The sequence below is a fragment of the Vigna umbellata genome, chromosome 11 (genome assembly GCF_029865625.1).
Source record: "Vigna umbellata cultivar VRB3 chromosome 11, Vumbellata_1.0, whole genome shotgun sequence".
Classification (NCBI taxonomy): Eukaryota; Viridiplantae; Streptophyta; class Magnoliopsida; order Fabales; family Fabaceae; genus Vigna; species Vigna umbellata.
In genome coordinates this window covers 1,690,441-1,834,619 of record NC_142175.1, presented here as the reverse complement: position 1 = coordinate 1,834,619, position 144,179 = coordinate 1,690,441, and the positions used below count along the sequence as shown (strand labels likewise).

The window sequence follows — 144,179 nt, the reverse complement described above, 5'->3', positions numbered from 1 at the left end:
GTTGTTGGTGGAGGTACAAGGGTTTCGTTGTTCGTGGAAGATTCATGGTTGATAGATGTTGGCGTGACGAGGCCACTGTCATGACGTGAGGCTCCCTTGATTTGTTACATTCTTGATTTGTAATGTTCTTGATTTGTTACATTCTTGATTTCTTAGATTCATGATTGTTTACATTTGTATGTTTGTTTGATGTACATTATATGTTCTTGATTATCTTGATTGGTTATCCTTGTTTTAATGCATGTGTACGTGATTACGAATTATGATTATTTGTTACTATTGTTGGGTATGCGTAAATATATGTATGATGGGTGTTTCTGCATGCAATTAATGGTTATGTTTAGGGTTAGGTTTGACTTGGGATGGAAGTTGGAGCATGAGTGAGTGTTGGGTTGTACCATAATGTGTGGTTGATGAGCATAAGAGTGGGGGATAGGTTTACTTGTTGTACCTAGTAAATCCTATTTTTTATCTACAGATAGGTGTTGGTTGTTCGGGTATTAAACCTTCATTGTGTGGGGGTGAAGATGGTTTCCTTGTCCTTGTGTGGGTGAAAGGCATGTTCCTTAGGTGGATTGCGGGACTACTCGAACCTATCTGTAAGGGAGGCTACAGATTGAGCTGTAGGAGCGACTATAGTCGGTGAGGTAGGGTACATAAGTATGACTGATTCTTTTCACTATGGTGTTGTGGTTTTGAAGGAAGCTCATGGTGGAATCAGGATGAGGTTAATTATGATGGAGATACATCGTTGATGAGTATTAGGATGATGGAGCATCAGGGGAATACTATGTTAGTAGTAATGGTATCAGGTGGACTAGTTGGCATAGGTTCTACTCTAAGGATAGACTATTAGGCTAGGTGTGTGATGTTAGTAATAATCGAGGATAGAGCATTGAGGTTCAGGAACTGAGTATTTAGATATGTTTGATTTGTTGCATTTAGAGGATTGGGAATCTTGTTGTAATTAATTATGTGTATGGTGTGTTTGATTATGGTTGTTATGATCTGAAGGTTTGTATCTTGTGTGATTTATTGTGGTTGATATAATTAATATGTATGTTTATATGACTTGTTTCTATTAGCTTAACCTTGCATGTTGTGGTTGTGGTTTCCACCTATGATGGTCGTTTTTATACGGGAGTAGATGATCACACTAGTAAATAAACAACTTTTTAACTCGCACATTACGCTTCGGTTTTAAAAAAATCGAACTGGATAAAAAAGTGGTGGAAATTTCGCAATTTTAGCGACACTATATGCCTCGATTCAATTTGAACCGATGCCTAAGAGGATATACTACCTCGGTTCTCTAACCAACCGAGGCAAAAAATCCTGTTGAGTCAGACTTTTAACATGACAACTTTTTTGAAATAGGTCTACTACCTCGGTTCTCTAACCAACCGAGGCAAAAAAACTCTAACAGGTTTTTCAAAATAGGTTTATTTCCTCAATTCTCTGATTAACCAAGGCAAAAAACCCTGACAGCTTTTTTGAAATAGGCCTACTACCTCGGTTCTCTAACCAACTGAGGCAGTATGTCCTGCCAGAAACTGATTCTTAACGTTTCAAATCCATTTTGTCAACCTCTACTGCCTCGGTTCCATTTTAATCGATGTCATAGGCCCTGTATGCCTCAGTTTAAGCGTGCACCGATGCCTATAGTTAGTAGATATTTTCAAATTTTTTATTTTTGATTTTTTTCTGGAAGGTTTATGCATCGGTTGTTTTTATAACCGAGGTAATAGCCTCTTCGATAGTTAAATTCCAGAAGCGTAAACACAGTAAACACATTTTCAGTCTTTCTTCTTCTTCTTTCGCTAGAGAATGCAAACTACTGCTTCCAATCTCGCCCGAACAGTTTGTCACTCCGTCGCCGCTGCCTCTACCATTGGTCGTCGCTGCTGCCTCCACTATTGGTGGTCGCCACTACCTGCACCACTAGCCGTCATCTCCTCCGCTTCATCCTTGTCGGCGTCGTTGCCTTCATCCTCCTAGTCCTCTTCCTTGTCTTCCTCATATGGGTCATCCTCCGCCCAACCAAGCCTTGCTTCACCCTTCAAGACGCCACCCTCTTCACCTTTAACCTTTCTTCCCCCATCCCCAACACTCTCACTTTCACCATGCAGGTCACCCTATCTGCCCAGAACCCCAACTCTCGCATCGGTGTCTACTAATACGCACTCCACCTCCACGCCTCTTACCGTAGCCAACAGATCTTCCTCCCTACCACCGTCCCTGACACCTACCAGGACCACCACAACTTCACCATCAGTCTCCCTTTTTTCTGAATAGGCAAAAGTCCCCATTTTTTTTAAAAAAAAAGACATTTATCGCCTCGGTTCAAATCCAACCGAGGTAAGAGACCCCCACATACTGCCTCGATTCAGAACCGAGACAAAAAGGCTATCCCTTTTTGTCTCGATTGTATATACCTCGATTCATGAATCGCTGCATATAGACGAAAATAACCGGTGTTGTTTTCCTTTATTGCACTAGCGTCATGTAGTTAGTTCGGATGTTATAGAGCGGTGCGAGTGGATTGAGAGAGTTAGGAAATTTATGATTGTTTGAATAAACTACTTTATATGAAGTTTTATTTTATAATTAAATTGGATTTTTGGTTTATTTCTCTTGAATTGTAAGGACATATTGAATTTGGTTTCCACAATAGTATTTTGATTTTGAAAATTTAGTTTTTAGTATTTTCTTTAAACTAAAGTAAATGCCTCAAATAGTTTTAAAACTAATATTTCTATATTAAATTAATTATAAAATTATGTTTAAGAAAAAAAAAGTCTAAAAAAATATTTTTAGTTTTGTATACCCCTATTAAATTAGTTATAAATTTATGTTTAAGAAAAAAAAAGGCAAAAATAAATGTTTTTAGTACTAATACCTCCATTAAGTTAATTATTAGTTTTTGTTTGAGATATTTAATGTGTTAAAACTTTTTTTAATAAATTATAATTTTTGTTTAGAAAATAAAGAATGATTAGTTACTTTTACTCATATAATGAATTTTGATTTTTATTTCCTTCTTTTATCTCTATGTGACTTTTCATCTACTCATTACATTCATTGTCTCTCCTTTCTTTCTTGTAGTCTAGAGTTCTTTTTAGGGTTTTGAAAAATTTCATTCCTTTTGTTATTTTTATGTATCAATCCTTTTATCTTCAATTTCTTTTAGTATGTTGTTTTTTCTATTTGTGTTGTTTTTATTCTAGTAGTTGGATTTGTATTAAGATTACACTACAAGAAATATGACTATTACATACGGATCATTATATATGGATTATGGATTTGAAAGAATATATATATTTATTTATTTATTTTATGTGCATTAATTATTTATAAAATGTATTAAAACATTCATTTAGTATTTATTACATATTTTATCTATATGTTTATTCTTGTGTACAAATTTGTTTTCATCCTAAATATAACATTAGGGCTGTTTATGCCATTGTCAACCACGGTACATATATGTCTTCTTCAGTGTGTGCTAGCGAATTTGTGCTTAAGAATTACATTACAGCTAATTATATCAGTAATCAAAATATAGAATAGAAAAAAAAATATAAAAACTACCTACCATCAAATTCTATAATAACTAAATTATTAATTACTTAGAAATACCACCAGTTGTATTTGCTTGCTAGTTGTTATTTAAAATGAATTCATCAATTTTTTTTCTCATTCTATTAGCCATAATAGAAAAGACATGTACCTGCTTCATACAATATAATTATCCTTCATAATCAACCAGCTCCATCCGTATTTTATTAAAACAATGGTTCTTCATTGTCTTGTCTTGGCAAGAAATGATGCTTAAACTGTCTTATTGTTCTTTACCAATCTAGTCCTTTCTATAATTTCAAGACCCTTATTTCTATTTTGGTAGAACAGTTGTGTCCTCTGTAATCAATTTCAAGGCTATTGAACATTTAAAAGTCAATTGAAGTCAACACAAATATATATATATATACTTAATTAAATTTTAAATCTTTCATAGATTTAATATATTTATTTGAGTTTTCATTACATTTCTTGTTTATTGGGCAATCAATTTGTATAATTATTTAATTAAATTACTATGATTTAATTTTTTTTGTTAGTTAGGTAATGTTAATGTTTTCCGATATATTGATTCATTATTTTCACTTGTTAAGACATTTAAAATTTTCTAGTTAGTATAAAATCATATTGTGGTTATGTTAAAATGATAAGCGGCATTTATTGATCATTGATTAATATTATTTTAGGTTTAATAGCCAATTTAGTCCTCACTTTAGTTGAAAAATCTCAATTTAGTCCCTCGTTATAAAAGTGTTTTGAATTAGTCCTAACTTTTAAAATAGTGGGTCAGATTGGTCCTTTCTGTTAAATATAAGTTAACAAAATTAATGGATGATGATGTGACACAACTTAAAACTAACGAGGGACCAATCTAACACATCAGCTTTAAGCTGTGTCACATCATCATCCATTAATTTCGTTAACTTATATTTAACGAAAGGGACCAATCTGACCCACTATTTTAAAAGTTAGGACTAATGTAAAACACTTTTATAACGAGGGACTAAATTGAGATTTTTCAACCAAAGTGGGGACTAAATTGGCTATTAAACCATTATTTTATAATAAGTACAAAATCTCACATTTATTAACATTTTCAATTAGTTATTTAGGTATACCAAATGAGTTATTTTGGAAATTGAAATTCCAATTTTCTGCATTAGAATTTTTAATATTTTAATTATGTGATTTAAATCATATAATTTTTTATATTTGGAAAACTTAATTCATACACTTAAAAGTTGAAGGATTAAAATCACACGAGCAAACAAAAATTAAACTAGTAAAAAAAAAAGAAAACAGAAATATTGAGACATAATGTACGCGACACTAGATTAAATGAACTAGGCTGAAATCTCTCTTCTAAATGTATTCATTATTACTGATTATAATATTTTTTTTTCGTTCTGAGTGTCTTGGAAACAAGAATCTTTTTAATTATTTGTAGAGACAGATATACACAAATATAGTTTTATGTTCTCTTGAAGGAATATCCTTTGCTTAATCAATTTTGGCCTTAAAATAGTGACTACTGTCCATATGGTTTAAAAGCCTAAAATATGAAGAAATAATATGGGTAGGGTCTTAATCTTAATTAATTAAATATAACTTATCATTGATTTAATAAAACAATACAGAGACAGATTTAGGTGCAACTAGAACATTTTTTAAGAGAAACTGGAATTTTATTATAACGCAACTTTGCCTTTGATGGGGTTACTTTTAGTAAACGTTACCAGCATTTAGCATGCCATGCAAAAAGACAAGTTTTTAACACAAGTATTCCACGAACCAAAATTGACCAACTTCTTAATTAATATTCTTAACCTTCTTAATTAATATTATTAACATGTCATGGTGATAATTACTGATTCACTCAATAAAATATGTGGAGGATAGTTTTTTTATTTAAAAGAATAATATCTATTTATATAACTTGTGGGGGTGTAGGTATCATATCATACCATCTCCGACGTAATATCATCTATATCCGAAATATTCATTACTTAGAAAAAACTAAAATTCAAATTTAATTTATATTTTATAAAGTTAAATTTAATTAAATTTGTATTTATATTTATATTATATTTTATATTTTTTTAATTTTATTTAGATTTTATTTTAAAAGAATTTTAAATATCTACATGTATGCACTGATATCCATAGATTCTAAAATATTTGCGATTATTCTTTAAACATGTGATTAGAAAATAATTTGAAAAAATATTAATGTATTTATGATTATTGTATGTATATAAAAAAATTATGATAATATATTTTAAATATTTAAGATCTTTTTAGAATAATATTATTAATAGTTGAAATTTGTCAAAAAATACATGTGGTGGTTGGTGATATTTTAAAAAGTAGTTAAGAGAGAACAAGAGAGAAAATCTTAGTGTTTTTAGAGATAAAGTGAGAGATTTTATTTTTAATAAAAAAGATAGAGATGAAATAGAAGCTAAAAAGGAGAAGAGTAAAAAAGGGTATGCATATTGCTACCCTAAATTAAAAAATGAAATTTAGAAAAATAATGGAGAGAAGAGACGCTTTCTAGGAGAAAAGAGGAAGAGTTACAGAAAATCTTAGTGTAAGAATTTGTGATGTTTTTGTAGATAAAGCTCAAGTATTGGTCAAGGTTTGGGGAAGCTTACCATGGTTTTTTGTATGCTATACATTCTTGATTTACTTGCATGAAAATACTTGGATGATATATGTTTATATGATTATGATTATGATTATGATTATTTGTTTCTATTGTTGGGCAAGGGTTTATGTATGCATGGGAATAGGTTTTTGGTAATATTTGTGATGGGTTTTCCCTATGAATGTATTATGCATGTATTTTTGGGTTATCCCAACAGACGGTTTGATGCTAAAGGAGAACAAAGTTATGATGCTTAGGGGTTTCCATGCAAATATATGTTGTAAGGCGTGGTAATAATCATATGTAGTATAATTGGGTTTATTGGGGTATAACATGTTAATAATTGGATTTGGATTATTCAAGTGATGTATTATATGTGTTTGAGTATGTTTACATGTGTATGTGATGCTGGAATGCATGTAAGATGTCTTAAGTATGTTTTCATGTGATTTAGGATTGATGTATGTATGTTTGAATGCTTGAATCATGTCCAAGGTGTGTTTTGATTCGGCAATAATTGATTATCATTACTTATAATCAATTATCTGAACGTCGATCTTGAGTATGGTTGTGAGGGTAATCGATTATTTGGGATAATAATCGATTATCCCTTCCTACATGATGTTTCTTGGTAAATTTCATTGAGATAATCGGTTATCTTAAGTGATAATCAATTATCACAGTGTATTTTTGTAAGAAATGGCAAATTTAATGAAGAATGGACGTAGACCAAGCTTGAGGAGCTGTGAAACGTGATGATAATCAAAGATTGAGGTTAGTGGTTATGTATAGGGTCAGGTTTGACTTGTGGTTTAGAATGGATCATGAGTGAGTGTTGGGATGTACCTAAGTATGTGATTGATGAGCATGACAGTGAAGGATAAGTCTACTTGTTGTACCTCATAAATCCTAGTTCTATCTGCGGATAAGTACTTTCTTTTGCCTTGTGTGCATTGGAAGGGTTGTTCGGGTATTGAGCCTTCCTTGTGTGGGGGTGAAGGTGTGTTCCTTGTCCTTGTGTGACAGGACTACATGTTCCTTAGTTGGATTGTGGGACTATCTGAGAAGATCTGTAGGGGAGGCTACAAATGTCCTGTAGGGGAGGATACATGTGGGTTGTAGGAGCGGCTACAATTAGTGAGGTAAGGTATAGGAGGGAGATGAACTCTTTCCAGTATGGTGTTATGGTACGGTGATGCTCATGGTGTTGTTGATGATTGGGATAATCATGACGATCGTGTATGTATGATGATGGTCATGGTACTTGAGATGCTCTAAGTGTTGCTATGTTGATAGCAGTGTTACTATAATGGTTATAGTAGGTAGTTAGCATAGGTGCTAATGGGTAGATAGACCAAAGATCTAAGTTTGAGATGTTAGAGATGACATCAGTGGTTAAAGATCGAGGATCGAGGATTGAGTAATTCATTATGTTTGAATTTTTGATGTTAGAAGATTAGGAATCCTATTGTTATTACTACCACTAGTAAATAAACAGTTTTTTGACTCGCACATTACGCTTTGATTTCAAAAACATGGAAGCGTATAAAAATGTCGTGGCAATTTTGTAATTATGGGGACACTATATGCCTCGGTTCAGTTCGAACCGATGTCTAAGGGGGTATAGTGACTTGGTTCTCTGACCAACTGATAACTCTCCAATTTTGCATCTTTTTCTGAGGCTTGAAATCCTTGTTAGTGTATTTTTTTTTTCTAATTGTCCAGAATTAGGATAGTTTTAGGTTTTTCTATTAAATCTTAGGTTTTGTGAAATTTTAGTTAAAAATAGGTTTTTAAGTGTATTTTGTAGAATTTTTAAATAATTAGAAAATTTATAATTTTTTTAGAAAATATTTGATAAAAATCTTTCTTTTTCATTGTTAGATTTCCTTTCTTTTCTTTAATTTGATGATTGATATTTTCCTTGAATTGCAGATTGGGCCGCTGCTGGCTGGTGTTGATGCCACTAATTGGGTCACTGAAATCGCATTTGGATTGTTGAGGCACAAGCATTTGGCTGTTGGCTGAAATTGAGTGTGGTGAATGGGCTGAAACCTTAAGAAAATGCACAAAAGCCCAAGTTAAAACGCATAGATCCAACTTAAGGTGAGCAACACTGCTGGTCTGATGCAAAAGACTGGATAGTGGGCCGCTGGTTTAGGAAGATTGGCGCTAGATTAGGTTCCAACTTTAGTGATACGCACCGTTTCATGGAGCAAAAGTTGTCTTAGGGGTTCCTGGTTCGCATATTTCATTGGAAGCAACCCACGAGCTAGGGCTTGGGAAGAGCTGAAGAGAGGAGCGCATCCTGCCCGAAGAAGATGACCCTGGACCGAGAATAAAGCACGCGACCCTGCCAGGAGCTCACCGGTGGAGATGGAAGATGACTGGAGCTGCCACATGGAGGGCGAAGATCAAAAGCGTGTAAAGCAAGTCTCTTTTCCCTCTTTCATTTTCTCTTTTCTTTTCTTCTTCAATCCTATAAAAAAAAGGGTTTTTTGCCATGTAAATATACACACACAGAGACTCTTTTACAGTTATGCATAGAGACAGAGTAGAATAGAGAGTAGCCTAGGATTATCGCTTTCTTAGTTTAGAATTCTCTGATTCTAGATTTTGTTAAAGAGGATCAAGGATCAGTGACAATCCGCGGTTCTCTTTTGGCAATTTCTTGTACACATTTTTTGTATCTTTCATTTTACTTTCAATAAAATTTCAATTTCAATGCTTTTATTCTGGTTCTGGTGTATGATTTCAGTTCTATTTTGAATTCAATTATGTTCCTTGCATTTGGTTGTCAATTTTAGATTGATGAATAGACAAATGAACATTGGTTGGATAACTGAGTGGAAAGAGTCAAATTAGGTTATGAAATATGACCTAGAATACCCCGTGGTGGGATTCACATTAACAGGATGTCTTCTTGAGAACTCTAAGCATTCTTTATTCACTCCAATGTGCATTCACCTATGAAATCAATTCTTTTGTTGATTTGGACTCTGTAACTCCACATAGTTGAAATTCCTTAGGGAATTACATGACTCCACAATGAGCATGACTTATCGAGATGTCTTCTCGAGTTTGGAGATGAGTCCAATGAAAGAAAAATATTGTAATTCATATTTTTGCTTTTGTCAGTTCATTTCAATTAGGATTTTATATGTTTTAGAGTAGACTGTAGGTTTTATTTGCATTTAGAATATATTCCATATCTGATATTGATTAGGAGCATGAATTGGATTTAGATTCATTGTGATTTTGATGAACTCAGTGATGATCATTGACTTTTAAGTTATGGAAATGAACTTAAAGACCCTGTGATGGGCTTATTTTAACAAGATGTCTTCCTGATATATGATTAACCACTCTGTGCATTGATTTTATATGAATTTGATTCCAGCTCTTGATTCTAATGAATTCTCTGTGTTGATTCTTTGATTTTTCACATTTCTTTTGATTTTAATGTTTCTAGTAGTTGATTTGCATATATGATAGTTTGATTTAGTATTGTTTTACATCTGCATAATTCATTTAGTTGAGTTTTCAGTTTTAGTTGATAGTAATAACATGATTGTTTTGATCAACTCTGTTTAGAGTATAGGATTTGATGTTTACTTTACATTTTAGGTCTTACCTTTTGATTCATATTTGATGCTTAGTTTAGGTGTATCTCTTGATTGTTAATGTGTTCTTTCCGCCTTAGGTTTTGCTTCTGTTTTATATTTTTTTTAAGATTTATTTTGTTTAATTTGTTTAGTACTTGAGTATTGTTTAGATTGTTTCATGTATGTTTCTATTTCTGTTTTAAGTAGTTTAGAATTTTATTTTCTTCTCTTTTATTTCTTTCTTTCCTTAAACAGAGTCTAGATTATACCTTTTCACTTTCATTTTTAATTTCCCCACCTTGCATTAGTAGTTAATAGTAGTAAATAAATACAAGATTTAATTCTACACTTTAAGCTTAATTCTAGTCGAGTCTTTGGATTGATACCTAGGTTGTCCCTTTACTACATTAGTGGGGAAGCTTAGTTTGTTCTGGTTTTAGGCGACAAAAATCAGTTTAACACCAACCGAGGCAAAAAAACCCTGCTGCATCAAACTTTTCACCTGACAGCTTTTTCGAAAGAGGTCTACTGCCTCAGATCTATGACCAACCGAGGCAAAAAAAACCCTGACAGCTTTTTCAAAATAGGCCTATTACCTCGGTTCTCTCACCAACCGAGGCAGTATGTCCTGCCAAAAACTGATTTTGAACGTTTCAAATCCATTTTGTCAACCTCTACTACCTTGGTTCCATTTTAACCGATGTCATAGACCCTTTATGCCTTGGTTTAAGAGCGAACTAAGGCCTATAGTTAGTAGATATTTTCAAATTTTTCATTTACAATTTTATTTTGAATTTGTTTTGGAAGGTTTACGCATCGGTTGTTTTTATAACCGATGTAATAGCCTCTTCGATACTTAAATTCCAAAAGCGTAAAACAATAAGCACATTTTCACTTTTTCTTCTTCTTCTTCTGCTAGAGAGTCGTTTCTCATGTCGTGCGAACAACTTCTTCATGTTGCTCTGCTGTTGCTGCCTCCATCACTAGTCATCACGCTACCTCCACCACTGGTCATTACTGTTGCCTTCACCATTGGTCATCGTTGTTGCCTCCACCACTGCTCGTCGCTGCATCTGTCGCACGAACATTGCTACCTCCATTTTTCTCGTGTGAAGTATGTTTTTCGTTATTTCCATCGTCGTTCATCGTTCGTCGTTGCTACTGTCGTTCGTCGTTCGTCGTTCGTCGTCGCCACTAGTCGTTCATTGCCGTCAATGGCCGTTCGTTGCCACCTTTGACCCTTCGTCTTCGCCTTTGGCCCTTCGGCGCCGCCTTCGACCGTTTCGTCGCCGCCTTTGGCCGTTTTGTTCGCTACCTCCGTTGTCTCATTACAAATACAAAAAGAAAAAAAATATATTTTGAATAAACAAAAGACCCAATTTCTGAAAAGAAAAAAAGGCATCTACCGCCTCGGTTCAAAACCAACCGAGGCAAAAGACCTCACATACTGACTCAGTTCATAACCGAGGCAAAAAGACTACCCCTTTTTTCTTCGCTTGTATATGCCTCGGCTCATGAACCGCTGCGTATATACGAAAATAACTGGTGTCGTTTTCCTTTACTGCAGTACTTTACTATGTATAGGGTGGTTGTTTATGGTTGATATAATCAATATGTTTATATCTTGTTATTATGATTGCTTTATCAATAGCTTAGCCCATACGTGTTTGTATTTGTATATTTGTGAATGATATTATCGGCGATGATCGTCTAATGTGTTATACGTAAGCAGATGATATTATAGAGGTTTCAGAGGCATTCTAGATTTATAAGATGACGGGGAAAAGATTTGGGTTTCTTTAAAAAGTTCTTTTGATATAGACTTTTGAAACAATATAATTGTAGTCTTCTTATTTCCATAGTCATTTTAATTACTTTTAGAATAATGTAATTGGACAAAACTTTTGGACCTATTATGTTTTAAATAAGTTATTCGTGTTTGAAGGATAAGGTTTTTGAAAAATATGTTTTCGCGCTATAAGAAAGTTTGAAATTTACTGGCTTTTGTAAGCCTGTGGCATCCCAGAAATCGGGGTGTTACACTGACCAAGGTCAGCCCAATTATCCAAGTACCTACATGCAATTAGAGAGAAATTGAAGAATGGTTAAATATCAAAAAGAGAAAATTAAAAGCCTATAAACATTTTTTATTTTAGAATTTTCAGAAAAGACTAAAGAATTATTTATTTAAAAATACTTTTTATCATCTATAAACACCAAATTAACATTATTTTTACGAAACTCTAAAATTAAAGCAAAAGCTCTAAACTATCCCAGTTCTAGAAATTTAGAAACTAAAAATAACTTCTACACACAGAAAAATAAGGAAAATTGGGAGTTATCAATCCCTAACGTGAGCTTCAATACATCAGAATCCCATGGAACCCGCATGTCAATGGGATGCCATCAGAATCTTATTAGATTCTCACAAGAATAAAGGTATAATGGGATGTCAATGTCTCTAAAAAATACATCATAATCCCATGGAACCGACATCGACTCATCGCTTATGATGTCAACAACCTAGTGTAATACAACAAGAGGATTGTCCATAAATAGAGGAATCTTCTTAAGTTTAAGACTTTCCTCTCGATGCGACTACTATTATATAAAAAAAATTAAGTCTGAACATTAAAACATGTAAACTTAAAAATAGAGTAATTTATGGTGATTTTAAGAGTCCATTTGAGAGGGTTGGAAATAGAACCAACAAAAACTCTAGGCCAAACGAGGAAAGATTGAAATGCTTGTGTCACAATATATACCTCATCTTTTAGCACAAGAACTAAAACATCTGCTACGAGGACTTCCTTTACTGTAACATTTACCTTATTGTTTGATAGCTCTATACCATGAAGAACTCTAGTTGCCTCAGATACTATGGACGAGTGTTGTGCATGTCAACCCCTAGTGGGGCTGGAGCTTAACAACTCCCCTTTTTGTTTTATATGTCAAAGCCAATATTAATGTTATTTTATTAAAGAACAATTGTTCAATTCATAATTTAGCATAAAATGATTGTTAATTTTACTTGTGAGAGGCATAAATTGTTCTGGTGGAAGAGATACTTGCGAATGGATGACATAATATCGAACTATTGATGGAACTTACATGTAATCTTTTTAAGTCACTTACTTAATGATTTCATTATAGAATTGTACTCTGACCTTCTAAGTGATTTGTTTTGTTAGTTTTTCTTGGTACTAGAAAACTGACTAAGGAAATCTCAAAATATTAGAAATGTTTATATATGTATATAATACATGTTATAAATCAACACTTATAATATTGTGCTATGGTATAAAATTGTTATTTTTTATAAATATATATAAAAAATACTTAATTATAGTTATAAAAAGCCTACCTTCACAAATATTTCAAAATAAATTTGGAAAATAGTTCAAAAAAGCATAACGAATAAGAGTTAAATCTAAAACCCTTTTTATATTATTTAAGTACTTTAATAAAATGACTTATTTAATTATTTTACTCTTTCCAAAAATTATAACTTAAAGTTAACTCATTATTTTTATTATTTTATTTAATTAAAATTTATAGAATATAATTTATTTTTTAAAAGAAGAGAGAGTAATTTTTTTTAATAATATGGTATTTATTTGGAGTCACAAAGTATTGTGTATCAAGTTGTTTTTTATTCATTTATTTAGATTATATTTTCAATTCCTATTTATTCCTAGTTAATCGACTTGAGATAAGATAGTCATTTATTTTAAATTAAAACTAAAGTAAATGATTATTTCAAAACTAATATTTTTATATTGTGTTATTTGAATATACAATATAGTTTCAAATTAAATTTTAATTATTAATTACCTTAACAAAACTTAAAAACATAAAATAACATTTTTTTTATTTCTTTATCTAATTAAACATATAATTTACTAACTAAAAACTTTAAAATATTTATATAATTAAGCTTATCTTAAAAATTATATATATTAAAGAAAACAAAATTATATAAAAAAAAAATTGAGTAACCAACTTCCAATTCACCTCTAACCGATTGAATCAGAATGTTCAATCTGCCAAACCATAACATATATTTAGTCTCACCCTATCTTTTTTGTTTTCTCTAACCCAACACTAAATCGGCTCATTCTGCTATATAATATAACCCTAATATTAATAAACTATTAAGTGCAGAAAACATTTTATTACTCAGAAAGTGCCAGTAGCAGTTACCAGAGGACAACGCATATATTATTATTATATCATCCACTAATTTCGTTGTTTCTTGATTGAATTTATTTTATACATTTTCAAATTATTTGACCATCGATCCACGAGGGAGAATTTGTTTAGGTAGGACTATCAATTATTTTGAGGTGAAATCTAATTAAAAATATGATAATGTATGGGATTATTTGAAATAGATTTAAAATATTTAAAATATTATTTAAGTTTGAAAACAACATGCTATCTTAGTCTGATTTAGACTGATGAATAATTCAGAGAAAGTGGTCCACTCTACAAGTGACCTATTTCTAAACAAACACGCCATTTGCAAGAAAAATGAAACATTTTCAACTGTTCATACTGTCTAATATGCTATTGGAAAATCTTTGTGGGATAGATTTTGAAAACAACTTCTTGGATACAATTTTTCTTGGAAGGATTTGGATTGGATATTTGAGTGTCGAACAAAATGAAGACTGGCATTACGAACATGTCTAGCCCATTTTTGTCCGAGAAAAATGGTGAGGTGGGTTCGTAATAAAATAGATTGAAAATCTTAGTAAAACAGATTAAGAATTATATGTCATACCAAAACAGTCTAAAAATATTAGCTTGCTCCTCCCAGCATCTCCGATCCTTTTTCTTATATTTCCTACTTTACAGTTTTGTCTTTTAATAAAAATATATATAAAAATTATTTAGATAAGTAATAATTGTTTACTAAATCATATTTACTCTCAGCTCTATATTTACTCTCATACCTCAAGTCTTCACTCTTCACGCTTCATTCTTCTTCTCTTGTCTTTATACTTGTATGCTGATGCTTGTTGCGTGCTATGTTGTTCAGTTTTCATAAGAAAAACAAAATCTGTCAGTTCATTTTCATCCTCTTTATTTCATCTCATCTTTCAAGTGTATGTATTTTTATTCATTAAGGTTTGATATATTTATTTTTATTATGTTTTAGTTGTATTAATTTCGGTTAAAGAAGTCGACGGTTTTCAAAGTTCGTTCAAAAAGTCATCATATTTCAAAATTTGGTTAAAGAAGTAACCGAATTTTAAAACAAATTTCAAAATTCAGTTGGCATTATTTTGAAATATGATATTCATATAATATGTTTTTTCTAACTTTTTTATATTATTTTTTTCTTTTTTTAACTTTTTGATTCTTTTCTTAATTTGTTTTACTTGATTTTTTAATAGTTTATTGAGGTATTATTATTATGGTTATCGAAGAAGTGAGATATTTAATGGTGGTGATATTATGTAATAGGTGGTTATATTGTAAGATGGAAGATTATCCTTTCAATTTGATGGATTCACAAGTAAATTTGGAATTTGTCAAATTCTCTTCTTTTATCAATGAAATGTGCAAGGGAGATTATTCAAATAATTTTGCAATTGATCAGATTTTTTTTATATGTGATGACTTAATTGAGTGGGTCTAACGAATTGCTTTTGATCTTGGCTTTGTTGTCATAATTATGAGATCTAATAAAGCTACTAGTCAGCCTTGAAAAAACACGTTTGTGTTGTTAAGATGTAAAAGGGGGAGAAAATATAGCAAATACAAATTTGATGTTCAATTGAGTATATATGGAACAAGAAAATGCGAGTTTCCTTTTAAATTGAGGGTCAAGTCACTTTCTAATGCAGAGGGGTGAGCATTGAAGTTAAGATGCAGATATTATAGCCATGATTTGTCATAGAGTTTAGTTGGTCACCATTTTGTTGGGAGGTTAAATTCCATCGAACATTCATTATTGCTTTATATATTATTTTTATCTTTTATTTTTAGTTAATTTGTTATTATTTCTTATTTGTATTTTGGTCTTAGTCCATATTTCTTCTATTATAAACAGAGGACCTTCTATGTATATTCAACACAAGGGAGCTTAATCCTATACATAGTTTTTCATTATGTTCAACATGGTATCAAGAGCCTAAGGTTTTTTTGAGGAAATTTTTTTTGTGGCCTTTGCCACTACACTCGTCGCTAACAGCGGCAGTGCCATCTACCGCTATCGGCGTCACTGTCGTCATATATTGCTACCACTACCAAAGTTCCAGTTTTGATCGACGATTACACGATTTTGATCGACGATTACACGATTTTGATCGTCTCAACGTCCTTTCAAGTTGTTGATTCGCTCCCTTTTCCATTGTGCATGTGGCATGTCTCGTCTTCTCTAAGGCAGTGATTTAGAGCGTCGAGGTCACTTTTTTTCCACTTTCAGGTTCGTCATGCATAGTTGCACATCCCCGTCTCCTCTCAAACAGTTGTTTGAAGCATCGAGGTTGCTCTTTTTACTTTTTTAGGTGTCTTGATTGAAGAATATTGGATTCTTAAGGTTTCTCTCTCTTATTCATCAATGACTTCTTCTGCTATTGTCTCTCCTAACCTTCTTTTTGTCACCATTGTGTTTGAGCCGTCTATATATGTTTTTTTTCTCATGAAAAAGATGACATTTGTTAGCTTATTTATAGTTGATAACGTTGTCGTTGTTGTTGGCAAAGGTGACTTCCATGTAGACTTTGTTGCCTTTTTTAAGGGAGGTAGTTAGACTCATGTCTACATTGCATATATATTGTGCTTTATTAGAACTTTGACAGAAGTAGCTTCTACGAATCTACAAAGGTTAAGACTTTAAGGAAACATTCCTGGAACGTCTTCCTATCTCTTAACGTTTTTATCAATCATGTGTAGGAATTTGAGTAAACTCTTGTACTTTCATTCTCTGCACTGATAAAGAGAACAAAGCATATAAGCACAGAGGTACTTTTTGTACATAGAATAAATCTTTTAAATGTTGGTAATTATTTAGGCATATTTGATAACAGTTGAAAATATTGTTATCTGTGATGTAATTTTAATACCAAATACACCCTTTTCTACTTAGAAACTTGCTTGAAATCATGTTTTTCTGTTAAGTTGTGTGAATAAGAGAGTCGAGGTTGAATTTGATGATTTTATGACTAATTCCCTTTGTTTTGATAGAAAATGAGTTAATCTGAAAGCAGGGCTAAAGTGCCAAGGAGATAGAACTCAGAAAGGTCTAGAAAAACCACCAGAAGGAAAGAAGCTCGAGGCTTGGGCGCCTTTTTTGAGGCTTAAGCGCAGGAAGTGTCACTCATCGCCCGGGCACCCATTTTTGGGGCACTTAAGCGCCGGATGAAGAAGGCTTGGGCGTACTTTGGAAGGCTTAAGCGCAGGAAGTGTCGCTCACTGCCCGGGCACCCCATTTTGGGGTGCTTGAGCACCAGATGTAGAAGGCTTGGGCGTACTCTGGAAGGCTTAAGCGCAGGAAGTGTCGCTCACCGCCCAGGCGCCTCTTTTGGGGGCGCTTGAGCATTGGATGTAGAAAGCTTGGGCGACCTCTGCGAGGTTTGAGCGTGGAAGACCACCGCTCGCCGCCCGGAGGCCCTAAGTGGGGCGTTTGAGCGCCAGCGACTCAGGCTTGGGCTTTGTTTCTGTTCTGCTTCTGTTCCATTTAAAGGACCCAAGCGTCCTAGGTTTGGTATCTCTGGCTGGAGCAGCACAACAACACATTCTTCCACTCTCTGAAGGCGGATTTGGATGCGAAAGCGTCCTTCCTCTACTTTTAGGGTTTTACTATCTCATGCTTTTCCATTATTCATCTAGTTTCTCCATTTGTATGGGGAACTAAACTCTATTTGTTGTTGGGGGATGATGTAACCTTGTGAACTCTCATGTATTTGAATTGATTCTTAATTTATATCCTTTTTCATTAATTGTTAGGGAATTCATCTGTTTCAATGCTTGCTCTATTTAACTCATTTAGTAGCATGATTTATGAATTGCATGAGTGTCAGGAGGTTCCTTACAATTCAGGTTCTTGTTGAATTCTCCCAAGGGTAATATTTCTCAGGGATGAGGGTATGAGTACTTGGTCGTCTTAAGATCTTGATCTTCAGACTTAATTTTCTAGGAACGCTAGGAATTCCACGAACTAGGAATTAAAGCAGGCTTATTGCGCCAAGGGATCGGGTTCTAAGTAATTTAGTGAGTGACGTTAACATTAATGTAAAAAGAAGAATTCTTATGTACATGAGAGTAAACTTGGTGAAATCAAACCCTAACAACATATTCATTTCATATTAAACAACACTCGTTCATCTTTGTGTTACTCTACTATTGATCAATTTGCATTCATATTTAATTTTCTGTCTTTGCATCTTAAACCAATGATCTCGCTTTATTTAAGTCTTAATTAATCGAGTCATCACACAACTGTTTAGTGCCGAGAGTCTTCTGGGATACGATACTTAGTCTTACCATTTTATATTACTTATGCGATTCGGTACACTTGCCGATACATCAACAATATTGCATGTTTAAAACATTTTGGCACACATCAACTCATTGATAGACACATTGTTTATGAAGTAAAACAATTGATATATGATCTTTAGAAGATATAAAACGTTAAACACCTAATTTACAAAATTATTTGTAAGTTTTATTACATCATTTAGCAAGGTTTTCCTAGACGATTCTTTTCTTTAAACGTTGTTAAGAAAAGATCGTCTAGAAAATACGTCGTCTAAGCAATTCAGGTTTTGAAGTTTAACAAAACCACTAATCAAAATATCGTTGTGTATGAAAAGTTTTTTTAAAGAAATAGCATTTAAGAGCCTTTAACTTCTTTTTCTTAAAATCCATTACAAAACCTTGAATAGAAAAATACCATATTATCCCTCATCTTAGGATGAAAGAAGGAGCTAATGGGTTCTGTTAGGAATATGTGATGAATAAAGTGTGCCACGAAATAATAAAAATGACAAAAAAGGAAAAGCGTTTCATAGAAAAAAGAGGGTGAAAGAAAAAAAAAGATAAGAAAAAGTGAAAGTGGAAAAAAATGTAGAAAAGAAGGAGAATTGTTTTCTCCTTAATTCTTTCTTTCCAAATTTTTGTTAAACCTCTATATCCTAAATTTTTTCTACCTTTTGTCTTAGCCACATTACAACCTCTAAAAAGTCCTCAGGATCTTTGAATGCATGCTTTCCAAAAGTATGTGAATATTAGAATTTTTCTATGTTTTGGTAGTGTTTACATACATGAGTATTTTGAGTGCAAAGACAAGCTTAAACACTTAAGAGAGCATTGGTGAGAGAATATACAATTTAACTTGAGTGATATCTTTTGTACATGATTTCCTAGTAAATTCAAAAGAATAACTCATGTGTTTAAAACAGAGTTTTCCCATTCACATGATTCATGTCAATTTGATTTAGAAATTTGATTAGTTTTCATTGAAGTTCTTTTCCTTTGGTTTAATGTTGATATGAATATTGATCTAGAATAAAGTTTTGAAATTACTAAATTTTGCTCAGGAGTGCAAAAGGATAAGTGTGAGGGTGTGATGAGTACATATTTATGCCCTCATTTAGCCTTTAATAATTAGTTCTTAATTGGATTTTGTACTTTAATAGAATATTTTAATTAGGATTTGCTATAATTGGGTTTATTTACCATGGTATACAAAAACATGTTAAATATAGTTTTTTAGTTGCATAAATGTTCTTTAGATATTTTGAGGTGTGTTAGTGCAGTTGCAGATAAGTTGAGCTCATTGAGGTGTGGAAATAAATTGGTTAAAGTTTCATAACACCTTAAAGATAAATCCAAGAATATAAAATAATCAATACCACAAGGAGTCAATCCAAGCATAGCATGAAAAAGTGAAAAAATTTGGCTAAGCCAAAAAGAGGAAAGATGCAACAAAAATTGGATCTTGCGGTTTTCTCTATTTTTTTCCTACTAAAAGGGCTTTGAGAATTGATAAATGTTTATGCATAAAATAATTTGGGAAAAATATCAAAAACCTTATTTAACTATATTAGTAAATATTAAAAGATAATATTTACCAAATCTTTTTTAATCTAGCATATATCTTCTCAAATATTTTTATATGTCCACAACAATCAAATATATTTTGAAGATATTAGATTATTTTGAAGATAATTGGAGGATATTACATTATCATAAAGAAGATTACAATAACAGAAAAACCTGAAACAAAGCCCAATCCAATTTCTATATAAAGAGACTTAGGGAAACACATTAGGGGAGCTTAGGAACCCTTTGGGGGTTCAAATTGTCTACCCTCTCTTCTCTCATGTTCTCCACCATCTCTTCTTATATTTTCATGTTATTTGAACATTTCATGGAGTAAAATATAAGCCTTTGGGGTTGATTTTTTACTGTAATTTCTTAATTGGATTCTGAGGTTAGATAAATAAATTTGTTTGTTCTTTTGATTCTTGCTGTGATTTGTTTTTATCCATGTCTTTTGCTTCTTAATCAATTAAAATTAATGATTTTTACACTATAGCAATTAAGCATGGTGTTAAATCTACATAACATATCAATCATGTGAGTCCAAAGGTTTTTAATTTTAATTGAGAATTTACTTTGATTAAAGTTAGAAACTTTCATGTGATTGAATCTATTTTCTCCAATAATTGAGAATGTACTTGGATTAGTGGTAAAAACTTTAACAAGAATTAATTAACAATACTTTGGTTAATTAGTTTTTTACTTGATATAAGCGGTAAAAGAATAGACATGATTAGATATAGTAATATTTAATTGAGAATGTACTTTGGTTAAAAGTGAGACGCCAACAGATTAATTAAGAATTTATATGAATTTACATGGATGAATTTGAAAATCTAAGATAATAATTAATTGAACAATAATCTTTAGATAATCAATGATGAATCTTATTTCAAAAATGTAGTGAAATTAACCTATTTTTTTTTATCATTGTTTTTATCTTTTTAAATCTTTTTATAAATTTATTTATTTCTATCTTTTGTTATTTTGTTCTTTAATCTTTTATTACTTGTATTATTTTATTTGACTAACCTCTTTTATATAGTTTTTATAAGAACTAATTTGTTACAAATCAATTTTGTATTAGTTGGGAGAGGACTTAGGGTAGAATTTATCTTTTCTAATTTGTCGGTTACTATCTTAGCAATACTGAAGTTGTTATAGTTTAGTAGTATTAATTTGATCACGTGAACAATAGCTTTGTCAAATTTGACAGCGTTGTTGACAAATATAGTTAGAATTTTTATTATTTTGGTTCTTATTTTATTTTGTTTATCACTAACATTTTTTTTCTCTATTTTTTTCTATAATCTATAATTTAAATGAAAATAGTAGACAATGAACAATATAAATTTCAAATTTATATAAAATATTGTAGACCTTATTTTAAGTAAATAGGTAGTTATATCAACTATTATAAAACTAGTCCCCTAATATAAGATTTTACATTAGGAAAATTTCCATATTGTATTTGTGTTTGGTCATAACTTTTCAAAAAAAAAAATTTAACGGAAATTAATTTTCAAAAAGACTACTTTTAATAAAACAAAGAATTTTGAGGGAGGTATAAGAGCGGTGTGAATATGGACTCCTAAAAGATATCTATGTAAAAATGAATGCTCCATCGGATTTTATTAGTATAAAGTTATTCTACATCCCCTTTTTGAAAAAGGGCTTTTACTCCTTATACTCCTATAATTTATTTATTTGCACATCCAATGAAATTTTTAAAATGACCATTTTGTATTGAAAAGGAACTTCCGGTTATATATTTAGAAAACATTTCGATACAAACTTTCTAGAATTTCCGTAACAATATTTTCAAAACAAAATTTATGGAGAAAATTTCTTTTAGAATAAATTATTCGAAATGTGCTTTTTGAAACAAAATTTCCAAAATATTATGAAATGTATTTTTGAATAAATTTTTCAAAATGGGATTTCTGAACAAAGCTTTTCAAAAGTCGTATTATGGAATGAGTTTTTCTATACACCCGTTCATAAAATGTATTCCCAAAAGAGCTTTCTAAAACATATGAAATACATCTTAGAAAAAACTTTCTAGAATGACGTTTTCCACATTTTTTCTTTTTTTTTTTCTTGCAGCGTTCTCTCACTCTTCTTCCTCCTCTACAGTAGTCTACAGCAATGGTGATGATGAGGACAGTGGCAATAATGTCATTGGTACTATGGTGTAGTAAGAGAGGGTGTTTGAGTCTTTCCCTCTTATTATATGGTGAAGTTAGTAAATGTGAGGTGTAAGAAGCAATAGTTGAAGGAAATCTTTAACAAATTTGAGTTATTAGCTCATTTTCCTTTTGGGCCTTTCCAGCCATTATGTAGTATTTGCCTTCTGCACCCTTATACCTTTTTGTTCCTTGTTAAATTTTTCAAATTTTTACTCCAACCTTTATTATTTAAATGTTTTTCCATGTCTCTACTTTTATTGTTTGTTCTTTACAGGAGTTGGGAATTGCTACAAGTTTAAGATCAAGATTTTGGCACACCATCAACTAAAAATCAAATATATTGACATTCATGTTTTAGTTTTCAAACATAAATGGGTATCTAATTTTGAGTCCTTTTTCAGATTGTGTGATCTGGAAGCTTTTTAGATTGTAAAAAATGTGAAAATTATTTATTGTGCAATTGTAAGAAAGAAAAAAAAGGTAAAATAAGTGTTTTATTTTGGATAGCATATTCTAAAACTTGAAAATAGAATTTCAGATTACAAAACGTAAAATACTAATTTGACATTTTAATTTGTTCTCGAGATCGTGTAACTCAAAATTACAAAATATAATTTTGAAGTTTCAAATTTTGTAATCTATAAGTCAAAACTGTATTCTAAATTATACAATCCTTTCGGAATTCAAAATTATGTTTTGAATTAGGTAATCTATAATTAACTGTGTTAATTTGACCAATAATTCAAGAATTATCCTTATCTGACTCTTAAATAAATTTTCTTTTATTGGGTCACCAAATAAAAAAAGTCTAAACTTTTAATACCCCACCCCCTTCCCTTAAAATGAGTTAGGATCTGGGCCAAAAATGAGTTTGACACCACTACAATGATGATACAACAATAACAACAACTAAAAATTAAAGTATGTAGCGAAAATAATTCCGTGAAAATTAAAAGAATCTATGAGGAGAAACAAAAAAAAATGGAAACATTACTCCTAAAAGAGAACACTAATATTTTTAAAGTGAAAAAAAAAATTTAATGTAAGAAGTAAAAACTCAAACACAAGCCAATAAATCAGGCTTCACTAATATCAAATATAGTACAAGAGAGTTAATTTTGATGTGATTCTATAGTTGGTTGTTGATTTGATCTTTGAATCTTGATGTTGTTCACATCAACTATCCGATTATGCAACCTCTGATCCATGTCCTCTCTCATTTTCTTGGATTCAATGTTCTGCTCAACCATTATCTTCAAAAAAAAAATTCTAACTCGACCTTCCCAGCTTTGTCATTCATTAGTTGACTTAAATCATCAAACATTTGTATTGCTCTAATAGTCGACTTTAGATGTACATCTTTTATGTCATGATGAAGTGCTCTAAACTCTATAGTATTAGAAAATCTCGGATATGAGTATATGGTGGAATTTGCACTTATAAGTAATTATAAAAAGTTGTTGTTACTTGCATCCTCGATCATGTTGCATGACATTTTGTCATTTTCATACCACTCATACACAATATTTTTTCATCGTTGATCAGCTCGCAACCTTTCATCTATAACTTCTAGTTTCTCTTTCACTCCATCCATTAATAACCCAACATCCCTATAAGATGGTTCATATGGTTGTTGCTCATATTTCAAAAAAGATAATGTACGATATAGATCATTTATTTGACGCATAGTCAACTTACTTATATCAGGTGCAGTAGTATATGTGACAACTTGAGGATAGTAATCATAATTCATTTGAAAAATCACATTGTTGATTATTTTTATATGAAATATATTTTTCATTTTTGAAAGAGGTTTTCTGAAAAGAAATAAGTTGAAAGCTTGTTAGTAGACTTCTAGGAAGAGAGGTACGTCTCAATGGACAACTTAAGTACCTTATCTTTCCTTAGCCGAAGCGTTCCCCAACTAGTTTCACAAATTTTCCAACAAATTTCCTAAAGCAAAAATTATGATAAAAAAACCAAAAAAACAAATTTACTAAACTAAAATAACTAAAGAAAATAAATGATAGACGTTGAACGCGTGACATTATACATTGTTTTTGTACTAGTGAAACCGCAATATCCAACTTTCTTGTGTGTTCTCTCTTTTTGTTTTAGCCAAATTTCTTCACTTTTTCATGTTATGCTTGAATTGACTTCTTGTGGTCTTGATTATTTTCTATTCTTGGATTTATCTTTAAGGTACCATGACACTTTACCCAATTTTATTTCCACACCTCAATGAGCTCAACTTAGTTGCAACTACACTAACACACCTCAAAATATCCAAAGAACATTTATGCAACTAAAAAACTATTTTTAACATGTTTTTGTATCTCATTCTAAATAAACCCAATTATAGAAAATCTTAATTAAAATATTCTATTAAAGTACAAAAACCAATTAAAAATTCAATATTAAAAGTCAAATAAGGGCATAAATATGCACTCATCATACAATGTTCAGAGATAGAGTGTTTTTCAAGCATTTAGCAAAACTACTACAACTTTTAAGAAAGACAAAGAAAATATTATCTGATGACAAGAGCGTTTATCGATAACTTTGCAAGCAACTGTAGTGTTTATAAATAAGATTTCTTGTAACGTTAAAGCAATAAACACACAAATATTTTTATATTGGTTTACTCAATTGAACTATGTCCAGTTCTCCTCTAAGACCTCTTAGATGGTTCAACTATAATCTCAACAAGATTACAATTGAGTATTACCACCATTCCTGGTTACGCTAGTCAATTTTTGTAACACATTTTACGTTGACTAGAATTGAGTATTGACACCGCTCTTGGTTACACTAGTCAATCCTGGTAACACCTGTTACACTGACTAGAACTGAGTATTAGCACCACTCCTGGTTATCCTAGGCAATCTTAGTAACACTTGTTACTCTGTCTAGTCTAAGTTTATCCACTCCTAGTTTTCGTTAGACAACGTTTAGTAGGCGTTTAACTCAACTAAGTTAACCACCAAGTATTTGAATTCTCTTTAGAATGTGCAATCAATCAAATTGTTTACAAGTCTCAAATGATAATTCTCACAAAGAGAATGTGTTTACAATACAACTCAATCTAATATACCTTGAAGGATTTTCTCTCTTGTTACAAATGTAGCTTATGACTCTATAAAGCTTGGGAGTGTATTCTTAGAGCTTTTGTTCTTGCACAAGTGTGAGTTTTTCTTTGATCTTTCATTATTCGTGTGTTTATCCTTGTTTTTCTTCTTTCCAAGGGATCTTTTATTTATAGGATTCGTGGGAAAAGATCTATTAGACAATGTTTGTCTTCAATAGTTGGGATGGATGACATTTTCACCACAAGATAATGATGCCCTAGTGTTGCAAGACAAGGTCACCTCAAATATAAGCCATACCCAAAACACACCACATCCAAGTGTCATTCTCCTATACCCTATCATACAAAACTTGTTTACCAAAATAGAATGGTTCGACCTGCCATCATAGTAAAGACCTCTCCCTTGTTCCTTAAGGACTTTCGAGTAAAAACTTCAATGCATCACACATTGATCATTATACTCAACAACGAATTGGAAACATACGGGTGAAACATCCTTTCCTTTCCACCACCTTGTAAGATGAAAAGTATAACACTCAAACCTCTTCTCTTCCGCCGCCTCTCATAAACGAAGAGAATCACCTTTTCACCACCTCTCATAGGCGAAAGGTACAACCCTAAATGTACAAGGTACAACAAAAAGACATATCATCCACACAACATAACAATCATCACAACAACTCGACACTCATACCATAAACCAATTGTCAAAATTTCAACACCATCCAACAATGAATGAAACAACAATCATAACTTTATTGAGATAGTTTTGGTGAATATATGAACAAATTTTCTCTTTCTTTTCTCTCTTCCAAAGGCTACAACTTACACACTCTCTTAACCTAATAAATCCCTTTTCACTTAGATTAACTAGTGAGACAGGATGAGTTTGATTAAGACACCCATAAAATATGAAATCCCACAAAAATCCAAACCTATACCCCTTAGCATAAAATGCAAATAGAAAACAAAATCAAATAGAAATATAGAGATAACCAAACACTCCAAGAATATAAAAGAACTTCTCATATTCGAAAAGAACAAAAAATTAGAACCGACCAAACGAAACAAAAAAATTAGCTTAGCATAGATTCAAAAATAGTATAGTAAAACACATGTAGAAAAGTGAAAATCACCGCAAACCCTAAAAGAAAATAGAAAAACCTGAATTGACACTACCAATGAACCAACTAAAAAAAGGAAAATTTAATTCAACAATAAGTGAAAGAAAAACCTAAATTGACCATCGAAACCCAACTCCTAGATCTTTAAGTTTAAGTTTAATTTCAATACTCGTCGAAATTAGTCATTCATAATCATGAGATGAATAATGTCAATGTACAAAGAAGAAGAATGAAGATATATGACAAAGAAATAGAACTCTTCTTGAAACGAATAATGAACCTGGTTGCATGGACAGACAACATGCTTGGCATGAAAAGTTTGCTTGATGAAAATATATGAACTCTTAATTACAAGACAAGGAATCTAGCCGAGACATTAATTATTGCATTCCCAAATCTTTTACTTTTCTTCATTATTTCTTAGCTTGAAAATCTATCTTAATTAAACTCAAAATTTATGCCTTTTCACCATAGGGCTAGTTCACTTATTATAGCATTTTGGTGAAGAAAAAATTCATTCTAATTTCAACCCCTCTTTCTAAAAGAAACTGGACAAACAAAATTCAATCTGGGAAACTAATCTAAACTAAACTTCTATTTACAGCTAAAATAAAACCAGCCCTAAACTAAACTAAAGTAAAACGTGAATCTAAAGTGAAAGAAGTTTGATAAATACGAACTACGTGAAATTTAAGTATTTTCGTATAACAATAAAATTTACCCATTTTAAAATTTGAAAGACTAAAGCAGAATATTCGAAACATAAAATAACAAGAAAAAATACTAAAAGCATAAGAGATGAAAAGATATTTTAGTTAAACTGAAGAATAGACAACCACCAGTTAAACCAAATGATGAAATGTAGATGAAGTATATATGGTGGATATAATCAACATCCTATTCTTTGTTGGTGAGAAAACTGATTGAAAGTGAAAAAAGTTGTGAGGTGCATGAACAATAATGGATAGATGAATAGTGCAAAAGTTGATGTGGCCTTCACGTTGTTGTTTAATTTGTTGTTTTCCAAAGCAAGTTCAATAGCGAAATTTACACCACCTTAGACTACTCTTTCACACCACGATTTCTTCAACCTTCAACATATTCTTCTTTTCCATCTTTACCTAACTCATTCCACACAAAAAACTCATAACACAACTTTTCTACAACTATATCATGTTAACGCAAAGCATTTATAATATTAAGTTGATATATTTAATAGATATTTATAAATAATAAGTATGAATATTTAATTATCTGTTCATTGATGAAACAGATACGATATGGTAGGTTAATAATTACTAATAAATTTTATTTGGATATTATTTTAAGAAAATTAAATAATTAAAATATTAGTAAAATGGTTCTTTATTTTAATTTTTCTTAAGAGAATTGAGATGATTATAAAGCTAAATTCTTATTGTAGGAGGAAAGTTATAGTGTGATTGTCTCATTAATTTAAATGGAAGATTCTTCTCATGATTTTGATTTTGATTTATCTTAAGGGAATTGATATGATGTTTGAAGCAAAACTCTTATTGGAGGAGGAAAATGACATTAATTGTCTTATATTAATCCCATTCTTTAAGTCCAAGATTCTTCTCATGACGATGAAACCCATTTTAATTCAAATGATATATAAAAACTGATAGAGATGATATAATTATATAATTTAAATAAAAAATGCTATTTAAATGTATTTGTTTAATTATATTTTCATCTTCGTCTACCAAAGATTATTTGTTTATATAAACTAGTTATTGTAGGACATAGGGATGATATAATTTATACTAAGTAGGTTAAATTTGTCAGTATATAAATACTACCGCAAGTTATTATTGGTTTTAGATTATTATATTTGCGTATATTAACTTTTACACCTAAAGTAAAACTTTAAAGATAGATAAATCATAGAAAAGATATGAAGAAATTTTAGAATCTTGACCTTTTCTACGTTTCCAACAAATTAATTAATAATTATTATTATCATTATCATCATTATTGGTATTTGTTAGATTGAATGAAAGCATTAAAACCTTTTGATTTTGAGGTTAGTTGCTGAGAAGAACATCATTAAAATAATTAATTTGGGTGGGCAATGTGAGAAACATGATTCGTAAAATCTTATACTCCAAATCCTACACACATACAAGTGGCCCTATAGAATCAACAAATCCTTTTATCACCCACCATACTTTAAAACAACATCTGAACCAACAATAGTGACTAAGATAACATTGAAATAACATTAAAATGAGAGGGGAAAATCATTTTAATTATTTGCTTCTCAATAAAAGTGAATTGCATACAATGTAAGGGCTTCATATGCAAATAATTATTTAGTTTATGCTACCTTTAGTCTCTTTTACATTCTTTGTTTGGCCTCCTTTTACTTTTATTTTGTCATTTAAATATAAAGACAATATATCTTAACAAAAATAAAGATAAAACTAAAAGATGCACAAGGGTTAAGTTATAAATTTTCTACATATGCAAAACACCATCTCTATCATTGGTATCTTTCAATACTCTTCAGTTAAAAAAACAATATTTTTAAAATTTTAATGGGTCGTAACATGCCATGTGGCGGTTATGGTTTATTTGAAACAAAATTAAGTATAAATCAATAAATATGAAGTTATTATTGAATCAAATTTATATATGATTTATTTAAATATGATTAGAGAATATAGAAGTTCTTAAATTGCTTTAGGTAAGTATAAGATAGTCAAAACAAGTATCATAAACTGATGACGGTGAAGATGTTTAAAGGAATAAACTAAGAATATAACAAGAAATTGATGATAATATATATATATATATATATATATATATATATATATATATATATATATATATATATATGTATGATTTCCATTAAGTTAAAAGAATATTGGAGAGTAAAACAATAATAATTAAATTAGAAATACATTCCCTAATTTGAGATATAATCCAAGGAAAATGGTGGTCAAATTAAAAAAGAAACAAAAACATATTAAACCAACCAATGTTACTCTAAAAGCTTAAACTCCATCAAACCAAACCACCCAAACAATAATAAAAAAGAGTGGGATGAACACAAAATGATTCCATTGAGATTTTTTGTTTTTGGCACAGAGCTTTCAAAATACCCTTGAAATATTGCTGGCTTAGCGTGAAGAGATGGAATCCAATTCCTGCTCTTACTCCACGTCATCAAATACACACACACCATCCCACACTTTTAAACCCAAGAACCTCTCTGTTCTCCTCTCACCCTCAATCCAATTCACAGACCAACTCCACAAAAAATCTTTCACTTTCTCTGTTTTTCCCCTGTTTTCCCCTGTTTTCCCCTGTTTCTTCTCCGTTTTCCAGACATAAAAATGGAGGGTCTCATACCGTTCGTGTACAAAGCTATAATGCAATACAAGAATGGAAGGCAAGGGCCTATAGTTTCATGGCTTTGTGACTCACCTTCTTACTCATACATGAAACTTCCAGGTGATTCAGGCAGATTTCAAACCTCTGCTTCCTCTCTGTTTGGATCAGAATATCTACTTTCTTCTACTTCTTCGTCTTCTTCTTCTAAGCCTGGTTCTTCTACAACCCAAATCACGTTTTCTTCTTCTGTTCAATCCCCTTCATGTCACTTGAATTCCCCAAGAGTTCCAACATGAACATCATCAACATGTGTCAGTACATGAATGTGGTTACTGCTTTATTGTTAAGTGTTCAAGTTTGTCTCTTCTAATGGATCAAGTTTGGTCCTAGTTTGAGCTTGCAAGCATGCGGATAACTCCAAAGGAGTCTCGTGCTTGTTTGCATGGTTGTATTGTGCAATTGTAAATACCTGTTATGATGTTTATGAAGATGTATTTGTTTCATGGCCAAAGGGTCATTTGTTCTATATGTGTTGTTAGGATGGTGAAATTTATGGAATGATTAGGTTTTTAATTTTATAGGGTGGATCTTTCTTAGATTTGGTTGGCATTTGAAGTATGATTTTGTAACATTTTGTTTATAAAAATATGGAGATTAAACTATATTTGAAATTTAGATTATTTCAACATTTTGTAATCTAAATAATCTTGGTTTTGCTAAAACCTTTTGGTCATGCTCATCTTGTAGAGTACATCCTTACTTTCGTTGATGTTTCATAATATTTAGATCCACACCTTCCATTAATAAGACTGGTTTAGTCCTTGAAGAAAGTGATACGCTATTTTGCTATCACGGAGCAGTGTAATGAGGAATGATTTTAAAGCACACAAGTGGAATCACACACTGGTCAATCAGAACAAAATGTGGTTAAATTCGCAAGGCTAATGGATAACGGGGCCAACAAAAAGGGAGGGAATTTGGAAGAAAGCATGATATGGAACCATGATATGATGGTTTTTAAATTATAGGCAAATTGTAGACATGATGGTTTTTAAATTATAGTACTATGGAATGTGGCTAGAGGTGGTAAATGAACAAGATTATATACAAAACGCATGCACCCAGCACAAGGAGAATATCTTGGTTACAATAAGGAAGTAAGTTTACAGAATCATGTCCAAGCTTTTACATTAAACCAGCAACTATATCTAGGACTGAGGTTGGCGTGGCGAGGTTGAAAAATGAAAAATCAATCATAGTTTTGAGAAGGGAAAACATGGAAAAATTTGCCTACATGTCGTGGCAAGTATTGATACAACAAAATTTACAACAAGATACCTTGATATCTATGGTGGTCTTGGGATCTAGCAAAGGAAATACGTTAAGCTAGACTGAGGCCAAGATCCAGAACATCACATGCGATGACATTGCTGTAAGAACCCAGGTGACAAAAGCCATGGCTACAGAAATCTGATACTTGTTGCATGTGAGACGCTTAGTAGTCGCACACATATTAAGGTCTCTTGAGTATAATACTACAACTCCCGCTGACGAGCATGCAGCTGCCAGTGATAAAGTTGCTGTTACCTGCATTTCATAAATCACTATGATATGACCCACCAGCTTATCACATCAATTTTCAATCAGAATATTAAAACAAAGTGGCTATAGACAAGGGAAATATTGATTCCAATCTCATTATTATTACAAAAAAAAAAACAGAAATCGAAGGCCAGACTTGTCTATAAGGTTTTAGTTTTTCACCTGCCCCATTAGATAAATCAAATAGAGAAACACTATTTTGTATTGCTACATGGTTGATAAATGAGCAAATGATGTTCAATTGAAGTTTGGCCATTCTTTAACAAGCATATTATGTTTACAAACCTGACCGAGACATGAAGCTGCAATTGACACGTACTGACTAGTTTATATGTTGCAACTTAAATAGGATCTCACAAAACTCGAAGTTACACTAACATTCACAATTCAAAAATAATTAACTCCATGTATTTCTAACTGTCCAAGTTTTTGGTAACACGAACCATAGAAGTTGAATTCATGTTCAATGTCTAGGCATGCTCGTGACTGAATTTATTTTTCTACACGAAAATAAAAAGATGAGGAGAGTGGTATTACCCAATCGCCTACAACAAACAGGCTGACAAGAATTGGATTTTGCACGTCTCTCTTTGTCCTCAAGGCATAAATATCAAGACATGCAAGTCCAAAGCTCCAAAGAAATTGAAGTCCCATTGATGCAATTAAATAACTGAAAGTGCAAGGAAGTGCCATTGAATTATGCTTAAAAGAAAATATGACAATCTATAGACAAAAACAAAAAGAAAGGTATCGCTTTCAATTTAATATACTTAATAGACAAATAAAAAGAAAATTACATTAAGTAGTATACTTTTAACCGGTAGATAATGTTATCTCAGAATCCAGTGCATTGGACTTAAACACTCAAGTTGCTCAATTTCAAAACAATCAACAAAGCATCACGATACTGACTATAAAAACCATCACGATATCAGTAGTATTTGGAACAAGACAAAAACAATACAGCTAATTTCTAGAGCAAATCAGAGTATGTTAAGGTTTATTGAGTATTTGGTCACTGTTAGTTTTGGTTTATATGTTATGATAGGTGAGCCTAGGTACAACAGAAGATGTGCCTTGGTGATTAATTGGTCATGGATTGGAATACGAAAAAACCATCACTTCACGGATGCAATGGTAAGGTCGGGTACAATGACTCATCCCCATACTTTTGCATAGCAAGGAGCCTTTAGAGGCTAGGGTACATTAGTTATATGTTATGTTATGCTTTAAATAAAATAAAAAAAAGAACTAGAAAAACTAAGGTGGACTCAAATTGGAGCCCAACAAACCTTAAAGGAAAAAACATAGAAATATTTTAGGCCATATGGCTCAGTTCACCTCAAACCCTAACTCCTTGAGCAACCAGCTAAGAATCTCTCCTACTAGATGTTGGAAGTCCTACATCGATTAAAGATAAGGTCAATTTATAATATATAAATCGGTGCAAACCTCACCTTACAAGCCGGTTTTGTGGGATTGAGTTAGGTTTTAAGTCCATTTCTTAACATGATATCAGAGTCAGGTTAGAGCTTATCCTAGTGATATTTGTTGTTTGTTGGGCATATTGTTTCACCCGCTATCATGTCGTTATCGAACCACCCATTAACGTCTAGTCTCACGCTCGAGATGTATATACCTCAGCGTGAGGGGGGGTGTTGAAAGTCCTACATCGACTATAAATAAGATCAATTTATAATATATAAGTGGGTGCAAACCTTACCTTACCCGGTTTTGTGGAGTTGAGTTAAACTTAAAGTCTAGTTCTTAACACTAGTAAATGAAAAGATGGTTTCAGTTTTGCCAGAGATCGCAAATGGAGGAATGGGTGGTTGGCGGAAGTAAAAGGGAGGTTGCAATGGTTGTCCGCTGATGGTGTGTGTAGTGGTGAAAAGTCATTTGCACCTTGACGCCAAAACCACACTACAACAACGTTGAGTTGTGTTTTATCTAAATTCACAAGCACAAACTGCAAATCACTGCTAAGGTGGCTTGATTAACTTGATAGTATTTTAGTGTATTTTGAAACATTAAAAATGGGAGTCATTTCTTGCATTTGGAATTTTAAAAAATATGAACTGACTTCATTAGTGAAATTCAATGAACTTTATTCATTCTAATGTATAAATCCTACCAAATAAGTAGGATTTGGCAGAATTTGATTTGATTAAATAAATAAACTACTTTAACCTTATTACTTTGCAGCCTACCTCAAGTGAAATAATAAAATAAAACTATACCAATTTGGTTTTCTGAGTGAGGAGTTCCTAGCATAACATTTGATTTCAAATCAATTCAAGTCTAGCCCTTTCTTAATAATTTCCAAAAAAAGAAATTGATTTCTGAATCAAATTAACTGAAATCAAATAATATCAAATTTTAGTTTATTCTGAACACAACCTCAGTTAAGATCTTGTTCACTCAAATTTTTAACTCTATCAACAAGCAACAAATTAATATGTTGTGTAGGTCTCATGGAGAAAATTTTAGCTTACAAAAATGGCTCATTAGCTGATATCTATAAGGTTCATGGTAAAGTTTGTCTAATAAGTAATTTCCAGTTCATCTTCGAGTTTCAAGCCCAAATTTATGAAATGTACTCAAAATTGAAATAGATTATTGAATAAATACCTAATTAAGTTGTCTACCGAAACACCAGCAAATATTTGAGAAGTAGAAGGTGCCATTGGTTATGTTATGTTCAAACTGAGAACTAAAAATTATGCAAACAATGCATCTCCTTTATACATTCTGACTGCTCAATTATTTTCCTGATTGTACACGAAGTCTAACTTGTCTCACCCTCTTTTAACCACACCATCAGCATCTTGCTAAAAATGAACCACCAAGTCCACATTGCAGTATACATCAAAATGAATATGAAAGTTTTCAATCCCGTAGGGATTTTTGCACCAGCCCATATTCAAGCTCATAAGCTTGAGCTTTTAGCTGGGGGTCATGCATCATCCTGATTAAATAAATTCACCTAGAAACCTAGTAAAAAAAGAGGGATAATTTATAGAGCTATAAGCACACCCTAAACACACTTCGTTCAAGAGCCTCCATCTGAACTACATTTAGATTGACTGAAGAAAACACCAAACACATCTTCACCCTTGCTCTTGTAATTCCATTACTGGTTCAGGTCATTTTACTCTCCTCCCTACATTAATTTGGCCTCAGGGAGATTTATGTTAATATCTTATACGAAATATTCAGTAGGTTGGAAAAGTGGAAACTAGAAAATTCAGAATAAACAAACATCGCTTGTTTTTTCTTTTTCAATTAGGTAAAAACTCAAAACAAAAGTGTAACTCCTCTTCCTCTTCACTGTTAAGAATTAGTTTGACAGCCCATAAATTTGGGGTAAATCACAATTAAAATAAAGCTTTTTCAAGCTAGTTTTCACATAAAGTTCACCCTTCAATTTTCTACGCTCATGTTCAACACAACATCATCACATCCGTCAACTGAAAATTCCATTTTTCACTCACTCTATTTTGTTTGATACCCCCACCCTCAATCCCAAGTGACATCATTGTCACTATATGTGATTCACAAATGCTAAATTTCAAATTTTCAAAATTCGGTCCACATCTACAATTTTAGCCATAACCTATAGGGTTTTAAAGTCTCCTAAACTATGGTGGCATCAGCTGTATTTGTACAAAATGTTAGACATCAAATTATAAAGAAAATAACAAATAGTAACATTTATAAATGATCTCAAAAATAGGGATTGCTTAAAAGAAAAAATAAGAAAAAAGAAATCTTAAATGAATTTCTCCACATGTTTATTCATAGAAACTCCCTCATGTAACTTTTCCAATTTTTCTATTTAATATGTTATTTTTACCAATGGTAAAACTTATTTTACTTTTTTTCTTGTTAGTTTTTTCTTCCAAGCTCCTTTTAGAGGATTTTCTCCGAACAGACCAAACTATTTCAATTTGGAAATATTGATTTCATTTTTTTCTTCTAATTTTCCACTTCTAAAAATGGTAATGTAGAAGTTTTTCCTTTGCAAAACAGACTCTTTTTACTAAATCTAGAAATGAAATATTAACTCCCACCCCACCGACCCGACCCGTCCCTAATCCAATCACACCCTAAACTTGAAAACCCTCAAAACAACAGACATAATCAACTTTGATTCAATTTAACTTATTTTTCAAGGCAAAATGAAAATAAAAAGGAAAAAAATAGAAGAACAGTGGTATACCAAAAAGCAGTGTAGCTAGAGAAGCCAAAACCAGTGACCATAAGAGCAATTGAAGCGGCACCAAACGCACATTGCCCAAACCTCAAGAGGAACCCGCTAATCGTTCCGGGCCCACCCCACAGCCGCTTCATCATCCCTTCCTTTTTCTTCTTCTTCAACCAAAAAACCCTAATTTCAGAGTCTTTCCATTGGGGAGATTTTCCTCTGTTTATCACCCTCTCCGACAAGGTAAATTGGGTTTCTGTGAAAGCAGCTTTGAGAGAGAGGAGAATGAGAATCAAAAGAATGAGTATTTGGGGAAGATAGCTTTAGAGTAGTGGCAATGGATGGGAATCGACGGTAAAGTTAATGCTTGCTTACTGTTATCCAGAATCTTTTTGCTTTTCTCCACTTTTTTTTTAACTTTATGCAAAAATAACTATGGGATAAAAAGTTGAAATGAGGTTTGTTTTATTATAAATTATTGGAGGGATTATATAAGGGCAACAATGGTTCGCATATTAATTTTAAGCGAAAATTTAGGAAACACCATGTGAAAAAAGTAAAAAAGAAACTGTATTATTAATAGGATAAATGATTATCAAATTTAAAGAAAATTATTTATTTAAGTAATATATGAACTTGTTATTTATCTTAGAAAATACACTAGATCTAAATAAACACATATATGCAATTGTTTTCAAATACATAGTCCTAAAATTAGCAAAATGCACATATAATATAAAATAAAATTATAAAAATGATAAAGTGACCTTTTTAAAACACTCAATGAACAATACAATTTTAACATCTCCATTCAAGTCCGTACATAAATAAAAATAAATTTTACCTATTGATTTTACATACAGATTTGAAAAATTATATATTAAAAAAAATTCCCTATTAAGATGATGTTCTTTTCTAGTTTTTCTCATTTTTGAAACTTTTATCTAAGCTAGTGAAAAAACATTGTTTCTAAATTTTCATCTCCCAGTTTGTTTATCTTATTTTCTAATTTGAAAAAGAAGAAATCCCCAAAATCAATCACTAACTCACTCACCCTTCCTTCTTCATTCTTCTCAGATAAAAGAAACCCTACAAACCTTTCTTTCTTCCTTCTTCTTGGATAGAAGAAACCCTCACATAGTTTTGTCTCCCCATCTCACACCCTTATTTCTTTCTTCTTCATTTTTCTTAGCAAAGAAACCATTGTCGATTTGTTTGAAACTCTTATCGAACTCCAGATGAAGTCAAAACCCTAACCGATGTCCACTAATATATCCTATATTCTATATGCTTCCTTTTCTTTCTTCATTTTTCATATGGCCTTTAATAATGCCTCTTATATTTTCTTTTCCTATCTATGGCTTTCTCTCTTTTTAAATCCATTAATCTAGTGCGTTCATTTTTTTGGGTGCTACTTTAATCAAGCTTTTTCTTTAAGGCATTATTGGACCTCAGAAAAGGCAATGTAGACAAAGGTAACAACTGTAAGAGTCGTATAAATAAAAATCTCTTTCATTTTATTATTATATTTTATGATAGTCAATAATTATTTATGACGTGTTATTGGATGAAAAAAATGTTAAGAAAGTGAATAACCATTAATTATTTTTTTTTATTTTTAATTTTCAAAAATGCATGAAGTAATATTTAAATATTAATGTTTGTGTTATGATATTAGTGAAAGGGACCCTGGCTTAGTGGTTGTGTGTTGTTGTTGTGAGGGAAGGGGGCTAAGGTGGTAATGTTATTTCATAGGCTATTGGACCAACCCTCCAAACACTTGATATGGCCCAATAAACTTTGATGACAACTTCCTTGACTTAATAACCCTCCCAACTCCTACGGTTGGTGTCACAATCATAAACACATGATCTCCAACTTCAAACTTCAAAGCTGATGGAAGAAGATCTTTCTGATTTTGCTGGTGGAAGTAATTCAATATGAACTTTTTCTCTGAACTTTGGAATTTGAATTGGAATGGAGGATGAAAGACAATTGATGTAGTGGAGTGAATTGATCGTTGTAAAAAGCTGACAGAATCATAAACAAAATTTCCTGAGGCGTGTAGCTTCACTATCTTTAAGGACTTATCCGCGGTGTATTACGCAAGTCCCCTAGGATATAGCAGGGACTTCCTAGAATATTTCTGAGGATCTCAAAACTAATAAAAGACAATAAAAGCAAAATAATTAACATTAAAGCACTTTAAAAATTTTGACCGTTGCTCAATGAATTTTTTTTTGTTGCCAATTAAAATATTAACGTTGTAATACAACGTTCTAAAATTCAATCTCACAATTAATGTTTTTAAACCAAACATTAACTTTTGCAATATTATAATATTAATATATTATAACAATCCCCCACATATTGCAAAAGAGAGTTGAAAGAAACAGTCTTTGACTCAAATAGTTCAAACAATAAAAGAAAGATAAGAACTTTTATTCTAGGTCTCATAGGATGTAATGCATCAGAGCTGGTATAGCAAGCTATATGAACCAAAGACACTTGATGTGTGTTAGAGGTTTCTCAATCACAATACACCCCCACAATCCTTGTTGTTATCACTGTGTTACGCTTACTAGGCCATGCGCGTGCCCGATATTCATGAGTGCTCTAGAGATCATGCCAAGATCTCATGCAAGCGACCCCACTTGATCCTCATATAGTTGATTTCATCAAGTGTATGCTGCAAATCATACACCACCCATAAGGGATATGAAAATCATTAAAATTTTTATTTAAACTAAAATTCTTTCACCACATAGAATTTTAATAACAAAGTTTAACCTCTCAATAATGTAGTTTCTAGCACTTTCACACACACCATAGGAATGGACATAATTGATTAAAATCAATTTAGTATTATCAGAATTAACAAGTGACCTATTTTTACCCATATGAACCTTATTCATGGGATCTTTAATCACAAAGGTTGGGTTACCATCACTTGTTTGTTTGCAAGTGGCTTAAGTCTCATTCCCCTCGATGTTTCTAATATCATTTGTCTTCCCAGGGATTTTGTCAGAGGATCTGCTAGATTCCGTTCCAACTTCGCATAATCAATGGAAATAGTTCCACTCTTTAGCAGCTGCTTCACTAAATTGTGTCTCAATTGTATATGTCTATTATTTCCATTGTAATTCTTGTTTTTAGCTATAGGTATTACCGATTGGCAATCACAATGTATTGATACCGATGGGGTTGGTTTCATTCTTAGTGGAATGTTCGCTAAGAAATTTTTCAACCACTCAGCCTCATTACCAGCCATCTCAAGAGCAACAAACTCAGATTCTATTGTTGATCTTACAATAATTGTTTGCCTGGCTGATCTCCATGTAATCGCACCACCCCCAAGTGTGAATACATAACCACTAGTGGATTTTGTCTCATATGAATCAGATATCCAGTTAGCATCATTGTACCCTTCTAGTATAGCGGGAAATCCACTATATTCAACGACATAATCCATTAACCTCTTAAGTATCTCATAAGCCTAGCAAGTGCATCCCAATGTTCCTGATTTGGACATTGAGTGTACCTACTCAGTCTACCTACTGCATAAGCAATATCAGGTCTAGAAAAGCTCATCAAGTGTAGTAAGCTCCCAATTATCTGGGCATATTGAGGCTGAGATAATGATTCTCCTTTATTTTTTATTAACTTAGAATTAGCATCATAAGGGGTACTCACTGGTTTCAGGTGATAAAATCCAAACTTCTTAAGAAGTTTCTCAATGTGTTGTTCTTGAGATAGTAATATACTATCTCCCTTCCTTATGATTCTAATACCTAAATTCACATTAGCTTCACCCATATCTTTCATTTCAAATTTTGATCCTAGAAACAATTTAGTTTTAGCGCCAATCTCATTGCATGTACCAAATATTAACATGTCATCCACATACAAGTATATAATGACACAATCACCATTTTCAAACTTAAAGTACACACATTTATCAACATTATTAGGTGAAAACCCATCACAAAGCAACACATTATCAAGTTTTTCATGCCATTGCTTTGGTGCTTGTTTTAGCCCATACAAGGATTTTAAGAGTTTGCATACTTTATCCTCTTGACCAAGTACAACGCACCCTTTAGGTTGAGTCATATAAATTTCTTCCTCTAAATCACCAGTCAAAAAGGTTGTTTTAACATTCATATGATGTATCACTAGTTTATGGATAGTTGTTAGAGCTAATAACGCTCAAAGAGGAAATCCTAGTCACAAGAGTAAAAGTATCAAAACAATCTATGTTGGGTTTTTGAGTAAAGTCTTTTGCTATTAATCTTGCCTTATATTTCTCTATGGATCCATCAGGGTGATATTTTTTCTTAAAGATCCACTTACAACCAATGGGTTTTGCTCCTTTAGGCAAATCTACTAAAGTCCAAGTATTGTTTTTCTGAATTGATTCAATTTCAGTTCTAATGGTCTTACCCACTGTTTTGCATCAGGAGCACTAGTAGCTTCTACAAAGATTAATTGGATCATTATCAACAAGATAAGTATAAAAGTCATCTCCAAAGGAAGTTTTCTTTCTCTGTCTTTTACTTCTTCTCAAATCTTCATTCATGGTATTACTATTATTATTATCATCAACAGGTTGAAACATCTCACTAACCTTTAAGGGAAACACATGTTCAAAAAACTCAGCATTTTTCGTCTCCATTATAGAATTTCTCTCAAGTATGTTACTTTTAACAACTAGAAATCTATAGGTAGCACTATGTTCAACATAACCTAAGAACATACAATTAGAGGTTTTAGAGCTTATTTTCCTTTTCTTAGGATCAGGTAACATCACCTTAGCTAAGCAACCCCACACTCTTAGATATTTAAGGTTAGGTTGATAACATTTCCAACACTAGTAAGGAGTTTTACCGGTTTTCTTATGGGGTATTCTATTTAGTAAAAAACATATAGTAAGCAAGGCTTCTCCCCAAAGGTTATTAGGTGCAGCTGAACTAACAAGCATAACATTCATAATTTCCTTAAGGGTTCTATATTTTCTCTCAGCTACTCCATTAGACTCAGGTGAATATGGTAGGGTCACTTCATGAATAACACCTTCTTTAACACAAAATTCATTAAACAGTACATACTCACCACCTCTATCTGATCTAATCCTCTTAATTTTCTTATTCAATTGATTTTCTACTTCTGCTTTATATTTTAAAAACACATCAAAGGCTTCATCTTTATATTTCATTAAGTAAACTTTGGTGTATCTAGAATAATCATATATAAAGGTCACAAAATAATTTTTACGTCCTCTAGACATGGTTTGTTTCAAATCAGCTAGATTAGTATGAATTAACCCTAACAGTTTAAATTGGCGTTCTACAGAAAAACATGTTTTCTTTGTTAATTTAGATTCTACACATATATCACATTTACTACTCTGTTTATCATGCATATTAATCAATCCTAGTCGTTGCAATTTCAAAACATACGAGGAGTTCACATGTCCTAATCTAACATGTCATATATCATACAAGTCAACAATATAAGCAGAAGAACTTGATTCATTAATATTTTCAGAAACATTTAGAATGAAGAATCCTTGATCATAATATATCTTCCCCATGAAAACATTACTTTTTGTCATAATGATCTTGTCAGACTCAAATGACACTTTAACCCTCATCTTTCCCAATAGTGCTACAGAGATTAAATAAACTCTGATTTATGGCACATGTAGCACATCACTCAAGGCCAAAGTCTTTCCAAATGTGAGTTTGAGAAGAAATTTTCCTTTTCCCAGAACAGGAGTGGTCCTGGAATCACCGAGGTAGACGTGTTCTTCTCCATCCCCTACACTAGTGTAAGAGGTAAAGGCACTTCTGTTTGCACAGATATTCTTGGTAGCGCTAGAGTCTACCACCCACTTGCTCACATTGGTCATCAGATTTACTTAAGAAACAACCGTAGCAATAATGTCATCTCCTTCGGCTATATTGACCCTAGGAGGATTGTCGTTTCTCGCTCTATGCCTGCACTGTGATGCATGATGGCCCGACTTCCCACATATGAAGCAATTTCCTTCTTAAAGATGAGTTTAGATTCATTGGGACGGGATTTAAGAAAATTATTTTTCTTTTTGTGATCAAGTTTGCATTCGTACATTTTGGGAGCAGGTTTTACTTCTACCATATTTGCTTTCGTAGATAAAGCTTTGGCCCTTGTAGTAGCAAACTTCTTCCTGTTGGTATCTTTAATTATTATGCGTGTAATGAGTTCTATTAGAGACATTTGTTTGTGCCTGTGTTTCAACTGTTGTTTGTAATCTGTCCAAGATGACAACAATTTCTCGATCAGAAGTTCTAAAACAAATTGATCCGGTAGTAAAATATTTTCTGCTTTGATATCTTCCAACAGCTTGTGGTACTCATTGATTTGAGTTTTTATGTCCTTGTCTTGAATCATCTCCCAACGGTAATAGTTTCCTATGACGAATGTTTGTCTGACGACATCTTTAGTAGTGTATTTGAGAATCAACGAGTCCCAAATATCTTTTGCTTCTTTGTAGGAACAGTACACATCAAAAAAATCATTAAAAAGTGCACTAAGGAGAGTGTGTCAGCATACCTTGTCCGCATAAGTCCACTCTTAAACTAGTTTTGAGTTTGAAGGAACGGTGAAGTCGGGCTTCGGAGATGAAAGAGCAACAACAACTCCATACATGTCTAAAAGGATGGACACACGTTCTTGCCAACGTTGGCAGTTCTGTCCAAAGAAAACCTCGATTTTTGACACGTCAGGAAGTGATTTTGCAAAGACCGTCTGGGTTCCAGAAGCAATGGTTTAGCTCTCCGAAGGCATGTTGTTGATGTCAACCATGAGTCCTTAAGATTGTTGTAAAAAGCTGTCAGAATCACGAACAAAATTTCCCGACGCTTGTAGTTTCACTATCCTTAAGGACTTATCCACAGTGTATTGCGCAAGCCTCCAAGGATACAACAGGAACTTCCCAAAATATTTCTGAAGATCTCAGAACTAGCAAGGATCTCTAAAAAGAGTATAGAATAACCCAGAATAATTTTTTGAAGATAAAAAGAGCTAAAGAATGAAACTAAGAAAAGAAGAGAATGAGAAAAATTGCTTTTGATGTGTCTTGGAATGGATGGGGAAAAACTCTCTATTTATAGAGCTAGGAAATAATATAAGAAAAAAAAAACAATAAAAGCAAAATAATTAACATTGAAGCACTTTAAAAATTTTGACCGTTGCTCAATAAATTTTGTTTTCGTTGCCAATTAAAATACTAACGTTGTAAATCAATGTTCTGAAATTCAATCTCACAATTAGTGTTTTTAAACAAAACATTAACTTTTGCAATATTATAATATTAATATATTATAACATTGATTAGTGATGATGACCGAAGGAAGCAAACGTGATAAGAAATATGAGCAAAATAATGATGCAGTTGGTGTAGAAAATGCTAGGAATGGATTTCTAACTCGGGAGAAAGGCTTTTTATTTGTGACCTTCAAGCAGGAAGAATGTTCTAGACTGAATCAATAGAAAATAATTCTTCATTTATTCAAAGGTTCTTAACACAAAGGAGAGCTAAGGTTTTATAGTTTCCCTTCTCCATGCAATTTCATAATTCAACTATGACAATTGGAAGTTAACATGAAAAGCACCGCAGCCACGTGGAGAAGTTCTTGAAGTTGCTGAACACATTTTTGGAAAGTTGATTCAGGAAGTGTTGTTTAGATTTGGTGCATTCATGTTGAGTGGGAGTTGAAGGAAATATAAACCTAAGATTGAAGATAAAGAGAAGAGAAAAAAATAACTTAGAGTGAAAGAAGAGATATGTGAGAGTTGTGTCTTTTTGGAGGTGAGAAAAAACACCTATTTATATGTGATCGAACTTAAAGCAACCTACAAATAGTGAAAACATAACTGTAACTTACGGGTGAAACTCTATGATATACACCAATAACACTATGCAATTGGAAGATACTTTGTGATACATCGTTAAATTCAATTTTTATAACACTTCTACTGCTCCATATATTTAACTCAATCCTTATACTTTATATAACATGAAAAAAATCCATTATAAGAAAATTTACTTACTAAAAGAGAAATAAAACTAAGTTTATATGGTATTCTCCTATGTAGAATCATCAAAGCTAATATTCTACTACACTTTTGCCATACTTATAGTATCTCTAAAGTGTTTGTTATAAAAGTTTTTGATCCTAACTCATTCTTATAACAATATTAAAAGCATATATGAAAGGCAATGTTAGAGGGAGGAAGATGATATCGAAGTGGGGACGAAGAAAATCTTCGTAATAAAGATGTATACTAAAAATTTACACTTCATATATTCTTAAATTAAATAAGGCTTAATAGCCTTTCTTGTCCCCAAATTTGCTTATTTTTCTCAAAAAGGTCCCTGGTTTAAAAAAAGTGTCAAGTTGATCCTACGTTGGTAAATATTCTGTCAACGTCGTCCCTTTCGTTAAATAGAATCAAACGGAGTTAGTGCATTGATGATTTGGCAAGAAACAATGTTCATGTGTCATTATTTAGATGTATGCCTAGTGATGTGTTATTTAATTGAAGGTTGAGGTTAATATTCATAAATTGGGTGTTTAAAATTGGGGAAAAACTCAGTTAGTTGTCTTTACCACCACCGCCCCAATATGATCCTTCACTGCTCCAAGAACCAGAACCATTGTTGAAATATTCAGCATCCCCCGACACTCCCAACGAGAACAACCTGTTCACCCTACGCTTCTTCTGAATCACATTCTCGGTCCCGTCAATCTTACATCTTTTCAAGTTCGGTGCTTCGGCTTTCATCGTCCGCTTAACTATCATGTCATTGCAATCATTCACATCAATGAATTCGTGCACCTCGAAACCCTAATTGCATTCAAATTGAAACGTCATCGCCAAGAATTGTGCAATCCAAACCCCAAACTCACGAGGCTTAGCCAAATTCACAATATATCCTGGCAATGACCCGAGTATTAAATCTTGAAATGCCTTACGAACCGCAAGGGAGTGAATTTATTTTATTAAACCCTGAATCGAATAATGAAACTCCTAGGGAATGAAAGAACGAAGGCCTGAGTAGGTTTTTTCTTAACCTATTGAGAACTCACGAGCAAACGGAAAGGCAAGGAAATTGAACAGAGATTGAAACCCTGGTTCCGATCGCCAGGAACGTGGAACGAGAAATCCCAGGAAAACGAGCGTGAAGATTTTCTCGAGAAAGGAGGAATTTGAATTGGCAGAGAGAAAACAAGAAAGAAGCAAGAATTAACAACTAACTAAGTTTTCCCCCCAATTTTAAACACCCAATTTCTGAATATCCACCTCAACCTCTAACTACATAACACAGGTCAGTAGGCATACATCTAAATAATAACACGTGAACATTGTTTCTCGCCAGATAATCAATGCATTAACTCCGTTCGATTCTATTTAACGGAAGGAACAATGTTGACACAATATTTACCAACTTAGGACCAACTTAACACTTTTTTTAAACCAAAGACCTTTTTGAGAAAAATAAACAAATTTGGGGACAAAAAAGACTATTAAGCCATTAAATAAAGAAACTAAAACATGTAGTTAAAATAAAGTTTTTATCTCTACAATATCATGATTTCGAAAAACACTCTTTAATTATTCAACAATTATATTTCTCACTTTTAAATTACCGTCTTCTTAAGTCTTGGAAAAATAATATACTCAATTTAATATTTAATTATAATTTCAGTTTCTAAATTTGGGAGTAATTTTTGTTATAATCTTCCTAATTCAAAAAAATAAATTATCTTAGCCCCTTATAATTGGAAAAAAAAATTATGAACACTTACTAAATACTAAATTTAAATTAAGATTTATAATTTAAGTTTTAAGACCAAAAATTTAAAAATGTTTTGATATTCCAAATTTAATGTTCAGTAACTAAAATTATATATGTTTTAATTTTGAGTGACTAAAAAGCAGCTTTTAAAATTATATCTCTATATAGATCATTTTTAGAGACTAAATACATCACTAAACTAAAAATTTATTTCCTAATAATCTAAGAGAAAAGTTAAATGAGTGGACCCTGGCGGCTCCTTTTGTTTAAATTCTTACGCATCAGCCAAAGCCACTTTGACACATGCACACACCCTGACGTCACACTCATAGATTTTGAGGTTATAAAATCCTCGCAACCAATAGTTTCCATCATGAACTTCATTCTCTTCAAAATTTTCTGTTCAAACTTGATTGAGCATCATTTCGAAGTTCCTTTCAAAGTTACCAAAGTAGAGAAAAATGTCCGATGCAGTTAGTTTATTTGAATTGAACACAGGAGCCAAGATACCTTCAATTGGGTTAGGCACATATGCGGTTATTCCTAGTACTGTAATCAGTGCCGTCGAGGTATATTAGAAGTGAATTATCCATTTTAACTATTTATAATATTTTATATACTTCATTTTAGACTGTTCTTTGGTTTAGATTGTGAATGGTGAACAATTCTTGTTTGTAGTATTTTATGCAGAAGATCTAACCCAAGAAGAGTTTTCTAACTATTGTATGTGGTGATGGTAAATTCAGGTGGGTTACAGGCATATCGACTGTGCTGAAGCCTATTCTAATCAAGCCGAGGTAATTTAATTTGAGGATAGTGAATTTTGATTATATGAACATATGATAATGAATCTAGAACTCCATTTTCCTCACTGGATCACTGTCAGAAGAAATTCTTAAATCTACTGATTTTAGGTTATAACTGGTTTGGACTCTTATCTCATTTTTGTTGAATCTTCCTACTAAATCCGCCTTCCATAGATCATCAAGTGCTTGTGATATGTCTCAGCAAATACTTACATGCTAGAATTTATAGTTGCAAAGAAGTTCGTTTTGCTTTAGTAAAGTTCGGTGTCTTATATAGTCAAACTATATAGAAAGTTCGTTTTGCTCTAGTAAAGTTCGTTTAGTATAGTCAAAATATGTTTTTGTTTGATTGTAGAAAGTTGGTTTCTGTAGATTGGTTCTGCTCTGAAGAAGCTTTTTGAAAGTGGTGTTGTGAAGCGTGAGGACTTGTGGATTACCTCGAAACTCTGGTTTTAGTGTCTTCTCATTCTTCGGAAAATTTCATAATGTTGGAAGGATATGTATATGTTTGTATTCAGTTTCTCAATACAGATTCTCTGCTTTTACACTATACACAGGAACACAGATCATGATCCAGAAGATGTACCAAAAGCACTTGAAAGAACTTTACAACAATTGCAACTTGACTACGTAGATCTCTATCTAGTATGTGCATTCTTTCCATTTCTGCTTTGTGAATTTCTATTGTAGATGTGAATATCAAACATTTTGAGTCCATTCACGGTTTCACAATTCAGTTTTTCTTTTGGTTATATGCAACAAATCTATAGGTTATAGCTGAAATTTGAAATGGTTCAATCTTTAGATACATTGGCCAGTGAAGATGAAAAAGGGGTCAGTAAAACCTGAAAATGTTGTACAACATGACATACCAAGCACATGGAGAGCAATGGAAGCTCTCTATGACTCAGGCAAGGCTAAAGCCATAGGAGTGAGCAATTTCTCTTCAAAAAAGCTTCAAGATTTGTTGGATATAGCAAGAGTGCCTCCTGCTGTTAACCAAGTGGAATGCCACCCACAATGGCAGCAGCCAAAGTTGCATGCATTCTGTGAATCCAAAGGAATTCACCTATCTGTATGTATATCACACATTTAAGTACCTTTATGCTTCATTCATACAGTTGGATTCAATTATTCATTACATATTCGTTGAGTGTTAACTATAGATGATGATGTATTTGCTGCATTTTGGATAAACTTTTCTCAGAAAACTGGTGACGATTTTGGTACTTCAGATGGTGTATATATATGTATGTCAAATACCTTTATTCTGATTGCTGATTATCTGTTACAAATACAATGAAATTCCTTTCAAGGGATTTTCTCCATTGGGGACACAAGAGTATCGTAGCAGTGATGAAGTGCTTAAGAATCCTGTTCTCAATAAAGTTGCTGAGAAACTGGGGAAAACACCAGCTCAAGTAGCCCTTCGGTGGGGCATTCAAACGGGTCATAGTGTGCTACCAAAGACCTCTAATGAGTCCAGGCTCAAGGAAAATTTTGATATCTTCAACTGGTCTATTCCAGAGGACCTGATGGCTAAGTTTTCCGAAATTAAACAGGCAAGTATTATTCTGTTTTGTTTCAAAATATTATAAAAAGTAGATTTTAAGTTTAACACAACAACATGATCAATTTTTAAGATAAAATTTTCATTTACTTATATGTTATAAATTCTTATTTTTTAATCTCCGGCAAAAATTTATTCTCATAATCTCCTCTTCAACTATTGATTAACACATGGAATTTACTCATGCAGGAAAGACTTATAACGGGTACTGGGTTATTTGTTCATGAAAGCAGTGAGGTCTATAAGACTGTTGAAGAACTCTGGGACGGTGAATAATGTGCTAGAAGATGTAAAACATGTGACAAGTCCTATGCTGAAGGAGTTTCTGTTTAATAAGTAAAATACTAAGGACACACTTTAGAGTCATATAATAACAGGTCCACGTTCAAGGACTTTGTATGTTATTGTTGTAATAATACCTTGACATTATCAGAGTGTATTGGATTCAGTTATTATGGTTCTTGGTGATGGTGCTGCACTGATGAACAAAAAATTATGAATGTTATGTTTCTGATGCTAAAACATACTTTTTGCTCATACCTGTTTTTGTTCTCTCTTTCTGCATTATCACTTCACAATTTGACCCTTTTAGTTCAATGTTGTTCTTTTAGTTTTTAAGGGAGTGCTCCTTTTCTGCCTTCATGTGTTCCATAAAGAGAGCGCTTGCAGTGACAATCTAATGCTCAACTTAATATGGTAATGTCAAAAATCTAATTGAGTCAAAATTTCACAGTGACGAGAAAGTTGAATATATTATAAAGAAAAACTCACAGAAAAATCAAAGATGTCTCGTGCAATTATCCGTATATAAATATTTTTCAGAGAAATCAATCACCGTGACATGAAGTGATTGAATATCAGTATTAGATAAAAGTAAATCTATTCGAGACATCGCAAAATCTATGTACTTAATATGTTAAAAATGGTATATTTTTATCTTAGATTTTCCCAAAAGTATTAAATTTGTTTGAAACTATTTGAATTTTAAATTGTTTGTACCACAAAATGGAACATATTTACTAATTGTTTTAATTATGGGCAAGGTTATATGCTCCAGGTTCCGTGTATTCTAACATTCATCTTCATTATCGTTCGTTCTTTAAATTGTATGGTCTAATTAGAAGGTTACATGCAAAAGGTACTCTGATGTCAAAGCAAAGATTCAACTAGTTCAATAGTTAATGCATAATAAATGTGATCACCTACCTCTTTATCTGAAACTTGTATTTATAGATTTTAGAATGAACTTTGGATTACTGATGGCCTAATCATGGTCCAATAGGTGTTAATCGTGTTTTGCCATAAACTAATCTCCATCAGGGTTAATAGCTGTTTAAGGGTGACCATTCAATATGTATGCTACAGCAGCTCAGTCTCTTGGTTAGTTGTTGTGATGTTCCTAATTGGACCGTTAGGTCCAAGGTTCACCAAACAGCCATACAATACACAGGTCCCCCAAACTGATATACAAAGGGATTTGTTGTGAAAAATGTTGGGTGCTTCTTGGGAGTTTTAACTGTCTTTGCGACTGATCAATCGAACAGTTGTAACCACTGGCCATGATTTGAGAAGATGTAACAGTTGAGGGAAAGTTACAACTGTTGGGAAGGGGACACATGCACATTGGTATTCGTGCATCCCAGGAAATGAAAGGTCGCAAGATGTGGATCATTAGATCCTTCTTGATTCAATGATTAAGGGTAGTTTGTTGGCGTACCCATTTTTTATTATAAATAGAAGTGGGGTTGAACGTCATTTCACCATTGCTCTCAACCTTATGTGAAGAACCGAACGTCTAAATCTCTATCTAAGATAATAATGTCTATCATTCTCTTGTCTTCGTCTAAAGAATCGGAGGGGAGGAGAGGTCGAGGGTATGCCGATGATGCATCGTCGTCGTTAGTATCGTCAGATGGCTCTTCCATTTTTTGATCAACCAAGTGAGACATTGAGTCGAGAGACGAGGCGACAGAAATAACTATGATTGACGTGAATGTTATGTTATGAAAAGATCGTCTAAAGAGGATAGATTATCTAACATTTCAGAGTTTTGAAGTTTAACAAACAACATTCAACAAAATATCATTTAGAGACGTATAGTGTCTGGACGATGTTCAAATTAGAATATTCTTGCTAAACACTTATAAAACAAATCATACATGGAAAGTATAAAAGAATAAACAACATTTGTCAAAAGCAGGTATAGTAAAAGAAGCCCTAAGCGCTACATTTTGTCAATAGTCATTACTTGAAAACTCTCAGACTTGCACGAAACGCTTATCATACGAAACATGCCTCAACATTATATTAATGTATAGATCATTAAATACATGTATGTATTGTACCTTGTCTACACTACTTTTTCCCTCTTTATTTATGCAGATATTGACAACACCAAGATATACTCAAAAGCATTACACAAGGATCAAAAGTACTTTGTAAGAGAGGAAGACATTCTTGGAATATTTCCTGATGCTTTATGTCCTTCCATAGTCGTACAAGCTTTAACTACGAAATAAATGTTGTTATTCTCAAGACGTGAAAAGACACGCCTTCGTACGAGAAGCCACCTAATCTCAACAAAGTCAACTATCTCTAAGTAACAGTTATCTTTCGAAGTAAACTTGTGTTATTTCTTTATTGCTTAAAACTATTTTCTAAACGCTTACCTTAAAACACAAATGTCTAATAGCTATTGCATATCGTCTAACCTCTGCAATAATTACTAAGCGTTAATTTGCGAAAAGATTTAGAAACACTATTAAACCCCCTCCCCCCCCCCCCCCCCCCTTCCTTTTCTAATGTTTGTTTATGATTTCAATTGGTATAAGAGCTAACCTCAGGAGTTAGTTTTTTATGGGACTTGAGGAAACACTCCTAATAGAGAATGAATGATACTTAGTAAATCACCTTCCCTTGTTCAAGAAGGAAAAGTTTGACTACTAGAAGCAACAAATGATTGCTTCCTTGGAGTCTTGCCACATAGACATGTGGGACATAGTGGAAAATTGAAACTTAATAACCCTTAATGACTGGTGGCGAATTACCCAAAAGCAAATGAATGAATGAACAAAATCACAGGTATATTCTAAAATATCCTAATTCTAAAAAATTAGAAAATAAAAATAACTTCACGACACAGAAAAATAGGGAAAGTTTGGGAGTTATCAGTCATGTATGACTATGACTGTCAATCTTAAAGTGTCTTTCATGTTATACTTCCTGCTTGTAGAAGAAAGTTCTTGCTTGAATACTTTAGGGAAAAAAATTCAGCTTATAGATGCAGTTTGCCTTTTACTTAGATGCTTCATTATTGTCCTTGTAGAGTTAGAGCTTAAACTTAATAGCCTGTCAGTGTTACTTCATTGACTTTATATAATTAGGGGAACAAAGAATAATGCTTTTAATGTTAATACCTCCCAAGGTGGATCATGGGTGTCATATGCTTCCATGCTTGCTAAGTAAGGTTAAATCTAGGCTCTCTAAGGGACTTATAAAATATATCAGCTAACTGGACTAGTTGACAAAACCAATAACAATGTTTATTGTTCTTGACTTGCCCCATATCAAGAGTAGACATTATTGAATGCATTATGCATTCTCATTGTGAAGACTTCATGAAATCTTGGTGATTTTGTTTTCATTTATCACTAGGGATATTATCCCTAAAATCAAAATTATCAAGGTTCGCAGATAATCGATTATCACTTGGGATAATTGATTATCACTAGTAATTGGGAGTTGTCTTTTAAATTTCTAACCTTGCTCGAACCTTGGGCTATAATAGTGTGTTTCAAAGTTCTTTAAGTGTTAGTTAAACTATTACAAAGCAAGAGTATAGTTTGGAAAACTCTAGGTGTTTAAGAAAGCTTGTAGTTTAGGTGCTTGAAGAAGGAAAAGTTGTTACTTAGTGTGTCTAAGTTTTTGGTGCTCTTCTATTAGCATAATCAAGTTGTTCATTCTTTTGTGTGTCAAAAAAAGGTGTTGGTCATCTCTTATCTTTTAAGAGAGGTGTTTTATAATCTCATCTTTATCTTTTTAGCGAGATTAACAATTGGACGAAGAATATTTTGATTTGAACCAGTATAAAAATTACTTATGTAATTTTTCTTTTTTCTTACTTTACTTATTTGCTTTTAATCAATGTAAGTTTTCAATTTTATCAAAAAAAATTTCAAAGCAAAAATCTATTTAAAGGGAAACGATTTTTAACTTGTACTAATTCATCTCCTCTTAGTTTTGTCCTACGTTTAAACTTTTCACTATGATTTTTCTATCGAGATGATACAAAGTAGGTTTCTGTAGTTTGTAGTAGTTATTATAAGAATTTTATAAAAAATTAAATTATCCATGTTTTATATATTTTTTATTTTTAAAATTATTCACTTTTGGAAACAATTATATTAATTATAATATATATATATATATATTTTGTTTTTGAGAGACAGTTTATTTTATTTTATCAATCTTTAAATGTTTTATTTTATTAGTTTTAATCGGTTTTAAACTGCTAAAAATGGAAGCTTACAAATGATATTTAAAATATTTCTATATAAGAGTGTTTTCTCATGTGACAAATGAAATTTTATAGTGTACTAAAATATAACCTTTTATTGAAAATAATGTTTTATATTAATTTTCATGAAATAAAAGTTTAATATTTTATAATTTAGTTTAAAAACTAAACAAAATTTTTCATAATAGTTTAAAAATGAAAAATATCATCGTTATAATAATTTGATATTTGAAAAGTCGAATTTACAACTTTATTTAACTTGATGACCGAAATCTTATCAAAATTCGGTTTTTGGATGATCAAATTTCAGGGATTTTTTTTTGTTATATGGGAGAAGAAAAATGAAAAAAAAATCTAAATCCCCTCCCCATAATTTGGCCACCTGCAAACATAATTTCAATAGAATCTTTTTTTTTTTAAAAAAAAAAGAACGAATAAATGCCACACTTTACTAACTTGAAATTTTTTTTATAAATAATAGAGATCCAAAAAAAAAAAATATTACTCAAATGAACTTTAAGAGAATTTATTTTACCAAATAAGAAGGATCATTCTTCAAGATGGGAAAAACGAAATTCAAACTCTATTTAGTTGGACTGGTAGTAAATGAAATATTCGATTTCTAGAAAACTGAATTTCAGAAAAAAAAATTTATAAAAGGAAGAAAAATGAAAAATATAAAAATAATCTAAATCCTCTTCCAAAAGTTCGGTTACCCAAAAATTGAATTTCTATACTTTTTGCTTCCAGTGGAGTGGGGAGTCCAATTCCCACCTTGAAAAATAATCAATGCAATTTGAAGAAACTAAACGCAAACAGATTCAGTGTGAATTTTATTTTATTTTTGAAAACATATTATTCGTGAAAAGAAAAATTCTACTAACTTGCTTCTATAAAAAGTATAAATTAGTTGTTTTCATCTCATAAGTACAAGCAAAGCTGAGTGTATTGGCACTATTCCCTTTGAAAACTCATTCTCAAGTTCTTCCCTTCACCAACTCCTTCATAAATGAGCAAAATGTCTCTTTTTTAATTGTGCCACCTTTTTTTCCCACGGCACATTCTATTCCATTATATTCATAGCAATTACTATTTTAAACCCTGAAGGCTCAAGCTGTTGTAATCATTCAAAGTCCTTGATTCTCGTTTCATGGCCAACCTCAAAATGCTCCTCGTACTCTTGTCTTTGTTGCTGTTCCTTCTGATCCCAGTTTCTTCTCAGCCTAACCAGATCTTCTATGCTGGATTCAAGGGTTTGGATAGCAGCAACATGACCCTTAATGGTGTAGCAGAAATTGAGCCAAGTGGGGTACTGAAACTCACAAATGATTCAAGTAAAGTAATGGGTCATGCTTTTTATCCAACTGCTCTTCGGTTCAAGAACTCAAGTGATGGTAAAGCTTTCTCCTTTTCTTCCTCTTTTGCTTTGGCTATTGTTCCTGAGTTTCCAAAGCTTGGAGGGCATGGCCTTGCTTTTACAATTGCAACTTCCAAGGATCTGAAGGCTCTTCCAAGCCAGTATCTTGGTCTTCTTAACTCAAGTAGCATAGGGAACTTCTCCAACCACCTTTTTGCTGTCGAGTTTGACACAGCCCAAGATTTTGAGTTTATGGACATCAATGATAACCATGTTGGAATTGACATCAATAGCTTGGTATCCAATGCTTCTGCTCCTGCTGGATTCTACACTGGGGATCATGATTCAGACAAACAGAATCTCACTCTCAAAAGTGGGCAACCTATTCTGGTTTGGGTTGATTATGATTCTGCTCAAAGTGTTGTTAATGTCACAATTTCTGCATCTTCTACCAAACCCAGAAGATCACTCTTGTCTTTTCCTGTGGATCTTTCGCCAATCCTTAGGGATTCCATGTATGTAGGGTTCTCTGCATCCACAGGGTTGCTTGCTAGCTCCCATTACATTTTGGGTTGGAGCTTCAAAATCAATGGACCAGCAACACCCCTTGATCTCTCTTCCCTCCCACAGCTTCCAGGGCCAAAGAGGAAACACACGTCTCTGATAATTGGGGTTTCAGTGTCTGGAGCTGTTCTTGCATTGTTTGCTGTCTTACTCGGCTTCTACATGTACAGAAGGTACAAGAATGCCGATGTTATAGAAGCTTGGGAGCTTGAGATTGGACCACACAGGTACTCCTACCAAGAGCTCAAGAAAGCAACAAAAGGTTTCAAGGACAAAGAGCTGCTTGGACAAGGTGGATTTGGGAGTGTCTACAAGGGAACATTGCCAAATTCCAACACCCAAGTTGCTGTCAAGAGAATCTCACATGACTCAAAACAAGGCCTGAGGGAATTTGTGTCAGAAATAGCCAGCATAGGCAGGCTTCGCCACCGGAATCTGGTTCAGCTTCTGGGGTGGTGTCGCCGGCGCGGTGACCTCCTCCTTGTGTATGATTTCATGGCTAACGGGAGCTTAGACAAGTACCTGTTTGATGAACCAGAAATAATCCTGAGTTGGGAGCAAAGGTTTAAGGTGGTCAAGGATGTTGCTTCTGCCCTTTTGTATCTGCATGAGGGCTATGAGCAGGTGGTGATACACAGAGATGTGAAGGCTAGCAATGTGCTGCTAGATGGAGAACTCAATGGAAGACTAGGAGATTTTGGATTAGCAAGGTTGTATGAACATGGTGCTAACCCAAGTACCACAAGGGTAGTGGGGACATTAGGGTATTTGGCACCTGAGGTGCCTAGGACAGGGAAGGCCACACCTAGCTCAGATGTTTTTGCATTTGGTGCACTTTTACTTGAGGTGGCATGTGGGCTGAGGCCACTTGACCCAAAGGCAATGCCAGAAGATTTGGTTTTGGTTGATTGTGTGTGGAACAGGTACAAGCAAGGGAGAATACTTGATGTGGTGGACCCTAGACTGAATGGTGCTTTTAATGAAAGAGAGGTACTGATGGTGTTGAAATTGGGGCTTCTATGTTCAAATGGTTCTCCCACTGCTAGGCCTAGCATGAGACAGGTGGTGAGGTTCTTGGAGGGAGAAGTTGGTGTGCCAGATGAATTGAGAAGGCAAGGAGAGACAGATTCTCAGGAGGGTTTTGATCAGTTCTTGCACTTACTTCACTCTTCTTCTTTTCATCAGATGAGCAGAAGCACTTATGGTGGTAGTTCTCCTTCTTTTACTGATACATCACTCTTTACTCCCACTGCTAAAGGAGAAACAATGTGATCATCTACATAGTACTTGGAGATGTACTTGAGATATTTGTTTATTTTATCATCCCTTCATGTCTCACAATTGTAGAGAGAAAGTTGTTGCTTTTGTTATGATGAATGAGATCCCACATAGAAAAGTTTGTGCTGTAATCCTTCACCAATGCCATCCTTTTTATGCTTCTATGTTTTGTTGTTGTGCATAACAATTGATGAAACAATCACCTTTTTCAGATACATTAGTTAGTTAGTTTATAATTAAGGTTATTAGTTTGTTAGTTAATTCTGGACATATTGGTTGGTTTATTAGCATATAAATTCTTAGTCTGATATGTAAGGGTAAATGGGAAATTAAAATGGAGAAATTTTAAGAAAATTTACAAGTTTAAGATTAATTTAATTTTATTAAATTCTTTAATAATGGAGAATTAATATATATATATATATATATATATATATATATATATATATATAATTTAATAAATAGCAATGATGTATTAATTTGGTGCATTTATTCATACACAGCCATATGGTAATTGAATTGCGATAAGAGTTTTTTTCTGTTTTTTTAGAGTTAATAGAAAGATTTGTAAACATTTAAAACATGTAGCATATAAGACGTATAAACATGTAAAATATAAAACAAAATAAGAGTTTTGACATGTTTTGTTTTTACGATATTAAGAAATCATTTTTAATAAAAAAAAATAATTATGTTAAATTAATATAAATGAAGTCTGTTAATAATTAAGCTAATTAAACATGTGTTTTATATTTAAAAATAGTCATCATCTTTATTAAAAAGAAAATAAAAATAAAAATATCATTGATCTTGAATTAAAGGATTTTAAATTTGTAATATAAAGAATAAAAGATAAAAGACTCCCTTTAAGGTTGACTTTATTAATTCTCTTGTTAAACAACAACAAATTATCCTTATCACTATAGTCATTCAAATAAAACTAAAATTTTTATGTTCTTCTTTTATTAAAGGAAAATGATACTTGAACAACCATTTTTGACAACATTTAGACACGCGCACACGTGTCTAAATTTGAGTGGTCCAGTTGGAAAAATTAAATGAAAATGGACCACTCAAATTTAGACACGTGTGCGCGTGTCTAAATGTTGTCAAAAATGGTTGTTCAAGTGTCATTTTCCTTTATTAAAATGATGAAATATACCAATATTTGGTGTATATAATTACTTATTTAACTAACAAACTTTTTTATTTCAACTAATTATGTCAACAATTTAATCTTTTAAAAGTTTGCAAAATTTTATTTAGTGACTAATTACATAAAATAAAAACACAAACTAAGTTATTCAACTTTATAATCTAATGTTAAATTAGTATTTAAGAATAAATTGTTAAAACAAGATTGTCTAAAAAGATTAGACTACATGACAATTTGTGTTTTAAAGTTTAACATACAACACTTAAATGAAATATTATTTAGTGAGTGAAACATCTCAAAAGAGATATTTATAAAACATTGTTGGTAAACGCAAGCAAATTAAAAATGATGTGTTAGAAGTTATAAAAGTTAAAAATTATGTTTGAAAAAGAGCGCATCTAAGACAAGCAATGTTAAACGTTAAATATATTAAACTTAAAAGCACACACTTATGTCAAACACTCAATTCTACGTATCATGCCTAAATGCTTTCTTAAAGTAAGAACATTAAATGCATGAGTGTACTACATATTTGGCTGCTTTTCTTTTTCTCTCTTTATCTGTGTAGATAATGACAATATGAAACTTTATTTAAAAGTTCTGCATAAGGATCATAAAGACGTTAAAAGATAAGAAGACATTCTAGGAATGTTTCCTAGAAGCTTTATGTAAAGTACATAGGAAATCACTAGAGGGGGGTTGAATTGTATTTTCAAGATATTTTCACAAAAAATCAACGTATAATGGTTTGTAATAGTAGTGTTAAAATAGAATGACTCAATTTCTCACACCAAGAGGGGGTGAATTGATGAAGTATAAAAACAAAAGCTTTTAAAATCTTTTTCACAAAATGTGATGTCTTTACACTTTTCTTGAATTGCAAGGTAAATTATTAGCAACGCAGCAGAAACTTAATCAAATATGCAAAGAACTTAATCGAATGAATAAAAGAGAGTAGGGATCAGAAAATTCAAACGTTGTGTTTTTATACTGGTTCGGCCAAGCCTACATTCAGTGTCCTTCCAACACCACAGGAAGCAAATGCACTATAAAGATCAAGGTTTTTACAACAAGGTTTTTATAGAGACCTCACGTCAAAAATATAAAACACCTCTATAACCCTCTAATCTAATATAGGCAGTAAACAACAAGATCAGCAGCAAGAACACCCTATTCTTCTGTCTAACAGGCACCCTTAAAGTCAAGAACACCACTGTTCTTCTTCCAGTAATCACAACAGAGAAACCAAGCCAATCTTCAAAAGATTGCAAGTCCTGATCACGCAGTAAACACCCAAAATGTGCAGATTGATCAGACATTGGAAAACACAGCAAGTCTTGCTCCTCAACAAATCTCAGAATCCTTGATCACCACGAAAAATCTTGATTATTGGGGTTTTTCCCTTCTCTGTAAGATCCCATAGCTTTTTGTAAAGAATATGAAAGTGTTAGAATCACAAAAGTTCTTACAGAATTCAAATCAGCGTCAATTTATAGTTAATAACACATATTAGACGCATTTTAATTGACTTTGCAACTAATGTAATCAAATACACCATTCAGCTATAACAGTTTAGCAGCAATCCCAGCAATTAATTGAATGTACAATTAATGCAATCGACTATCATTTAATGCTTGGTCAACACAATTAAAAATATGACTGTTATGTTAGTTGTGATAAGCATTTAACAATTTTTCAAAACATCAACCAACTTAGTCGAATACAAATTAGAAGCAATCGATTAAGAAACAATACTTAGCATAGTTTTGAAAACTTTTCTTCTTGAAAAATCTCACAGCACACTTGAAAAGATTTTGTGCAAACACATGAGTTTTAATCGATTCACCCCATAATGTAATCGACTTAAAACTGTTGTTTTGCCACATATTTAAAGTTCAACTAAAGTGCATGTGATTTTCCTTTTCCAAAAACGTATGTCATGCATGCACATATAAAATCACATATTTAACACAGTGATATGCAATGAACAACACAATCATGTTCTCATGTATGCTCATACAGATTTAACATAGTAAAGAACAACATATAATATGTAATCACAGAATATGTAGCACAGAATATACATGTGTTATTAATTATGTGTTGTCATCATAAAAAACATAGATATTTATGAGATTGGGTGTAACAACAATTGTGATCTCCCTATCAACAATCTCAACAAGTATTATGCAAGCGTAAACTATGTTTAGACATTGTGCATGTAAGATTAGAAAATATAAACTCTTTCAGATGATGACATAAAAGACTTAACAATAGTTTAAAAAGAAGAAAGCATTAAGGCATAGTATTTATATTGATTCATTCAAACTTGAGCTACATCCAGTTTTCTCTTAAGAACTCTTAAGAGGTTCCATTAATCTTTTCAAGATTACAATGAGTTTAACCCACTCCTAATTAAGTACTCTTAAACCACTCTTGGTCCCAAGTATAACTCACTCCTAGTTGAGTATTCTAACCACTTCTGGAACCGAGTATAACGCACTCCTGGTTGATTATTCTAGCCATTCCTGGCACCACCCACTCCTAGTGGAGTATTCTAGCCACTCTTGACACAAAGTATAACCCACTTTTGGTTGAGTATTCTAGCCACTCATGGCACCGAGTATAACTCCCTCCTGGTTGAGTATTCTAGTCACTCCTAGCATTGAGTATATAACTCACTCCTGATTGAGTATTCACTAGTACAAAAATCGCGTACAACGTTGAATATTTTGGGCTTTTAACGGCGAAATCGCGAACGACGTCATATCAGGAGACGTTAAATTGACGTCAAATTTAAAAAATTTGACGTTAAATTAAAATCGAATTTTCTCAATATACGACGTTAACATTAATGTTGAATTTTGTCAATATTCGACGTTAATCATTTTTTTTATTAATTGTGATCCTTTTTTACAACTCTACGAAACCTGAAAAGCAGAAAAACAACAAATTTAAGTTTTTTGTTTTTTATAAAGCATGAACTATGAACGTGTAGTGTAGTATCAACAACAAACAATAATAACCAACAACAAACAAGTTCAATCAAACAACAACAAACAAGTTTAACCAAACAACAACAACAAACAAGTTCAACAAAAAACAACAACAAACAAGTTCAACACATAAGTTCTTCAAAACGAAAACGAAAACTAACCTTCAAAAGGTGGGTTCATCGAAATATAGTTTCATCACTAGTGGAGAGAAAGCATAATGCGCCTATGAAGGACAAGAGCACGAAAATAATCGGTTAAAACAAATAAAAATCATACATAAAGTAGTTAATTAACATGCATTTGTATCAAATGAAAGAAATATTATATGTGATGTTCGTCAAACTTCGTTCGAGAAAAGTTTGAGAAGAGAAGAGGGTAACACGCGCTAAGACAAAGTGATGGAATTTTCAATCTCCCGCTCAAATTTTTATTGAATTCACTAACCTTTTGACGTCGAATTTAAAGGGCATTCGACGTTTTATATCATTTTACATCGAATTACAATTCTAAACTACGTTTAATAATTGCATTTATTTACAAAAAGGTCACCGTTCATTTTTAACGTTGGCTATTCAGTGATTGGACGTTGAACGCGTGACGTTATACGCTGTTTTTGTACTAGTGATTCTAGCCACTCCTGGCACTGAATATAACTCACTCCTGGTTGAGTATTCTAGCCACATGGAACCAAGTATAACCCACTCTTGGCACCCCTAGACAACATGTCTAGTTCGTGTTTTGCCTCTCTAGGATCTATCCCTAGACAACTATCTAGACCGAGTTTACCCACTCATGGTTTAGAAGTGCTTGTTTACAAAATGGAAATAACTCTTTAAAAGTGGATGTTTAGACAATAAAAAGTATTCCTAACTTCTTGTAGTTGCTCTCTCTTTTTCTCTTAATTTGGAGTCATCAGATGCTATGAGCTTAGAGCAAAACACTTGATTTGTTGTGGCTCTCTTGTCTTCTCTCTTCTCTTCTTTGAGTATTTTCATTGAACGTTATGTGTTAAGATTTGAACTTCAGAGCATATTTTCAACAAGGTTTTCTTTTCTTTTCTTTTCTTCTCTCATATTTCTTTTTGAAAAAGCTATCTCTTCATGTCTTATCTTGTTTGAGCTTGCTTCCATCACATTTATTGGATTAAAGAGTATCAAATGATATAAGCCTAGAGATGAGGTAGAGTTGATGATTGATGATCTTTCTTGACCATACTCATTCTCTCTCTTTTTATTCTCTTCTTTCCTTTTTCTATTTTCCATTGTTTCTATATTTCTGCTTCAATCATCCTTCTGCTTCAATCATCCTTCTGCTTCAATCATCCTTCTGCAGTTTTCTCAAGAGCAACAACTTCTTCTCTTCAATTGATTTTCTTTATATATAGGCCATTTTGAAAGATGATTGTTGGATGCTGAGTTGATTTTTAGGAGAACAAGCAGCCTTTAAGTGAGAGGTCAGACTTTAGTCTTTTCATTAGAGGTACAATGCATTATCAAAGTTTTCATTGATAAGTAGCTTGTATGGCTCTATCATAGTAGAAGTCTTAAAGAGATTTGCTCCAAAATGATCTTTGCTCCTCTTAACGTCTTTATCCAACGTGTGCAAATGTTCTGATTAATCCATTGAGTATTCTTGTTCTACACAGATAACAAAGACAAGGTATACACGCAAGATAACACTTTAGAGTACATGTATTAAATGTTTTAATCATTTATAGTCGTTAACTTGTATTGCTTGATCAAAACATCTGGTCATACGTCTTGTTAGTAATTAATGCATTATTTAAGTATATCTTTCAAGAGCGGTTGGACGATGCGTAGCTCCTTTGATAGTAGACGTCATAAGATATTAAACTTTTTTGAAAAGTTGCTTTAGATGTATATTTTAGCACGTTTTTCATTAGACAATGTTCTTTATAAGATACTTTCACTTACAACACTATTGTAAGATGTTTAAGCTTTAGTGTTGTTACGATTCTCAATAAAAGATATTTCAACTTGAGAGCTTGATAGCATATCCTACTATCTTGCACATATTTCTAGATTAGTTGTGACATATTCTTTTTTTTCGTCTCTACATGAGAATGAGTCCTTAAGTATGTTCTCTATAAAGCTTTCATGTAAGTTTCCCTTAATGATCAGATGCTTCTTGTAAACAATTAACTAGACGAATAGACTTCAGAGGATTGTTGTGTATGTTCTTTCTTTGGAAAGACTATGTATTAGCATTTGGACGATTTGCGTAGCTTCTTGTATAAAGCCCTAGGTTTTCATTTGACTGAAGTAAGTGCTTAGACATTATAGTTCAAGTAAGCACTTTTCTTTCCGAAAGAATATTCCGTTCAGTACTTATTGTTAAATTTCAAAACTTGGGTTGTTAAACAATCTAATCTTCTCTAGACAATATTGACTAAACATTATGCTCTATCCAAAGTCGTACACAGTATCACTACTAAAGCAATGTTGCTTTCGTCAAAACGTAAAATAGTACATATCTTTATACCTAAGGTCACATACTCTCAAGGAGGTCAACTCTCTAAGTAACGAATATTTCTTGAAGATGACTATATAAAGAGGACTCGTTAAAGAGAAGAAAAAGAACAATTCTTTGAATCCTTACATTATTACTCTTCTTTTAAGCTCGCATCGTCTAAGTCTTTCATTAAAAAAGAAAAAGAACAATTATTTGAATATTTACATAGTTAATCTTCTTTTAAGCTTACATTGTCTAAGCCTTTCATTAAAAAAGAAAAATAACAATTCTTTGATTATGTTTTTATATTCAGGAGTAAATCAAAATACTAGTTTTTTTAGTTTAAGTAAGCTAAACGGTCTAGTGTTATAACCAAAAGTAGTTGATAATACTTGATGAATCATAAATGGTTGATAATACTTGTAAACATTGAATACTAGTTGTAATATTTATTAAAGATTAATGAAATCTCTTAAGGTTTTAAAAGAAAACAGTTGCTATAAATCAGTATAAAAATCTTTGTCCTATTACCTTATTGTTTTTAAGTGTTTTCTTAAATGTTATTTAAACCTAAAAACTTCTAACAACTTTTGCACACTGTTTAATTCCTACAATAATCATTAAACCCTATTTTATGAAAAAGGTTTTAAAAATTATATTCAACTCCTTTTAGAGTTTTTTTCTTTTTTTCATAAACTTCAACATTGAATGTAGAAATTAATATAAATTTTTCTTTTTTTTTCTAAAAGTTTTTAGAAAAATGTTTCTCTAAATAAACCTTCAATCCTTAATTATATTGACAGATTGGTGTTACAAAACTTTAATACCATGACAATATTATTTCTTTTTTAGAAATACGTAGAACATAACTATTTGGACAAATGTAAATATTAAGAAAAACAATTCGTTTTTCTAGAGAATAAATTCCTTAGGTGAAGAAAAATGACATTTATTCATTTTCTCTGCAGTCAAAGTCCAGCAATTTGTAAAAGCACAAAACAGGACTCATACACAAACATACTTACAATTGAAAAGAATTACTTATAAATTAAAAAAAGTAAGTAACTTTTTAAATTATGAAAAAAGAATATTTTTATTTATAAATAATTGCTTTTAAGACTCAAAAACTTCAAAACTGGTAGATACCAATTATAGAAGACTTCAACTAAAGACCATTGATTTCCATCAAACCGTTTTCAAGTCAAATAAACGAAGACTTTTTTTAAGTCTAAATTGTCGGAAAATATTCAACTTATCTTCCACTTTCAAAGGAAACAAGACTTGACAATAGAGATATTTTGGCTCATTTTTTTCTTTTATTTCTTTATTTCTTTCCCCTTTGATCAGGTCAAGATTGCTATATTTTTATATTTTCCAAATTAAATCTCAAACTTTTTTTTAAAAAAATATTAATTTACTTTTTATTTAAGAGATATTTTTAATTCATAAACAGATTATAATTTAGTGTTTTTTTTAAATAAATTTTAATTTATTCCATAAATATGTAAAAAAAATGTGGCAATTGTATTCTCTTATTAAGATTATTTTTTTATTAGTAAGTTTTAAGGTAGGTCCCAAAACAAATACAATTATAATCCTTTACTAAAAACACATTTAAATTTTAAATTAGTTTTTCAAGGGTTAAATATGTTTTTAGTCCCTAAACTATTGGTCGTTTCTGGTTTTCGTCCCTCTTCCAAACTAAGGTACAATTTAGTCCTCATTCTTTAGAAAAACGTTCGTTTTAGTCCTCAAAATTTTGTTTTTAGTCCTCGTTTTAGTCCTCAAAACGTTCGTTTTTTCGACTAAAACGTTCGTTTTTTCGACTAAAACGAACGTTTTTTAAAGATTGAGGACCAAATTGTACCTTAGTTTGGAAGAGGGACGAAAACCAGAAACGGTCAATAGTTTAGGGACTAAAAACATATTTAACCCGTTTTTCAACTCGTATTAATTCAGTTACAATTTTATAAGATTAGAAATTTGGAAATGTACTTAAGTAACACTTTCTTCTAGTAAGTTTTTGTTTGTTTGAAATAAATAAACTTTTTTTAAAAAATTTATTTTAACAATTTATTATTATCCTTCCAAGATATTATTTTGTGAACTTTTCTCTTATTGATATCATTAACTTTATGTTTACAGTGTTTGATTTTGTAATTGTTATAATTAAGTTTTCTTATTAACTTCTCAAAATTTCTTACTTTTTAATTTACATTAAAATTAAGGTTATCTTATAAAAACAATATTTTATTTATTTATCTCTTCAAATTATTTATACCATTAATAAAAGGAATTTACCTTTCCATATTTTTTTCTAATTATATCTCTAAATAATTACCTTTTAAAATTTAAATAAATATTTTTTAATTTTACCTTTTTAATAATTAAATTTCTAAATTTAAATAATTATTCATAGAAAAACATTATTTTACGTAATAAAAATATAAAAATTATTCTGTAATGTAATAATAATTTTCATTTTAATAATTAAAATTTATTTTATAATTCAATTTTTTTTTATTATAGTAAAAAATAAGTTGACACACATGAACCTGTTTCCACTAGTTTAGAGAAAAAGTATAATCCAAAAATCTGTACACATTATTTGCAGGCTTTTTCTTCCAGCTTTCCATTGTTTTCTTCTTACAACCCCAACATTTATTGCAGTTGCCATTTTAACCCTACAAAATATATATTAAATAAATAAAGTATTATTATATCTATGATATAGGGTATATAAAATCTGGGATACACACTCTCAAATCTAGTTTAGGACTTCATCACATTATGAAATGTGTTTAACAAAGACGAAAATTCATATAACTAGATTTCGAATCTAATAAAATAAATTGACATTTAATCAAATTTGGAAATCTAAGAAAGAAAAAACCTAATATTTAATCAGATTTCAAAATTTAATAAAAAAAATTATTTAATACATAATCAAATTTTGTAATTTAATAAAAAAATTGAAACTTGACCAAATTTTGAAATTTAGTATAAAAGAAATTCACACATAACTATATTTTGAAATTTGGTAAAAAAAATTGACACTTAACTAAATTTCAATACAGAAAAGAAGAAAGAGTTTGGTTCGAAAAGAAAATTTGTTTTAGAAGTTTATTTCAGAATCTCAGAAAACCCTTATAAAAAGTATTATACATATTTTGAAAATCTAGATTAAGAATATATTTGATGTATGAAAGAGTTGTTCTAAAGATTATGTTCCAGAAATTCAGAAAAAAATTATTTTGAAAAACTTTAGGAAGTGCAAATGTCGAAGTCACTAATAAAAAATATGAAAATGTTTCTCTTAAAAATATTATGGAGTTGCAATTAGAAAGCACATGTTGGAGCAGCAAAAAGCCAAAATTGCATCGATGATAAAAAGTCAAAGTTGAAAGTTCAGTTTTTCCTAATTTTTCTTTTATGATTGCACCATTGATAGCACACAACAAAGTTGTCAACACCTTTTAATTTGATTGGTTGAAGAATTAGTAATGGCACACTTTATTGAGGAACACTTTACATAAATTATTGTTGTAATTTATGTTTCTTTCAAAGAATATAGAAATCAATAAAATAACTATTCTTCCAATTTCGATTTAATGTTTCAATGTTTAAAATGTGCAATTGTTGTATTGTTTTGTGCTATACTCTCATTAAATTAACTTTGAAAAACTAATTTTCTACTAAAATGTATTTTTTAAACTAATTTAATATAAAGTAGTAAAAGTTTAAAAACTAATTATTCAAGACTAAATCCTACTTTTCTATTTTTCAAAACTAAATAGTTCATTTATTTACAAATTTATTCAAAACTCTTTTACATGCATTAACTCAATCTAATTTGAGGAATTGTTCTCCTTTAAAACATATAAACTGCATGTAAAATTATACTATGAAACAACTTTTACCTTTTTAATCTCTATTTAAATATAGTTCTTTTAGTCTTTTTACAAGCTACTTTTGTTTATTTTTCCTTTTACTATTTGACTTACAGACGACAAACTAAAAAAATTGAAATAGAATGTACAAGAAGTGAATGCTATTTGTGGAGATTAGAGTGAATTCAAAACATGCCACAGGAGTTCACTGCTTCCTCACTTACTATAATACAGAATTATGCACCACAATATTTTCCAGAAGATCTAATCACAATTAAAGCTTTGTTACAGCTTTGCAATGGTGCCACTAGAGATCATATGTGGCAAATACGAATTCAAATTCTCTGTTGATTTCTTTGAGTCTTCAAAATACATTAATATTAATGCAAGTATAATTAAAAATTTTAATATATTTTAAAGACATAACAGAAAAATAGCACAAAAAAACTCAGCAGAGCATTCAAAAATCCCTGCAAATAGTGTTTCTTTTTGCAATAGTAAGTGGACACACATTCAAAGAGAACAAAATATTTTTTATCGTTATTGCAAAGGAAAGTAGCTACACTACCAAAATACGATAGAAGTAATATGGATTCTTAGAATTGGTTTATCGATTTCTGATGTTTCTTATGCTGTCTACAGAGAACAAACAAGAAAATTCATAATCCTTAATAGATGATAATAACGTTAAGACCAATAACAGTAATCCATAAATTAAACATCATAAATTAATGACAATAGCCTTTGGTTCACATGATCCTTTGTCTACATCTTCAAAGCAGCCCTTGCCATGGCCAAGGCACCATCAAAGTTTTGGTTTCCACCAATAAATCCACTCATATGCACAAAAACACAGCCAGGAATGCCAGCCTCCTTTGACAGTTCTTCATCCCTTAACCCTCGCCACTGAGAGGGTAGAGCCTTTCGGCTATCAAAACTGTCAGGAGACACTGCAACTGCCTGCACTCTCCATTGTTTGCTTCTTTCATCCTGTAAATGACATTAGGTGATGTACAGAAATCTGTAAATGTGTAACAGAACCTACCATAATAAGGCAGATAAGAGATGATATTAAGCTCATGATATAGGGCCTCAAGTATTTTATCATAACTTCAATGACAGCAGTCTCAACAAACATCGCTAGAAAGGATTTTAATACCATCTTTATTAGTGGTTTACACTTAACTCAATCTTACAAAACCAGTTTGTAAAGCGAAGTTTGTGCCTTAGTATAATTTCATCATATCTCTAGTTGATATGCAATCTCCAAAAAAAATTTATTGTGTATTGCTAAACCTCAAACCTAAAATATAATGAAGCATTTTATTTCTATGTACTTTTTTTAAAACTCATGCTACACATCACTATGATTTTTATTTGTGTACTTTGAATGTTTAAATTTTATAAAATGCATTACTTTTAATTTTTGGTATTACTAAATTATGAAATTATATTTCTAATGTTATTTTTCATATATTTTAACCACTACTGTTCTTTTTTAATCAAGTGAACCTTGAACTGGTCCCTTTGACTCATTTTATGACCTGTCTGGTTTACAAAACATAGATATGAAGAACCTTTCCACACAAAAATTATAGACTCAACTTTGAAGAAAAATTCTCACGGGAATTCAAGCAATGGAAGATATAACTTATCAAGTACTAAGATTTCACCAATGATTCCATTCATTTTTTAAAAAGAAAATTGTGGAAGAACTCACGTTGACTAGAAATAAAACGAAGTTATAATATAAGTTGTTACAAACTTAACTTTAGAAACCGGTTTTGTAAAGTTAAATTAGGCTTAAAAGTCCACTTCTTTATATGATATAAGAGTCGTTCAAAACCTATCCTAATAAGGTGTTAGGCCTCATGTCACCCATTAATAGATTCTCCCCTAGTCCCACACTTGAGATGACTAGTTCTGAACATGAATGGGTGTTGATGAGTCCATAACGCCAAATTACCTTAGAAATATTACATTTCTGTTAATTTTGACTTTTGATCTCCCTTTTGATAACATGCCAGTATTTTCCAAGGCAGGGTCCACAATAAATTTGTTACTTGCTGATTTTCACCCTATTGATGACATCCCAATAAATATTTTACTTACTGGTTTTTTGTGAAGGAAATTGTTAGCATAAAGAATCTAAACTATGCCTTTCAAGTGAATTATTTTCATGCTTACTACTTGAGCTAAACCACATCCGCAAGCAGTCATCAGAATTGTCAAGAGAAGTGTGATTTACCAAAAAAAAAATAGATGCAGACAAGTATGTGTCAATAACGATAAACACCATAGTTTTCCTATCTCCTTTTTTAACCTTTGTCTAATTTGGTGGAAATGGGGTGGAAGGAACATAAGAAGGACTAACACCTTGCTTGCTCTAGGGAATGGTAATAGAGAAAAAGTACGGTAAGAAGAGAGAAAGAGGTAGGAATAAAATTGAATGTATAACTGTTTGGTAGAGTAAAAATAGATAAAATAGAGTAGAACGATATTTTAAAAGTTATGTGATTTGATATAATTGTTTGTATAAGTTAATACCCATTATATCCTCATAAGTGGCAAACCAAATGTAGAAACTTCTCAAGCATAAATAGATTAAAGTTATTGATTAGTCAATTATTCAAATAAAATAATCAATCATAAAATTTCGATAATAGGCTATCATTGAACAATATGGTTTTATGAAGGTTTATTTTAAACAATTTTGCTAATAGGGAAAGATGGGTAAAACAGTAGTCATGGTCAATATAAAACACACAAATACACATATAATGAAATCACAATGCCAAATAGCTAACAAAGTGTCAGAAAATTACAAAACAAAACTGTGTACATCACAAGGCCAAGAAAAGTGGCTAGCAACTCCACAAATTCAGCAAACAACTATTTTTAGATGCTGCACAATTGAGCAACATACACTCCCAAAAAACAGTGATGCTGAATAATAAGGGCTGTTTGCTGCTATATAAACTCAGCAATATAGCCTACAAAAACTCCTATAAAACATCCTCCTCATTGATCAAAAGTTCTTCCCTTTCCTCAACAACGTCTTTATCCTCATCTATTGTGGATTTTCCCTACATGTTGAACTTGGCATTCAAGTTTCTTGGACCGCATTTCCTTCTAGCTCCCTCATCAACATCAAAACACGTATGTACATTCATCCATGAAGCATGCATAACTAAGCAAGGACTTTCCCTTTTTGATTATCCACTCGTCATTTAATTCAATACTGGACACGTACATGGGATAATATGTGTATGCCTTCTCTATCCTTTATCTCATCTCAAGTTTAGTATTATATTTAACATACACAACTTTTAACCTTTGTTGCTCTATTGACATTTTCTTAGTATGCACATAGTCAAATATACTCCAATTCATTTCGCATCCCGCTCACTACATGAGCCTAAAGATTCTTATGGCTACTTGTTGATTCAAAAGAAAATATAGTTAATAAGGTACAGGAGGATATTAAGTGTGTTGTTAGAAGTTGCAAGAAGATTCTAGAGACCTCTTCCTAATCTTTGCTTTAGAGCTAGTGTTCTCTATATTTAAAGGCTAATGTACTATTTTAAATCAATGAATTGAATAAAATCTACTCATTCAGATTAATCCATTCCTAAGTTGGTACCAAAGCTCACAATCTTAGAGACTCTACTTCCATATTTCTTCTTTACAATCTTAGCTACGATTCCATTTTGTGGTTGCCTAGCATGCACCCATTTCCTTCAATGATTGCACCCCAACTTTATCACTACAGTTTCCACCATTGTCATCGCCACTGCCATCATCGCCAATTAGACTAACAATCTCACCAGGAAAGTAAATATGTTGTCCTCTGATATGTCCATCCCTCGAGTCTTGCCATATAATTGGAGCTATCACATGCCTCTTGTTCCACAAGTAGTGAGTTTTGCAGGCCTAAAACTTTCAGTCATCACAGCCCATCCAATCGCTATTCCCACTACTGCTTGCGTTGCCAGAAACACCTAGAGGTGGTTGTTCCCAATTTATCATTGTTTTGTCCTTTTGCCTCACATGAATCCCTCATTTGAAAAGATCATTGTTCATGGCAACATTGCTCACAAATTTTTCTTTTTCTCTTTTTTTCTACTATTATCTATTTTTTTATTTAGGAGGGGCCTAATAAATCCTTTATTCTTGGGCACGACAACTCCATTAAGCAATGCTAATCTTCCACACTTACCTCATGATAGTTGCCTTAATGAATAAAACTATCTCCAATGAGTTCAATTCATTAGACACGCGTTAAAGGGTACAGATAGCCTCAACCATATGGAAAGAGAGGTTGTATCATCAGTTAATCCTAATTTCCAAATTTGGAACAATGATGACTCATGAATTATTTATTACATGGCTAAGGATCCATGACTATAGAAACTAATAGAAATTATGTTTTACTCCAATGCCTGTGAAATTTGGGAAGACCTCACAAATACTGGTTACATACAACACGATATCTCTACATGCTACACCTTCTCTATTCTACAATGTTCATTAAGCTTGAAATTTGCAGGGATGTTCACTCTTGCTCAGTTTGTTGAACAATCCCAAATATGTCAACTTTTACCAAGATTGAATCTTACACATGACCCTATTAGAGCACAAATTATTGGGAAGGAAAGACTTTCTACATTGTCCGAGGTGAGGAGTTGCCATGTTTGGAAAGGCTGCCACAACCTTGGACTTCAAATCTCGAAAACATAAAACTCAACTTCAAAGATAACGATGACCATTGGTGCACTCATTGTAAGAAATTTTACCACACTAATGAGACTTTCTTCAAGGTATAAAACCAAGAACAACTACAATTGTCTAAGCCAAGGATAATTGTTCATTTTCCTCTACAAACGAATGTGTTTATTTTCTAAGGAACACAAATGATGTGGAAATCAAATCAAAGTTTATTACCATATCTTGTGGCAAGTTATACAAGCCCAATGTCATAAAAAACATATTGTGGTTAGAAAGCAAGTACCAAAAGATGGCTTATTGATAGAATCCATAAGAGTATATGGACATTAAATTTCAACGCATAATGTAGAAACTCCTTCAATTGACGAGGACAAAGGAATCCTGGAAGAATTTCTAGAATCTAAAGTTGTAATAAACCTCCTTTAAGACTGACCTTTTAGTTCGGCTAGACAAATGAGAGCTTTCTCTTTTCCATGTAACTTGAACCAAGTCTCCTTGGTATGGCCAAAAATCTTACATTGAGGGCACCTACAATCCTCCTTGCCTTTTAAGTTGAATTTCATGTTCCTAGGATTTGAGATCCCAAGTTCGGAAGCCTTTCCAAAGAACATGCCAACTCTTCATTGGAAGGTTCATTTATTATGACCATTCGACGACTCTCCTCACCCTCGCCATAGAAGACTTTAGAAATAGAAGAAATTATTTCCTTCCCAAGAATGTGTCCTAATAGGTCATATTGAGGGATCAATCTAGATAAGAACTTCAATATTTTGGGATTGTTCAACAAACAAAGCAAGAGTGACAACATCCCTACTATTATCTAGCTTCAAATTTCGATATTGGTCCAGCTAAATCCATAGACCCTTCAACATTAAATGATGTCACACAACAAAGAAAGCACCCAGCTTGGTACCAAATGACACATAGAAAAAGTATTTCCAAGACCTTCCCCAATTTCAAGAGCACTAGAATAAAACCTATAATCTCTATTGATTCCTATAGTCATGGATCCCCGTAGCCATGTCATAATTTGCGAGTCATCATTGTCCCAAATTTGGCAATCTGGGTCATCCTTAGGAATGGCCTCTCCTGCAATATGGGTGAGCCTACTTGTACCCTTCAATGTGCTTCTAATAAATTGAGCACATTTGAGATCACTTTGATCATTAAAAATATCATTAAGCAAATATGGAAGAACAACATGGCTTAGTGCAATTGTCATGCCAAAAACACAAGATTCCTTAGACTTTAAAAAATATCAGAGAAGAAAAAACAAGAACAATGTCATGAACAATACTTCTTTCAAAGGAGAGAAGAGCAACCAGAGGCGAAAGGGTGAAACAAGGGCAAGTCTAAATCCACCCACCTTAGGGTAACTTCGACAAAGCAAGCTGCGCTGAGAAAAACACATCGAATGCACAATCACAAGTCAGAAACTTGTGTCACATGAAGCCCAATCACAGAGAAAAAAGAGGAGCATGCAGGCACATGGATACTCCGATAGCAGTGCAAGTTCAATGGTTGACAAATTAAAGGATGACAAATTTCCTAGAGTGATTGTTGATCTAATTCAAGTTATGGCAACAACAACGGTGGCAACAAAAATGACAGCAACAACAGTGATAAAGATGGTGTGGCAGTGGCACAAAGTTGGATGCACCTTGGGCAACTGATAGGTTTCCTATAAAGAAACCTAATCGATATCCCTCTCAACACACAAAGAACAGCCAAAAATACTGTATAACCTCCGAAATATTATTGAACAGAGAAAGAATACAAGAAGAGTCAAAGTATGGGAGCCTAACCTCCCCCAACAGGAAATAACTATCCTGTTCAGACAAACAATAACGAATCCAAAAGCCCTCTCTCCAACTACCAAACTCCTATTTATACAATAACATTCCCGCCCCTTATCTAACTGTAAAACAGTTAGATAACTAACGTTTCTTTCTTCTCTCATACACCAATAACCTCCTATCATTACTCCCCCCCTTTTCAGCAACCTTGTCCCCAAGGTTGAACTCAGGATATTGATCCTGAATAGTTGCTACATCTTCCCATGTAGCTCCCTCCTTACCTCCTTGCTGCCACTCGATCAAAACTTGATGTAATACCTCCCCTGCTTGTTGTATTTGCCTCTGATCCAGTACACGTATGGGCCAGAAGTTCGGTCCCTCAACTTGTAACTCCTCAGGCAACTCCTTTTCTACCCTCTGTCCCCCACCGCTTTCTTTAATTGTGAAACGTGGAATACCGAGTGAATTCTGGCTGTTTCTGGTAGCTTTAGCCTAAATGCCACTTGTCCCACTTGTTGTAACACTTGAAAAGGGCCAAAGTATCTCGCCGATAGCTTCGGATGTAATCGGGTGGGCATAGAGACTTGTCGGTGCGGTCTAATTTTTAGATAGACCCAATCATCGACTTTTATGTCTACCTCTCTTCTTTTCTTATTGGCCTGCTGCTTCATTAAATCTTGGGCCCTACTCAAGTGAAATCGCAGCTGCTTAAGAGCTTCGTCCCGTGTCATCAGATCCTGCCTGCGCCACGGCTTCCACAGGTGTTTCCCCTGGAACAAATCTACTAAATGATGGAGGACTTCTTCCATATACCGTTTCGAATGGTGTGCATCTTGCAGACCCCTGGTAGCTGGTGTTGTACCAGAATTCTGCCCAGGGTAAGACACCATACCAGTTCTTCGGCTGTTCCAAGCAAAAACAGCGTAAGTATCCTTCAATAATCCTATTAACCACCTCTGTTTGACCATCCGTTTCCGGATGATAAGCAGTACTCATTTTAAGTTGAGTACCTTGTGCCTTGAATATCTCTTTCCAAAATATGCTCAAGAATAATGGGTCCCGGTCACTGACAATGGAAACTGGGATACCATGTAGTTTAATAACCTCCCTTGTGAATATTTCAGCCACGGTTTTAGCAGAGAAAGGGTGTTTGAGAGCTATAAAATGGGCATATTTGCTCAATCTATCCACAACCACCAAGATAGCATCATGTCCCTGCGACTTGGGCAGCTTTACAATAAAATCTAAACTTATCTCTTCCCACACTGCTTGAGGTATGGGCAACGGCTGTAATAACCCCTGAGGCGACGCAGCCAAATATTTATGCTGCTGACAAACGGCACAGCTAGCAACATACTCAGTTATCATCTTCTTCATCCCTAACCAATACAAAGATTGTGCTATCCTCCTGTACGTCCTATATACCCCTGAGTGCCCTCCTGTTTTGGTTTCGTGAAATTCAGCAAGCAGCTTTGGAATCCATATCGACCCCGCGGACAACACCATTCTCCCTTTATAATGTAATCTATCATTCTCCAAGGTGTATGGTGCATGTGAGTTAGGATCCCTCCGTAAGTCAGCTATCAGCTTCCGTAATGTCTCGTCCTCCTCTACCTCCCTCAAAAGGTCTTGAAAATCTGGCCAGAATAACCTGGATATTGCCTGTAACTCCTTCTCCTCCGTCTCCCCCTCTCCTCTCCTGGACAGTGCATCTGCTGCCCGGTTGGTTGCCCCTTTTTTATAGACAATCTCGAAGTCGTACCCCATGAGTTTGGCCAGCCAGTTTTGCTGGTTCTGTGTGGTAATCCTTTGCTCCATTAAGTACTTCAAACTCCGTTGATCCGTATACACCTTGAACCTCCTCCCTACTAAGTAGGGCCTCCAATGTTGGATGGCTAGAACTAAGGCCATTAATTCCTTCTCGTATACTGATTTGCTCAAGGAATTCTCCGACAAAGCCTTGCTGTAGAATGCAATCGAACGTCTATTTTGGGTTAGGACAGCCCCTACCCCCCCTCCAGATGCATCGCATTCAATACTGAATTCCGTGTTAAAATCCGGCAAAGCTAAAACTGGTGCTGAAGTAATTGCAGCCTTCAACTTATTCATGGCTATCCGCGCCTCCAATGACCATTCGAACCTCCCCTTCTTAAGTAGCTCGGTCAGAGGTTTCGCCAATTTACCATACCCTTCTACAAAACGTCTATAATAGCCCGTCAATCCGAGAAAACCTCTCAAAGCTTTCAAAGTTCTCGGCTCCTCCCATTCCACGACTGCCTTCGTCTTCTCACTATCCATCTCTACCCCAAGTTCTGAGATCTGTTGACCCAGATAGCGTATCTTTTTTCTCCCGAATTCACACTTCTTCTGATTTGCGACCCACCCTTCCTGTTCCAACACCTGCAACACCATTTCCAGCTGCTCCAAATGATCTTTCCATGTCGGGCTGTAAACTAGGATGTCATCGAAAAATACCAACACCCATTTTCTTAGATACGGCCGCAACAAATTATTCATGGTACTTTGAAAAGTGGCCGGTGCATTCATAAGGCCAAAAGGCATCACCAGAAATTCAAATTGACCTTGGTGAGTTCGAAACGCCGTTTTGTGCACATCCCTTTCCTCCATTCTGATCTGGTGGTAACCAGATTTCAGATCAATCTTCGAAAAATATCGTGCCCCCTTCAATTCATCCAGCAGCTCCTCAATTACGGGTATGGGAAACTTGTCCGGGACGGTGGCTTTATTTAAAGCGCGGTAATCAACGCAAAATCTCCAACTCCCATCCTTCTTCTTCACAAGGATGACGGGGCTGGAAAAAGGGCTGGAACTAGGTCTGATGATACCCGCTTTAAGCATGTCCTCCACTTGACGCTCGATCTCGTCCTTCATTAGATGCGGGTACCGATAGGGACGAACATTTATCGGGTCACTTCCTTCCTTCAGCTGTATGCGGTGCTCCTTGCTACGTGTCGGGGGAAGGCTTTGCATGTCACGAAATACCCCATAGTGTGTTTGCAGCAGGCGCACTAATTCCCCTCTCTGCTGTTCCGTCAAATCAGTTCCCCACTCAGGATTTCCCTCTGCCTCCACTACGCACAAACTCCAAACTACCGCCCATGACTCAACATCCACCATCTTCAAGAGACTTTTTGGCTTTACCAGCTCGCGCGCTAGAGTTGGATCTCCTCTAATCTGAATCTTTTTATCCCCCATTACATATTCCATCGTCATTTTACCCCAGTTCGTTCTCACCTCTCCCAGTTTCGCCAGCCATGCAACTCCCAATATCACGTCAACGCCTCCTAACTCAAACACATAGAAATCCTCCTCAACGTCAACATTTTCCAGTCGTAGTGTCACTCCCTCGCATCTCCCCTGTGCGATTTTTTTATGCCCATCTCCTAAGCTGACATTATACACGAGTGTATATGCCACCGATAAGTGTAACTCCTCCGTCAACCCTTTACTGATGTAGTTGTGGCTAGCCCCACTATCTATTAATACCACTACCTCCTTATCTCCAATCTTACCCTTCAGCTTCAGGGTCTTCGTGGATGTTAATCCTTCTGCCGAACAAGCCGAGAGTTCCATCGGCTTCTCTTCCAGATTGGCCACCTCCTCACCATCGTCCTCCTCCTCGTCCTCAGCCAACAAGAGGACTCTCAAACTTTTCTCAGGACAGCGGTGTCCCGGTGCAAATGGACCCCCGCACCTATAACAATGCCCCTCTTCCTTTCGTTTTAGGAACTCCGGGTACGGCAAATTCCTCACTTATCTCCCTCTATTCTCTCCTCCATTCACATTACTTCCCCTAGTCATCGAGTTCGCCGTGACGGCGTCTCTCCGTACTGACCCCGCGACCTCTGTTCTTCCATTCGGCGTCGTCGTCTACCTATTCAAGTCTGCCCGTGTCACGCTTCCCATGGGCCGTGTACCGAACGGGTTAATCTTGAACCCACCCAAGAAACTCCCCTGCGCTCTCATTATCGCATCCTCCACATCTCTCGCAATCCGCATAGCTTCCATCAAATCGGCCGGATTCTGGATTCTCACTTGCCCTTTTACATCTTCCCTCAATCCCGCAAGGAAATAACCAAGCACTTGCTCCTCCGGTATTTCCCTGGTTTGTCCCGTTAGAACTTCAAAATTGCGGACGAACTCCTCCACCGTACCGTCCTGTCTCAGTGTCGATAATCTTTCGTAAACCGATCCTCTAAACCCTCCACCGAAACGATTGATCGTCGCTGCCTTCAGACTGACCCAAGAACGGTTCTTCGCTTTCGCTTTCAAAAATGTAAACCAATATGCCGCACTCCCCTCCATACTAACGTAAGCGATTTCCACCTTATCCTCGTCACTCGTCACTTTTTGGATGTCGAAAAATCTCTCAGCCCTGTTTAGCCAACCGAGAGGCTTTTCCCCCTCGAATGTCGGTAATTCTACCTTCTTCCACCATGGTTTCTGTTCCGTCCCTCTATCGCCGGTTCTCCCATTTTCGTTTCCTCCTCCAACGCGATTCTGATTATCGTTCACCGAACTGTCATCCGAACTCCCTTCCGCTTGATTTCCACGCGTACCCAAGATCCTCATAATCTGTTGCAGGTCTCGTCTTACTGCTGCCGATTCAGCCTTCATACCTTCCATCGTAATCTCAATAGCCTCCAATCTTGCCTCCGTAGCCTCCTCCATTTTCTCACGCCCCGTCAAACTCCCCACGATTTGGATCCGGCAGGTCGAACCAAATTGATAGGTTTCCTACGAAGAAACCTAATCGATATCCCTCTCAACACACAAAGAACAGCCAAAAATACTGTATAACCTCCGAAATATTATTGAACAGAGAAAGAATACAAGAAGAGTCAAAGTATGGGAGCCTAACCTCCCCCAACAGGAAGTAACTATCCTGTTCAGACAAACAATAACGAATCCAAAAGCCCTCTCTCCAACTACCAAACTCCTATTTATACAATAACATTCCCGCCCCTTATCTAACTGTTACAGTTAGATAACTAACGTTTCTTTCTTCTCTCATACACCAATAACCTCCTATCAGCAACCCTGATAATTAAAGGAAACGGGTGCGCTTCAGGCAACCCTAAAAAAAGGAACATCAGCTAAGACAACAATGAAGACATGTGGAAACAGAGTCCTCAAGATGAGGAGCTCCGGTACCAACTTGGAAAAGATTAAACTATATGAGGAAAAATAATATTGAATTAATTCCGTGAAACATATAGAGAACTCTAACCCTAATATAATATAAAAATTCCTATTGTAGCTTATAAAAGATATTTTCACCTGGAACAACATTAACCGATCAGCTTAGAAGGTAAAAAACCACCAGACGTTATTTCGAGACTTAATGGGGACTAGAAACATAGAATAGAACCTGAGAAAACGAAAATAAACAAATACCTGAAATAGAACATATTTGATTGGAGGGTCAATTTTCAACTCCCCTTCAAGCTCAAATAAGTGAAGCTTCCACTGCAGAAAACAAAACACAAGTTCACAATTTCTGATAATACAATGCTAATAGTACCATGTAGGTAATACACAGGGAGAATAAAGAATTCGAGGAATTGAGGTATTTTCAGAATACACATATAACTGTACATTAGCCAAAGATGACCATTCTAGATTATAAGCAGCAGCCTGTTGATGGTTTTACTTGAGATCTAAAACTGAGAAAAATAGTTCTGAAAGGCTTAGAAGACCCTTCTCAGTTCTCTTATTTATATAGATAAAATCTGATACAATAGATAGATGGAAGATGAAGAGATTGTCCTAGACTGCTAGGAACAATCATTATAGATAACCCAACACACAACTACCTACTTTAGGCCCTGCTATACTAATCATAGGTAGACTTAATAATTATTCTAACACTCCCCCTCAAGCTGGAGCATACAAATTGTATGTACCAAGCTTGGAACAAATAAACTCAATCCGAGGTCCCCTTAACGACTTAGTCAACACATCTGCGAAAATAGTCAGTTCCATTTACTAACACAGATGTGCCACATCAGCTATGATCACACCGCCAGGGATTTGTTTTGCTCCAAAACTATTGTGTTGTTAGGGCACAAATCACACAATGATGCTGTATAAAACTCACAGAAAACTGCCAAGGAGTAGAAAACAAGTAATGAACAGAAACTGAGAATCACAAGCTCATAAGTAAACTATTCAATAAAAAGTTAATCATATCCTGCTTCCACTGATTATATTTACTTGCATGATAAGAAAATTAGATCATTTTTTCATCAAGAAATTACGCTGCTTCCACTGACTATATTTGCTTGCATTATAAGAAAATTAGATCCTTTTTTGCATCAAGAAATGTTGAGGTCTCGAAGATGTCTAAATAAATACACATTCAAGGGTCAAACCATCATTTTAGGCATTAACATATTCCATAAATTAGAAATTTGTTCATGAAATGCATAATAGTTAATTTTAGCATGAAAATTACAAGATCCTCTGCGTATTTGTCAACATGTTCAAAACTGTTGAACATGCTCAACCTTCAGATCGTTATTTCTTAATATAGCACAGCCGAATAGAAATAAGTTGAATGAATCATATTCAAATATTAAACAAAACGTTACAAGAGGGGGGAGAATTTTCAACTCACAGGACAAGATTTAGTCAAAACTAGAATTTCTCCACTAGGATCAACAGTCTGTCTAGCTGCTATGGTCTCCATTACAATTGACCTTGCTGGTAACCATGACTTTACATGAAGACGAACGCTCTACAAGAGAAGAGGGGAGCATCTCAGATAACAAACCAAAATGTAAAAAAGGCAAGAAAATTTTTAAAACCACTTATTCCTGTTGAAGTTCAAAAAGAAAGTGCCTGACAGACTCACATCCAGAAATTCACTGCCAGCAAGAGCCATGGCACGTTGAAAGGCCTCATTTTCTTTCTCAGCTGACTGATGAGGATCTGTCCAGTCCAAATTTAATCTTCCTACTCTTGAGGATAAATGAGTATTATTCACATATTTCGGAGGCAGGTCTGTATCAAATTGATTGATTCCATTGTCTGTAGCATCAATTGCCTGATATAATTAAACAATAACACTAATATCATACATCCAGTTTGGATCGACTAACTAACCTCAAATGCACCATTAATCCCATATACCACCCTGCAGGCAATTATCAAACTAATCCAAGAACATAGCTGAATGTCCCAAAAACATAAGTCAGCCAATGTCCTCTTACAATCAATCATTTGGTAATGAATATCAATTACGAAAACTGATCTATAGCAATAATGTACAATTTCCAAACATATACTTATATCAATAAAACAAAATTCGTAACAGAAGCCATAGAAGTTAATAAGACACTAGACCACCCACAGGCCAATTATTTGCAAAGCCTATTCTGGGAAATATATGACCTAGAATTAATTATTACTGCACTTGTACTGGTATATGGAACATAAATGGCTCTGTGTGAGTATTGACATATTTCAACAAAGAAATGTAGAAACATGCATTCCAAAACTACACCAGAATCGTGATGTAATTGAGTTATGGTGCAAAATTGAATCCATCTACTTCTTGATATTATTTCTCATTCCCTTTTTATTGTTATCACACATCAACTAAACATATGACCAAATTATACTGCATAAGTAAATACAAATCTCATCTTTCTAAACCAGTTTTGTGAGATTGAATTAGACTTTTTATGATATAGCATGCAAAATTCAAAACTATGTACCATACATATGAAATATAGACTATACTTGAAAATACTGACTATTGCAATGCATGAAAAAAATTGTTAGGGATTCTGAAAAGAGTTCCTAACCAGCACTATCTCTATCGCAAACACCACAATCCAGAATAGGAAAAGAAAGAATAGTATGTATTGAATGAACACAGAAATCATAGAAACATATTATTGAATGAGAAGGCTTACTTCTCCTCTTACATTAGCATTACATTTATAGGGCAAAGAAAGTAACTACCCATTTCCTTTCTAACTCACTTTGGTTGGAACACAACTCACACACGCAGCTCATACTGACAGCACACACACAACTCACACTAATCATTCTAACAATAATTCTAACACTCCCCCTCAAGCTGGAGCATACAAATTGTATGTACCAAGCTTGGAACTAATGAATTCAATTCTAGGTCCTCTTAAGGACTTAGTTAACATATCTGCAAGTTGATCATTTGACCCAACAAACTCAGTACAAATTTCTTTGGACAACAATTATTCCCTAACAAAATGGCAGTCAATTTCTATATGTTTGGTCCTCTCGTGAAACACTGGGTTTGATGCAATGTGGAGAGCAGCTTGATTATCGCAATACATCTTCATGGTTTGAATGTTACAGAAGTTAAGCTCTTGAAGAAATTGCTTCACCCATATAAGTTCACTTGTTAGTGATGCCATAGCCCTATATTCAGCTTCAGCTGTTGATCGGGCTACTACATTTTGTTTCTTACTCTTCCATGAAATGATATTTCCCCCAAGGAGAACACAATATCCAGTAGTAGACCGTCTATCAATAGGCGAGCCTGTCCAATCTGCATCACAGTATCCAGAGACTTGAATGCTTCCTTTATCTTCATATAACAACCCTTGTCCAGGAGCCTTTTTTAGGTATCTTAGAATACGAATGATAGCATTCCAATGACCAAGACATGGAGCCTGCATGAATTGACTGACCACTCCAACTGCAAAAGATAGATCTGGTCTTGTAATAGTGAGATAAATCAGTTTTCCAACAAGTCTTTTGTATCTTTCTAGATCGGAGAACAATTCACGTTCGCTTGAAGCTAATTTTTGATTTGGGTCCATAGGACTGTCTATTGGTCTACATTCAATCATTCTTGTCTCTTGTAATATATCAAGAGCATATTTCCTTTGAGAGACTACAATTCCATCTTTTGACCGAGCTACTTCAATGCCCAAGAAGTATTTGAGGCTTCCAAGATCTTTGGTTTGGAAATGTTTGCATAAGTGTTTCTTCAGTTGAGATATTCCAACAACATCATTTTCTGTGATGACTATATCATCAACATATACTATTAGATAAACACATTTCCCAAGAGATGTAGTATAATAAAAAACTGAATGATCTGCTTCACTTCGTTTCAAGCCAAATTGTTGAACAATAGAGCTGAATTTTCCAAACCAAGCACGTGGTGACTGCTTGAGACCATATAGAGAGCGATGCAATTTGCATACCATTCCACACTCCCCCTGAGCAACAAATCCTGGAGGTTGCTCCATATAAACTTCGTCCTCAAGATCACCATGAAGGAAGGCATTTTTTATATCTAGTTGATGAAGTGGCCAGTGACGAATAGCTGCCATTGCAAAGAATAGACGAATAGTAGTCATCTTGGCCACAGGAGAGAAAGTCTCACAATAATCAATGCCATAAACTTGAGTGTATCCTTTAGCAACTAAACGAGCTTTGAGACAATCAATGTTGCCGTTTGAATCAACTTTAACTGTATACACCCATCGACAACCAACTGCCTTTTTACCCTGTGGAAGAGGTACCAACTCCCAAGTTTTATTTTGTTCGAGAGCTTGGATTTCTGCAATCATGGCCTCTCGCCAACCAGGATGAGCAATTGCTTCTTCCAAATTTTTAGGTATATCCACTGAAGACACTGAAGATATATGTGCACAATAGGAAGGAGATAATCTGTGATAACTAAGAAAGTTATAGATTGGATGTGGGTTGCGAGTGGAACGAGTACCTTTCCAAAGAGCAATGGGCCAACCTGAATCATCTTCGGGAGTTTCTGGAGTCGTGGGAGTAAGTGACGGTGAGGAAGAATCTGAAGGAGAGGATTCACCATTTAGAGATGATGGTTCAGGGGAACTGGGACGCTGAGTTGTAGACACAGGAGGAATATGTGACTCAATCATGGGAAGCGGAAGGACCTGTTGGATAACCTCAATCTCTTGTTCAGATGAAGTGAAGTAGGGAGTTTGTTCAAAAAAGGTAACATTTGCTGACATAAAGTACTTTTTAGTTTCAGGAGAGTAACACCTATAACCTTTTTGAAGCCATGAATATCCCAAGAAGACACATTTGATTGCACGAGCAGAAAGCTTATCTAGTCCAGGAGACATGTCATGAACAAAACATACGCAACCAAAGATTCGAGGAGAGGTGTGAAAGAGAGGTTGGTTGGGAAATAAAATGGAAAAAGGAGTTTTATGATTAAGAGAAGAAGAGGGCATCCTATTAATAAGATAACATGCAGTTAAAATGGCATCGCCCCAGTGATGAGTGGGAATATGGGCACTAAGCAAAAGAGTTTGGGCAGTTTCAATCAAGTGTCGGTCTTTTCTTTCTGCTATACCATTTTGTTGTGGTGTATGAGGACAAGTAGACTGATGTAGTATACCATGAGAGCTTAAAACTGCAGAGAAATTGTAAGAGAAGTATTCTTTGGCATTGTCACTTCTTAGAATTTTGATAACTTGGCCAAATTGATTTTTGATTTCATTTAAAAAGGAGGTAAAGATGGATAACAATTCAGAACGATCTTTCATAAGATAAACCCAAGTACATCTTGAATATTCATCAATGAAAGTAACAAAATACTAGAAACCAAAGGACGAGACACGACTAGGTCCCCAAATATCAGAATGGATAATGGAAAAACTAGAATCACACGTTGTTTGTGACCTTTTAGGAAAGGAAGACCGAACGTGTTTTCCGAGTTGACATGACTCACATTCTAAACTATTGACATTACCAAGTTCAGGGAACATTTTTTTTAATTTTAACAAATGAGGATGACCAAACCGATCGTGTAACAGTTTAGGAGTAGGAGCTGCAACACATGACACACGGGCATGAGATCCAAAATGGTATAATCCTCCCGCTTCATATCCTTCTCCAATCCGTTTCCCTGTCCCACACTCCTGTATAACAAAGGAGTTGTTATCAAAGGTTATTGAACAATTTAATGATTTGGTTAACTGACTCAAGGAAATCAAATTGAAAGGACAGTTAGGAACAAATAGAACAGATTGGAGATTTAAGGATGGAGACAGAGAGACATGACCAATGCCCTTTGATGAGACCTTTGAACCATTTGCAAGGGTTATTAAATGAGATTTTTCTTGAAAAGAAAGGGTTGAGAACAAAGAGGTATTACCGGAGATATGATCAGAAGCACCCGAATCAATTACCCATGAAGTTTGATATTTGGGAGATTGAGAATTGCACGCTGTACATGAAGATGTTTGTGCCATGCTATTGGATTTTAACCGTAGGTACTCCTGATATTCATCTTCAGTAAATTTTGAATCTGAAAGGTTAGACTGAGAGATATTAGCGGTTTTTGGAGGAAAACCATGCAAGAAGTAGCAACTCTCTTGGGTATGACCCATCCTTTTGCAATGTGTGCACGGACCTCGCCCTCGACCTCCACGTCCTCCACGTCCTCCTCCTCTAGTATCACGTCCTCTTCCGCGTGCGATGATCATGGCAGATTGCTCTACTGCCCCAAAAGTTTCTTGAGGGTGTGGCATCGAAACCCAAAGAAGACGTGTGGTCAAGGATACCATGGAGGGAACTTCATGACTGGTTAGAAGTTGATCTCAGATATGAGCAAGGTCGGGATGCAGAGCTCGTAGAATCATTACCATATAATACTTGTCCAACCTTGTTTTGATATCTTCAGAAGATCCTGCTTCTAAAAACATTCGTAATTCTTCAGTAGCTGATTGGGCTTCAGCCATAAAAGATACCATATCATGATTCACCATTTTAAGGGATGCAAGTTTATTCGCCGTGTCATACAGACGTTGAATGTCATTGGCATAAATGCTTTGAGCTTTCTTCCAAAAAGAGTGACATGTCTTAAAAGCTCTAAGGGATATGAAGATTTGTGGTTCTACGGATTGCCACAACAAAGAACACAGTTGGAAATCTGCTTGTTTCCATTGATCTGCTTTTTCAGCGGGTACGTGTGTTCCATCTTGCTCAAGATGATCATAACATTCGTGGCCAAGAAACCACATTTCAACAGCAGCGGACCAAGATAAATAATTTTTCCCATTCAGTTTTTCCGAAGTGATATGGGGACTTCCTGACAATGAGATAATGTTGCCAGTTGCCATTGCACGGTGTCTATGAATCTGAACTCTAAGAAAAAAAGCGGCAGTTTATTGAGGCAGCAGCGACAAAATCCTTACTTAACCAGCTCAAGAGCTCACAAGATGAGACCATTCATAGAGTTGCTGCAATGGCTGCTATGGACGGACAAAACAGAGAGAGGAAGGTCCGGCGAGTCGACCGGAAGCAACACGAAGTGATTCTGACGTCGGAATGACGGCACGTGAACAGTACGCGCCCAAGCTCAGTTCGAGAAAGGTGGCGCGTGGAGGCGCGTGGAGAGGATTCTTGGACTTATTCCGGCGGGGTTATCTGTCGCTCGGAGAGGCGCTCCAGATCTGCTGGTCGCCGGACGAAACTGGGTTGACCGACGGCGGCGGACGGCTGCGTACGGCGGACGGGCAGCGGCGGAAGGTGGCAATATGTGGTGATGGGTGTGCCAAACCGTGCATAAAGTTTGAAAAAGAAAAAGAGGTTATATATGATTATGGTAGATGGTGAGTGATAATGGTGGAGCTATATCTGATAGCTCAACTGAGAAAGGAAAAAAAAAATAGAGCGGGATCGACCAGCTCTGATACCATATTGAATGAACACAGAAATCATAAAAACATATTATTGAATGAGAGGGCTTACTACTCCTCATACATTAGCATTACATTTATAGGGGAAAGAAAGTAACTACCCATTTCCTTTCCAACTCACTTTGGTTGGAACACAACTCACACACACAGCTCATACTGACAGCACACACACAGCTCACACTAATCATTCAATAATTCTAACACTACTCAACAACTAACTGAAACACTAAGGGTCCTAATATATAGGCCCATTTCCAGCCCCCTCACTTAACTGAATAGCAGTTAAGTAGTTAAGTGTTCTGTTTCCCCTTCCTCCTCTCATAGACTCTCCATGTCCTAACAAAAATAAAGAATGCTTGATTACTTGACCCGCAATTAGAAATGTTTACACCAGGATAAACAAGAATGGACCCAAGGAATCAAGTGGATCAGCTTGTCCCCTATCAAAGCCAGTTAACTACTTAGGTTGATAGACATATAGACAGAATGTAAAGGGAGTTAGTTGGCTATTTATTTCGGCTCTCAAATCCCTCAAGCCCTATTTCTCTCCACTGAGTTTCCCTAATCCAGTGGAGTCTGTTCAATAATTGTTCCCCTCCTGTTAGTTCCTATTCTATTAAAAAGAATCTATTAGGATGCCTGACTCCTCTCAGCATCTATTTTCTTGATAAACACTCTCCTCAATCTCCCCAACCCAGATTTTGCTCAATTATAAAAACATAATAATTAAAAATGAATAAGTACATAAAATAATTAAATCAAACAAGTTCATCCAAAGTATGCATGGAGACAGGAAGACAGGAAAAATATTCAAAAATATATTACCTCCACGAAGCTCTTGTAAACCGCCAAATATATATGATGGACGTCTTGGTGTACCTCATCTACCTTCAGTTCTTTTGCTATAATCTCCTTTCCAAAATGCTAGACAGAAAACACAATCTAAATATAATTATCAAGGAATATAGTATTCACATTTAGAATAAAATTTCCCACAAACAATTTAACATTATACAAAACAGAGGAATTCACCACTGTGCAATCGAGGTAAATGACATAAGCAAGAAGTTATAATAAAGCCATAACAAAAATAGGTGGTTTAGATGAGAATTTTACCTTATAAACAAGACCAGCACTGCTCAATTTAGTGGAGAAACCATGCCCAAAAACTTCTTCAAAACCCTTCTGATGATGATCATACCGATCTCGGGCAGGGTCATAGACTCCCCCAACATCAAGAACAGCATCAAGACCCTCCAAAACCTACAGATCCAAAGTTCAATTTATGAAAAAAAAACTTAAAACAGATATTACGCCACAAACTTCCACTCCATTCATTCGCTAAAGTCTACCCTAAACACAGGGCAACGTAAAAAAACCAACGGCAGCAACAATATAAAAGCTTAAGACAACTTCCCAACAAAATTTCCACTGCCCCTCCTATTCATGATTCAATGACAATATAAAGAAAACTCCCTCAACAAACCAAAATGCCGGCAACTCAAAAGGAAACACCCTTGTCCACATTTTCTAAGCAACTAAACACGCAAACCGTTAAGGAAATCACAAAACTGAAACAAGTGAAATTACTATATGGTCTCCTGCTTCATTATTAACTTATTTTACATTCCCACATTTTCAACAATCGGTGAAAATTTTCGATTTGGCTTTACTTTTTAGTACGTAAATTTGCTTAAATCCCACAAGGTACCAGGTTCGATAGAGTATGTAAATGTTTGGTTGTTCTCCCATAATAGCTAGCTTTTGAGGGTGCGTTTCCTAATTACTATGTACGGATATCTCAGCAACCAAACAGATAAATTTTTTGGTTTTTCATTAATCAGACCCCCATCCAGAAAAACATTTTTTTTCTAATCAACCAAAAGAAAATAAAAAGTCATATTTCCCAAGACCAAACCAAAAGAAATATTTTCTACCAGCCAAACCCCAAAAATATCACACTTGACCATCAACCATACAAAAATACATCATATTTCCTCAGCAATCAAGCAAAAAAAAAAAAAAAACTAAAAAAGAGAGAGATGAGAGATGAACCAAACCTGAGGGTCTCGAGTGCGAACGATTTCGGCGTTGTTAAATCTGTGAGTGAGGCGAATCATGAAGCAGCCAAGGGCCTCGTCGCAGTGAAAACTTCCATTGTGAGTGCCCACGCGCTTCAGAGGCGCGTGAACGGGTAAGCCAGAAGAGAAGGAGAGTGATGTTTGGTTTGCCATGAGAAGAAGTGGAAGGGTGTGTTTGAGAAAATGGGATTTGATAAATGGTTTTGCCGTCACAGCCCACATGCAGTTTTTCTTCACTTTCTTCCAACACACGTTTTTCTTCACTTTCTTCCAACACACGTTTTTCTTCACTTTCTTCCAACACATGTTTTTCTTCACTTTCTTCCAACACATGTTTTTCTTCACTTTCTTCCAACACACGTTTTTCTTCCATTCTTATACAAAACCCTGTTTTCTGCATTCTGTACGGTTTAACCAATGTCTTTACAAATTCTTTTTACACTTCATTTTCTTTACCAAATTATATTAAGTTTTCTTTTTCTTTTTTTTATTCTATTCCAATTTTGTGGGGTGCAATTTACTACATTAGATACTAACAACATGCGATTTGTATCTTTTTCTTCTTCTAACTGTACTGCTTCTAGTTTTATTAGTTTTATTTATTAGGCTATACCTCTCTTTTTCTTCTTGCACCCCCCACAAAACCATTAATCCCTAAAATACCCTTTAATCCTATCCTCTCAACCTCGTCAGCCTCTTCCTCATCCCAGGCTCCAGCATGATATTCTATCAACAACCTCAGCTCCAACCTTTATTGTCTAATAAGACAAGATTTCTTAACAATTTGTATTTTGAAGTTTAATAAATGTACTGTATGATCGGACGGTCTACATAGATCACAATCGGTGTGGATGGTCGGTCTCATAAGCGCACAACATGAATATTGATTAAAGAGATTAAGACAGATCACAAACTAAGCCTACCAGATCATAATTGGGCCGAGATTAAAACATTGTTAATCCTAAACCCACACTAGAAAACTATAAATGTAAGTGAAAGGTAACATGTAGGTGGACGCATTTACTGTGCATTAATTACTGTCACTATTATATTGGATAATTGAATGGTTCAATTACTTACTTTGGCATCGGAGAATCTTTAACAGGTACACACCGACCAGGATAGTGAACCAGGAACGTATAGAGCAAGACCGGACGACGAGGAAGGACAAATTGTGAAGGAGTTTGGTGACTCAGCCCCATAACCAAAATAATATTTAATGAAATAATATATAATAAAATGAACCATCTAGGATAAATATGCTAAACGTTATAATTATATATGAATTTTATTCTAAATGTTCAACGTTATTCTAAAAATAAAACTGGCTTAAACATTAAGTATACCGTACTTTTCCTAAACGATTAATAACATCTATAGTATTAAATGTATGTACCAATAGTACTTTTTTGTGTATTGTGTTGTGTTTTCTTTATCTGCGTGGATCACAAAAGTACAAAACTTTTTTCAAATGTTTTACATTGGATCATAAGAACGTTAAGAGATAGGAAGACATTCTGAGAATGTTTCTTCAAGTGTTTTATGCTCTACTCATCCATACAAGTTATTTTTATAAAAACACATAACATCTGACTTCATACCAAAAGGCTACCTACTTAAGGAAAAGCCAATGCATATGAGTAATGGATCTTTTCGGAAGAAAGTGAATCACATGAATAGAAGATAACAAGAATAATGCTTTGAATTTTACGATGTCATTCTCTTTTAAGCTTTCATTGTCTAGAAATTTTTTTGGAAAAGAAAAGTTTTATTACAAGTCTTCAGATTTCTTTGTATTGAAAACTTATCCTCTCTACGAGAATTATAATCTAAATTTGTTTTGTAAAAACACCTTTGTTGTGTTATATTCAGAAGTGAATTAAAACACTTAGTTGTTTAACTCAATGAAGTTAAATGGTCTAATACTAATTAGTTGGACTAGTGAGATACTAGGACTAGTGAAACTTATATAAGTAATGGGTTAGTTGTAAAACCAAGAGTGGTTAAACTCCTTGTAATCTTTTGAAATATTAGTGGAATCTCTTAAGAGTGCTTAAGAAAGAACTGGATGTAGCTTAGTTTGTTGCTTAAGGGTGTTTTAAGGGGTCATCAAGTTGTTTGGTTGTCTTTCAAATAAGGGAAACCAATTGTTTTAATGTTTGTGAGTTTTATAAATCTGATGTTGTTGGTATGTTGATTGAATCTGATTAGTGTTTATGCCTGAATTGAATTGAGTTTAATTGTTATTTGGACTATTGTGACTAAGAGAACTAAAGAGTTGAACAATTGGGCAAATTAGTATAATTTTTAATATATAAAAACCGTGTTGAACCAACTCTCTAAAAAAAGAATACCAACTTGAGCAATTTATCAGGTCCAAGTTCACTTTAATAAAAATTTTGAGTTTGTTGTAAACTGATATAGCATTGGGCAGTACTAGTTGGGCATTGAGCGCAAGCTTAATTGTGTAAGTTTAGAAGCAATATAGCTTTAGACGGTTGAATGCCTAATTTTACTAATGCTTTGGCGGTGAGCGGTAGCAGGGCACCGTTGAGCGTCATCTCTCACTTTAGCTCTAGAGAAATTTAATTCGAGGATGCTTAACGACATATGGGTGTTGGTCAGAGTGACTTTTTGCGAGAAAAATAGTGTTGACATTAAGATTGGCGCTGAATGCCACCTTTTATGAGAAGTCTAGCATTGTGTGCCACCTTTGAGCGTCAATATGTATGATTGATTTATCTTTCTTCTTGGTTTTTTGACATTGATTTATATCGTTTTTAAGTAAGTTTGAAAGCATGATAATTGAGTGTGTGGCAATGAGAATTTTGTCATGAATACATTTGAAAATGTTAAGTGGATTTCAAGGAGAAATCTCTGGGTGGTGATGATGTTTAGTGTATGCATAGTCATATGGGAGTTTACAAAGGAAGTATTTTGATATTCTACTAACCATTCAACTCATACAAAGAAGAATGATGGGGAAGAGAATGGAAGGAGGTCCTAGTAATGGCACACTTTATTAAGGAACACTTTGCATAAATTATTATTGTAATTTATGTTTCTTTCAAAGATTTCAGATTTTAGTTCGGAAACCCACCAATGAGGGGAACAATTCCTTTAATCCAAATACTGTTTAATTATTTGAGTACGCAAATGGTAAAATATTATGAGTTCTCCAATTCGTTAGAATTAAAAAAGACAAATTAATTTGTTAGAATATAGAAATCAATAAAATAACTATTCTTCCAATTAAGATTTAATGTTTCAATGTTTAAAATGTGCAATTGTTGTATTGTTTTGTGCTATACTCTCATTAAATTAACTTTGAAAAACTAATTTTCTACTAAAATGTATTTTTTAAACTAATTTAATATAAAGTAGTAAAAGTTTAAAAACTAATTATTCAAGACTAAATCCTACTTTTCTATTTTTCAAAACTAAATAGTTCATTTATTTACAAATTTATTCAAAACTCTTTTACATGCATTAACTCAATCTAATTTGAGGAATTGTTCTCCTTTAAAACATATAAACTGCATGTAAAATTATACTATGAAACAACTTTTACCTTTTTAATCTCTATTTAAATATAGTTCTTTTAGTCTTTTTACAAGCTACTTTTGTTTACTTTTCCTTTTACTATTTGACTTACAGACGACAAACTAAAAAAATTGAAATAGAATGTACAAGAAGTGAATGCTATTTGTGGAGACTAGAGTGAATTCAAAACATGCCACAGGAGTTCACTGTTTCCTCACTTACTATAATACAAAATTATGCACCACAATATTTTCTAGAAGATCTAATCACAATTGAAGCTTTGTTACAGCTTTGCAATGTTGCGACTAGAGATCATATGTGGCACATACGAATTCAAATTCTCTGTTGATTTCTTTGGGTCTTCAAAATACATTAATATTAATGTAAGTATAATTAAAAAATTTAATATATTTTAAAGACATAACAGAAAAATAGCACAAAAAAACTCAGAGAACAAAATATTTTTGCAAATAGAGTGTTTCTTTTTGCAATAGTAAGTGGACACACATTCAAAGAGAACAAAATATTTTTTATCGCTATAGCAAAGGAAAGTAGCTACACTACCAAAATACGATAGAAGCAATATGGATTCTTAGAATTGGTTTATCGATTTCTGATGTTTCTTATGCTGTCTAAAGAGAACAAACAAGAAAATTCATAATCCTTAATAGATGATAATAACGTTAAGACCAATAACAGTAATCTATAAATTAAACATCATATATCCATTGTACATGGTTAAACTATTGAAAGAAAATATGGATAAGGTATACCCACATATCAGTAAATAAGTTCTTGAAGTTGATATCGAACCATCTTGAAGCCACTGTGCCAAGTTCTAATCTGGTTGAGTATGCAAAATTAATGACAATAGCCTTTGGTTCACATGATCCTTTGTCTACATCTTCAAAGCAGCCCTTGCCATGGCCAAGGCACCATCAAAGTTTTGGTTTCCACCAATAAATCCACTCATATGCACAAAAACACAGCCAGGAATGCCAGCCTCCTTTGACAGTTCTTCATCCCTTAACCCTCGCCACTGAGAGGGTAGAGCCTTTCGGCTATCAAAACTGTCAGGAGACACTGCAACTGACTGCACTCTCCATTGTTTGCTTCTTTCATCCTGTAAATGACATTAGGTGATGTACAGAAATCTGTAAATGTGTAACAGAACCTACCATAATAAGGCAGATAAGAGATGATATTAAGCTCATGGTGATATAGGGACTCGAGTATTTTATCATAACTTCAATGACAGCAGTCTCAACAAACATCGCTAGAAAGGATTTTAATACCATCTTTATAAGTGGTTTACACTTAACTCAATCTTACAAAACCAGTTTGTAAAGCGAAGTTTGTGCCTTAGTATAATTTCATCATATCTCTAGTTGATATGCAATCTCCAAATAAAAGTTATTGTGTATTGCTAAACCTCAAACCTAAAATATAATGAAGCATTTTATTTCTATGTACTTTTTTCTAAACTCATGCTATACATCACTATGATTTTTATTTTTGCGTACTTTGAATGTTTAAATTTTATAAAATGCATTACTTTTAATTTTTGGTATTACTAAATTATGAAATTATATTTCTAATGTTATTTTTCATATATTTTAACCACTACTGTTCTTTTTTAATCAAGTGAACCTTGAACTGGTCCCTTTGACTCATTTTATGACCTGTCTTGGTTTACAAAACATAGATATGAAGAACCTTTCCACACAAAAATTATAGACTCAACTTTGAAGAAAAATTCTCACGGGAATTCAAGCAATGGAAGATATAACTTATCAAGTACTAAGATTTCACCAATGATTCCATTCATTTTTGAAAAAGGAAAATTGTGGAAGAACTCACGTTGACTAGAAATAAAACGAAGTTATAATATAAGTTGTTACAAACTTAACTTTAGAAACTGGTTTTGTAAAGTTAAATTAGACTTAAAAGTCCACTTCTTTATATGATATAAGAGTCATTCAAAACCTATCCTAAAAAGGTGTTAGGCCTCATGTCACCCATTAATAGATTCTCCCCTAGTCTCACACTTGAGATGACTAGTTCTCAACATGAATGGGTGTGGATGAGTCCATAACGCCAAATTACCTTAGAAATATTACATTTCTGTTAATTTTGACTTTTGATCTCCCTTTTGATAACATACCAGTATTTTCCAAGGCGGGGTCCACAATAAATTTGTTACTTGCTGATTTTCACCCTATTGATGACATCCCAATAAATTTTTTACTTACTGGTTTTTTGTGAAGGAAATTGTTAGCATAAAAAATCTAAACTATGCCTTTCAAGTGAATTATTTTCATCCTTACTACTTGAGCTAAACCACATCCGCAAGCAGTCATCAGAATTGTCAAGAGAAGTGTGATTTACCAAAAAAAAAATAGATGCAGATAAGTATGTGTCAATAATGATAAACACCATAGTTTTCCTATCTCCTTTTTTACCTTTGTCTAATTTGGTGGAAATGGGGTGGAAGGAACATAAGAAGGACTAACACCTTGCTTGCTCTAGGGAATGGAAATAGAGAAACAGTATGGTAAGAAGAGAGAAAGAGGTAGGAATAAAATTGAATGTATAACTGTTTGGTAGAGTAAAAATAGATAAAATAGAGTAGAACGATATTTTAAAAGTTATGTGATCTGATATAATTGTTTGTATAAGTTAATACCCATTATATCCTACTTGAGATCTAAAATTGAGAAAAATATTTCTGAAGGGCTTACAAGACCCTTCTCAGTTCTCTTATTTATATAGATAAAAACTGATACAATAGATAGATGGAAGATGAAGAGATTGTCCTAGACTGCTAGGAACAATCATTATAGATAACCCAACACACAACTACCTACTTTAGGCCCTGCTATACTAATCATAGGTAGACTTAATAATTATTCTAACACTCCCCCTCAAGCTGGAGCATACAAATTGTATGTACCAAGCTTGGAACAAATAAACTCAATCCGAGGTCCCCTTAACGACTTAGTCAACACATCTGCGAGTTGGTCATTTGATCCAACAAACTCAGTACAAATTTCTTTTGACAATAATTTTTCCCGAACAAAATGACAATCAATTTCTATATGTTTGGTTCTCTCGTGAAACACTGGATTTGATGCAATGTGAAGAGCAGCTTGGTTATCACAATACATCTTCATACTCTGGATGTCACAGAAGTTAAGCTCTTGAAGGAACTGCTTCACCCATATAAGTTCACATGTTAATGAAGTCATTGCCCTATATTCAGCCTCAGCTGTTGATCGAGCCACTACATTTTGTTTCTTACTTTTCCATGAGATAATGTTTCCTCCAAGAAAAACACAATATCCAGTAGTAGATCGTCTATCAATAGGAGAACCTGCCCAATCAGCATCACAATATCCTGATACCTGAAGACTTCCTTTTTCTTCATATAAGAGCCCTTGCCCGGGAGCCTTTTTCACATACCTTAGAATGCGAATGATAGCATTCCAATGGCCAACACATGGAGCTTGCATAAACTGGCTAACCACTCCAACTGCAAAAGATAGATCCGGCCTTGTAATAGTAAGATAGATTAGTTTTCCAACTAGCCTCCTATATCTCTCCGGGTCGGGGAATAATTCACCTTCTTCTGTTGTTAATTTTTGATTTGGATCCATAGGGCTATCAACAGGTCTACAATCAATCATGCCTGTTTCTTGCAAAATATCCAGAGCATACTTCCTTTGGGAGATTACAACTCCATCTTTTGACTGAGCTACTTCAATGCCTAGGAAGTATTTGAGGCTCCCAAGATCCTTGGTTTGGAAATGTCTACACAAATACTCCTTCAATTGAGATATTCCAGCAGTATCATTTCCTGTAATAACTATATCATCAACATATACTATCAAGTAAACACATTTCCCGGGAGACGAATGATAATAAAAGACTGAATGATCTGCTTCACTGCGTTTTAGCCCAAATTTTTCAACAATGGAGCTAAACTTTCCAAAAAGCACGTGGTGATTGCTTGAGCCCATATAGAGATCGGTTCAATTTACAAACCATACCAGACTCCCCCTGAGCAACAAACCCTGGAGGTTGCTCCATATAAACTTCTTCCTCAAGATCACCATGGAGAAAGACATTTTTGATATCCAACTGATGAAGTGGCCAATGACGAATGGCTGCCATTGCAAAGAACAATCGAATGGTAGTCATCTTTGCCACGGGGAGAAAAGGTGTCACAATAATCAAGACCATAAACCTGAGTGTACCCTTTTGCAACCAGCCGGGCTTTGAGCCTATCAATGTTACCATTAGGGCCGACTTTAATTGCATATACCCATCGACAACCAACAGCCTTTTTGCCCGGGGGAAGTGGCACAAGATCCCAAGTGTGACTGCGGTCAAGAGCCTACATTTCTTCAATCATGGCTTGTCGCCATCCAGGATGATCAAGTGCTTCTTTCACATTTTTAGGAATAACCACAGGAGATACTGAGGATAAAAGGGAATAAAAGGAGGGCGACACTCTGTGATAACTAAGAAAATTATAAATGGGATGAGGGTTTCGAGTGGAACGAGTACCTTTTCTGAGAGCAATGGGCCAAGCAGAATCATCTTCACCAGGAGACGTGACAGGAGATGGTGACGGAGAAGAATCTGAAGGAGGAGATCCACCACTTTCTGGAAGAGGATTACTCACCGGGGTACTGTGTCGAAGGATATCAGTATGTGGAGAGGAAGGTTCAGGAGGACCTTGGGCATGACTTGGATTGACTGAGGCATTGGAGATATTAGACTCAACCATTGGAAGAGGAAGGACCTGGTGGAGGATATGAACATCTTGAACAAAGGGAGAGAAGAAAGGTGTCTGTTCAAAAAAGGTAACATTGGCAGACATGTAGTACTTTTTGGTTTCAGGAGAGTAACACCGGTACCCTTTTTGAAGCCGAGAATAGCCCAAAAAGACACATTTGATCGCACGAGCAGAGAGCTTGTCGAGCCCCGGAGACATGTCGTGAACAAAACAAACACAACCAAAGACTCGAGGAGAGGTGTGAAAGAGAGGATCATTGGGAAAGAGAATGGAGAAAGGAACTTTATGATTGAGAGAGGAGGAGGGCATCCTATTAATAAGAAAACATGCAGTTAAGATGGCATCCCCCAATGATGAACAGGAATATTAGCACCAAGCAAAATGGTACGAACAATTATATGCAGTCATCAGAATTGTCAAGAGAAGTGTGATTTACCAAAAAAAAAAATAGATGCAGACAAGTATGTGTCAATAATGATAAACACCATAGTTTTCCTATCTCCTTTTTTAACCTTTGTCTAATTTGGTGGAAATGGGGTGGAAGGAACATAAGAAGGACTAAAACCTTGCTTGCTCTAGGGAATGGAAATAGAGAAACAGTATGGTAAGAAGAGAGAAAGAGGTAGGAATAAAATTGAATGTATAACTGTTTGGTAGAGTAAAAATAGATAAAATAGAGTAGAACGATATTTTAAAAGTTATGTGATTTGATATAATTGTTTGTATAAGAAAATACCCATTATATCCTCATAAGTGGCAAACCAAATGTAGAAACTTCTCAAGCACAAATAGATTAAAGTTATTGATTAGTCAATTATTCAAATAAAATAATCAATCATAAAATTTCGATAATAGGCTATCATTGAACAATATTGTTTTATGAAGGTTTATTTTAAACAATTTTGCTAATAGGGAAAGATGGGTGAAACAGGTTTTTACACCCTTGGTAAACAGTAGTCGTGGTCAATACAAAACCCACAAATACACATATATAATGAAATCACAATGCCAAATAGCTAACAAAGTGTCATAAAATTACAAAACAATACTGTGTACATCACAAGGCCAAGAAAAGTGGCTAGCAACTCCACAAATTCAGCAAACAACTATTGTTAGATGCTGCACAATTGAGCAACATATACTCCCAAAAAACAGTGATGCTGAATGATAAGGGCTGTTTGCTGCTACATAAACTCAGCAATATAGCCTACAAAAACTCCTATAAAACATCCTCCTCATTGATCAAAAGTTCTTCCCTTTCCTCAATAACGTCTTTATCCTCATCTATTGTGGATTTTCCCTACATGTTGAACTTGGCATTCAAGTTTCTTGGACCGCTTTTCCTTCTAGCTCCCTCATCAACATCAAAACACGTATGTACATTCATCCATGAAGCATGCATAACTAAGCAAGGACTTTCCCTTTTTGATTATCCACTCGTCATTTAATTCAATACTGGACACGTACATGGGATAATATGTGTATGCCTTCTCTATCCTTTATCTCATCTCAAGTTTAGTATTATATTTAACATACACAACTTTTAACCTTTGTTGCTCTAATTGACATTTTCTTAGTATGCACATAGTCAAATATACTCCAATTCATTTCGCATCCCGCTCACTACATGAGCCTAAAGATTCTTATGGCTACTTGTTGATTCAAAAGAAAATATAGTTAATAAGGTACAGGAGGATATTAAGTGTGTTGTTAGAAGTTGCAAGAAGATTCTAGAGACCTCTTCCTAATCTTTACTTTAGAGCTAGTGTTCTCTATATTTAAAGGCTAATGTACTATTTTAAATCAATGAATTGAATAAAATCTCCTCATTCAGATTAATCCATTCCTAAGTTGGTACCAAAGCTCACAATCTTAGAGACTCTACTTCCATATTTCTTCTTTACAATCTTAGCTACGATTCCATTTTGGGGTTGCCTAGCATGCAGCCATTTCCTTCAATGATTGCACCCAGCTTGTGTTTCCTAGGAACCAACTTTATCACTACAGTTTCCACCATTGTCATCGCCACTGCCATCATCGCCAATTAGACTAACAATCTCACCAGGAAAGTAAATATGTTGTCCTCTGATATGTCCATCCCTCGAGTCTTGCCATATAATTGGAGCTATCACATGCCTCTTGTTCCACAAGTAGTGAGTTTTGCAGGCCTAAAAATTTCGGTCATCACAGCCCATCCAATCGCTATTCCCACTACTGCTTGCGTTGCCAGAAACACCTAGAGGTGGTTGTTCCCAATTTATCATTGTTTTGTCCTTTTGCCTCACATGAATCCCTCATTTGAAAAGATCATTGTTCATGGCAACATTGCTCACAAATTTTTCTTTTTCTCTTTTTTCTACTATTATCTATTTTTTTATTTAGGAGGGGGCTAAGAAATCCTTTATTCTTGGGCACGACAACTCTATTAAGCAATGCTAATCTTCCACACTTACCTCATGATAGTTGCCTTAATGAATAAAACTATCTCCAATGAGTTCAATTCATTAGACACGCGTTAAAGGGTACAGATAGGTTCAACCATATTGAAGGAGAGGTTGTATCATCAGTTAATCCTAATTTCCAAATTTGGAACAATGATGACTCATGAATTATTTATTACATGGCTAAGGATCCATGACTATAGAAACTAATAGAAATTATGTTTTACTCCAATGCCTGTGAAATTTGGGAAGACCTCACAAATACTGGTTACATACAACACGATATCTCTACATGCTACACCCTCTCTATTCTACAATGTTCATTAAGCTTGAAATTTGCAGGGATGTTCACTCTTGCTCAGTTTGTTGAACAATCCCAAATATGTCAACTTTTACCAAGATTGAATCTTACACATGACCCTATTAGAGCACAAATTATTGGTAAGGAAAGACTTTCTACATTGTCCGAGGTGAGGAAACTCATTGAATTGAAATGATAGATAAACCCTCCCCTGAAGGAGTTGCCATGTTTGGAAAGGCTGCCACAACCTTGGACTTCAAATCTCGAAAACATAAAACTCAACTTCAAAGATAAGGATGACCATTGGTGCACTCATTGTAAGAAATTTTACCACACTAATGAGACTTTCTTCAAGGTATAAAACCAAGAACAACTACAATTGTCTAAGCCAAGGATAATTGTTCATTTTCCTCTACAAACGAATGTGTTTATTTTCTAAGGAACACAAATGATGTGGAAATCAAATCAAGGTTTATTAGCATATCTTGTGGCAAGTTATACAAGCCCAATGTCATAAAAAACATATTGTGGTTACAAAGCAAGTACCAAAAGATGGCTTATTGATAGAATCCATAAGAGTATATGGACATTAAATTTCAACGCATAATGTAGAAACTCCTTCAATTGACGAGGACAAAGGAATCCTGGAAGAATTTCTAGAATCTAAAGTTGTAATAAACCTCCTTTAAGACTGACCTTTTAGTTCGGCTAGACAAATGAGAGCTTTCTCTTTTCCATGTAACTTGAACCAAGTCTCCTTGGTGTGGCCAAATATCTTACATTGAGGGCACCTACAATCCTCCTTGCCTTTTAAGTTGAATTTCATGTTCCTAGGATTTGAGATCCCAAGTTCGGAAGCCTTTCCAAAGAACATGCCAACTCTTCATTGGAAGGTTCATTTATTATGACCATTCGACGACTCTCCTCACCCTCGCCATAGAAGACTTTAGAAATAGAAGAAATTCTTTCCTTCCCAAGAATGTGTCCTAATAGGTCATATTGAGGGATCAATCTTGATAAGAACTTCAATATTTTGGGATTGTTCAACAAACAAAGCAAGAGTGACAACATCCCTACTATTATCTAGCTTCAAATTTCGATATTGGTCCAGCTAAATCCATAGACCCTTCAACATTAAATGATGTCACACAACAAAGAAAGCACCCAGCTTGGTACCAAATGACACATAGAAAAAGTATTTCCAAGACCTTCCCCAATTTCAAGAGCACTAGAATAAAACCTATAATCTATTGATTCCTATAGTCATGGATCCCCGTAGCCATGTCATAATTTGCGAGTCATCATTGTCCCAAATTTGGAAATTTGGGTCATCCTTAGGAATGGCCTCTCCTGCAATATGGTTGAGCCTACTTGTACCCTTCAATGTGCTTCTAATAAATTGAGCACATTTGAGATCACTTTGATCATTAAAACTATCATTAAGCAAATATGGAAGAACAACATGGCTTAGTGCAATTGTCATGCCAAAAACACAAGATTCCTTAGACTTTAAAAAATATCAGAGAAGAAAAAACAAGAACAATGTCATGAACAATACTTCTTTCAAAGGAGAGAAGAGCAACCAGAGGCGAAAGGGTGAAACAAGGGCAAGTCTAAATCCACCCACCTTAGGGTAACTTCGACAAAGCAAGCTGCGCTGAGAAAAACACATCGAATGCACACTCACAAGTCAGAAACTTGTGTCACATGAAGCCCAATCATAGAGAAGAAAGAGGAGCATGCAGGCACATGGATACTCCGATAGCAGTGCAAGTTCAATGGTTGACAAATTAAAGGATGACAAATTTCCTAGAGTGATTGTTGATCTAATTCAAGCTATGGCAACAACAACGGTGGCAACAAAAATGACAGCAACAACAGTGATAAAGATGGTGTGGCAGTGGCACAAAGTTGGATGCACCTTGGGCAACCCTGATAATTAAAGGAAACGGGTGCACTTCAGGCAACCCTAAAAAAAGGAACATCAGCTAAGACAACAATGAAGACATGTGGAAACAGAGTCCTCAAGATCAGGAGCTCCAGTACCAACTTGGAAAAGATTAAACTATATGAGGAAAAAAAATATTGAATTAATTCCGTGAAACATATAGAGAACTCTAACCCTAATATAATATAAAAATTCCTATTGTAGCTTATAAAAGATATTTTCACCTGGAACAACATTAAGCGATCAGCTTAAAAGGTAAAAAACCACCAGACGTTATTTTGAGACTTAATGGGGACTAGAAACATAGAATAGAACCTGAGAAAACGAAAATAAACAAATACCTGATATAGAACATATTTGATTGGAGGGTCAATTTTCAACTCCCCTTCAAGCTCAAATAAGTGAAGCTTCCACTGCAGAAAACAAAACACAAGTTCACAATTTCTGATAATACAATGCTAATAGTACCATGTAGGTAATACACAGGGAGAATAAAGAACTCGAGGAATTGAGGTATTTTCAGAATACACATATAACTGTACATTAGCCAAAGATGACCATTCTATATTATAAGCAGCAGCCTGTTGATGGTTTTTATATAATTGGATAATAAATATTTGGAGTTGCAGAAGCTGAATGTCTCCTGATACCATATCAAACCACAGAATGCAGAAAAAAAAAAAGTATTCTTATTCAAAACTGAATGAATAGAAGATTAAAGACTGGAACATTACTGACTGGAAAACAATGATACAATGCTCTGGACTATATATACACATATAGAATAATGCTTTAACAGATTTAGCTGATACAGTAATACAGCTTTATGAAATTATAATAATGAACAGAAATATAATAGGAAAGTAAGCCAAAATAGTCAGTTCCATTTACTAACACAGATGTGCCACATCAGCTATGATCACACCGCCAGGGATTTGTTTTGCTCCAAAACTACTAGTGTTGTTAGGGCACAAATCACACAATGATGCTGTATAAAACTCACAGAAAACTGCTAAGGAGTAGAAAACAAGTATAGCCATGAACAGAAACTGAGAATCACAAGCTCATAAGTAAACTATTCAATAAAAAGTTAATCATATCCTGCTTCCACTGATTATATTTACTTGCATGATAAGAAAATTAGATCATTTTTTCATCAAGAAATTACGCTGCTTCCACTGACTATATTTGCTTGCATTATAAGAAAATTAGATCCTTTTTTGCATCAAGAAATGTTGAGGTCTCGAAGATGTCTAAATAAATACACATTCAAGGGTCAAACCATCATTTTCAGCATTAACATATTCCATAAATTAGAAATTTGTTCATGAAATGCATAATAGTTAATTTTAGCATGAAAATTACAAGATCCTCGGCGTATTTGTCAACATGTTCAAAACTGTCGAACATGCTCAAGCTTCAGATCGTTATTTCTTAATATAGCACAGCCGAATAGAAATAAGTTGAATGAATCATATTCAAATATTAAACAAAACGTTACAAGAGGGGGGAGAATTTTCAACTCACAGGACAAAATTTAGTCAAAACTAGAATTTCTCCACTAGGATCAACAGACTGTCTAGCTGCTATGGTCTCCATTACAATTGACCTTGCTGGTAACCATGACTTTACATGAAAACGAACGCTCTACAAGTGAAGAGGGGAGCATCTCAGATAACAAACCAAAATGTAAAAAAGGCAAGAAAATTTTTAAAACCACTTATTCCTGTTGAAGTTCAAAAAGAAAGTGCCTGACAGACTCACATCCAGAAATTCACTGCCAGCAAGAGCCATGGCACGTTGAAAGGCCTCATTTTCTTTCTCAGCTGACTGATCAGGATCTGTCCAGTCCAAATTTAATCTTCCTACTCTTGAGGATAAATGAGTATTATTCACATATTTCGGCGGCAGGTCTGTATCATATCGATTGATTCCATTGTCTATAGCATCAATTGCCTGATATAATTAAACAATAACACTAATATCATACATCCAGTTTGGATCGACTAACTAACCTCAAATGCACCATTAATCCCATATACCACCCTGCAGGCAATTATCAAACTAATCCAAGAACATAGTTGAATGTCCCAAAAACATAAGTCAGCCAATGTCCTCTTACAATCAATCATTTGGTAATGAATATCAATTACGAAAACTGATCTATAGCAATAATGTACAATTTCCAAACATATACCTATATCAATAAAACAAAATTCGTAACAGAAGCCATAGAAGTTAATAAGACACTAGACCACCCACAGGCCAATTATTTGCAAAGCCTATTCTGGGAAATATATGACCTAGAATTAATTATTACTGCACTTGTACTGGTATATGGAACATAAATGGCTCTGTGTGAGTATTGACATTTCAACAAAGAAATGTAGAAACATGCATTCCAAAACTACACCAGAATCGTGATGTAATTGAGTTATGGTGCAAAATTGAATCCATCTAGTTCTTGATATTATTTCTCATTCCCTTTTTATTGTTGAAGATCACACATCAACTAAACATATGACCAAATTATACTGCATAAGTAAATACAAATCTCATCTTTCTAAACCAGTTTTGTGAGATTGAATTAGACTTACATAGTCCACTTTTTATGATACAGCATGCAAAATTCAAAACTATGTACCATACATATGAAATATAGACTATACTTGAAAATACTGACTATTGCAATGCATGAAAAAAATAAAGAATGCTTGATTACTTGACCCGCAATTAGAAATGTTTACACCAGGATAAACAAGAATGGACCCAAGGAATCAAGTGGATCAGCTTGTCCCCTATCAAACCCAGTTAACTACTTAGGTTGATAGACATATAGACAGATTGTAAAGGGAGTTAGTAGGCTATTTATTTCGGCTCTCAAATCCCTCAAGCCCTATTTCTCTCCACTGAGTTTCCCTAATCCAGTGGAGTCTGTTCAATAATTGTTCCCCTCCTGTTAGTTCCTATTCTATTAAAAAGAATCTATTAGGATGCTTGACTCCTCTCAGCATCTATTTTCTTGATAAACACTCTCCTCAATCTCCTCAACCCAGATTTTGCTCAATTATAAAAACATAATAATTAAAAATAAGTACATAAAATAATTAAATCAAACAAGTTCATCCAAAGTATGCATGGAGACAGGAAGACAGGAAAAATATTCAAAAATATATTACCTCCATGAAGCTCTTGTAAACCGCCAAATATATATGATGGACGTCTTGGTGTACCTCATCTACCTTCAGTTCTTTTGCTATAATCTCCTTTCCAAAATGCTAGACAGAAAACACAATCTAAATATAATTATCAAGGAATATAGTATTCACATTTAGAATAAAATTTCCCACAAACAATTTAACATTATACAAAACAGAGGAATTCACCACTGTGCAATCGAGGTAAATGACATAAGCAAGAAGTTATAATAAAGCCATAACAAAAATAGGTGGTTTAGATGAGAATTTTACCTTATAAACAAGACCAGCACTGCTCAATTTAGTGGAGAAACCATGCCCAAAAACTTCTTCAAAACCCTTCTGATGATGATCATACCGATCTCGGGCAGGGTCATAGACTCCCCCAACATCAAGAACAGCATCAAGACCCTCCAAAACCTATAGATCCAAAGCTCAATTTATGAAAAAAAACTTAAAACAGATATTACACCACAAACTTCCACTCCATTCATTCGCTAAAGTCTACCCTAAACACAGGGCAACATAAAAAAACTGTGAAAATGGAATATATTGAATCACTTGGTTGTATACACCCTTCTCCTTAATCCTATATTTATAGGATTAAGTGAATGGAACACACCTCACACACACTCAGATACAGCACATACACACTCACAGCTCACATACACTTAAACACAATAACCAATAACTCTAACAAAAACCAACGGCAGCAACAATATAAAAGCTTAAGACAACTTCCCAACAAAATTTCCACTGCCCCTCCCATTCATGATTCAATGACAATATAAAGAAAACTCCCTCAACAAACCAAAATGCCGGCAACTCAAAAGGAAACACCCTTGTCCACATTTTCTAAGCAACTAAACACGCAAACCGTTAAGGAAATCACAAAACTGAAACAAGTGAAATTACTATATGGTCTCCTGCTTCATTATTAACTTATTTTACATTCCCACATTTTCAACAATCGGTGAAAATTTTCGATTTGGCTTTACTTTTTAGTACGTAAATTTGCTTAAATCCCACAAGGTACCAGGTTCGATAGAGTATGTAAATGTTTGGTTGTTCTCCCATAATAGCTAGCTTTTGAGGGTGCGTTTCCTAATTACTATGTACTTTCCAATGCGGATATCTCAGCAACCAAACAGATAAATTTTTTGGTTTTTCATTAATCAGACCCCCATCCAGAAAAACAATTTTTTTCTAATCAACCAAAAGAAAATAAAAAGTCATATTTCCCAAGACCAAACCAAAAAAAATATTTTCTACCAGCCAAACCCCAAAAATATCACACTTGACCATCAACCATACAAAAATACATCATATTTCCTCAGCAATCAAGCAAAAAAAAAAAAACTAAAAAAGAGAGAGATGAGAGATGAACCAAACCTGAGGGTCTCGGGTGCGAACGATTTCGGCGTTGTTAAATTTTTGAGTGAGGCGAATCATGAAGCAGCCAAGGGCCTCGTCGCAGTGAAAACTTCCATTGTGAGTGCCCACGCGCTTCAGAGGCGCGTGAACGGGAGAGCCAGAAGAGAAGGAGAGTGATGTTTGGTTTGCCATGAGAAGAAGTGGAAGGGTGTGTTTGAGAAAATGGGATTTGATAAATGGTTTTGCCGTCACAGCCCACATGCCAGTTTTTCTTCACTTTCTTCCAACACTCATTTTTCTTCCATTCTTATACAAAACCCTGTTTCTGCATCTGTAGGGTTTAACCAATGTCTTTACAAATTCTTTTTAGACTTCATTTTCTTTACCAAATTATATTAAGTTTTCTTTTTCTTTTTTTTTTATTCTATTCCAATTTTGTGGGATGCAATTTACTACATTAGATACTAACAACATGCGATTTGTAACTTTTTCTTCTTCTAACTGTAGTGCTTCTGGTTTTATTAGTTTTATTTACTAGGCTATATCTCTCTTTTTCTTCTTGCACCCCCACAAAACCCTCAATCCCTAAAATACCCTTTAATCCTATCCTCTCAACCTCGTCAGCCTCTTCCTCATCCCTGGCTCCAGCATAATAGCTTTTCCTATCAACAACCTCAGCTCCAACCTTTATTGTCTAATAAGACAAGATTGCTTAAAAATTTGTATTTTGAAATTTAATAAATGTATCGTATGATCGAACGGTCTACATAAATCACGATCGGTATGGATGACCAATCTTATAAGCGCACACGAATATTGATTAAGGAGATTAAGACAGATACAAATTAAGCCTACCAAATCATAATTGGGCCGAGATTAAAACATTGTTAATCTTAGGCCTACGCTAGAAAACTATAAATGTAAGTGAAAGGTAACAGGTAGTAGGTGGATGTATTTACTGTGCATTAATTACTGTCACTATTATATTGGATAATCGGACGGTTCAATTATTGACTTTGACATCGGAGTATCTTTAACAGGTACACACCGACCGAGATAGTGAACCAGGAACGTATAGAGCAAGACTAGATAGTGAGGAAGGACAAATTGTGAAGGAGTTTGGTGACTCAGCCCCATAACCAAAACAATAAATATTATTTAATGAAGTAATATATAATAAAATGAACCGTCTAGGATAAATATGCTAAACGTTATAATTATATGAATTTTATTCTAAATGTTCAACGTTATTCTAAAAATAAAACTGGTTTAAACATTAAGTATACCGTACTTTTCCTAAACGATTAATAACATCTATAGTATTAAATGTATGTACAAATAGTACTTTTTTGTCTATTGTGTTGTGTTTTCTTTATCTGCGTGGATCACAAAAGTACAAAGCTTTTTTCAAATGTTTTACATTGGATCATAAGAACGTTAAGAGATAGGAAGACATTCTGAGAATGTTTCTTCAAGTGTTTTATGCTCTACTCATCCGTACAAGTTATCTCTACAAAAACACATAACATTTGACTTCATACCAAAAGGCTACCTACTTAAGGAAAAGTCAATGCATATGAGTAATGGATCTTTTCGGAAGAAAGTGAATCACATAAATAGAAGATAACAAGAATAATGCTTTGAATTTTACGATGTCATTCTCTTTTAAGCTTTCATTGTCTAGAAATTTCTTTGAAAAAGAAAAGTTTTATTACAAGTCTTCAGATTTCTTTGTATTGAAAACTTATCCTCTCTACGAGAATTATAATCTATACTTGTTTTGTAAAAACACCTTTGTTGTGTCTGTATATTCATAAGTGAATTAAAACACTTAGTTGTTTAACTCAATGAAGTTAAATGGTCTAATTAGTTGGACTAGTGCGATACTAGGACTAGTGAAACTTATATAACTATTGGGTTAGTTGTAAAACCAAGAGTGGTTAAACTCCTTGTAATCTTTTGAAATATTAGTAGAATCTCTTAAGAGTGCTTAAGGAAGAACTGTACATAGCTTAGTTTGTTGCTTAAGGGTGTTTTAAGGGGTCATCAAGTTGTTTGGTTGTCTTTCAAATAAGGGAAACCAATTGTTTTAGTGTTTGTGAGTTTTATAAATCTGATGTTGTTGGTATGTTGATTGAATCTTATTAGTGTTTATGCCTGAATTGAATTGAGTTTTATTGTTATTTGGACTATTGTGACTAAGAGAACTAAAGAGCTGAACAATTGAGCAAATTAGTATAATTTTTAATATATAAAAACCGTGTTGAACCAACTCTCTAAAAAAAGAATACCAACTTGAGCAATTTATCAGGTCCAAGTTCACTTTAATAAAAATTTTGAGTTTGTTGTAAACTGATATAGCATTGGGCAGTACTAGTTGGGCATTGAGCGTAAGCTTAATTGTGTAAGTTTAGAAGCAATATAGCTTTAGACGGTTGAATGCCTAATTTTACTAATGCTTTGGCGGTGAGCGGTAGCAGGGCACCGTTGAGCGTCATCTCTCACTTTAGCTCTAGAGAAATTTATATTGAGGATGCTCAACGACATATGGGTGTTGTTGAGGGTGACTTTTTGCGAGAAAAATAGTGTTAAGCATTAAGATTGGCGCTGAATGCCACCTTTTATGAGAAGTCTAGCATCGTGTGCCACCTTTGAGCGTCAATATGTATGATTGATTTATCTTTCTTCTTGGTTTTTTGACATTGATTTATATCGTTTTTAAGTAAGTTTGAAAGCATGATAATTGAGTGTGCGGTAATGAGAATTTTGTCATGAATACATTTGAAAATGTTAAGAGGATTTCAAGGAGAAATCTCTGGCTGGTGATGATGTTTAGTGTATGCATAGTCATATGAAAGGAAGTATCTTGATATTTTACTAATCATTCAACTCATACAAAGAATAATAATGGGAAAGAGAATGGAAGGAGGTCCTAGCCGTTGGACTATTTGGTCACAAACGTAAAGGGGACTAACCTTGTGAGTAATAGGTTGATAACTCTAAGTTTATAATGTATAGGATAGTTGAGTCTAATGTTAACTTTTTATGAGTGTGTATATAATTTATTGTATTTCATAAATATTTGGTTGATATATGATGTGATTTAATTGTCTTATGTCTTTATTTACTTTGTTTTCTTTTCTTTTATGTTTTATTGTTCTTTTGCATCACCTTTTAGTGTGAGTGAATAATGAGTTAGGTATTGATATAACTTTGGTGGAGGGGAGTTCCTTAACCACTCTTATAGTTTTTAATTGATATATATATATATATATATATTTTATGTTATTATAGCACACGTGTCTTATATTATCAAACTTTATAATATTTTATTTAGTGATTTTATTAGGGGTTACATTTTGTAATTAATTTAATTTAATATTTTTAAAAAACTATATAATCATAAATACTTTTATTTTTTAAATATAATTTATGTATAAAATAATACGTATAATTAATATTTTATTAAGATAACTTTGGTAAGAAAAAGTTATATCCTCTCTTTAAAATAAAACTTGTAAAACCAAATGCACATGTGTTTATTTTTTTTATAACAAAAAATAATAAAATTATAATTATAAAAATAAATATACATAATTTTTATAATTTAATTATAAATATTTTGTATTTATTTTGTAAATAATTTTTCTTTATTTAATAAATAATTTTTATTTATTTAATTAAAAATAATAACTTGAGAAAAAAAACTGTGATTACAGAAAAAGAGAATTTCTTTGTATACAAGTATAAATGTCATATCTATCTCCTTTAAAAATAAAGATACATATTTTTTATGTTTTAAAAACAAATAACCCCATAGACGATTCAATGTTAACATGGGCCTAACATTTTCTTACTTCATTCTAGATGAGAAAAAAAAAAATAAAGTTGATCGCATTCGCACACTCAGCAATCTCTGCATCCAACAAACATGCCTGTCAGAGTACTGGAGAACACCGCGCCTTCTCAGGTTTCAGGTAACACAATAACCACAAATTTTCTTATCTTGCTGTAATCTGTTTTTTGTCATGTGAATTTATAATTTTTTTTTTATTTTTTGGGGCAAAAAAATGTTCTTTGTTGTATTATTAGTGTAGTTTTTGTTGCTGCGGTAATGATGATGTTGACTATGTGATCTCAGTTTTGGTTTGATTATGTTGTGTTAGGTGCAAATTCGGGAAGGAGTTCAAGCCAATCTTGTAGTCTCCTAGGCGTGGGACAGGTAGTCATACTTCCCTTTAAAAATTTGGTTGAAAAATAGTTCTTAGGTTTGGGATTTGGAAATTGCGACTCTTTGTCTGAAAGAATATAGAATATTTGGAGACTAAGACAAAAAAAAATTTGAATTCTTTTTTATATATAATTTATTTGTTGGAATAATCATTTGGGTATTGGTGCTAATCATAGAGTTAATTTGAATGTAGCAACTACCATACCAGATGGAATTTATCTGTAAATCTGGTTGAAATTGAATTGAATGTCAATGGTAATGGTATATGTTTGTTTGTGCATTTGGTTATTCTACCTATCTGAATCTATTAGGTAGACTCAACATTTGCATAAATGAAAAAGATCATATAATTTTTGTTCTCATATCCAAATTCTTATAAACTCAAAATATAAAAGATGAAAATGTTTTATGCTTTATTATACTTCATTAACCTTTTTGCAGTTATATAGATAAATATTTTTTCAATGAATCTCAAACCAACTCTATAAAAAGAACATTTACTGTCCGTGACTGGAACAAAGGAAATCATAGAAAACACAGCTTCAACTTTCAGCTCAATTAGTTTTCGCATCTCTGTCTTTCAGCCAGTATATCTTACTAGAAGTTCAGACTTCACAGTTATAGCATATACTCAAGGTGTTTTAATTTACAGGCCTTTTCTGGCACCCAGAATGTTTCGAGTGTACAAAAGGATGAAGCATGGAGAGTAAATGTCCGTATACAAGGATGTGACCTAGAGCATGGGTATTTGTGTGGCACCATGGAAGCCCTTAATGTTCCTATGGCAGATACACCAGTAAGCAATTTCTTTATTGTCTCTCTTAAAAATGAAACAGAAAAGCAACCATTTTTCTCCTTTTCGAAAATATGCATGTTTTAAATTTTGGTACCTTAATTTGAATTATTCATTGTGTTAAACGTTAATCACTGTTTTGGTAACTAATTTTGCTAGCTCAACATTCCATTTTGCTATCTCTGATCTTGGGGCTTTCTGGTTGTCTCTTGGACTATTGTTTCTTCTGGCACAATACTACCTTCTTGATCCTCATCATTTTTGTGAAGTTAACTTAGACTTAAATATGCTATATATTTGACCATATGTCTAGTCAATATAGAAACTCCAAAATATGTGGATCATGAAATGATTTTCATACCCATTTTAGAACAATGCATGTTTTGGCCATTTGATAAAAGAAACCCTGGATATGATGTTTAAATCTTGTGAAAATGAAACAAAATAATAAGGAATTAAAGAAAGGAAATGTAAAAGATGAAATGAAGAACACACTATTTGAAACAGGTTTCAGGATAAGTGCAATGGAGAATCACCACTTGAATGTAAAAAAACCAAGATAAGATTTGAATGAGATAGATCTGTAACCTCTCCAAAATGCTCTAGATTTTCACATAATGTATAAATGAATTGTACAAAGGTGTAAGCCTCCTTTTATAATAGGAGACGACATGAATTAAAGTGTAATATGTGGTCTACATGAGAAATTACTTGTGTTTGATTGCTAAGCTATGCTATGTTTGCAACCAAACACTCTAAAAGAATTATTCTTATTAATACTCTCTTACCCTAAGATAACTCTCTGCTAATCCTTAGAACCAAACAATGTGCTTATTTTATAAAGATACTAAACATTGAATGTCACATTTTTAGAAGACAAAGTATAATTTTTCATTCTAGTCATTTAACCAGGTTTCATGAGCTCATACTAAACGCTCTAGGGGTTCTTTGTATTTGTAGTATCTCTTGTGACCTTTCCATTGCATGTGTCATTTTTTTCTAGAATTTATTTTCTTCTCGGGAACTTTGGCTCTAGCACTTGTGGTGACTCCCCTTTGAATGACTTCTTTCTCATCAATGTTCTCGTCAAGAATACATTAGCTATATACTTTTTCCTTTTCTAAAATACTCTTGAATGGTATCTATATTATGTAAATCAACCAATTTTTCACTTTTCAGCTTTTTCATTACATATCTATGTTGCCTTTTCTTAGAGGCATTTTTTAGAAAGAAAGAAAAATCATCTGGCATTCACTTTATCTTTTAATGATTTATATCAGGTAGTAACATTTTGGGAAGGAGAGATTGTTGACACAAAGAATTATACTTTCTTCACTGGCAAATGGGAGGCAACGTATGTTATTGTGCAATCAATTCTTAAACCAAGCATGGAGCTTAATTTTGACAGTACTAATGCTGTCCATGCATTAGTGTGGACATATACTCTGTTTTGGTTAACTTATGTTTGTTGTTTTTTTTATTCTGTTATATTTTTTTCAGACCGGAAGATGATATAAGACACTGGTCTAAATTTCCATCGTTTTCTCCTTTACTGGTAACAATTTAGGTTTTGGAAAACCTATAAGATGCATCACATGCATTGTTTCTTATGCACTTTAACTTTCTAGGGTCAAGTGGAGGCTGATGGTGGCAAGTCTTTGGATCTGAGCAATTACCCTTACATATTCATGGTAGATTGATTTTCACCAACAGAACATGATAATGTTGAGAAAGTTATTTATCTGAAATGAGAACCTTTACATATTGCACACTAAATTATTTGTTGCAGAGATGGAAGGAACAGTACTTTGTGAATGTTGGAACTGATTGTGGATTAACTATAGCCGGATTTTACTACATTTGTTTCTCTTGCAGTGATGGCTCTATCAGTGGATTCTATTATGATCCCAATAGCAGGTGCTTTTCTCTTCTCAGTTTTTCAACCTGAACTTAAACAAACTTGTTAGTCTTATGCATGTGCCTGTCATATATCAATTGCAATTTTTTATCACCTCTCATATTTTTATTCTATCCTTAGATAGTTTTTGACATGAAACTCTCGGACCCTTTGCAGCCCTTACCAGAAGCTCGAGTTGAAATCCACCAATGATGGAAGATCAGGTTTCAGTTTTTCATCGTACGAATTACAATAGATTGTGAGTTTATGTTATGTCAAGATTCATCATCTAATTGTTAGTATTGTATGAGTGGCAACCTGTCGAAAATTCGAGACTCCATTTTATGTTGTGATCACACCAGTGACTTCAGGGTTGATTACATGACTAACTGGAATTTTGGAGTTTGAAACCATTGTACAATATGTGTGGTATGCTTGTTTTACACAAATTGAGCTTCCTGGTGCATGTTGAATGTGAATCTTACATTGAATTCATGTTCAACATGTGTTGAACGGTATTGAACGAGAATGCAAGCACACATTGTAGATAATGCTTTGCAGATGTTGTTATGATGATGAGTTTACTGAAATATGTGTGTACTGCTGTAAATCAGCAACTTGGACTCTCAACTTGATTATCCAGTGGGCAAGGTTACTCTAGGTTGGAAAATACTATCAAGGCTCTTTTGAATACTTTATCTTCTATTGGAAATTACAAATTTTGGTTGGTTATCTTCTCTAGGTTTCTCTTTCGATTTTATAGTTTTGAATAAATTGTAATCAATGATAGAATGTGTTAGCAAGAGCATGTTAAGAAAGGGTTTGGCTGAGTTTGATTGTAAAAAGATGGTCGAAAATGAAGGTTCTTCCTTCCTTCACCCATAATATTTCTTCATGCATTTTCACGGAAATGTTGGAAAAGCTAAAGTTGAGAGTGTATAATTTAAAATATATTTTTGGATCTGAAAATAATACATTTTATAATAAAAAAATATATTTAAGATTGCATAATCTAAAATATATAGTTGGATCTGAAAAGGTATTAAACGTATAATTTATAAATTTATTTTAGAGTGTAAAATTTAAAATATATGTTCAGATCTGAAAATTAATTTATGATTATATAATTAAATTTTTTTTTTGGATTGCACAAATTTAAATATATTTTCTAATTATTAATAGTACAATTCAAAATATATTTCTAAATTTAGGTGTAAAAAGAAATAATAAGGTGCCGAAAGAAAGCATGAGAAAAGATTTATATTGACTTTTGCACAAATTGGTGAGTCACAAGAGAATTAATGAATTTTAGTGATATGAAAAATCAAAATAAACTGAAAATTATGCAAACAGTTGTAAACATTGAACTTCATTGTGAATAATATATATTGGTATTTAATGGACATAGACATCCTAAATCCTTGCTTACTCAAGTATTTTTTAAATTGTAAAGAAAAATACTATTTGATGCAAAACATTGTTCTTAAAAACTCCAACTCTTTCGTATTTCATCAAATATTTTTTTGCATTTATTTTTTTAAAATAAAATTGATGTAAAATAAGGTCATTTCTACACATTTTCAATTAGTGTTATTTTCATAAATAAAAGTTTTTCTAAAACTATAAGAAAACTATGTTTACTCATAAAAATAAACTTTGTCTGATAATGTCTTTTAGTAGTAAATTAAGAAATTGTCGGTAGTGTCTTTTAATTGTAAATTCATAAAGAAACATCAAAGGATCTCATCACTTATATATTTATGGCATCGTAAATATTTTTTTCAAAAAAACCATATATTTTTTTCAATATACTTACAAATAAATAATACAATATCAAAAAGTATAAAAATCCAAAAAATAATTTAAGGTTTAGTACGTATAAGGCATATATAATAACTAAACACATTTTAAGTATTAAAGTGAAATAAAGACAGTAGCAATACCTATATATGTACACCCACAAACTAATAACATTGCTTTTCATTTTTTCATAGGACCCATTGAATGTTGTCCATAGGAATCAATTAGTTACTTGATATAATTATTCATTTAGTCCTTGCCATTTTTATATTTAAAATAATTTATTCTAGTGCTTACTAATACTATTTTAATATGTTTTAATTTTTATACATTATTATTGTTTTATAGAGGAGCCTCAATGAGCAAAAAGAGATTAAAAACATTATAAATATAAATTAAAATAAACTATTTTCAAGAATGAGAACCCAAAAAAAAATCAAGTATGTCTGTTTGTTTATTCAGCGATATTAAATGAAATCTAATTCACAAAACAAACCTCAAGCCTGTAAATGAAGATTTTCATAAAAAATATATATTTATAGAAATTAAACAAAAACAAAATCAGAGTACTTAGCAGCAATTCATTTACTGTATATAGAGTATGCAGGAGAGAGAAATGAACATTTATGCTCACATGCACATGCATAAGGACAACATCATCCTCGTGCAATCAATCACGCCCGCTATTAGGGTTAGGGTGACAAATTGACAAGAAACTCACTCTTGCATTTACCCCATTTCATAAGGGATGTGTCCTTCTTTTTATTTCCCTCTTTAACTTCTCCTTGCCATTTGGTACCATCCCTAACTACCCCATCATCATCTTCAATCTTCATATATATAAATAGTAATGTATTATACTGTAACTTCAATCCCACCACCATTCATATATAGTAATATTATCTATCACACAACTTCACTTTCACTTTCCAAGTACCATGTTTTACCCTTTGAGAGAACCTTCATGTTGTTCCACTCCAATCATAAATCACAACAAAAACAACCCTTCTTGTGTTCTTTTTACTCTTTCATCACAAAACAACATCTGACATCTTTTGTCAAGATCAACTTAGATTTACAGCATAGGTGCTTTAAATTTTTCATTGTTTTACTGTGATTTTGGATCCTTCTAGCTCTCCATTCAAGCACTAGCTTAGAGTTATCTGTGCTGTTCAAAAGGGTGATCACACACACTACTGTCAGTGTTCTTAGCTTTCAGTTCATGGTTTGTGAATGCATGGATAATTTGCTCTGTGATGAGGTGTGGCTTTCAAATTCTGAAAACACCTTTGAAGAAGAAGTTGGTGACTTTGTTTCACTCAAGAGTTATGAAAACAAAGAGTTTGAAGAGGCTTTTGCACTGTATCTAGAGAAGGAGGCTTCTTCTTTGCCAGAACAAGATTATGCAAAGTACTTGCACTCCAACAGTTTGTTTGTTTCTAGGTGTAGAGTTATTCAATGGCTTGTCAAGGTCAGTATTTTTCCTTTTGGGGTGCTTTTGTGGAGTTATTTTATATTCCTGAGATGAAATTTCCCTTATAAAAACAGAAAAAAAATTAAAAACTTACAGAAAAACTATCTCAGAAATGTGTTTATGCAGAAATAATGAATGCCAGTTTATCTTTGTTTTTTTACAATAAACCTAAAATATGACATTTTTAATCATTTGTGTGTAGGTAGGAAATGGAAATGATTTCTGAGACTATTAAACATCCTTATGCTATACTCTGTACTTTTCTCTTTCCATTTATGTTGGACACAGTGTGAAAGTACATCACTACTTATCAATTGTCTTTAACTTTTTTCCTTCATGTGTATGCAGTGTGGAAGTCACTTTAATCTTTCTTTTGGAACAGTTTTCTTGGCTGTTAATTATCTTGATCGCTTTGTATCCATTTGTCAAAGCAATGTAAGGATTTCTAGCTTATATGATATGTGTTCATCACTTTTCTGCAAGATTTTGTCAGAATTTGAATATATCTGAGAAAAGTTAATGAAAATTGATTACTTGTAACAGGATTGGAAATACTGGATGCTTGAATTGCTTTCTGTTTCTTGCTTATCAGTTGCCATAAAGTTCAATGAGAAGTCAGCACTTTCCATGAATGAAATTCAGGTGATCCATTGCCATACTGCATCAATCATTTTAGGTTGTTGCTTTCAAAATTTATTAATTATAGTTCTTTTACCGTGGAAATGGTGATAGTTAATATTAGATATCTAAAATCTAATTTATAAATTAATTATAATTTTTTATTCATAAAATATACTAATTATTGTTATTTTTTAAAATTAATTATTATTTGAATAATTTTCTTTGTGGCTTTATGTTGAAGGTGGAGGGCTTGAATTACTCATTCGAATCAAGTGTAATTTTGAAGATGGAGTTGATCCTATTGAAGGCATTGGGGTGGCACCTTAACTCTGTGACCAGTTATTCTTTTGTGGAAATTGTGGATAACGATTTCTTGGAATCTCATCTTTATCAGAAGCTTATTTCACCTGCCACTGAACTCCTTCTCCAAGCTACTTTAGGTATCTGTGAAAACTATCATATTTTTACTCTTTTTTTTTATTTTAAGGTTAATTTTATAAAATAGTGAAAATAAGATGAAGTTATTTTCACTGTTTTTTATAAACACTTGAAGATAAACGTAAGGTATTCAATTTTTAAATTATACTTGAAATATATACTCTAAATAAAAAAAGGTCCTTAATTAGTTTCGTTTTTTTTTTCACATTAATTTTGTTCACTTATGTATACTTTTTAAGTAAAATGCCATGAGCGGAGAATAGAAAAAAAATAAATTAAAGATGGGTATGGTTTTATGATATAGACTGTAGTTTATATATGTATATATACACGCAACTAATATGAAAATATATTGTAACTGGAACTTAATCAGAAAAGATATGGGTGCAATGCTGATAATTAATAAGATTGCAATTTTACAATTCATGTAAAATTTTGAGGATTGAAAATAAATGGAACCAATTACAACATAATACAAAACTTTTGATAATTGATTAATATGATTATTTAGTGTTTTTTTATATTTAAATTAACTATAAACCAACCAACCCAACTATAGTTGAAAATTAATTCAAAACTTGAGTCATTGTATTCACCACAAAGTGATGTGAACATTTTACAAACTAGTAATAAAAACTGCATATATGTATTGCAGATCAGAAAATGCTGGAATTCAGGCCAAGCATTCTTGGCATATCTGCATTGTGGTGCACTCTTCAACACTTATTACCACAAACATCAGATACTTACATTGCTTATATTATGAGACTCTTGAACCAAAGTCAGAAGGTAATAATCAACAGGGATTCATATATATATATATATATGCTTCAATTTGTTTTTTTTATAGAATATTGAAGTTATTTAAAACCTATTTTACTCAATGTAAATCTCACTTTTAAATCTATTTTGGAAGGTTATATCTTTAACATTGCAGATTCTTATTTCATTTAGGTGTTTCTCTTTTTTAGCAGGATGATATCATAAAGTGTCATGAGTTGATGCAAAGACAGACTTCATTCTGGTGTGAAAATCAGCGCCATTGCCCTTTAAGCCCAACAACAGTACTGTTGAACACATCAACTCGCATTTATGATGGCTAAATCAATCAATGACTTCGTCTTTATTTCTCATCTTCAAACGCATCCTTAACCTATTCAATTTTCTGAAAGATTTTAATGGTCATAACCAGTGTAGTGAATTAACCATCACATTTATGACTTGTAAGCCATTTTAAATCAATAAATTTCTTATATGTAACCATTTCCGATTGGATGTTTAAAGCTTATATGTCCATGCACAATTTCTTCTTTTTTATCTTTTCCATAACATGTTTCTAAGTTCATGTTTGATTCAGAAAAAAAGAGAGCATGTTTCTAGGTTTATGCTTGATTCAGAAAATTTATGTTACAGTTTATGCATGTGATATTTGTATACGAAGTAGAGTTACGTTCGACAAAAGATCAAATGTGTAATTAATTTGTATACGAAATTAATTAAAATATTGAGTTCAAATTTTAATTATATCAACCGAAAGAAATAAAATAAAAAATAATTTATGATATTTTTTAATATAATTTGAAATTAAATTTGTAACATCTTATTTTATTCTTAGCGGCTTACAACTTATAAAAATAAAGTAAAACATTATAAGATTGGTAAAACACAACAAATTTTCTCTAATGGAAGTATCACATCGAATAGAGATAAGGTAATTTAAAGTATATAAGTGGGTACAAACGTCACCATACAAGTATGTTTTCTGGAGTTGAGTTAGACTTAAAGTTCACTTCTTAAAATGGTATTAAAGTTAGGTTAGAGCATATTCTAGCGAAATTCGTTGGGTATATCATTCTTTTCACTATCGGGCCACTATTTGACCACCCATCAACGCTCGAGTGTATATATCTCAGCATGATGGAGGTGTGTTGGAAATCTCACATCTACTAGTGATAAGGCTAATTTAAAGTATACAAATAAGTGTAAACCTCACATTACAAGCTTATTTTCTAGGGTTGAATTAGACTTAAAGTTCACTTAACTTTCTCAATATATATATATATATATATATATATATATATATATATATATATATATATATATAATTAATACAATTAATACAATTATCTTCAAAATAAAATGTATACTACTTTGTGTCATCACCGTCTTCTGTTGAGAAAAAAATCAGAATGTTTAACAACCCAAATTTTAAGGCTTATCAAATAACACTCAAGATAATATTGCTTATACAAAAAAGTGTCTTCTAAAAGGTCAACACGTTACAAAAAGGGTTTTACAAAGTGAAGTGTTTCTCTAAAGCTAAAATTATGTTTTACTTAAACAACGTTTTATCAAACATACATCTTGCAATTGTATGTTCTAACAAAAGACGTTAAACGATATTGAAAAACATATATAAACGTCTAATCAATAGAATGTCTAAAAAGAAAGCAAGGATAGAAGATAAACATCTAATCAAGAGAAATATTAATCAAACTAGCGCTAAACGATAGAAAACTCCTAACAGAGTATCCAAACATCTTTTCGTCTGAACTAAAATGACATATGCATGATGAAAAGATAAAGCGTTTTAAATAATACATTGTCTAATGTATAACCACTAAATACTATAGCCTTTGAAGAAGTATCTAATGTTTTATATCATCTAATGATTATACATGTTGTATGTTTTACCATTGAACGATGCATTAATTAAATGAAGTTGACATATGCAAGAATGCTTTGAACACATAGTGTACTTTACAATCCTTAAGGAATAAAACATTTAATACTATATGAAAAAGTGCTTTTGTGCTTGCATGCTTTATTCTCTTTATCTACGAAGGAAATGACAATACCAAGCTTTATCTGAAAGCTCTAAACAAAGAGACATTGAGAAATAAGAATGTCTCTTCAAATCCTTTAGCCCAGAAGGACTACACATGAAAAAGCACTACTGACGTAGACTCGAGTCTGATCAAGCTATCGAAAAAGGCTATGAAGCTTATCTTAAAATTAACTAAATTTCCAACCGTCACCTCTCAAGAAAGACTATATAAAGAAGGTTATCTAAAGAGAAGTTGAAGCAAAAGAAATAAGAGGTGAAAAATAGAGAAAATAAGAGACAAAAGAGAGAGAAAGAGAGAGAGAGTATACACAATAAAGATCATTAAATATCAAATCTACTTTATCTCAATGCTTATATCATCTAATGCTCTTCATTGTAAGAGAAATGATGAAAGCAAGCTTAAGCAAGACAAAATGTGATGAAAAAACTATCATCACATCTAGCCTTTTACTTTATCTCCAAGCCTACAACGTTTGATGCTTCTAGAATGAAAGGAAGAGAAGAATAAAAGAGAAGAAGAAAAAGAACAAAAGAAAGGAGAAAAGAAAAGAAAAGAAGAAAAGAGAATATGAAAGAGAAGAACAAAGAGCTGTTAATGAATATCTTCTCTAAAGTTTATCACCAAGCTTACAATGCCTAATCCTCATTTAAAAGATGAGAAGAGAAGAGAAGAAAAGAGAGAAAGAACTTCATGAGCTTATATCATCTAATGCTTTTCAACATACGAGAAAGAACCTCACGAGTTCACAAATTGTTGTATTAATCCTCTCCATGAGAGTTTATTCAATCTGTATTTGTAATCAAACACTAATTGTGTTTGTATTGAAACACTCTTATTAATATTGTACTAGTCAGGTTATACTAGGGAACCGAGAGTGATTGATAATACTTGGACTAGTCATATTGACTAGGGACTAGGAGTAGTAATAATACTTGCAACCAAGAGTGGGTTAAAGTCGTTGTCATCTTTGATAAGATTCGAGAAACCCCTTAAAAGTTCTTATGGAGGAAATGAATGTAGTTTAGGTTGAGTGAATCAATTTAAAAGTTGTGCTTTAGTGTCTTCCTTCTTTAAAACATTTTTATAAATCCTTTTTGATAAATCTTCGTCTGAACATATCATTGTTTGTTAGTCTTTTGAAAACCCATCGATGCCATTTGTGAAAAGTTTTTAAAAGACTATTTACTCCTTTCTAGTGTTTTCTTGTGTATTTCATCTTCCACCAGAGACATATCAACATCAATCCCTTATTTTCTCATATCGTGAAGTGATACTCGTAAAAGAGAGAAACAAACACAATAAAACATAAAAGACACGACAAGGTAGACTAGTTTATAAAAAAGGTTATTCTAAAACAATTATATCATATAAAAAATATGTTAAACATGGATTAAATACAATAAATCATATAAATACACACAAATAGTTGGCACTAGTCTCAATTATCCGAATACATGCCTTTAACGTTGGACTTCATTGTAGGCATGCACTTGTAACAATATTTATGTTATGCAGAGTCATAAACTAATGGGTTATCACCCTACTACTTATAAGGTTAGTCCCCTTCACACCTAGGACCTAATTCTCCAATGGCTAAGACCTCTTACGACTCTTATCACATAACTCATTCTCCTTCATTTGAATATAAATAGTTATTAGAGTTCATGATTCCTCCTTACTAACCCCTAAAATGTCAATCCATGCATTAAGATCATCACCACAAATAATTTCTTGTTGAAATTCTCTCAACACCATCATCATACATCTCTACAACCATAATCATCAACTTAATAATAAACAATATTATAAACATACATTATTTTCATCACAAATCTATTTCAAACAACCAAAGAAGAAAACCAGATCTAACATACAAATTGGCACTCAGAAGTGGCACACAATGTCAAAACCTTTCGCAAAAAGTGGAATTCACCAACAGTTTTGGCACTCAGTGTCATTCTTCTCACAAAAGTTCGCTCAATGATGACCTATTTTTGCCTAACATTAATTAAGACATTTGCAAAATACGATTCTCAATGACACAAACTTGCAGTCAGTAGCTTGTAGCTAAAATGGTTTCATACCTGCACAACGAGGTTGGTGCTCAACACCAATTTATCACCATTCAAAGCTATACCAAACACCAACAAATGAAATTATGTGATTTGGGAAAATGTCAACGCATACATAAGATCATCATCACAAAGAATTTTTCTTTGAAATTCTCTCAACACCATCACCATATATACATATCCACAACAATAATCATGAACTCAAATAATCATAAACAATATTATAAACATACATCAGTTTCATCACAAATCTATTTCAAATAACTAAAGAAGAAAAGTATATCCAACATACAAATTGAGACTCAGAAGGGGCACTCAGTGCCAAACCTTTAGCAAAAAGTGTCATTTAGCGACAATTCTGGCACTCAACACCATTATTCTCACAAAAGTTGCGCTCAATAATGACCTACTACCGCCCAACAACAATGTATTTGTAAAATATGATTCTCAACGGTACAAACTTGCGCTCAATAGCTTGAAGATAAAATGCTCCCAGACCTACATAATGAGGCTAGTGTTCAACACTAGTTTTTCACCATTTAACGCTATACCAGACACGACGGCGACAAGGATTGTCGCGCTGACGATGAAGCTCTTGATTTGGATGATTCATGGCTGATGCGCGAGAATGAAGATTCAAATGGAGTTCGAGATTAGGGTGGCTTGCGGCATTATTGACTGTGAAGACTTAGCGATTTGGGTGGTGCGATTCAGCTTTCTCTGTTTTTGGGTGCTTGTGTTTGATTTGCAGGTACGAGATGCTGGCAGTTGCGGCTTGAGAAAATCCTGTGATGGTGGAGGCACGAAGGTGATCTGGGTAGTGCGGCAGCCTGAGGAAAGTTTCGTGATTTGGGTGATCTGGGTAGTGCGACATGGAGGTTGCGCGTGATGACTGCCATGGTTCTCTACAGGCGCTGCTTCACGGCGGCATGGTGACTTTGGATGATTTCTGCGGCGGCGGTGGCGTTAGGGTTTGGTGGCAGCGCTAGGGTTAGGTGACTAGAGAGAAAGTAGGGTTTCAGTTTCTGTTTGGACTGAAAGTTGAAGAAAATGGTGATGTGACAAAAGTTAAATGTCATCTCATTTAAGCTTTGCACAGTTGGAGCAATGGCCGTTAACTGACAGACAAAAATAGGGACCGGTATTAAGCCTAAAATTAACACTGATTGACATTTAAGTATTAAAAAAGATTATTGATTTTATTCTGTTTTTTGTTTCCTACTTAATATTATTGTGCTAAAATACTTAGTAATAATGTATTTATAGAGAGGAGAATAATTACAAATATTTTAGTAAATTTGACCCTAATAAATAATATCATATTTAAATAACAGTGTTTTATTAACAATGGATATAGATGGTCAAATCTTTGGTTGCAAACTGAGTCTATATATTAGTAATCAAGGTTTTTGTGAATCACAATATTATTCCTTGAAGAATAAAAAACATATGAAGATGTCTAAAAAGAATTAGACACGTACACATTAAGATTACTCACATACTTAGAGAAAAAAAAAAACATCTATGCAGACAAACTAGTCAATAAATGTTCTGTTAGACATTAACTAGGAATTGGTTTGATATGCCAGAATTTATATTTTCTTAATTTGGTTGTTTGTTTTGTGACTACATACAGCTTGATTTAATTTTCTCATATTGTACTTATTTTTCCTTTATTTATGTCTCTTAACCATTTCTTGATGTAGATGCTTAATTGATGTACTAAAGTATACAAATATTTAGTTTCACTAACCATAAGAAACCAAATAAATCCAAATAATAAATAAATAAATTAAACACAAAAAATGTATATAAGAATTAACCACATTTAGCATAATCAACAGTATACTGACAACAATTCTACATAAAACAAATTAGAATTTCTATAATAAAAACTTCTCCATAATTATTCAAGTTCACTAGTATAAAAGAGCACTAAAGAGCAATATAATTTAATACAAACATTCATATTATTATTTCCTCTCATGAACTTGCTCCAGGTAAGAAAAATGCCCTGGAAAAAGGATCAAGTGATAGTTACCAATACATGGCCAACATCTCAGCCACTTCTGCATATCATAACACCACAAAACAGAGATGTTGCTTGCTTGAGGAGCATATTAGCTTGCAACTGAACTAAGTTCTAAATACAAAGTTATGCTTCTAGTGGCAATTCCTTGTAAGTGTAATTGATTCCTTGATCTCCATTAACCACATGCCCACTCCCTCTCAATATCCTGCATTATATCCATGAAATATGAAAATGGGAACAAAAAAAGTTGGATGATCTAACTATAAGCCTAGATTGGTGTTTGATTGCAAGTTTAAGAGTAATTGGTTGCTTCTTGAACATCCTTTTTATATCATTCGTGGCACTTTATTTGCAAAGGTGGTGGGGGAAGTATGTATGTTTAGTACAATAGTTGCCAAAATAGACCCACAGAAAAAAAAAATTAAATTGAATCTTTCCTATTTCTATTTTCATCATTGAAACTAAAAATGAAAAGAGCTCAGAATTGCATACCATCTGTTTGTCAACAAACCCTCTACTCCTACAGGACCTCGTGCATGAATTCGACTTGTGCTAATTCCAACCTATCAATAATTAATGGAATCAAATGAGAAAATAAAGTTACTGTTACTAACAGCAATGAGTTTTGTAGAAGATCATTACCTCTGCACCAAGGCCAAAGCGTGCTCCATCACAAAATCGTGTACTTGCATTGTGGAAAACAGCAGCACTATTTGTAGACAAGGTAAATTTCCATATGTTCCACAATAAGTATGAGGAAGAAACAAGAGTTATTCATAGTCAAGTTATCAGAGTTGTCATGGCACCATGTATGAAGAAAGTGAGATGAAAGAAAATATTTTTTGTGCACAAAAATAGATGATTCTATGAAATTTACAGATTGCACAGACTTTTAGATCTATGGATTGGTTTGGGTGGAATGGGAAAGTAATGTTTATGAAATGGTATAATTTGTTAAAGATAAACTAATGCTAAATCATACTTAATAACTCAAATCTTGTGAGCTAGAAGAATGTAAATAACAATTGGAAAGAGACATTATTAATTTGTAGACATACCTGTCAACTTGACTTAAGAAAGCCTCAGCAACTTCACAATCTTCTGTAACAATGCATTCAGTATGAGCACTGCATAAACAACAAAGAAAGTAAGAACAATTTTAAACACAATTGTGCTGATGACAAGAGAATGGAATGAAAATTATTTGGAGGATCCTAACATACCTTCCATGTTCATGTATGTGGTTAATGGCATCCAATACATCTTCTACAATTTCAACTGTGCAAGCAAGTGAACTATACTCATGATGCAAATCGCTTGTTCCAACAATGTTTATTAAGCCACTAGCTCTTGGCCCACCGTACAGTTTAACACCTGCAAAACATTTTCTCCTTGTTCATAACAAGTCTTTTCTGATTGTGCAACAAAATACGCTGCATGTTGCTTTTTCTACTAGAGTTTTATTTCTAGACTTAAATAACCCACAATATGTATTACACATGATTTTTCTTTGAAAAAACTGTTTCAACAAACAATTTCTCTGTTTTTTTGAACGCACTTGAATTCCCAAGACTAATATCATTCTCTGCATTGTGATTATTTTTTCTTCCCTTAACATGCACATTTTACTTCTGATTCATTGTACAAGTATATCATGATATGATCTAATGATAACATATACGTGTATGTGTGTGTGTATTATAAAACTAAAACAAAATCTCTTCTCATCCCATGAAGGGAATTGTTAAAATTCTAAATAAAACAAAATCTTCAAGTTAAATCAATGTTGTTTGTCATAAATCCATTTGCAATTGAAGTCATACCTTCACGTTGGAGTTCAAGGACAAGCTCATTAAGTGCACCATTATTTGATAGATCCTTGTGTACAAGAAGAGTTTCCTAAGAATACCAGAACAGTAATACATTTTGATGAGCATAATCTATGAATTCCAATCACACCGTACATACCGATTTAGTAAAACCCCAAAGGAGGGGAATGTTACATATGAACATATTTTACTTAGTGAATTGTAAAGGATGTGCAAATGTTACCATTGCATTGCAGGCTGCAGGATAATCAGTCTTTGCATCTCTAATAATCTGTTTTGCCATATCAATATTAGCTGATTTGTCGACATATACATGACAAATTCCATCTGCATTACAAAAATAATAAATTCAACAAAAGATTTATATAAGAAATAGGAAACTTATATACAAGAATACTACCAGCATGTCCAAGAACAGGAATTTTTGTTGACTCCTTGATTTGAGAAACAAGTTTATTACTGCCTCTAGGGACCACAAGATCTATCACATCATCAAGCTGAGGAAGAGTATAGTTAGTGGCAAATCCTTGAAGAGAAATAATATTTTTAGGGATTTAGTAGAAGTATCCAACCTTAAGTAGGTATGGAATTTCATCTCTTGAATTCACAAGCCCAATAAGTTTGTCACCTACAGTATTTGGAATCACCGAAGTAATGACCTACAGTAAACAAAAATATGAAAGATAGAAACATATGCATGATTAAAATGATGACAAAGAAACAACAAGCAATTTTGATCCAGATTAATCTTATCAAAGAAATGTCTCAATCAAAAATCAATAAACAGTATAAACCTTGTGTAAGATTGCATTTGATCGTTGGGCTTCTTTTCCCCCTTTAAGCAGTAAACCATTCCCACTTCTAATTGCCAATGCAGCTATCTGTTAATCCATTTAGCCATACCACTAAAAGATCAACATCCAAAACTAAACTTTCAAAAAGAGCATACTTATAGTCAAAAGATTGAACAAATCAACATTACATGTCATAGTGAATAACAATCAACTTATACTAAATTGATAATTTGTAATCATGTTCAGATCATTTCTCCTTCAACATAATTTATTGAAGATGGAAGGAAGATAAGAAGGAATAACAATCTTAACATAACCTGCACAAGGGCATCAGGTCGAGACTCGAATATAACCAGAAGGACTCCCAAAGGACATGAAATTTTCTCCAGTATGAGTTTATCTGCTATCTGAGAAAAGAGAACAATAATCCTCTTGTCACAATGAGTTTTGAACACTAGAACATTTAAAAACATATGGTACATTTTTCAGTCAAAGAAATGGTTATAATGTGTTATCAAATCAAGACTAGTGAACATATATTCCATGATCCATTCTAGAATTTGTTACTTTACCAAATACTAAAAACATGTAAAATGAGTTTCATATTTCAACATGGTGTCACAAATATGAAATATACACTATAACTCATTGGTGGCTGCAAAACGGAATTTGGAGGGTAAAAGAAAAATAATTTTTGACCTCTGTTCTTTTTAAAATTTGACCAATTGGTTCTTCCATAGATGCCAACATTCGCACAGACTTTGCAAGCTTAGAGATCTGTAAAGTACAAAGATAGAGGTCAGATCAAAACATACTTAGAAAAAAAAAATCATAAGAGATGCTTTGGAGCACGAGAGATCTGTGTTTCATAATTAGAACAAAGAAAATCATGCATCTTATCCTTCTCATGCCTTCTCATGCTTCAGGGTTAAACGTGATATCAACGAATTTTCATATCCAGCGGCCACCGCATCAGCAACATCAGCTTCATTCTCAAGACTTATTGCACTTGCATTTTTCTCCAATGCATCAGCAATTGCCAATAATATTTTACTCCTTTCTTCAGATTTGAGGATCTGATACAAAAAACATCAATATAATTCTAAAGCTACCCTAATTCAATTCATTGAGTTGAGAAGTAATAAGTGCAGTAGTAGCAATAATAGAAGAAATAGTCCGGAGTTTATATTGACAATATGGTAGAAATAGTAGCACAAATCACTATGTAAAACATTTATAATGGTGAAAGTAAGGTAATCATATAAGACAGATAATTTTTCTGTTTATTATTTAATAAGCCTTAAATTGGTCCTTCAAAGAATTTAGCAACAATTTATTAGATGGAATAAAATGTTGATATGGTATCATTGGAAGACCAATTTAGGAATTACTCAACATGCTACTGTATTCACCTGAAGTCTTCTAGAACTCTCACGTGCTGAAACTGCCATTTCACGTGCACTCTCGTCCTTTATATTGCTCCATAAATGAGCATCTTTATGAAAGACAGTACCTATTCTTTCCCCTTGAAGTACTCGTATGATGTTGTTTGTAGCATAGCCACTTCAAGAGAAGTTAAAATATAATACGAAGTTAGTCAAATCCAAAATCCTAATCTATACTTTCAATTCTGCTTTACCTCCAAATTATTCTCAAAAAAAATTTGAATCCTTTTCACCCTTTTCTCCATTTTTTTCTTTCTAACATGATCCACGAGCTGCCATAAATAGCATGATAGAAACAGGCATTTTATTTATTTTAAGCTCATGAAGACTATTGGATATAATTTATACTCTAACATAGTGGAATATATATCTACATTCCCTTGTCTTCTCATATGATATCCATAAATTAGATGTTATATCAAAAGGGGGCAAAGGAACATATGAATTGATGCATCTTCACAACAAAGAAAAAGGAAGAATCATTTGCAAACCACTTCACAAGAGAATCTAATTCAAACCATTCTTTTTGGATGTTGAATTCATGGTTTAAAATTTAGCATAAGTAGGTTACTTTAGCAGTTTATCTAAAAGTATTTTGCTATATGACTAAAAGAACTAAACAAAAATGAAAGGTACCTAGTTATAATGACAGGGATACCAGCATGAGCAGCACAAACTGCAGCATTAACTTTAGCAGTCATACCCCCTCTGCCCAATCTTGACTTGTCTCCAAAAGTAATTTCCCCTTGATGTTTCTCCTTTACATATGTGTGGATCAACTTTGAGTTTGGGTCACTTGGAGGACCACTGTAAAGGCCCTCAACATCACTCAATAAAACAAGGAGATCAGCTTTAAGTTCTAAGGCTAAAAGTCCAGCCAAACTGTCATTGTCCCAGAAAATACCAGAAGAATCCTGCACACAGTACTTGCAATTTAAGATGATCACATCAGATTTTACAAATTCATCAATCATATAGCCAAACCCACCTTGTGAGACATGGCTTGTTTTGCTTTTGTTAATCAAATTAACATATTGTTGCAACAGACATATTTTTTTTGTCATACCATCTCAACAAACTAAGATACTAATCCAAAGAAAAAATCTAAAAAAATTTAAAATAAAAAATAGAGATAATTCAAATGAAACAGAGGAAGAAAAATCAGCCTACCTCATATGGTGCTTTCCTAGTACTAACAGCATCATTTTCATTGAAAATGGGGATGACCCTTAAATCTAACAATGCGTTCACTGTGTCTGAAAGTTGTTTTCTGAAGCCAGCATCCCTAAAAAATCCATCATTCACAAGAAGTTGGGAAGAAGTCACATCAAGCTGCACCGAGAAAAATCTCATATCAGCATCAATATTATGCAGAAAACAACAAAATCATCTGAAAAGGCAATAACTCAAGAAAATAAAACACTTATATTTCAAGCAACTCAGTTTTGTCGCAACCTGGCTGAACATGGTATCATAGAGAGCCATGAGACTACTTTGTCCAACAGCAGCACATGCTTTTCCATCAAGCTCACCTTGTGGCTTTTGAAGATCAGAAAAACTGTATCACAAGCAAACAATTTCTTTCAGGTTAACCAGTCTCACCTTCAATGAACAGAAAGTGAACAAGTTTTCATTAGCAACTTCATTCCTACCCGGATTCACTCTTAATCACACAAATGGGTCTAAAACTTCCAGTGATAAACATGCTTGTAGGGGTTTAAAACATCAAAGTATACTTTAACTATGAAGACAAAAATGTGTGAAATCCATTATTGATTAACAAAATTTTCATGTCATAGGAAATGGAAAAATATAAATCATCACAAAAGATGACTTATAGGAACCTGCTATTGGCCAATTTGCGATATCTAAGTCTTTGCCTGCCAAGGCCAACAGCACCTGAAGTTACCAGTATGACTTCAAATCCTTGAGAGCTAAGTTCTTTAAGCTGCCACAATTTCATTGGAAACACAAATTTAAGTCACATATATACAAAATACAATACAATTAAGATATGTAACCCTAAAATTTTCTTTTCAATACCTGCTCACAAAGAGCTCCAATTCTACCCAGTGCTAATCTTCCATCACTTCGAGTAACAACAGCTGTCCCAACCTTCATTGAAGATGATGCACCAAACAAATGTGTTAATAACATAAATAATGCAAGAAGAACATAAAACAAGTAAATCTGCAGAGTGAAAAAGAATCATGCAGAATGGCTAAGCAAAAGTTAGTAACTTAAAGAAAAACGAACTAACATCTCAACATACATAAGAAGATTCAAGGATTAAACATCAAGCACAGGTTTTCAATAAGAAAATAGATTGTCATGTTGATTTTACTATAATCTGTTCGAAAATAAAGATTGTTTATTAAATTTTACCTATTAAAAATATTTAATAATATTGTTTAAGGGATGACAACATGAAATTTAAAACACTCTAAGAATATATATATTTTTTATATTACCAAGGTTTAGATTTAAATACATTGTTCTAAACTTAAGACAGACAAACTAAATATCTTCAACATAATTTAGTTTGATATAGTTAATTTTTTTAACATAATTAATATAGTTTTTGTATTAATAAATTATGACTATTATTTATACTATAATTACAGAGATACTCATAATAGAATGAAACTGATAACTAATATTTGTATTCTTATTTAACAAAACAGTGTTTAATTTATGTTTCAATCATATGCGCTTTTTCTTGTGATAAAAAATAAAATATCAATTTTTATAATTATTAAATAAAAAATATTATTGGATTTTGATAAGTTATGTTTATAAAATGAATAATTTTTGTAATTTTATCACAATGTAATTTTTTTATTAGAAACAGTTAATTAAGTTTAAAAATATTTACGTAAAACAATAAAGTAATGAGATATATAGATAAATAGTAAAATTGACAGATAGTTATATAACGGTTACAAAATTATTATAAAAATGAATCCTTAATTATAAATATAGATTAATTAGTATAAACATAATTATTTTTATTATATATATATATATATATATATATATATATATATATATAAAGATAATTATATAATAATACTTTTCTGTGGTTGCTTCTCTGTTGGAAAGTTCGATATTGGTGATGTCAGTGCAATTGCTGAGTCAAGAGAGCGAGTTAGGCGACTCGGCGAGTCAGTTCGTCGAGTGTGAAAATGCAGTCGGAAGGATTCTTTATATTATTCCTTTTACGTACCTTCATATACACTAATTTTTATATATTATGCTTTTAATATATATTTTAAAATATCTAACTAATATATATTCTAAAAATGAAAATAACATTAATAAACTAATATATTTTAAAAACAGAAATAACTACAAGAATTAATATAAAGTCAAAACCTATTATAATATATAAAAAAATATACTAAAAAATTTATATTATTGTCCATATTTATTATTTTCTTTGTCATCTATTATAATATAAAAAATCATCGTATTATTTATATTTAACTTACTAACAAGTGTCTTAAATATTCATATTTTTAATTGTTTGATGTTGTTAATTTATTATTTTACTTATATTTATTTTATTACTTTAAATCACCAAAGAATTAATTTAATCTTTTATCTACTTATTCTACCTTTAAATTTTAATTTATTTAATATAATATATATTCATTTATATAAAAAAAAAACACACCAACAAATACCTATGTATACAACTACGTATTTACAGGTTCAAGAATAATTTTCACAGAAAAAAAAATATATAGATGTCAGAGTTCAGATTTTCAAGAGCCTGCTACGTGTAAAACTAGGCTTTGTGGGCCACACAAATAACGATATCGTTGTGTTTAATATCTCACACCACTAACAAACAATTACGCGTCATCATCGTATGAGAGTTCGAATTGAAAAAATGGAAATTTATATCAATTCATCAGGTTTGCAAAACAATATATGGATAACCTTTCAAAAATATATAAGCAAACAATATAATTTTCTTCACAAAAATATTTCAAAATAAATAACCTTTTAAATTTTTATCCAAACATACTATGAAATAAAAGTATATGTGTAACAAAGTTTTCATATTACTTTATAGTATTTAATTTTAAAAACCATTTGAAGTAGGGTTTAAAATTAAATTATAGCAATGATTATAATATTTTTTATTTCAATACTTTAATTTAAATATTTTTCTCTTTTTAAAATTAAGTAATTTATTTTAATAAAACTGTTCCTTGATTACCACTCATTTACTTTTAATTATAACACTGTATGACTATTTTATGTTACTTCTAATTTTAATTAAATATATAATGTTTAAACAAAAAGTTAAAAATACTATAAAGTTTAACACTGTATGACTATATAACACTGAAGGACTATTTTATGTTACAGTTTAACATATACTTTTATTTATAAAATATAAATATAATAATGTAAAAACATTTTTATATACCATCTTAAAGTAAGTAATTGTATTAAATATTTTGACATGACCAACTATCTTATATATCAGCCAGTTTTCTTAGACATGACCTAACCAAGGACTTCAAAATTTAAATTATTTTATTAAATAAATTTAAAAAATTGTTTATCTTAAAGAATGTGAGGTGGAGGGAACCTCTAAACCTAGTAATTTTGGCTAACAGTATTATGAAAAGATTGACAAAAGTCCATCACCTACCTAAACATTCAATAATTTTATGAAATGATTTCTAATGTCTACAAAATCTAAAATATTCTAAGCATTTCATTGATAAAATATGGACCTCATTTTTTTAAAAATATACTTAACCATTTTAGCAACAAAATAATCTGTGTTCATCTTTTTATTTTTTAATTATTTGATGTTTATCATATTGAGACTTTGCTTTTGTTTTTCAAAATGCACTAGTAACCATGTCAATAATAGTCCTTTTCATCTTAGTTTTTGTTTGTATGCAATAAAAAGAAAAGAAACAAAGAAAGTAAAGACTCGTAACATTCTGTATATAGTCTTCTTGAAAAGAGTAAAAAAAAACTATATGATAAAATAAACATACATTTTCTCTCTTAAAATAGACTACTAACTCAAAAATATTTTATCAATTTAAAACAAAAATAAATATAAAGAGAGAAACGAAATAAATCTATACATATATATCCTTATACCTAAATATAATTTAAAATAATGAGTGTAATTTATATTGAAGTTTATCAATGCAAGTATTATCAGCTTATATGAAAATAAATTTAAAGAAAAAAAATACTTAGAGTTTATTTGCTTTTTTTTATTTTAACTCAAATAAAAACAAAGTCCTAAAAAATAGAGTCGATCGTAAGATACATCGTAAGAGACAAATAACATGTGCGGCTGAATATTTAATAGAAATTAAAAGAAAACAAGTTCTAAACTAAAATTTCAACTTTACAATTGAATAAATTAATAATAACCACCTTATTTCTAACCCTGTTTTTATAATTTAATAAATAAGTTATATCACTCCATACACAAATAATAAATTCATAAAGAACATTTCTCAGCTTTCTAAAAATGTCATATTCATAACAAAAAAACCTCGAAAATAAAGTAAAACAAAATCACTATACCCAGTGATGCTAAAATCATAGCATTTCTATTGTTAAAAAAAAAAATCCAGATATTGAAGTTTGAATAAAGGAACATAAAATTATAGAAAGGTTTCACTTTTTATGAAAAGAAAACCGGAAATTTAAAAATTCTGGGATTCTTTATTTGTTTTCTTTTACAAATTATTTTCACTTTTTTCCCAATATTAAAAAAATTGCACACAAAACAGAGAAAACAAAAGAAAATAATTTTCGATGTTTATGAATAAATATATACTGAAAACCATTGTCTCGAGTAAAACCCTTTTTTAACTTTTTTCTCTCTCTCTCTCCTAACTGCTGTTTGAAGAATGAGATCAATGAACGCATGAAAGAAACAGAGATGGCATAACCAGAAGGAAAAATAACAAAAACTAAACCCTTTTTTTTCATTAGAAGAAAATATAAAAAGAAAAGAAAACAAATTCTCTGAGAATTTGTCATAGAAAATAATATGGCGAAAACAATGAAGAAAGAAAGAGTGAAAAATGGAAAAACTGCACCTTTACAATGAGACGCTTGACCTTAGAGACGAAAGTTCTGGAAGGATCGATGTTGGCGGAGAACTGAGTTTGGAAGAGCGAGTTGAGGTGAGTTAACGCGGTACCGTTGACGAGAGGTATTTCAGGGGGTTTGGTTTTGGTGCCATTTTGGTGAAATTCCATTGTTAGAGTTATTGAGATGAGAGTGAAAAAGAAGAAGAAGAGCCACAGAGATGTGAAGTTCTGTTCAAATGATAAGAAGGGCTTTTAAAGGCATGCACAGGGTTTTCGTGATTTTTTATTTATTTTTTTGTTAATAATTTGCAATATTTTTCTGAATTTGATAGCCACCAAAATTTCCGACTAGTACGGCATCATTGACTTGGGTTTTTTTTCCAATGGAGTTGAGTGTATGAGAAGGAGTTAATCTCTTATCATCATATCATGTCACTAGGGTGGGACATGATTAACCTAATTGTATTAAATTATAGATTATCTATACTATATTATACTATAAAAACTGAACTATTTTTATTAAAAACTGAATTATACTATTTTGTAGTTCAATTTAAAAAAACTGAACTTTCCTATTAGTTCAGTTAACTCAATTAACTGTTTTAAAACAGTAAAAAAATACAACTTCATTAAAACAAACTGCAGTTCCACCCAAACATAATGAAGACATACTATTTATTTTTTTTTATCAAATAACTTATTGAAAAGTGATTTTAAATAAACAAATATCCTAAATTAAATTTCTAAAAGAACAATTTTAAATGTTAGTTTTAAAAAAAATGCTCTAAGAATTTAGATAAACTTTTCAAACTTGTTTCCAAATAGTTTTAAGACAAAAAAGAACACATTTAATACTATTTACAAATTGTTATGAATTATTTTTTTCTCATAAAACATGCAACTTAGTTATTTATATTAATTTATATTTGTATATCCTACTTTTCATAATTATATATCATAGTTTATTATTATTTTTATTTTTACTAAAAATTATTATACTATTAAAATTTATAAATGGATAGATTTTGACTAAGGTTTTTCTTATAATTTTTTTTAATGTAATCTATGCAATTAAATTTTATTTAAGTTAAGAATTTAAATAAACTTTTCAAACTTATTCTAAAATAGTTTTAAGATAAATAAAAAAGAAAAAATACATTTAATACTATTTACAAATTGTTCTGAATTATTTTTTTCTCATAACTTAGTTATTTGTATTAATTTATATTTGTATATCCTACTTTTTCATAGTTATATATCATACTAGTTTATTATTATTTTTACTAAAACTTATTATACTGTTGAAATTTATAAATGAATAGATTTTGACCAAGGTTTTTCTTATCAATTTTTGTAATGTAATCAATGCAATTAAATTTTATTTAAGTTAAGAATTTAAATAAACTTTTAAAACTTATTCTGAAATAGTTTTGAGATAAAAAAAAAGAAAAACATGCAGTTTATGTATGTTTGGGATGCCGAGACCAATTACAGTTTACTCTGGTTACTATATTGTACAGTTTATCATTTGAAACAGTTAATTACTAATAGAAAAGTCCAGTTTTTTTAAATTGAACCGCAAAACAGTATAGTTAAATTTTTAATAAAAATAATTTAGTTTTTATAGTATAGATATAATTTAGTACAGTAAAGGCTAATTATGTTATGTGAGGACTGTTTTCATCTTGATATGTATCACTTAGGCTTTAGGACAGTTTACTGAATTATATTTTAGTTAACTGAACTAAAAAATAGTTCAACTCAGTTTTTTTGAACTATTTTTTAGTTCAATCCAGTTTATTTGAATTATTTTATAGTTAACTATACTTGGTTTATAGTACAGTAAAAACAATGCAGTTTGCCCACCCTTACATGTCACATTTAAATTTTTAATTCATGTTTAAAACTAGAGATTATTGGTATAAGATTTTTTTTTTTGAGGGGGGGTTAATTAGGAATTTGACAGAGGAGATTTTTTTTTTCTTTTTAATTTTCAGCTTAAAAAAAATTAGCAGTGAATGAGATAACGAAGCTGTTATTGTAAAATTATAAAGAATATGAAAGTGACTCCCATGCAAATATTTCTTGATGTCAAGACGTTGTAACGCTTTGGGAATAAAAAAAATAGAAATGAAATTAATTATTGGCATTAGTTGAGAAATAAAGGGAAAATAAAAAGTGCTTGATAGAAAATAAATAGAAACAAAAATAAAGGGACATATACATATTAGAAATTAGTTAAAAATTGAATAAGAAATTTTGTAAATACATTTGAATTTTATTTGAGTTCATCTCAACATTGTTTTACTTTTTAAATGTTTTAATTGGATAATACAATTTAAATTCGGTGAGTTTTAACTTTCTTATTTAAATAAAATAATTTAATAACCACAAAAATTGAAAAATTTTAAATTATAATATTTTGTAATCAATCTTGATTTATGTTAATTTTTAGTTAAAACTTCTTAAAAATTTTATTTTATATTTGTAAAAGTCTTTCTCTATTTACATTAAATGAGATTATTTTCAAGTAATGAAATGCTAAATCAAATTAAAATCCAAGTAAAATGTATATGATCATATTTATGTAAGGTTGAGTCGAGTCAAACCTAATCGACTTGAGTGCAGCTTAAGTCAAGTCATTCTAGGCCCAACTTAAGCTATGTAGGCCTAGGTCCTAATTTGAAACATTGGCTTAGACTCCTATCAAATCAAGTTGCTCCATACCTAGGTTAAACCAAATTTTTGGGGCCTGAGCTGAATTGACTTGGGACCAATTCCAACTAAGTTGCTCTAGGTTTAGGTCCTATTGAGTTGACTTAGATCTAAGTCGAGCCAAGTAAGTCCATGTCTAAGTTGAGTCGAGTCGGGGAACCCAAAGAAAATTAAGTTGGGTGGATTCATGTTCATTTGAGTCAACACTAACCCATGTTCAATTAAGTTGAGCAAGGCCTAAGTATATTATAGTTCGATTAAAACTAGGCCAGACCTAGCTTGATAAAGGCTAGGTCAAGCCAAGCAAATGTCGATATGAGTTAGCTTGAGTTAGATCGAGTTGGGTTGACCTAGGTTCAATCAAGTAGAGTCAGCTCGGGTCAATTAAGCCAAGCTAACCAAGGCCTAGGTCGAGTTGAGTCGACTTGTGTCCAAGCCATATTAATTCGTAGAAGGATCATATTTAGTTACGTTAGGAAGCATACACTAACCCATGTTCAATTAAGTTGAGCAAGGCCTAAGTATATTATAGTTCGATTAAAACTAGGCCAGACCTAGCTTGATAAAGGCTAGGTCAAGCCAAGCAAATGTCGATATGAGTTAGCTTTAGTTAGATCGAGTTGGGTTGACCTAGGTTCAATCAAGTAGAGTCAGCTCGGGTCAATTAAGCCAAGCTAACCAAGGCCTAGGTCGAGTTGAGTCGACTTGTGTCCAAGCCATATTAATTCGTAGAAGGATCATATTTAGTTACGTTAGGAAGCATACAGTGAAAACTTCATAAATTTCCCATAAAGTACATAAACCCTAAACACATAAATTTTCATAATACAATAATAACAACAATTTCTGAACAAATAAAAACATCGTAATAAACTATACTTAATTTATTCTAAATCATACAAAACAAAAACCACAATATATTCACAACTATAAATAGCCAGAAAGACTATGTATATATTGACATCATGCAAACAACAAGCTACAAAAATACACAACAAAAACTAGATGAGTTAACTCTCTAAGGACCCAACAGATTTTCGAAAACCAAGCTCTAATACCAAAAAAATGTAACAATCCATTTTAGGATGCACGGTGTAATTAATTAAGTTTAGAAAAAACGGCTTCTGATACCATCACGAAATAGTGAAAAATTAAAAAACTTTATTTCATTATCGTGAAAATAATTAAAATCACATCGAAATAACAATTAATTCAATTACAACCTATAATGTTAAAAAAAATTAAACATAAACTCTTTTACTTTCTCAAAAAAGAATTCAAAAATGTTCATACTATTTTCCATGTGTATCCTCGCTCTACATAACACTAGCATCATTTATAACATCATCTAATCTCATATAAAACGATCATCGTGGGTGGAAACCACAACCATAAATGCAAGGGTGAGCTAATAAAAAACAATACAAGATAACACATAATAACTGTACCCATCCACACTATTCAAATATTCATCCTCAATCCATAAAGTCAACCACTACGACACAAGTTATACAATCATCGTACAAAAAAAACACATAGGAGTGAGCTAACATAATCCAAAATAAAAGAACTCACAAATGCCAAACATTCATCACAATAGTAAACACTCAAAATTACTCAAGAACGAATGACAACATTAGCATTATTCAATCAGAGAATATTTTCGTTTACGTATATTATTCAAATATTCAATTAACTTTGATATTTTCTTCAATCAAAATATCTTCTAATAATGTTGAGCCTTGTTTTGCTATCTTCATAGCTTGATAATATGATAATATCTTGATTGATTACATAATCAATTTCAATATTTAGATTTCTTTGATCAATTTAGACTTGATCCTTAAATCACCTTGTGATTTGATATTTCTCTTTCACATCATCTAAAATTGACTCTTCCAACACTTTCCTTTGCTTCACTCGTTTAATCATTCTTCCATTGGAGTCATCTAATGGAAGTACTCCTCTAATAAGGATATTTATCATTCGACTTAGTGAGTTGACTTTGACTCATTTAGTATTGATACTTTGTCTAGTATTAATAGTTGTCTAGTACTTTTGTGTGCTTACGTTGACTCATCTAATACTTTACTTTTACTTGTCTGCTCTTTGTACAAGTCTAATGGCTTGCCTTAATATGTCGACTCGTATGGTTTGTCAACTAAGTTCTATATTGAAATTATTTGATAACCTTGAACATTGAACACCTTAGGCCTCTTGGTTCGTCTGACGCCTTGAGTCGTCTAATCTGACTTGTGACTCATGCATTTTAAATAGAGCTTGCATAAGCTTCACTTTCTTTGTTATTTGCTTCAGACTTCAATCATTTACTTTGTGCTACTTGTGTCTTTTTTTTATAATTAGCTTGCACTCATTGAAAAAACATAAGTTGAACAAAGACATATATTGCGTGACCTAGCTACTTCTTTCTTATGTCCAGTGTTTATCTAAGAATATAGTTTAATCATCTTTAGCTATCCTGGAACAATATATCTACTTGATATGTTTAACTTGTGTCATTATAGATTATTTTATGATCAAAACCTACTTACTCTTGTACTCGTTCTAGTAGAGATTTCCAATGCCTAATGCTGACAATATCCCGATTTTGATGAAACATGCTAACTTTCTTGAAAGAATTATTGCTTTCAAGTGCCAAGAAAATTAATTTTTGTACTTCTCTATTAATCATATCGTTTGTTGGGATACTATTGACTACGTTGATACTGTTAGTAATTGTTATTTAAATTCTGTTTTGCATTTAAATTGTTTTGTTTTCTGATTCCATAAATTTAGGTCATGTTGACCAGAGATATAGGAGGCTAACAGTTTAGCTCCTTAATTTTAGGAAACCACCCACACTTCACGCATGGAGTGGGTAGGATGTTTGCTTCTGCATATTTCTTTAAATAACTGTAGTTCATTTTTACAAAGTGTGAAATAAGAAGCATCTGTTTCAGAAATCTTATTTACCTGTGTCAGTTAACAATATGGTATCAGAGCTCCGTAACAGGGGCCTGAACCAAAAATTCTGAGTGAGTTGGGTGGTGAGTTGAGTGATACACCGAGGGTTTTTAAATCAAAATTGGGTAGAGAGTGAGTGGAACAATCATTTGGAACAATGGCTGATTCAAAGTATGCACAACCTGCAATTCCTAAATTTGATGGAGACTATGATCATTGGGCAAAACTCATGGAGAATTTCCTTCGATCAGAGGAATATTGGCATTTGGTTGAACATGGAGTAAAGGTTGTTCCAGACAAAACTACTGTATCAGAGGCAAAAATTAAAGTCATGGAGGAGTAGAAACTTAAGGATTTAAAGATAAAAAACTATCTCTGTCAAGCCTTAGATAGAGAAATTTTGGATACCATTCTCAATGATGAAACGTCAAAAAATATATGGGATTCCATGAAGCAGAAGTTTCAAGGTTCAACACGAGTCAAACATGCTCAATTACAAGCCCTACGCAAAGAGTTCGAAACGCTACAGATGAAGGAGGAAGAATCTGTTAATTCTTATTTTGCCAGAACATTGAAGATTGCCAAAAGCATGAAAGCTGTTGGAGAAAGTATGCAAGAAAGTGTCATAACTGCGAAAATCCTGCGGTCTATGACAATCCAATTCAATTATGTGGTGTGCTCCATTGAAGAATCAAATAACTTGGATTCCATGACAATAGACGAACTACAAAGTAGTCTATTAGTTCATGAACAAAGAATGATACTTCCAACAACTGAAGAACAGGTTATGCAAACCCTAGTAGATGACAGAAGTGGAAGGGGAAGAGGAAGAAGTAGAGGAGGATTTCGAGGTAGAGGAAGAGGAAGACAATCATTCAACAAGGCCGAAGTTGAATGATTCAAGTGTCACAAGTTTGGACATTTTCAATATGAATGTCCTTTGTGGGAAAAGAAGGCACATTATGCTAAAATGAAGGAACAAGAGGAACAAGAGGAAGAGGTCATGCTGATGACCTCGGTAGAATGTAAAGAAGGAAAGAAAGATAAATGGTTCTTAGACTCAGGATGCAGTAACCACATGAGTGGTAACAAGGAGTGGTTCTCAACACTAGATGAGAATTTTCAACACAAAGTAAAGCTGAGAAATGATACCCACATAGCTGTGAAGGGAAAAGGAAGTGTTTGAATGATGGTGAATGGAATTATACATGTTATTACACATGTATACTATGTTCCAGAACTCAAGAATAACCTATTGAGTATAGGGCAGCTGCAAGAAAAGGGCTTAAGCATCACAATTCAGAACAATAAGTGCAATATTGTTCATTCAGAAAAAGGGTTGATTTTGGAGGTACATATGAGTGCAAACATGATGTTTTCTCTGACAACAATCATGAAAGGGGAACCAACAACAATCGTAAAAGGGGAACCAACAACCTGTTTTCAGACAAATGAAGAAGACAACTCCCAACTATGGCATAATAGACTAGGGCATTTAAGTTATGATGGCTTAAAAACTCTTGTTACTAAGCAAATGGTGACTGGACTATCAACAATCACAACCCCTAAGGAGCTCTGTGTACATTGCTTGGTTGGAAAACAACACAAAAATTCAATATAAAAAAAATGTATGTGGAGAGCATCTAAACGGCTACAGCTGGTTCATGTAGATTTATGTGGACCCATTCAGCCAACATCCAGTAGTAATAAGAGATATATCCTAAGTTTTATTGATGACTTATCACGTAAAACTTGGTTGTATTTCTTAAAGGAAAAATCTGAAACTTTCTCTTTCTTTAGAGATTTCAAAACTTTGGTGGAAAAGGAAGCAGGAGAAAGCATCATCTGCTTAAGAACTGACAGGGGAGGTGAATTTTCCTCAAAAATATTTGATGAATTTTGTAGAAGTGAAGGGATAAGGAGACAGTTGACTGCTGCCTATACTCCCCAACAAAATGGGGTTGTTGAAAGAAATAACCGAACCATCATGAACACGGTTCGTTGAATGTTAATTGGAAGGCAAGTTCCAAATATTTTCTGGCCAAAAGCAACCAAGTGGTGTGTCCATATTCTGAATAGAAGCCCTACAACAGCAGTGTAGGATCAAACCCCTGAAGAAGCATGGAGTAGAGTGAAACCATGTGTAAGTTATTTTCGAGTATTTGGTTGCTTAGCCCATGTTCACACACCAGATCAACAAAGAATCAAGTTAGATGAAAAAAGTAAGCCATGTGTTTTATTTGGAGTTAGTGATGAGTCTAAGGCATATAGACTATTTGATCCTATCAACAAAAAAATTATTATCAGCAAAGATGTAGTTTTTGAAGAATATAAGGGCTGGAACTGGGAGCAGAATAAAACAGCAGACCAGAGTTGGAAATGGGAGCAGAATAAGATTGCAGACCAGCAGAAAAATATTGAAAAAGATGAGCATGAAGAAAGCACTGAAAATCAACTTGAAGATGAATCAGAAAATGAGGAGCAGCATGGGACAGATTCACACAATGCTGGAACAGATAGTTGGAGTGAATCTCATACTCCAATACCTGAGATTCAAATTGAAGGGAGGGAAAGAAGGCAAAGAAGAAAACCCATATGGATGGCAGATTATGAAACAGGAGAAAGTGCTATGATTGTAACAAAAAATGATCCAGTAACAGTTGAAGAAGCTCTTAAAAGTAAGAAGTGGAGAGATGCAATGGTGAAAGAGATGGAAGCAATAGAAAGAAATCAAACATGGGAATTGACTGATGCACCAACAAGAGCAAAACCTATTGGAGTAAAATGGGTATTCAAGACCAAACTTAGAGAAAATGGAGAAATTGATAAGTGTAAAGCAAGGTTAGTAGCAAAAGGCTATGCACAACACTATGGAGTGGATTATACAGAAGTATTTGCACTAGTTGCCAAGCTAGACACCATCCGAATAATACTATCAGTGGCTGCTCATAATGGCTGGATCATATTTCAATTAGATGTGAAAAGTGCATTTCTTCATGGAGAACTCAAGGAAGAAATCTATGTACAACAGCCAGCTGCATTTGTCAAGAAATGGGAAGAAGAGAAAGTATACAAACTGAAGAAGGCACTTTATGGACTCAAACAAGCACCAAGAGCATGGTACAACAGAATAGAAGCCTACTTTATAAAAAATGGTTTTGAAAGATGTTACTGTGAACATACATTGTTCACAAAATCAACAAAGGGAGGTAAAATCCTGATTGTTAGTCTATATGTGGATGATTTAATTTACACTGGAAATGATGTAGATATGTGTAATGATTTTAAAAACTCCATGATGTCAGAATTTGATATGACTGACTTAGGGAAGATGAGGTATTTCCTTGGAATTGAAATTTTGCATAATGAACATGGAATTTTCATGTGTCAAAGGAAGTATGCCAATGAAGTCTTAGCTTAGTTTGACATGTTGGAGTGTAATACAGTAAAAAATCTAATTATTCCAGGAACAAAACTATCCAAAAATGATGCAGGGACTAAAGTAGATGACACTTTATTCAAGCAAGTAGTTGGAAGTCTCATGTATTTAACCGCAACTCGACCAGATTTGATGTATGGAGTTAGCCTGATTAGCAGATTTATGGCCCAACCTACTGAGACACACTGGTCTGCAATCAAACGAATCTTAAGATATTTGAAAGGAACTACAGAATTGGGAATTTTCTACAAAAAGGAGGAAGATACAACATTGATGGCTTATACTGATAGTGATTTTACTGGAGACATAGATGACAGAAATAGTACATCAGGTTTTGTATTCTGTCTAGGAACTGGAGCAGTCTCATGGTCTTCCAAGAAGCAACCAATAGTAACTCTTTCTACAACACAATCAGAGTATATAGTTGTTGCATCATGTGCATGTCAATGCATATGGATTAAAAGAATTTTTGATACTATTAGTTTTAACAGATCAAAACAGATTCTGGTTTTATGTGACAGTAGTTCAGCCATTAAACTATCTGAAAATCCAGTATTTCATGGTAGAAGCAAGCATATTGATATTAGATTTCATTTTTTAAGAGATCTTGTTAAAGAAGGAAGAATCAAGTTGGACTATTACAACACTCAAAATCAAATAGCTGATATGGTGACTAAGCCACTAAAACTGGAGCAATTTCTGAAGTTTAGAAGAATGTTAGGCATGATTGAAGCATCAGAAATAAACTAGATGCTTTATCAAGCATTTAGTTTAAAGGAGGGATTGTTGGTAATTGTTATTTAAATTCTGTTTTGCATTTAAATTGTTTTGTTTTCTGATTCCATAAATTTAGGTCATGTTGACCAGAGATATAGGAGGCTAACAGTTTAGCTCCTTAATTTTAGGAAACCACCCACACATGGAGTGGGTAGGATGTTTGCTTCTGCATATTTCTTTAAATAGTTGTAGTTCATTTTTACAAAGTGTGAAATAAGAAGTATCTGTTTCAGAAATCTTATTTACCTGTGTCAGTTAACAGATACCAATGGCTGATTAATTTGTATTGATATCATTTGCTGATTAATCTACTTATTGATTGTTTCAATAGTTCATCATATCAATGTTACTTATTAACACAATTCTTGATAGAATGGATCACTGACAGAGAAAAATATATTAAAGCATATATCAGATAAGCAATAAATATCGTATCAGAGCAAACAAAAATATAGCAACACGGTGAAAGTTAGATGAATCATGTTTTCTCCAATATTTTCTTTGTGCTTTTGATTCCACTTGTTATTTTATTGTTCTTATGTATTCTCCTCTTTATTGTTACATCTTAATTACCAATTTCTCCCCTTGATTAATTTCTCCCCGTTTTTCTTATGTTTTATCTCTTTCATGTTTCATTTTCATTTCTCCCTTCTTCGTCAATCAGCAAATAGGTCGCGACTTAAGAATAGAAGATGAGAGAAAGATTCTGAAAGAAGAGAATTTTCATTGATAATTACGAATGTACAAAGGTGGGAATTACAGATAAAGAATAGAACAAGCTTAAGAGTTTAGAGGGTTTTTCATTTCTCCGCTTTTTGTACTTTCCTTCTTTTTTTTTTTTTGTACTTGTTCCACAGTATATTGAATTGTTAAGAGTTTAGAGGGAATATCTGAAAGTTGTTTGTAGTTATTTTGTAGAAACTTCTCTTGCTTTCCTTGAGGAACATTACGACGACATCATCAGGCGAGAATTTATAAGTAAGGGTGAGGATGGAAACTGCTACTTTGGTGCAGTGGCCTCCTTCTACTCTTGGATTAGCAGAATCATGTGATGCGGATGCCTCATCAAGATGCCTCTAGAGCAGCTC

General features: G+C 32.9%; 10 protein-coding genes across 10 annotated transcripts; 5 read left to right on the top strand and 5 right to left on the bottom strand.

The window, feature by feature from the left end:
* The first annotated feature begins 29,420 nt into the window (after positions 1-29,420).
* On the top strand, positions 29,421-30,313 carry LOC148190732 (uncharacterized). Its single transcript, XM_088102078.1, has one exon. It carries the CDS (start codon positions 29,654-29,656, stop codon positions 29,945-29,947), a length of 294 nt encoding a protein of 97 aa, XP_087958204.1. The 5' UTR covers positions 29,421-29,653; the 3' UTR covers positions 29,948-30,313.
* Positions 30,314-30,751: 438 nt separating this feature from the next.
* Positions 30,752-35,847, bottom strand: LOC124830850 (CASP-like protein 5B2). The gene is made up of 3 exons (XM_047304696.2): positions 35,476-35,847; positions 31,791-31,923; positions 30,752-31,238 (listed from the first exon to the last, which is right to left on the bottom strand). Exons 1-3 carry the CDS (start codon positions 35,607-35,609, stop codon positions 31,038-31,040), a joined length of 468 nt encoding a protein of 155 aa, XP_047160652.1. The 5' UTR covers positions 35,610-35,847; the 3' UTR covers positions 30,752-31,037.
* A 9,831-nt stretch (positions 35,848-45,678) lies between these two features.
* On the top strand, positions 45,679-48,217 carry LOC124830851 (NADPH-dependent aldo-keto reductase, chloroplastic-like). The gene is made up of 7 exons (XM_047304698.2): positions 45,679-45,873; positions 46,051-46,101; positions 46,483-46,559; positions 46,668-46,755; positions 46,916-47,185; positions 47,427-47,672; positions 47,870-48,217. The coding sequence occupies exons 1-7, from the start codon at positions 45,766-45,768 to the stop codon at positions 47,954-47,956; spliced, it is 927 nt and encodes a 308-aa protein (XP_047160654.1). The 5' UTR covers positions 45,679-45,765; the 3' UTR covers positions 47,957-48,217.
* A 4,932-nt stretch (positions 48,218-53,149) lies between these two features.
* On the top strand, positions 53,150-55,656 carry LOC124830852 (L-type lectin-domain containing receptor kinase S.4-like). Its single transcript, XM_088101547.1, has one exon. It carries the CDS (start codon positions 53,347-53,349, stop codon positions 55,387-55,389), a length of 2,043 nt encoding a protein of 680 aa, XP_087957673.1. The 5' UTR covers positions 53,150-53,346; the 3' UTR covers positions 55,390-55,656.
* A 10,765-nt stretch (positions 55,657-66,421) lies between these two features.
* On the bottom strand, positions 66,422-87,570 carry LOC148190730 (uncharacterized). Its single transcript, XM_088102512.1, has 7 exons — positions 87,207-87,570; positions 86,263-86,409; positions 85,972-86,070; positions 79,311-79,502; positions 79,074-79,193; positions 77,852-77,923; positions 66,422-66,899 (listed from the first exon to the last, which is right to left on the bottom strand). Exons 1-7 carry the CDS (start codon positions 87,558-87,560, stop codon positions 66,675-66,677), a joined length of 1,209 nt encoding a protein of 402 aa, XP_087958638.1. The 5' UTR covers positions 87,561-87,570; the 3' UTR covers positions 66,422-66,674.
* Positions 76,314-77,814, bottom strand: LOC148190731 (uncharacterized). The gene has a single exon (XM_088102513.1). The coding sequence runs from the start codon at positions 77,123-77,125 to the stop codon at positions 76,325-76,327; it is 801 nt and encodes a 266-aa protein (XP_087958639.1). The 5' UTR covers positions 77,126-77,814; the 3' UTR covers positions 76,314-76,324.
* Positions 87,571-91,344: 3,774 nt separating the features above from the next.
* LOC124842582 (uncharacterized) lies at positions 91,345-105,287 on the bottom strand. Its single transcript, XM_088101485.1, has 7 exons — positions 104,851-105,287; positions 103,732-103,878; positions 103,441-103,539; positions 102,026-102,217; positions 101,789-101,908; positions 100,603-100,674; positions 91,345-91,893 (listed from the first exon to the last, which is right to left on the bottom strand). Exons 1-7 carry the CDS (start codon positions 105,091-105,093, stop codon positions 91,669-91,671), a joined length of 1,098 nt encoding a protein of 365 aa, XP_087957611.1. The 5' UTR covers positions 105,094-105,287; the 3' UTR covers positions 91,345-91,668.
* A 3,363-nt stretch (positions 105,288-108,650) lies between these two features.
* LOC124842583 (glucose-induced degradation-like protein) lies at positions 108,651-112,487 on the top strand. Its single transcript, XM_047319099.2, has 8 exons — positions 108,651-108,809; positions 108,999-109,054; positions 109,716-109,859; positions 111,137-111,210; positions 111,357-111,411; positions 111,485-111,547; positions 111,646-111,773; positions 111,931-112,487. Exons 1-8 carry the CDS (start codon positions 108,764-108,766, stop codon positions 112,007-112,009), a joined length of 645 nt encoding a protein of 214 aa, XP_047175055.1. The 5' UTR covers positions 108,651-108,763; the 3' UTR covers positions 112,010-112,487.
* Positions 112,488-114,457: 1,970 nt separating this feature from the next.
* Positions 114,458-117,308, top strand: CYCD7;1 (CYCLIN D7;1). The gene is made up of 6 exons (XM_088101444.1): positions 114,458-115,024; positions 115,376-115,462; positions 115,571-115,669; positions 115,890-116,088; positions 116,742-116,875; positions 117,058-117,308. The coding sequence occupies exons 1-6, from the start codon at positions 114,776-114,778 to the stop codon at positions 117,187-117,189; spliced, it is 900 nt and encodes a 299-aa protein (XP_087957570.1). The 5' UTR covers positions 114,458-114,775; the 3' UTR covers positions 117,190-117,308.
* Positions 117,309-122,813: 5,505 nt separating this feature from the next.
* On the bottom strand, positions 122,814-133,427 carry LOC124842585 (delta-1-pyrroline-5-carboxylate synthase-like). Its single transcript, XM_088101542.1, has 20 exons — positions 133,203-133,427; positions 129,151-129,222; positions 128,952-129,055; positions 128,563-128,665; positions 128,278-128,439; positions 127,744-128,021; positions 127,075-127,225; positions 126,574-126,738; positions 126,362-126,439; positions 125,980-126,069; positions 125,663-125,749; positions 125,441-125,527; positions 125,269-125,365; positions 125,092-125,195; positions 124,863-124,938; positions 124,263-124,413; positions 124,098-124,166; positions 123,682-123,748; positions 123,532-123,602; positions 122,814-123,244 (listed from the first exon to the last, which is right to left on the bottom strand). Exons 1-20 carry the CDS (start codon positions 133,362-133,364, stop codon positions 123,163-123,165), a joined length of 2,256 nt encoding a protein of 751 aa, XP_087957668.1. The 5' UTR covers positions 133,365-133,427; the 3' UTR covers positions 122,814-123,162.
* Between the last annotated feature and the right edge of the window lie 10,752 nt (positions 133,428-144,179).

Bases quoted from the DNA above. Each gene is read 5' to 3' on its own strand.
- LOC148190732 (XM_088102078.1), top strand. From the start codon at position 29,654: ATGGAGGGTCTCATACCGTTCGTGTACAAAGCTATAATGCAATACAAG.
- LOC124842582 (XM_088101485.1), bottom strand. From the start codon at position 105,093: ATGTGGGCTGTGACGGCAAAACCATTTATCAAATCCCATTTTCTCAAA. The intron at 102,218-103,440 runs GTAATATATTTT...TAATTATATCAG, and splicing joins TTTACAAGAGCTTCATGGAG to GCAATTGATGCTATAGACAA. The intron at 91,894-100,602 runs GTATTTGTTTAT...TGTCATTTACAG, and splicing joins TCAAATATGTTCTATATCAG to GATGAAAGAAGCAAACAATG.
- LOC124830852 (XM_088101547.1), top strand. From the start codon at position 53,347: ATGGCCAACCTCAAAATGCTCCTCGTACTCTTGTCTTTGTTGCTGTTC.
- LOC148190730 (XM_088102512.1), bottom strand. From the start codon at position 87,560: ATGTGTTGGAAGAAAGTGAAGAAAAACATGTGTTGGAAGAAAGTGAAG. The intron at 79,503-85,971 runs GTAATATATTTT...TAATTATATCAG, and splicing joins TTTACAAGAGCTTCGTGGAG to GCAATTGATGCTACAGACAA. The intron at 77,924-79,073 runs GTGAGTTGAAAA...TGTTTTCTGCAG, and splicing joins TTTTGACTAAATCTTGTCCT to TGGAAGCTTCACTTATTTGA.
- LOC124830851 (XM_047304698.2), top strand. From the start codon at position 45,766: ATGTCCGATGCAGTTAGTTTATTTGAATTGAACACAGGAGCCAAGATA. The intron at 46,102-46,482 runs GTAATTTAATTT...TGGTTTCTGTAG, and splicing joins CCTATTCTAATCAAGCCGAG to ATTGGTTCTGCTCTGAAGAA. The intron at 46,756-46,915 runs GTATGTGCATTC...TTCAATCTTTAG, and splicing joins ACTACGTAGATCTCTATCTA to ATACATTGGCCAGTGAAGAT.
- LOC124830850 (XM_047304696.2), bottom strand. From the start codon at position 35,609: ATGATGAAGCGGCTGTGGGGTGGGCCCGGAACGATTAGCGGGTTCCTC. The intron at 31,924-35,475 runs GTATACCACTGT...TTGCACTTTCAG, and splicing joins TCTAGCTACACTGCTTTTTG to TTATTTAATTGCATCAATGG. The intron at 31,239-31,790 runs GTAATACCACTC...TATGAAATGCAG, and splicing joins TGTTTGTTGTAGGCGATTGG to GTAACAGCAACTTTATCACT.
- LOC124842583 (XM_047319099.2), top strand. From the start codon at position 108,764: ATGCCTGTCAGAGTACTGGAGAACACCGCGCCTTCTCAGGTTTCAG. The intron at 109,055-109,715 runs GTAGTCATACTT...TTTAATTTACAG, and splicing joins GTCTCCTAGGCGTGGGACAG to GCCTTTTCTGGCACCCAGAA. The intron at 111,548-111,645 runs GTAGATTGATTT...TATTTGTTGCAG, and splicing joins ATTACCCTTACATATTCATG to AGATGGAAGGAACAGTACTT.
- LOC148190731 (XM_088102513.1), bottom strand. From the start codon at position 77,125: ATGGAGGAGGCTACGGAGGCAAGATTGGAGGCTATTGAGATTACGATG.
- LOC124842585 (XM_088101542.1), bottom strand. From the start codon at position 133,364: ATGGAATTTCACCAAAATGGCACCAAAACCAAACCCCCTGAAATACCT. The intron at 125,196-125,268 runs GTAGTATTCTTG...TTTGTAATGCAG, and splicing joins TCCTGTTCTTGGACATGCTG to ATGGAATTTGTCATGTATAT. The intron at 123,749-124,097 runs GTATGTCTACAA...GTCTACAAATAG, and splicing joins TTCTTAAGTCAAGTTGACAG to TGCTGCTGTTTTCCACAATG.